We start from the raw sequence: 129,686 nt of genomic DNA, 5'->3' as shown, positions 1-129,686 counted from the left end.
GCCGGGACTTTCCGCTTGAACGCGGCTACCCTCTCTCGGTTCTTGAGCGGATCTGGGCGCCCCCGCTTCCTCGCCCTCAGGGGAACCCTGCCCTGCCCACCCTCCTGCGTGGTGCCTCCTCTTCTGGCGCCATAACAACTCGTTCGCTCACGCATTCCCAGCTCCTAGCGCGATGCCTGGCGCGTGTGAAAACAACACTGGTTCCACCGTGATGTTATGTCCCCAAATCCCTGCAAGGTCTGAGGCCATTTGGGAAAATGCAGTCGTCTGTTAATGAAGGTCAAGAAGAAAGGACCTCGCCCTAAGCGGTTTGGCTCAGTGGATAGAGCGTCGGCCTGCGGACTGAAGGGTCCCAGGTTCGATTCCCATCAAGGGCATGTACCTTAGTTGGGGGCACATCCCCACTGGGGGGTGTGCAGGAGGCAGCTGATCAATGTTTCTCTCTCATGGATGTTTCTAACTCTCTATTCCTCTCCCTTCCTTTCTGTAAAAAATCAATAAAACATATTTTTTAAAAAGAAGAAGAAGAAAGGACCTCGAGGGGGCGTGACCACGCATACATTTCTCACAAGTCTAGAAAGTCTCGGGTTGTCTTGTGGGTGGATTTCCAAGCCTGAGGTCACCCCGTTTCCTATGCGCCTCAGCGGCTCTCAAACCCAGCGGTTGCATTCTGATTTCCAGAGTGACCGGACTTCTGCGGTCACTGTCGGTGCTTTACTTTCTACGGGGAACTGTCCAGGAACAGCCTCTTTCAGGACACGGCCTGATCAGGTTTTAATTTCCTCCTACAGAACGAGGGAAGGCTGATCTTATTTGATCTCCTTTTGAAAGGAACGCAGAGGGAAGCGTAGGAAGGCAGTACATTCACAATTCTTAAGGGACCTTTTTAAGTCAGGCACTTTCCCTTGCTATTTCATTTCATATTCATGGCATCTCTGCGGTGTTAAAAGTATTTTGCTCCTCCTTGGGTGATGCTCGGAGAGAGTTACACAATCTGCTCAAGGTTGTCAGCATGTGAGAGAGCCACTGTCCCTTCTACTCTCCGAAGATGCTTCTCGCCCAAATCAGGCTCTTTAATGTATCAGGTGTGCCTTGTGCAGCCCGCTATAATCAAGGCCTGCCCTTAAGGATTCAACACTTAATAACAGTAGGACCTTTCCAAAAGGTAAAGAGGCCCAAACTCACACTCAAATAGCTGCATGGCAAGGCAGGTTGGGCTAGTGCTCTGTCAGAAATACAGAGAGAAGCCAGGTATAAGCCTGACAGAAAAAGTGAACAAAAATGATGGCTACCATTTTTAAGTTCTTTATATACACAAAACATGTGAGCCAGGCCCGATTATAGAGCCTGGTCCAGGTCCAAGGATGGATGAGAATAGCATTGATTCAAGATTGCTTGTACTTTGATTTATTTCCAGAATAATAAAATAGTGCAAAAGATGTAAAGTGTAGGGCGCGGCTATAGGAGTAAGCCTTGGACTGACCTGTTGGCAAAGCCACAAACAAGCCCCAGCTGAGAGGGCACAGTCCTCCTAGCCTAATTAGGCTTGACCTTATGAGGCTCCCTAGATCTCATCTGGGTAGCTAATGGGCTGAGGGAGATGCAGCAAGTGCTGCCAAAACAAGTGAAACTCACAAGAACACTGTAACTATGGTGACCACTACCTTTTTACCTCTGGCTATAAAATAAAGGCTGGCTTGCCTCTGGATCTCTCTCTGGGCCTCAGCCAGGCACAGGAAGATCCAACCAGACCCAGCTGATTCTCTCTGTCTTTTCTTCATCCTTCGCCACCCCCCCCCACCCCCCTCAGGCTTTCGAACCCTTGGCTGAGCTGGCTCCACACAGTAAAGGAGGTAAATGAAATAAGGATATAGGAGGTGGCTCTGGTTCCTCATTGCTTTCCTTGTGTCTCCTGAAGGTGCACAGAAAGATCCCTAGTTTCAGTGGTCTATGTAGGGTGAGATGTCCGTGGAAATAGAGAAGCCTGAAAATAGCGAGCTCAATGCTTTCTATCAAGGTGGCTCTCAGAGGATCAGCAAAAGAAAAACTCATGCATTACAAGTTTTGTTTTGGTTTTGTTTGTTTGTTTTTTTCCCCTGCACAAACCGAGCTGTTCTGAATGTTCTTGTACAAGTTCCTTGGTGCACATGTGAAAGAGTTTTCTTGTTACAGAGTAGGAAAATTTTTAGGCCTGCTTAATTATTTAGGCTGTCAGCAGCTTGACAGCCTTTACAAAGTTTCAAGGAACTGAGCTCCCACACCGGAGCTATGGCCCACAAAGAACAAACAGATCAAAATTAAGAACAGTTCTGACCTTTACGTTACCCAGAAATGAATAACCGGAGGATGATGAATAGCTCGGCTAACACAATTACCTTTTGTAACTTGGCTTTGCTTGCTATGGGAACCTACACAGATGTAGTTGTACCCTTTAAATATTGGACTCTGCAGATGGTCGGGGCTGCTTCTCTCTTGGGCTTCCCGAGTGGAGGAGCGGACACTGGCCAGTCAATAAAGGCTCTCTAAATTTTAATCAGTCTGGAGTTCTGGTCATTCTGTCGCTCGCACGCCACAGCATTCTGGGGTATATACCTCGGAGCAGAGGATTTAGGTCATAGGGGATAACCTAGTAAACTCTGCTTTAAATTGTCTTTCCAATGTGTTGTACCAATTTACACTCCACTGAAATGCATGAGGTTTACACGGCTGCACGACCTTGCAAATATCTTTGCCAGTCTGGCATCTCATGGTGGATTTGCAATTCCCAGTACTAATCAGGTTGAATATCTTTTCACAAATGTATTGGCCGTTATTGTTTTCTCTTTAGTGAGATGTCTATGTATCTCTTTTGCCCATTTCCCCCCACGGGTTGTTAGTTTTTTTGTGTGTTTTGTTTTGTTTTGCTTTGTTTTTTTCATCCCAGTGGAGGGATGTCTTATGTATTCTGGAACTTTTGTTACTCAAGTGTATAGTAAATTTTACTCCTTATTTATGGGATTTTCTTTTCTCTGTATGTAGGAGTTGTTATTTTTTGAAAAAATGCTTAAGAAAAGCCTTGCAAACTAATGGTCATGCCATTATGTGACTGGATGATAAAAGAAGATGGATGGGGGATTCTGAGTATCATGCTGATTCCTCTCATCTGTTATCACTTACATTTCTGACCACACATTGGCAGGCAACTGGACTTTAATTTCTGCTTATAACCTATAAGAATTAAGACTTAGATCATGGGCTTCCAGATTAGCTAGACCTGCTAGCTTGTCATAGGAATGTCCAGAAAAGTCATCACAAAAAAGCATTAGGAAGAGTACAATGGTTGAATGTCAGGAGAAGGGGAGAGTTGGCAATAAATAGAAATATATTGAGACAGTAGTTAACAATAGCGAAGTCTAGTAATAGGTGAAAAGACCCAGCTTGAGGAACTGGGCGTAGGGGCAAGATCTGAAGATTTAGGAATTCTAGGCAAGATCTGCATTCCTTCAACTGTTAATTGAGCACCATCTAAGTTTCATTCTGGAAGCTTGGGATACAGATAAAGACTCTGCCTTGGTGGAGTTGGCAGATAGCAGTGAGAAAACAAAACAAAAATAATCTCAGATAGTAGTAAGTGCTACAAAGAAATTAAAACAAGGTAATGACATAATAGAAGATGACTGGGAGTTGGGGGAAATATACTTGAGACAGGATTATCTAGGCTTGCCTGCTCAGAGAAGATATTAGAGGCCAGAAAGATGGGAAGAAAACTGTCAAAAGAACTGTGAAAAGCCCCAAGGCAAAGGGAACATCACCTGCAAAGGCCCTGAGGCAGGAAGTAGTCTGAACCATTCAAGAAGCTGGAGGAAACCAGTGTAACAGGCATAGGGTGAGTGGGTGGAGTGTGGGGAATTGAGGTTAGAGAAGTAGACAGGGTGGGTCCTGATCATTAAGAGGTCTTGGAGGCCATGGCAAGAATTCACATTTTTCTCTAAGTAAAATGAGGAGCCGTTGGGGGATTTTAAGTGAAGGAGATAATCTAATTTAACTTTGGGAAAGAGTACTCTCACTTTAGTGGTGAGCAGGTTCTGGGAGACCCTAGTAGAAATAAGTACAGTAGAAGAGGTAGAAGGGCATTGCATAGGTCCACCCCAGAAAAGAGATGAAGTACTATATATACCACAACATGGAGGAACCTTGACAATATTATGCTAAGTGAAAGAAGCCAGACACAAATGGCTACATATTATATGATTCCACGTATGTATAATATCCAGAATAGGCAATGCTATAGAAACAGAAAATAGATTAAGTGGTTTCTAGGGCTTGGGGAGATAGAGGAGTCACTGCTAGTAAGTACAGAGGTTTCCTGTTAAGGTAATGAAAATGTTCTGGAATTAGACATCGGTGATGGTCCCACAATCTTGTGAATATACTAAAAAAGGCGAATTCTACATTTTAAAAGGATGAATTTTATGGTATGTGAATTAAATCCCAATTATAAAAAAGAAACAAGTCCAGGCAAGATATGATGATGAAAACCTGTTGGACTGAATGGTGGCAATCTGCAATTTAGCACAGGGAAAATGTGTCTATTTTTGGCATGAAATATACAAATTTTGCTATTTAATGCCTGGATGTCCTTGGTAACTATGAAATCCTTTTCTCCCACACTGTGAAGGCATTCACCTAAGACATGTCTGCCTCGATGACTATGCTATAGTCACTAGCTTTAATGTTTACAGGGCAGAAAATATACTTCAAGGAAAACCAGATGGAGAATGTTGGTCTTTATCGTCACTTTGATATAACTGTTAACTATGATAGATTACCTAATAAATAGAAAGTGAATACTATTTGTGAAAGGATGTTATGTCTCAATAGGATATGCAGTCATTCATTCATTCAGTGAGCATTTTTTAAGCCAGTATCAGCTATTCAGATTTATAGACTCAAAAAATGCTCAACATTGTGTATTCTGTTTTATCTTCTCTAAGATCACCTGCACCCGGTCATATATCTTCCCAATGTCCTATTATTTCTGCCTATGCTCATGCAGGAGGGACCATTTAGATATACCACCCTCATTTCAAATAGGAAATGTAGAGAAAAGGTTTTTCTTAAGGGTGTCTAATGCTAAAGGGTAGAAGTTCTACAGAGGTTATGGGAGTTAAAAGCAAACTACTGCAAAAGCCCAATTTAGCCTGTGGGCTCTAAGAAGAATGCTGGGTCACTTGTGGAGCTGCAGAGCGGAAGCTCAAGAGGAGATGGTCATTTGTGGCAATTACAGGACAATGGCCAAATGGCTAAAGGTCTGTTTGGTTCACAAGATGGGTATCTACTTAGTTTCAAGGATACCTCTCAGCTCTCTCCACAAACATCTTTGGCCTCTGGATGAAGTTCCCATTTTATAACTGAGTTTGTCTTCTCTTTGAACACTATTACTTCATAAGTTTTATAGTGACTTCAATAAAATTGTCATAATTATTTTTTCCCATCTATCTCTTCAACTATCTAGAGATCAACCGCTGCTTCCAGGAATATCTCTTGACTAAAGTGTTTTGAGTGAACTACATTGTACTGAGAAATCATCCCAGGAGAAACACTCTTCTAAAGACAACACATGGACAATCAATACCAAAAAAAAGAAAAGAAAAAGGTCACAGACCAAATACACCTACATTTCTTAAGACTTCCTGTTGAAGGATAAATAACTTTTCCCTGATAATAACACAGTTATTCTAAAAGATACAACACATAATTCTAAAAGATACAACATCCTCTACAGGAGAAACTTTTCCTATGTTCTCTAATTTCTTGAAAAATTAATTTAAACAGCTTAGAGAAATAGTAAGCAACACTATTGGAAGTCCTTCCCCTTGAGGTTGTTTTCAGGTTCATCCAATGCCCCTAGTGACTGTGATGTGGACTGATGGCGAATAAGAGATTTGTATGTCCAAGAGACATTCTTGTTAGTGTTTTTTTTGCAAAAGGTTTCATCTCTTCAGTCTCTCGAGGTCAGGAGGCGCTGTGGGTAGAGAAACTGTGGGTGAATTCTCTCGACACAGGCCTGGGGACAGCAGCTAAGGTTCATCTCAGAGGGCCTTCAGAGATAAATGCCTTTCTAGAAAAGTAATGAGATTTTTTTAAAAGCAACTCAATAACGTTTGCAGTTCCTTCAGTGCCCACAAGGCTAGCATTTTCATGTGATAGATGTTCTGAGAGTAAAGCCATTATAGAAAAGCAGTAACGTTACTGCTAATTTGAAACATGACACTGAAAAAAATTCCCATCTGCCAAAGTCAGAATCTTTTATTTGTTCCTTAATTTGCAATTAAAATATTAATACACACTCATGAAAGATTTATTGGATTTTCTTGAGATATTTATGAATCACCTCAGGGCAAATCTGGCAGTAAAACAGATACTTCCAGACATACGAGGTTTTATTAAAATGGAACCTAAAATTAAATGATAACTATAAAATACAAGGGTGGATCAAGTAAATTTCATTATTTCTACACAGTAAATTGTATAACCATTCTTTATAGCTAGACTGGTTTTTAATCTACTTAAGAATGAATCAAAACATTGTATTTTCTAGACATCTTATATTTATGAAAAATACTTAATTTCCTTACATAGGCGTGTTCAAATCAAAATTTTTATTGCATTTGGTCAAAGGAATTGAGAGGAAAAAATTGGCATAATTTGCACTTTATAAAGAAATGCTAAAATAATCCAAAGAGACCTGGAATGAGTTTCTGAATATAAAAATAAGTGACATTTCCGTTAGTATTATAAAAGAGGTAATCACTACTCATTTTATCTCTACAGTCTCAAATAATTTTAGCTCTGATTTTTAAGTGTATCATACAGATATGAAGTTCTGAAAGTTGTATATATATACATATATATATATACACATACATATATGTCATATCACTCTAAATTAAATACCAGTTGATACTATTTTAAGAAATTTCTGAGAAGAATAAAATTAACAATGTTGTCCTTCTTCATTTGTAAGGTAATTAAATTCCTTTTTCTAAAAAATGAATCACAGGTCCCTTTTCTATATTTCCTTACCCGTTGGTATGATTTCAAATATAAGCTATTTTTGCCCGACCAGTGTGACTCAGTGGTTAAGCATCAACCCATGACCAAGAGGTCACAGGTTCGATTCCTGGTCAATGCACATGCTTGAGCTGTGGGCTTCATCCCCAGTGAGGGAGCTTGCAGGAGGCAGCTGATTGATGTTTCTCTCTCATCAATGTTTCTATCTCTCTATACCTTTCCCTTTCTCTCACTCTAAAAAAATAAATAAAAGCATATATATTTTTAAAAATGTATTTTTATTGATTTCAGAGAGAGAGAGAGAGAGCCATCAATGATGAGAAAGAATCACTGATTGGCTGCTTCCTGCACACCCCCCATGGGGATCAGGCCCTCAACCCCGGGCATGTGCCCTGACCAGGAATCAAACCCTAACCTCCTGGTTCATAGGTCGATGCTCAACCACTGAGCAACACTGGCTGGAAAAAAACATACATGTTCTAAAAAGTAAGCTACTTTCAATCTTACTGAGTTTCAACCCTAATTTAAGAGATTTTAAGCAGCTTAAAGGGAACAAAAGCAGAAATAGGTAAGTTAAGATATTTATTTCTCCAGGAAAACTGAATAATAAAAGTAGGTTTCCAAGCAGATCACCCCTGGTATTGTCTATCATGACATCCATATATTTAATATCTATTGGGTCAACTGCCAACAATTGATTTGTGACAATTGTAGTTAATCAATCAAAATCAATTTGATCTTCTTTTCATACCCTTCTATCCTCCTGTGCTTTTATTCTCTATAAAACTGTGTCAAGGAATTGCCTCCAATTCCTACCCTATCCTACCACGTCATGGCTCCATCTTATAGTAGAGACCTTCCGGAATATTGAACTAATTTTATACTGGACAAAGCACCTCAGGCAGATAATATATTACCTTACTGATGGCATCTTCTTTCCTGATCACTTGATACTAAATAGCACACTCCTCCTTCTAATTACTTCCTATGTCTTCCACACAGCTTTATTTTTTTCTCCTTAGCACTTATTACCACTAGATATACCATGTTAGATATCTTTACCTATGTAGTTGTTGGTTTGTTTATTGTCTCCCTTTACTAGAAAAAACCTCCAAGTCAGATTTTTAATCTCTCCTATCATTTAAAATACACTTACTTTATATATTGTTCTGTTATCTCAAGTTCTTGGTGTTGTTAATTTGGAAACAGCCTATGTGCCCATCTGCAGATGGGTGGATCAAAAACTGTGGTACATTTACGCAGTGGAATGCTACACGGCAATAAAAAAAGAAAGAACTCTTACCATTTGCAACAGCATGGATGGGCCTGGATTATGCTAAACAAAATAAGCCAGGCAGAGGAAGAGAAGTGTCACATGATCTCACTCATATGTGGAGTCTAATGAACCAAATAAACTGAGGATCAAAAATAGACCCAGAGAGTCAGAAGCATGAATAGACTGTTGAACCTCAGAGGGAAGGCAGGGGGGTGGGTGGGAAGAGATGAACCAATGTACTTGTATGCATATATGTGGACACAGACAATGGGGTGGTGAGGTCCTGGCAGGGGGAGGTGGGGGCGGGGGTGAGCTAGAAGAGGATAATGGGGGGAAAAGGAGGACCTATGTAATCCTTTCAACAATACAGATTTTTAAAAATGCTATGTGAGATTTAAATAGAAAAAAAATGGTACTTAGCATGAAGTGAGAACTAACTGTGTATGTGTGTAAATAAGGGAAATATATATATGTAAGTAGGGGAAATAGATAATCTGATTTCTCAAACATTTATTTCTAATAGCATACAACCTTTATATATATATATATATATATATATATATATATATATATATATATATATATATACTGCATAAATAGTGATGCACCCTTAACTTATATGGGAATGATGAAATGATCTTTCACTGCATAAAACATTGCTTAGAATATTCCTAGATTCTATTTCTCATTCTGTCCTACTCAGTTTGGGAAACTTCAGAACCTGGAATTTATATAGAAAAGAGTGAATAAGTATATGGTACAAAATTAAAATAAATACAGAAATGTTGTTAGGAAGTGGGATTGTCTAAGTAGGAGAGCAAGAATTCTTGGAGGCACTATGAGCTCATGATGAGAACTTGAGCAATGGAGCTGGACCATCTAGCTTTTGAATCATGACACCACCACCTACTAGCTGGAAGACCTTGGGATAGTACTTGACCTTTAAAAGATACAGTTTGCATTATTTCTAAAATGGCAGTGTATCATATTTTTGCCTGCACAACATCCCCTTCCTTTGGAAAACCAACCCTTCCCTCTTCTATGAGAACCTCACATAGTTCAAGGATCAATGCCTGGATTTGTGCAGGGGCTATGGCAAAGGCTTTCTCTCTGTGTAAATCCAACATACAAGGACCGTGTGGGTTACATGAAGAGAGGCTGTCTTAGAATGACACCAAGTAGTGATGAGAAATGGAGAGAGAAAGAGATTGAAATCAATATACATGCTAACATTCAGCCATGTCTGAAGCCAGGTCCATCCTTTGGAGTTCAAAGTTAGGTAAATCAAACTTTCCATTTGTTTTGTTTAAGTTGGGTTTCTTAAATTTGCAACAGTGACTGGCACAAAATAAGTGCATAATAAGTTTTACTATGTTAGTGAGGACAAGAAAATGGAGGAAGAAGAAAAGGCTTCAAACAGAAGAGAGGGTTTTGAAAACTTCTAAAGTTTTACCTTTATAAAATATTTATTTTATAAAGAACAGGCAAAAAGAGAATTCATTTTCTTCCACAAAACTTTCAAGATCTAGACCCACCAATTATTCAGAAAGGCAGAAGGAGAAGGTGGGACAAATCTACACTAATACAAGAGAAACATGCAAATTGACCATCCCTCTGCTACACCCACCAGCCCATCAGAGCAAGTATGTAAATTAACCCAACAAAGATGGTGGTTAATTTACATAATCAGGCACGGAGCAGAAACTGAAGACAGCGTAGAAGGAAGCCAAGTGCTGCGGAAGGGAGCGAAGTGGTGGAGAAGGCAGGGAGCCGACGCAGGCTTCGCTCCCTTCTCTGCTTCGCTCCAGCTGCAGAAAGCCCTACTCTTGCAGGAATAGGCCCGAGGAAGCCCTATTCTTGCAGGAATCTTCCTGCAATGGGTCTCTAGTTACTATAATAATCTTTTACCATCCAGGCTTCACCATGAAACACAACCCAAGCTCTTACAAACTTTTAAAACTTTTTATTTTGAAATAATTATAAATTCACAAGAAGTTGCCCCCCAAAATGAACAGACAGGTTCTATATGTCCTTTTCTTTGTTTTCCCCAAAGGTAACATCTTGCATAACTACAGCACAATATCAAAGTCAGGAAACTGACATTGGTACAATCCATAAAGCTTATTCAGGTCTCATAAGGTTTACATGTACTCATTTGTGTATGTGCAGGTCTGTGCAATTTTATCAAATGCATAGATTCTTTAACTACAACCACCAAAACATAGAGCAATTCTCCTGTACATATGTATGCACTTAAATTTAGTGATTTCATCTTGTTAAAAAGAAAAAAAAGACAGAACAATTCCATCACCACAGGCTCCCTGATGCTACTCTTTTACTAGTATACAGTAGCCATGCCCAGCCCCCTCTCCTCATCCCTAACCCTAACAACCATCTGATATTCTCTATTATTTTATTATTTTAACAATGTTACATATATATACAATCATATACTATGTTACCTTTGGATAATGGCTTTTTTTTCTTTCACTCAGCATAATTCCCTTGAGATCTATCCATGTTATGTGTATCAAAGTTCATCTCTTTTTATTATATTCTGTTTAACCATTCACCTGTTGTCACCTGTTGAAGGGCACCATCCAGTTGTTTGCTATTATGAATAAAGCTGCTATGAACATTTGTGTGCAGGTTTTTGTTTCCACTTCTCTGGGATAAATGTCCAAGAGTGCAATTGCTGGCTCATTTAATTTTATAAAAGATTGAAAAACTATTTCATAGTGGATATACCATATTACTTTCTCATTAGCAATGAGTGATCCAGTTTCTCTATATCTTTTCCAGCACTTGGTGTTATCTTTATGTTTTTCGTTGTTTTTAAATATATATATATATATATTTTTGATTTTTTACAGAGAAAAAGAGAGAGGGATAGAGAGCCAGAAACATCGATCAGCTGCCTCCTGCACGCCCCCTACTGGGGATGTCCCCGCAACCAAGGTACATGCCCTTGACCAGAATGGAACCTGGGACCCTTCAGTCTGCAGGCCGATGCTCTGTCCACTGAGCCAAACCTGTTAGGGCTCTTTATGTTTTATTTTAGCCATCCTGATGGGTATATGGGCATATGTATAGTGATATCTTATTGTGGTTTTAACAGCTATTGGTATTGGGCATCTTTTTATTGCTTATTTGCAATCTGTATGTCCTCTTCAATGAAATGTATGTTCATGTCTTATGCCCATTGTCTAACTAATTTTTTTTTTTTTTTTTTTTTTTTTTACTGTTGGGTTTTGAAAGTTCTTTTTTTTTTAATTTTTTATTGGGTATTTTTGTTTGTTTGTTTGGGGTTTTTTTACAGAGAGAAAGGGAGAGGGATAGAGAGTTAGAAACATCAATGAGAGAGAAACATCGGTCAGCTGCCTCCTGCACACCCCCTACTGGAGATGTGCCCACAACCAAGGTACATGCCCTTTACCGGAATCGAACCTGGGACCCTTGAGTCCATAGGCAAATGCTCTATCCACTGAGCCAAACCAGTCAGGGCTTGAAAGTTCTTTATATGCTCTAAATACAAGGTCCTTTATTGAATAGTTATTCACAAATATTTTCTTCCAGTTAATGGCTTGGCTTTTCATCCTCTTCACAAGGTCTTTCACAGAGCAAAGGTTTTAATATTGATGAGGTCCAATTTATCAAATTTTTCCTTATATGGATCATGCCTTTAGTGTCATGCCTGAAAGATTTTCAGCTGGCCCTAGGTTCTGAATATCTTCTTTTGTGTGTTTTTTCCTAAAAGTTTTATGTTTTATATTTAAATCTGTGGTTAATTTGAAATTAATTTTTTTACATAAGGTGTAAAGTTTAAGTCAAGGTTTTGCCTGTGGTCGATCAATTGCTCCCACACCATTATTTGAAAAGGCTTGCATAAACTTTTAAAAACATTAAGTTGCCTTTGGTTATATTTTCTTCCTTTTGGCATTATTTTCAAAGCTGTTTAAAAAAAGTAGGAGAGCCACTATTTATTCAAAAGTCACTTTAGGATAATCTTATTTGCGGTGATTTGATTTTACTGAATTTGCAGCCTCTGAAAGCCATTTTTGTTGACAGATCAATTGCATCTCATTACATCTCAGGAAAAAGAACATCACCTTTTCTTTCAACTAGCACACTCTTTAAAATGGTGTGACCTTTTCCAGACAAGAAAAATAAAAGTGCTGCTTGTAAAATTCATACTCAAACCCCAAGGGCCCAGTCATTTAACAGTTTCTTCTTCCTCAACAAAACCTGGCACTTACATGAGAGGCAATGACATAATGCCTCACGTGTGGCGTAGAAACTGTTTCAAAAAGCCTGTGCCTGGGGTAAGTTGGTTTACAGTAAGTGTAGATCAAAACATGCTGGGATGTGTCTTCATTGTTAAGAAAACATACTCAGTTTAGAACTTGGAAATGTCCAAGGAAAGACCTGTGAGATCCTTCTGTCAACTGGAAGACTATACAGGAAAGTGAGAGTGGGTCTGTGGATGGACTCATACAGTATCTCTTCCCCTGAATCCAACAGAGATCTTTACAATTCTCAGGGAAATTTGAACAGGTTTGTGTAAATCCTAGAAAAGAAATCAATCCATGAGATGACAGGTTAGCGTACACAGTGCTGCTCCACACGTGTCCTTTTCCTAATTATTGCTTAGATGTGAACATGATAGAAGAGTAGCATTGGATAGCATGCTTAGGGCTTCAAAATTCAATACGGTTGTATTACTAAGATTTACAGCTACAAATCTGAGCATTTCCTCGGCAGTATATGCCTGTGGAATAACAATAATTCTATATAATAAAAGCCTAATATGCAAATTGTTCAACTGGGAGTTCAACCGGGAGTTTGACCATTCGCTATGATGTGCACTGACCATCAGGGGGCAGCATGGAACATGGTGGGCATTGGTGACACGACGCTGGCAGTGGGCCGTAGTGGAGGCGCTGCCAGCTCCGAAGGGCCCCAATGAGAGTGGGACCATGGTGGGATGGTGGAGCAGGTGAGCGGGTGGCACCAGGCCAAGGCGGGCGCAAGCGGGGGCCCGATCGCCCCACAGATGGTGACCAGTGGCCGGTATGCCCTGATCGCCTGGTCGGGGCTGGGCCCCAGGCTGGGAGGGGAACTGGGGGTGGGTGTGGTGACCAACCTCCTGCAGCACCCAGATGGGAGGCTGTGACCTCTTGCTGGCTACCTGGGGCGGGGATGATGGGGACAGAAGTGTGATGAGAATGTGGATGCCTGCCAAGCTCGCTCTCACTCCCCCTGCTACCCTCCCCGGGATGCCAGGGCTCACACGCTGGGGAAGCCCCTCGTGCTCAGGTGCTGGGCACCTGAGAGGAGCCTGCCCCACATCTGCGCAGCCTCTTCTGGGTGAACCGGGCCACAGCCGCCGGGACCACAGGGATGATCAACTCCCTGTGGGTTTGCACAGGAGCCAGTCTGCAGGGCCAGCTGGGAGAGAGCCTGCTGCCCATCTGGCTTCCGTGCACCACTGCTGGGCGGCCCAGAGGCCTGCAGTGTCTGGCTGTGCTCACCGCATCCCTGCGTGGGGACTCAGGTACTGTGACTCAGGCAGAGGGGGGTGCAGGGGCCCAGGGGCCCAGATGCTTCCCAGGGCCCAGAGGTCAGCTGGGACCTGCCCTTCCATGCCAGACACTCGCACTTTGATCGCCAGTCAGGCCTGGGGATCGCACCTGTGCACGAATTTCGTGCACCAGGCCTCTAGTAATAATAATAATAATAATAATAATTGTACTTTACATATACTATTTTACTGAAGAAGGGAAAATTGTCAAATAACAAAGATAAAAAGAAACACCAAAATGGTAATTGTGGTTGTTTTTGCTTTATTTTTCTCTGATTTTCACATGTTTTAAATGTGGCTAGTTTTCCAAATAGAAATACATGTACATATTTAAAAGATCATTGAGCTATACACCGAACACTTGCATTTTATTATGTGTAAAATATTTCTCAATAAAGTACTGAAAAATAGGGTAAATAAAATGCACATGCAAAACACACTACCTATAAATCAATTTTGTTATTTTTCTTAAGAAAAAGAGAGACATACCAATTAAGGGCAATGTATGGAATTTATTTAGATACTAAATCAAACAAATCAATGACATATAAATAAACAATTTACGCAATTCATAACTAGATATTCGATGTTATTAAGAGGTTATGTTTTGAATAAATGTGAAATTTTCATAAAATAAAATGCACAGATCTTAAGTGTTCAGTATGACAAGTTTTAAAAATTGCATCCCCTTTAACAATATGGCTAGCAAACACCCCCAAAGAAGATACTGATACAGATGTAGCTGTAGATACAGAAAATTTCAATCCCTCAGAAAGTTCCCTCTGTTCCTTTCCACTCACTAAACCCCGACTCTTAACGCAGGACATCAAATTCTGGCTGCTAATGCCATAGATCAATTTCGCCTTTCTCGGGCTTCGTACAAAAGGAATCACACAGTAATGTACTCATTAAATTCACCCATTCTAAGTGTACAATTGAATGACTTTGAGTAAATTTATCAAGATGTGCAACCATCACCTAATCTGGTTTCATTAACCCAATTAGATTCCTCATACTCATTTTCAGGTAATCCCCAATTCCGCAGCCAGGCAACTATTCATCTATTTTCTTTCTCCACATATTTCCCTTTTCTGGACAATTCATGTAAATTGAGCCATACACTAAGTGGATTTTGTGTCTGTCTTCTTTCACTTAGCATATTTTTGAGGTTCATCCATGTTGTAGCATAGATCTGTGCTTCATTCCCTCTTATTAGCTGAATATTTCATTGTACCATATTTTGTTTATCCATTCATCTTTGGATGAGCATTTTGGGTTGTTTCTATTTTTTGGCTTGTATGGAAAATGCTGCTATGAACACAGATAAGTGAGTTTTTGTTCCCACATATGTTTTCATTTATCTTGGGTAGATAAGTAGGAGATGAATTACTGGGTCATATGGCAAATTTAAGTTTAACTTTTAAGGAAAAGGTCAAACTATTTTCTATATCATGTTACATTCTCCCCAGCAATGCATGAGGATTTTTGGTTTTCCGTATATGTTATTGTCTTCTTGATGACAGCCCTTCTAATGGGTATATATCAAGATAATGTTTTTGAGATCTATTCATGTTATTGCATATATTAGTAGTTAATTTCTATTTATTCCTCAATGAGAGGCCTGGTGCATGGATTCATGCACTGGTGAAGTCCCTCAGCCTGGCCTGTGGGAATTGGGCCAGAACCAGCTCTCCAACTTCCCTGAGGAATCCCAGATTGCTAGAGGGTGCAGGCCAGGCTGAGGGATCCCACCGGTGCACGCTTGGGGCTGGGGAAGGACCATGGGAGGGATCCAGTGGCCCAGTCCCAATCAGCCAGACCCCAGCAGCAAACTAACCTACCTGTATGAGCGTCTGACCCCTGGTGGTCAGTGGGCGTCACAGCTACTGGTTGAACAGTGAAATGGTTGAACGGTTGAACGGTCACTTAGGCTTTTATATATACAGATATCATTCAATTGCATGAAAATATCACTTTTAAAAAAATTCATTCTCCTGTTCATGGACACTTGGGTGCTTTCCAGTTTGGGATCTAATGAATAAAAATTATAAACATTCTTGCACAAGTCTTTTGGTACATGTAAGCTTTTGTTTCTTTGGGTGTGAATTCCTAGGAACAAAATTGCTAGGTGATAGTATAGATATATATTTAGCTTTATAAAAAGCTGAAAAGTAATTGTGCTATTTTGTACTCCCAACAGCAATGTATGAGAGTTCCAGTTGTTCCACATGCTTTTCATTTTTTTTAATTTTAGCTTTCCTAATATTATTACTCTTTAAGGTAATGGTTGCATAGGAGTTACATGTTTTTTTATAATATTCGTATATTTTAGAGATAATGCTGGCATTTTTACAGGTGAAATGAAATGCTATCTGGAATTTGATTTGTAATACTTCAATGAGGGAGGAGGGCAGGGAGTGAGGTTGAGTTAGATGAAATGAGAAGCCATGAACTGATGGTATTGTTGCTGGGGATGAATGCCTGGATGTTCACTGAACCTTTCTCTCTAATCCTGTAAGTTTGAAATTTTCATAATAAAATGTTTTAAAAATATATGTATACATTTTTTAAATGAACTGAATATTGAAACTGTTAAACCAGACGTAATATGTCATTCTGGAAGATTTATAGTCTGTTCCCTTGGTGTTACTTATCAAATAACTGTCTCAGAGTGTTAAAAAGTAATAAAGTACCAATGTCTTACATGCAATTTCTCCTCAAAAACTACCCTTCTTGTACAAGAGAATATCATGGCTACATTCAGTAATATAACAGCTTTATTGTCACATTATTTGATCATTTAGAGAGAAACAAGCCTTAATAATAATGAGGAAATGTTACCATTTAGAGCTTTTCTGACTAACATGGCTGATATTTGACAGACTCATTTCTTGTGAAATCATGATGGTATTAGTTGTACCAACAAAGAGAGAGAGAGAGAGAGAGAGAAAGAGAGAGAGAGAGAGAGAGAGAGAGAGAGAGAGAGAGAGAGAGGAGGGGGGGGAATATCTATTGGAGAGAAAACAGACGAATTTATAACTAACTGAACTTTTGTTTTCTCTGAGCACTTTGATTGCTCCAGGAAAATGGAAAACTACTTAAAGTCATTGTAATCAAATTTTATTAAATCATTAGCATTATTTTCAGTATCTTGAGACTAAAAAACTTGCCCAGACGATAGTTGAATGAATGAGAAAGAAACATTATCTTTTTATATAGACTTCTAGTGTATTACTTTTGTTCTTTTTTGTTAGAAATTAATTTTTATATTTATCAATAATATCAAAACTGCCAAACATTACCATTCTCATCTATAATGGTTGCAATTTTTTAAACAACAATACGGAAACCCCAAAAGGGACACCGTCTAGAGCCAGTCACACAAGATAACTGATCATTCTTATGTCAAAGGACAGTTCAGAGAAAACAGTTCATTCTATGCATCATTCCTGAGAATTATGAACATTCTCTTGAGACAGCGATGAGACGTCTCCCACTGTCCATCAGTAGCTCTGACAGCCAGACTTTCATTTGCAAGCACACACAGTACTCATTTAAAACTTATAAAGATATCAAGTGGATAATATCTCTTTTCTTCCCAAGGTTTGATTGATGATTTAATTCTGTGACTTTCTCCTCTGTGCGGATATGACTTCATGAGAGTCCTTTTAAATTTCTAAGTCTGAGATAAAATTGAAGGGTTACTTTTCTTGGCTATTAACTGTAATATCTTGAAATTCACTTGACGCACTTTTGAATCTTACACACCAAAAAATGACATACTGCAAGCATCCTGAATTATTTAACTTTATCCTGAACAACTCTAGATTCATCAAGTAAATTTAAGCTCAGCTGGATTATCAGTGATTGGGTAAATGTAAATGGCTGTAGAGTGTCCCCAAATCCTGCATCTCCCCAAGTCAAGGATTCCTAAAAATTATACACCCATCATAAATTATATTAAAAATACATCAACAGAATGCCTATTTACAAATGGTGGGGGTTTTTTGTACAGGAGTACAAGTAACTTAAAAGTGCAAATTTAAAACTATATTATAAAACTTTGTTTTATGAATGAAGTTTATGAAAATTTGAGTTTTTAAAGTTCCTTTGTTTGGCAACCATTATCTAAAAACTAGTGGCCCAGTGCATGGATTTGTGCTCATTGAAAGGAAATCAATTGGAAGAGATATATTAATATTACTATTCACTCTTTTTCTATAATAGAAGTGTCAGAGATGAAAGAAAATTAGTAAAATGTATATGAAAATAATATATAAATTTATTAATAAATAAACATAACAACATGATGTAACAACAAAGACCTAATATAAAAACATTGATAAAAACAATGACTAATAAATTGATTAAAGTTATTCTAACATCTCCCTGTACACCACATTAAGAGTAAAAACACTTTCAGAGTGCTTGGCTAATTTCCCCTGTGATGAAGTATTTACAACTTTAGCTTTAACATCACATGCTCTTTGAACTCTAGAGAAAGCAACATATAAACTGAGAATGTCCGAAAACAGATTTAGGTAGGAATATTCCTACTCTGTCTACAGTTTTTTCTCTTGATTTATTAATAGTCACCACAAATGCTGGCATCACGGATTATGTTAGGTCGCAATCTTGTGATAATAAATCTAGTACCATTACAAAGACCCCATTTACTATTAAGATTTCTCAGTAGCATGATGATTGCACCTACTTTCTTTTTTTTTTTCTTGGCTCAAGTCAATTTAATTCACAAAGCACCTACTGGGATAAGTATAAGGTTACATTCAAAGATAAATAAGTCTTTTATTTTGTCCTTATCTAACTATAAAAGTTAGAAAAAAATAATTTCTGGGATTTTTTTCTTGCTTATTTGAAAGATGATGGTATTGGGATAAGATAACCAACTTTTAATGATTTGTTCTTTTCTTTTTCTTTATCGATTAAGGTATTACATATGTGTCCTTATCCCCTCTTACTCCCCCAGTCCCCCACTCATGCCCTCACACCCCCTGGTGTCTGTGTCCATTGGTTAGGCTTATATGCATGTATACAAGTCCTTTGGTTGATCTCTCCTCCTTACCCCCACTCTTCCCTACCTTCCTTCTGAGGTTTGACGGTATTTCCATTTTAATTTATGACACAGTGTTCCCGAAGGAATGATACTATTAAGAAATTCGATAGGAAAATTTTTCTTTTTGGCATCATCCGTTGAATCAATGGAATCACCACCCAAATAGGTGTGAAAATCTCCATCAAGTATATACAAAATTTCTTCATTTAATTTATGAACATGCTCATTTTTAGGACACATAATCTCATGTTTAGATATCCTATACTAATAAAAGAGAAAAATGGTAATTGGCGTACCACCGATACCTTTTTAATTGGCTAATCAGCGAGATATGCAAATTAACTGTCAGCCAAGATGGCGGCTGGCAGCCAGGCAGCTGAGAATAGGAGGCTTGGTTGCCCCAGCGATGGAGAAAGTCAAGGATTCCGCGCTGCGGGGCTCTGAGCTCCTGAAGCAACAACTCCAAAAGATACAATGTTTCAATTATAGAAGCTAAAAGATGGCGGTTAATTTGCATACTCAGGCTCTAAGCAGAGCGAAGCCAAACAGCCCTGAAGCAGCAGGGCAGAGAGGCCTCAGGGCCTGGGATCAGCGGAGCCGAGAGGCCTCCCGGCCCCGAGATCAGGGGAGAACAGAGTCCGCCCAGCCCCGCAATCAGGGAGGCGAGAGTCAGCCCAGCCCCGCGATCAGCAGAGCCGGTTATCATCCCAGCCGAGAGGCCTCCCGGCCCCGCGATCAGCGGAGTCGGAGGCCCCGCGATCAGTGGATCCGAGAGGCCTCCCGGCCCCAGTGATCAGCGGATCCGAGAGGCCTCCCAGCCCAGATGATCAGTGGAGTCGAGAGGCCTCCCAGCCCAGGTGATCAGCGGAGCCGAGAGGCCTCCCGGACCCATGATCAGCAGAGCCGAGAGGCCTCCCAGCCAGGTTATCAGCAGCCAAGAGTCCTCCTGGCTAGAGATCAGCGGAGCCAAGAGGCCTCCAGGCCCCAGTTATCAGTGGAGCTGAGAGGCCTACAGGCCATGGTTATCAGCAGCCGAGAGGCCTCCAGGCCAGGGATCAGGGGAGCCGAGAGGCGTCCTGGCCCTGAGATCAGCAGAGCAGCGAGGCCTCCCAGCACCGGGATCAGTGTGACAGGGTGCGGAGCCCCAACCCTCTGATCGGCCCTGCTCTGTGTGTGACAGGGTACAGAGCCCCAACCCCCCTGATGGGCCCTGCTCTGTGCATGACAGGATTGGCGCTGCAACCTCCCTATGGACCCTGCCTGAGTGTGACAGGGGGCGGTGCCCCAAACCCCCAATCGGCCCTACCCTGAGCGTGACTGAGGGTGGCATCGCAACCTCCCAATCTGCCCTGCTCTGTGCATGACAGGGGGCGGTGCCCCAACTCCCCAATTGGCCCTGCTCTGAGCCCGACCAGGGGCTGCACCTAGGGATTGGGCCTGTCCTCTGCCACCCGGGAGCAGGCCTAAGCCAGCAGGTCATTATCTCCTGATGGGTCCCAGACTGTGAGAGGGCACAGGCCAGGCTGAGGGACCTCCTCTCCCAACCCCGAGTGCACAAATTTTTGTGCACCGGGCCTCTAGTATTTTTAATATTATCTATAGATATACTATTTCCAAAGGTAGCTTCAATAATAGATCCGTTACAAATCAATTCATGGGGGATTTCAATAATATCCATTCCAAGAGCTTTATATGTATCGTGCATGCTTGAGTCAATGTTTATTTTTAAATTGCCAGTGTGTTTCATACGTACCAGCCAATCGGTCGGTCGGTTGGTTGGATAGATAGATGGTCAGTTAGCCTTTTACAGATATAGATTATGTGCTATTCTCCTTCAAAAATAATTTCATATAGAAACATCACTGATGAGAGAGAATCATTGATTGGCTGCCTCCTGCATCCCCCCCACTGCCATTGGGGATCGAGCCAGCAACCCAGGCATGTGTCCTGACCAGGAATCAAACTGTGACCTGCCAGTTCAAAAGTCGCTCCTTAGCCACTGAGCCACACTGGCCAGGCCACATTTCTTTCTTATAAATGGTTGGTGAAGAATAAAAACTGGTTCCTGCCATTTACATTTCACTCAGTCTATCATCTTAACTCTACTTAAAACAGTTATTTATGGGAGGTAAAGAGGGAATTGAGAGGTGTCACAATTTATTTCATTAATGACATCAACTTATGTAATAAGAAAATAAGATAAACTAACAGGGTTTTCACTTTACTCAAGAGGCTTTGTTTCTATAAAGAAAATATAGGGAATTGGCTGAAAATCTTCTGTCCCTTTTAATAGATGGAATTTAGTAAAAGAGGTCAGTAATTGATATCCCAGGATCATTACACTTGGGCCCTATGCTACTAAATGACAGTCCTTTGCCAGGCCTAGACTTGCCATCCATCCCAGGCTCTCTGAGCTGAGCAGCCTTGTCTCTGGATCATTCTGCCATCAGCAACAGCCTTAGAGGAGGACTTGAAATTTTAAGATAAGGGCTTATAAAACTCAGACCTTGATAATGATGCAATGAATTATTTTTGAACACTCACTAAAGTTCTAGTAGCTTTATAAATATTAATTAATTTAACCTTCATAACTGTATGAAATACTATCATTCTTTTTGTACAGGTAGAGAAACTAAGGTTATAGAGAAATTATAATGGTAAAGACAGGAATCAAACCAAGGAGGTCTGATACCTGCACATGAGACAGAAGACCTCTCAGTATTTTGAGAATCAATACGGTAAAGAGGAAAGAGACCACCTGACTCCCTCTTTTGCCCATGTGGGAGCATTTCTAAGCCCTATAAACAATTAGATAGAAATAGCCTTGAAAAAAATATTCTTTCAGTATATATTTTATCTCCCCAAAGCAACCCCTTTCAAACTTTAATGTGCATATGAGCGAGTAAGGATGCTGTTAAGATGTAGATTCGGACTCAGAAGATCTAGAATAGGGCCCAGGATTCTGCATTTCTAACAAGCTCCCAGGTAGTCTGCATGCTGCTGGTCCAGGGCCCACACTTCGAGTAGCAAGGCCATAAGATGCATAAGTATATGTTTTTAAATACATAAACTCGTAGACTCACCTCTTGTTAAATACATTTTATAGCAAACATTTCATCCTAGATGTTTGGAAGGTTGCTCCTATAATTGTTTGTAGGACTTAGAAATGCTCCCCAGATGGACAAAAGGGAGTGAGATGGTTTCTGATGCTGTGTGGTGAGAATTTGAATCATTTTTATTTTTGTAACTTGGTATAACTGATATAATTAGCATGGGGATTCTAAAGTGTGCTTCTTAGTTCACTGATAATATTATTTCCTACGTTGATACTTAACCTGCTTAATGTTTTATATTTTACCTAAAATAATAAAAATGTTAACCATATGGGTAGTAAAAATCGGTAATTTAATTTCCAAGTGAATTCTTTTATTGTACTTTGTTATGAAGAAAGCAAACAATAAAAAGTTGTTTATATCTATTATTTTTAAAAATACTTAAGTCTGAATTTAAAAAGTAGGACTAGAGCACATAAATTTAAAATGCCATTTGTTGCCTACATGACACAAGGGAGCACAAATTGCAAAATTACATCTCACACCTTTGCTTTTTAAATTTAAAGGTTAGGTGAATATTAAAAGTAGTTTTAAATATAGTGTATTATTCAAAAAAAGTGAACAGGTTTCAGACCAGCATACATATGATATCAAAGGTGTACACACACACACACACACACAGCAAGGATATGTACTGAAATTATCAATAGATATGGACACAATCGATGGAAAAGAGTCTTCTACCATTCTTTTAAGGAAACCAGAAAATGGCCCAACTGCTCCTTGTGAGCAGGAAACATCTTAAGACTCAAGTTCATCATGTTTTATTGAGAAAGTTGAGTTCCACCTCTTCTGCTTGCCTCAGGATGGAAGCGTCAGTGAAAAAGATAAAAATCAGGAAGGATACATAGAAGCAAGCAGTGCTTTTCTGAAAGAATTACAATTACTTCAAACCGTGAGTATAAAAATTAAATCAAAATACCACCGCACCTCTCTCTTTTCATACCTCATTTGTTGTCAGAATTCTGAAAGCTGGGCTCTAAACTAAAATTGTCATGGGTGCCTACAGCCCACATTCATAGTTCCGAGTCTGCACTTTCATCAGCTGTCCGGATAAGAAGCTTAATGACTTTTTGCTCCACAGTCTCCACTGCCTCTCAAGGTGTCATACCCGATTCGAATGGGACATTCATAACCAGAACCTGAAGCTTCAGGGATCAGGTCCCTACAGAAGGAAGCTCAGCAACACTTTTTTCAGATAATCCAAGCCACGTGACTCTTCCCCTCTGCTGGGCCACTTCCTGGTTGCTCACTGCAGGCTGCACAGACAGTGGAGCAGAAGCTCTGTGCAGTCAGACACACCAGGCAGACATGGCTCCAAATTCTGGTCCTGGGGCTCACTGCCAGTTCTATGTTTCTTTTTTCTCCTAGATTCTAGCAGTTCAAACCCTGCCTAGGGGCCTTGGCTGTTGAAGAACGTATCCTAGCTTCTTCAGCACCTCCACTGGAGGACAGCTCTGCACAGGCTCTGCTCCAGGTGGAACAGAGCTTTTTCAGAGGACAGAATTCTCAGAGCCCCATAAGGGAAGGAAGGCTATGGATTGTTGCACCACATTAGCCATCCTTCACCTCGGGCAGGTGCCTGTCAGGGGTCCCATTCAGTAACGCTTGAACTCAGAAGTAGGGGAGCTCAGAACACCATAGATTCCCCTTCATATGAGCTCTTCTGAGAGCAGGGGGGAGTATAGTAACAAGGGCATTTATTCAGCGCCAGCTGCCTGTTTTAAGGCACTGTTCTAAGAAGTTTACACAAGTAAACTTATCTCTGTAATTATTCTGCAAGGCAGCCACATGAAATATTGTCACAAAATAATATTTTTTGACATGAAATAATGTTATCTCCATTGTATAGATAAAGACTCTGAAGGACACAGGACTTAATGATTTAGTATGTGCAAAGCATTCAGAACTGTGCCTGGCACTTAGTAGGCTCTATAAATGTTAACTATTTGTATCACATGATTAGTAAGTGACATGATTGGTATCACATAATTTGTATCACATGATCAGTAGGCTGGGATTCAATAAAGGCATCCACATGCTTAACCACCTTCTCCTGCCCCATCTGTAAACTGAGCTCCAAAAATAGCCTGAAGTATCTGTAGTTATTCCATATAAACCTGTAAACAAGATTTGCTAATAGAGAGCTGATCCTGTTCCTCCTGTGCTTAATAACCTTTGATGTCGCCCTACCACTTTCAGGAAGCGGCCAGCTCCCATCAGCATGGCATTCGAGGCCTCCCCCATCTCATCCCAGTCACTGCTCCCCAAACGCCCAGGCTCCTGCTCATTGTTCCCTCGCTGTGGCAGTATTCACAGCTTGTTCTCTCTCTCTCTCTCTCTCTCTCTCTCTCTCTCTCTCTCTCTCTCTCTCTCTCCAAACTCTTCCTCTTGAAATGCTTTTCCAGCTTCCCTATCTAATGTCACCCCATCAATAAAACGTTCTCTGAAACTACTCCTTCACCTCCAATCTCATCCTGATGAACGGCTGGCTGACCTCTATTCTCCCACAGAAAATTCCTCACACCTCCCTTATAGCACTCACTACAGTGTATTAAAATCTCCTGGTGTATATGTACCTCTCCCCATGGATGGTCACTCCTGAGTGGGAGAACACATGTGAAAATATTTTGGAAAGCATTCATAATACAATTATTATTATGTACCAGACACTGTGCCCTATATTATAGTTCACCAGCTTCTGGATATGGATTGGTCCTACAGCTAGGAAGTTTCCCCTTTTCCACTGCATCACACCTTGCGCTCAGAAGAAAACCCTGAGACAGGGAGTCAGGTGCAAGCAGTTTATGTGTGAGGTGCAGAAAGCACTGGTAGGGAATGAGTAGGTGAGCCAGGGAAAGGAAGGGGGCAGTCAAGGCTGTGTTACTGAGCCAGCCAGCACTGTGGGCAACTGGAGCTTCGTGGTGCCAGGAACCGGAAGGAACTGTAATATTCACTTCGAAGTTCCCCACCCTAGAGGAAAGGCCCCATCAGGCCTTGGCTGAGGGTATTCAGGGATATTCTCCATTCCCTCCTTCTGGCCTGCTCCTTTGTATCTGGGCAGAGAGCATGGCTCTGGGAAAGCCCTCGGGCAAACAGGTGCAGACACTGGCAGCTGGAAGTGGACTAGAGGGAGCTGAAGTCGCAGGGGGAGGAATCTGGGTGAGACCCTGATAGCAATGAGACCCTGCTACAATGCCACTCTGAAATTTCCAGGGCTGTGGAGGAGGAATTAAGTTAAAATTTTGGGAGGTTTCCAATCATTCTCACTTGATAATAAGAGCTTCTTTAACTCCTAGAATACAACACAAACTCCTTACCTTTGGAACTAAAGAATATAGATGGTTGGGAGCCTGCAAGTAATATGAGACTGAACCAGTGGATAAAAAAATCTAATATAAGTTAGTACTGGTATTATGTTTGCATTATAGATGAGGTTATAACTTCAAGGAATAGGTGAATATCCATGATAAACAAGAAAAAAAATTTTAGAAGGTTTTAATCAATTGAGCACAGACTGCAAATGGAGAGCGTGGCCTTTAGTCATGGATATAAGCCAAATAAATATAAGGGCATTTAAAGATCAAGTTAATAAGGAAGTCAGTGGATAGCGTCTGGAAAAGTACACCCCAAAGGAAAAAAGATATTAAGAACTTGAATAGCCATCTGACACAACTGTGTTTGTGGTCTAAAGATCTCTTCTGGGTTTTCATAAGGGAGTTTTATGGAGAACAAACCAATATAGGAGCAAAATATAAATGTCTGAAATCCAGGTAAAAGCTTGTATGGAATTGTGCTATGTTATTTCTTAATTTTCCCCAGCAGTGTTTTTACAGCTATCTTAGTAAGCAAAATGCAAGTTTTAAAAATAACTTCTTTCATCGAGCTGTCTGATTTGCCCTATTCAGAGAAAACCATGTATATGAGGACAGTATGGTGTAGGTAAGGAAGGGTGGTAAGAAAATGGCTTGATTGAAAAAAAAAAAAAAAGCAATACACATGGAAAGGTCACCACATTGAAAAATAAATAAATAAGGATTGTTGCCCTCAAACAAGAAGAATTTATCTGTGTGATATTAACTTCTCTTAATAAAGAATGTTGCAACATGAGAGGGTGGTCTACATAAATATATGGAAATGGGGATCAGGGCAACTGAAGTTGGCAATGCCCCTCTAACACTGTCCAGGGGAGAAAATACCAACCCTAAGGAAATGCTACTACAGGGCAGAACTCTGCTCTGAGTCAGAAATGACTGTTTCCTGAGATGTCCAACCATCTATAAACCTCCCTTTGCTCTGGCTTCCTGCTTAAAGAGCAACCAACTGACTTATGTCCACAATGGCTTTCAGATATTTGGAAACCAGGAAGAATTCCTGGAGGGCAGAGGTAAACATGTCACCATGAAAGAGCAGCGCCCATCATGAATGGATCATTTGGCCAGTGTTGTTAGTGTAAGTCAGACCACTCAGGTCAGAAGACTTGGCAGGCTGAGAAAGTGAAGAGCCCAGGTCACAAAGCTAAGATTAGGGAGTCTGGTGATTTCACCACGGTAAGACCCATCTATGAGGTCTTGCCTGGAAAACTAGCCAAGCCACCCCGACCCAGATGGCCTCTGTACCTTCAGACTGGACAAAATTACCCACATTCATTGTAAAGTGGAAAAACATGTACAAAAGAAAACTTTTCTCAAAACGCACAGGCAGAGAGCGCCAGTACCGTATGAAGGGCTCAGACTTTCCAAGGCAAGCTTAAATAAGCCTACGGCTACTCTGAAGATGGTACTCAACTCCCATAGCCTCGCCCCCCCTCCGCCCCCCCAGCATGTGGTAGTGCCTTCTTACAGCAATTACATCGGACAGGCCCACACAGTATCCTCTTCAGCAGAGCAAGAACTGGGTCTACTTTTCGCAAGAGCCTCCAACACTCTGCCTTGTGTAAAATAGGTGCTCGGTGGAGGTTTGTTAGAGAGAAGAGTATGACAAACATGCCTCTACATAAAACACTTTCTGAAAATAGACTAAAACATATGTTAGACTTTTAATACTACCAACCAGGAAAAAGAACTACTTGGCACCCTTGTGGGGTCTGGACCTGCTCCTTCGGTAGAGGGATTAGTACCCTGTCCGTGAGACCATTAAGATGTTCCTTTCAAAAAGAAACACCATGGCTAAAAGGATAGAGGCTTGTGTCGCGACAAGGGTCTTTCACTAGCAACTATATCTTTGGGTGCACGTCAGTTCCAATATGGTGGACATTGTCCATGGCAGGAACTGGTGAAGGCTTTCCAAGGACAAAGACAGGTCTTTGGCTTTCTTTTGCATGACAAGTCTTACTGCCTAGTGGATGCTCAATGGTAGACTATAGAAACTAATGCAATGTCATATAAGAAATGCCATGGTGAATAGACATCAAACAAATAATAGTTTTATCATTTTTATTGGTGTAAAATATTATAAAATGTTATTTTCTATTTTTATGCCTAAATTGCCATGTTCTCCAATTTCCTGAATTTCTAATTGTTTTATTTGATTATTTTTGTTTAAGGCTGTAATTGGAAGACATGGGAAATATGTTTTGTGTGTGTGCTGTAAACAGTTTAATTTATTAAGATTTTAGTGAGTTATTTCTAGATGACTACTTCTGCCTGTTCTGTTTTACTTAAATTGACTCAACTCAATCTTGACATTTCTCAATTTTTGATCTTGATATTTTGTGCATCTTTTATGTTCCAGAACAATGAAGTCCCTGCCTTGATAGAGCTCATTTCTTAGGCTGGAATATAGAGAAGCAAACAAAAATTACGACAAGAATAAGTTAGATGTTATAAAAATTGCAATGGTTAGTATTATAGGAAGTATAAGGGAACAGAGGGAATGATTATTTCTGCTTCAGAGGGGGCAGCTCAGGTGGCCCCAAGTAAAAGAGGAATTCCAGGCAGAGGGAAAGGCAGGTCAGAGGGAATAGAGGAAGAAAGTGCACAGTGAGAAATCTGTGGGGGAGAATGAATGGAGGTAAATCTGGAGAGATGGGCTCAGCAAGATTATAAAGGGGCTTTGTTCATTGTGCTAGGATGTATTCATACGGTGATAATAAGCCATCAAGAGTTTCAAGTGGGTAGATGCCTTGGTAAGATCTGTGTTTTAGAAGGTCTGCGTTTTAGAAAGACCACTCTAATGCAATGTGGGAGGCTGGATGGGAGAAGAGGAAGCCAGCAGACAGAAGCTATTATGCACATTCAGGATTGATTCAGGGAATGGGCGTGAAGATGAGATGGAGTAAAAGGCATTTCAATAGAACCTAGCAGCCTTACAATTCAGAGCGATGATGGCAACATAATGGAAGAGAAACAGAACAGCACACAGGAGTGTGTTCATATCTGTCCATCCTTGTAGTCAAACTTAGTTTGTTACTTATTTCTTATTCCTCAAGCACAGCACCTAAGAAACTGCAGATTATAAATTATGCTTTACTTGCCTGTGTTTTGTGATTGCTCATTACTTTTAGACTAGAGGCCTGGTGCACGTGGATACAGTCCCTAGGCCTGGCCTGTGATCAGGGCCATCTTACCCAGCTGCCTGCATCCAGCCCCGCCCCCTGCCACCACCCACCCGCAGTTCCCTGCCGGGGTCCAACCCCAGCAGGTCCAGGGGTCCCCAAAGGTGTGGACGGAGTCAGCGAAGAAGGAACGACACAGAGACAGCGTTCAGTTGATCAGCAGCCTAGCCAGGATCTCTAGCCAGGATCTCCAGCCAAGTTCTGGTCTGGATTTCCAGCAAAGTTCTGGTCTGGATCTCCAGAGAGATTCTGCTTAGGATCTCCAGCCAGGCTCGGTGGCCATGTTCCCTCGCTAGGTTCTCCAGCCAGGTTCTGTCTGAGATCTCTAGCCAGGTTCAGTCACCATGTTCTAGTCAGGCTCTCCTGCCAATCTCCGCAGTCAGGTTTAGTCCAGGATCCCCTGCCATGCTTTCTCGCCAGGCTCCGCCTCCAGGCTCCGAGGCCAGTCCTGTCCAGGATCCTCCGGCATGCTCTCTCCAGCGAAGTTCTTCTGTCTCTAGAGAACGTTCTGTGTAGGTTCTGTGCCTAGGCTCTGTCTCTCTTGGTCCTGTCTTCCAAGCCCTGTCTTCTTAGTTCTGTCTCTTGCTGTCTTGTTACATCTGTATGTATACCAGTTGATTCAATCCTATCAATCTCTATTACAAAGGTTAGGGCGTTTCTTATCTCCATTCCAGGGAGTAAAGATTATGTAGCTTAAGCATGATTGTTCATAGTTAAAGTGATTAATTACCCGCCTGGCACTTAGTTGAGGGGTTTTATTCCCTCCCTAACTTCAGGGGAAAATCCCTACCTGGGGATTCAACCTTTCTCGGAGAGGTGACCTTGGTTAAAACACAGCGCCAAGAAGGTGAGCAAACATATTAAGAACCGTATGCCATATATGCCAGGTCCCTTGAAACAGCAAGGATGGACCTGCTCCCGGCAGTTCCCCTTTCGCCATCAGGTGATCAGTGCTTGATGGCCAGGGGAAGGGACCAAGAGGTCAGCTGTTCCTGCCCTCTCCCTGACCCTGCAGCAGGTGGCCATCAGGCAATCGGAGCCTGCTGGCCAGGGAAAGGGACCAAGAGGTTGTCAGTGTGCCTCATAGTGACTGGTCCAGCGGTTGTTCTGCTGCTAGGGTCAATTTGCATATTATCCTTTTATTATATAGGATTATTATATAGGATTGGTTTTGAATTTGTGATGAAGGTAATTGCTGGGTGTAATTTAACTTGGCCCCCTTTATTAAAAGTGGAAGGAAAGACTCAGAGAAACTATGAGATAATAAATTCATGTTGCTTAAATTCAGAAAAAGGAAGGAAGAAAAAAGTACTCAGTAAATTAAAATTATAAATAGGACTGCAAAAAGAATTATTCTGACGATAGCCGTTTTGGGCCTTTAAAAAGCACTGAAGTCCACAGAAATATGGCACAGATGACTTCCAGTCCACACAAGGAGCCACATCACTAAGCTCCACCCTCTGCTCCTCACCCAAACATCTCTCCTGTGGTTGCCAGAGAGCGGGGGGAATAATCCCAGAGATATTAGAAAAACCGTGGGGTTTGAAGGGGAGGTAAAGAAGCAGCAGCAACAAGTGGTAACAGGATGAGGAGCTGCCAACAAGGCAGTCTGCAAAATCTCCAGCCCTTTCTCCCTCGCCACCTGGATGTTTGAAATTTGCCTGGTCATCTAGCCAGAAATCCTATGAATAGCTGTTGCTCTGGGTTAACAAATATCCTGTTAAAAAATTCAAATGCTTCAGGGATTCTTTTTTAAGGCTAGTCATTCTCAGATTACCATAAAAGGCAGGCATTTCCACTCACGCCCTTCAGCAGGGCAGAAGCAGCACACAGTAGGACCAGAGGAGACACATTAGGAAATAGGAGAAAGGCATAGGAGGGGCCAGAACTCTGCAATTCATTGCTCAGATAAGAGAGAGAAAACACCGTTCTCTCTCTTCTTATCCACATCTCTCTATTGTCTCCAGAATTACAACTGGAATGAACCCTATTAGTGCCAATTGGAGTGCATCAAAAGTGATTTAAATATACTGTCATATCCAGAATTATGAATTTCATCTTAAATTCCACGTCTTCCTTTTCCCAGCGCTACAGAATCAGAGTCCCAGAGGTAAATTCAGTCAGCGACACTGGATTTGAGAGGCTTATGCCCTTTATTTTCAACGCTGCTAAGATCAACCAGCCTGCCTTATTCAAAGGTAATTTCCCAGTTTACCTGAAGGTAACCTGGAAAGGAACCATTTCCTTTGCCCCAGTGGTTGCTCACACCAAGGCTCCCTTACCTTGCCCTGTTTCAGAACCTAAAAAGCCAGTCTGTTCTGGGACCCGAAGTTCTCTTGGATGGTCCCACATCATTCCCTACACTCACACAAGGGGAACACAATAGCTAAAAGGAGCATGCTACTTCTCTCTCCACCTGGAGAATTCTTAAGGCAGACATCCAATGAAAAAAGGCAAGTTTCAGAATAAGTTCCGAATGATGCCATTTACACAAACTCAAAATCCTATAAAATGCTATGCTTTGTCATGTCTATACATGGAACAGTGAAAGAATGTAGATCACTGGTTGCCTGGGGATGGAGGGAGGAGGGGGGTGGTGAGAAAACAGTCTGTATGATACATTTATCAGAGGATAACAGCTGCCTCTGAGTGCGAGAACAAGGCTACTGGAGAGGCGGACAAGGACAGGCCTCCCAGGAGCTGGGAGCAGCAGCCAGGGTCTGGGAGCCTGTTGGCCTCACCTAACTGTTGGGGTCCAACCCCAGCAGGTCCAGGGGTCCCCAAAGGTGTGGACGGAGTTGGCGAAGAAGGAATGACACAGAGGCAGCGTTCAGGTGATCAGCAGCCTAGCCAGGTTCTCTAGCCAGGATCTGTTTTTTATTATCTTGTTACATCTGTATTTATACCAGTTGGTTTTAATCCTATCAATTTCTATTCCAAAGGTTAGGGCGTTTCTTATCTCCATTCCACGGAGTAAAGATTATGTAGCTTAAGCGTGATTGTTCGTAGTTGAAGTGATTAACTACCCGCCTGGCACTTAGTTAAGGGGTTTTATTCCCTCCCTAACTCCAGGGAAAAATCCCTACCTGGAGAAACAACCTTTTTCTGAGAGGTGACCTTGGTTAAAACATATAGCGCCAAGAAGGGGAGCAAACATATTAAGAACAGTATGCCATATACACCAGGTCCCTTGAACCATATGCTGTGCAGATGTTTCTTCCCTGCAGCAACTGTGTCAAGCAGCAAGGGTGGACCGGCTTCCGGCAACTAACAACCATCCAGGTCCAAGGCAAAGGGGTGTGGGCATTAAAATAAACACACACGCCAAAGAAAAGAAAAACAAACACACACACACACAAATTGTAGAAACTTATTTCAACACTGCCACCAGCATGTGTTTATTCTACTCTTGCTGTTAACAACGACACAGATAGATTCAAATTTAACATATGGGAATGCCCAGGTATAGGCGCTCATTATGAAAATGGCTTCAGTGACTAGAAGGGAAATTTTTCAGGTAAAAATAAACACGGGATTCGTTTAGTCGTGGAGCATTCGGAGTCTCAGCCTTTGCCTAGCTCAGCAGTCCTGCCGCAGGCAATTACACCAGCGCCAGGCTCTCCTTCTGCCTTTCTGCGCCAGAAGTGTGTGAACGCAGCTCAAATGGCCGCACTCTCACACCCAAAGGCTCGTGTGCTCCCATGAATTCAAACTCCGTTCGCACTGGTCTTCGGCTAACAAAACAAAAACAAAACAATCAAACAAAATGCAGAGAACAGAGGCTGGCCGGGAGCCCCAAAGAGGACGGGTCTTCCTATGAACCGCTAAAGCCCCAGGCTTGTTGGTGATGGAAAGGCCATAGGCGATGGGAGCCAACCAAGGCCAGAGCGGAGGGAAAGGGGGTCAAAGGTCACTCACGCGGCCCAGGCGTGTGCCACCCTGCTGGGGTGGGGGGTGGGGAGATGGGCATCAAAATATGCCATTACGTCCAGGCAGACTGGCTCCGTGGTTTGAGCGTCATCCTGTGCACCCAGTGGTTGGTTTGATTCCTAGTCAGGGTAAATGCCTGGGTTACTGGTTCAGTTCCCGGTGGGAGCCGTGGGAGCCGTACAGAAGGCAATCTCTCCCTCCCTCTCTCATTCATCCGTGTTCCGAGAGCGGATTACAGCCTAAGCCCTAGGCTCCGCCCTGGAGGGGGTGGCAAGCGAAGGCGCCAATGGGCGCGCAGTGCATCTGACTGCGGCTCCATAAATGCCAGGCGCATCTGGCTGCGGGCTCCGTAAGTGCCAGGCCCTGCACCGAGCAACTACGTGCCGCCCGACCTTACCTCCAGACACAGTAGCTCCTGACCGCGCTCGATGAAATGATGGATCCCACAGCTGAAGATCTACTTCAGTTATCCGGCAACTGCCAAGAGACTCACCCTTTACCTCAGGAAATTGTGGAGTTCGTCCTGGAGTTCTCTGAGACACACGAGTCAAGAACTCCAGCTGCACCAGAGCCACAGATCTGCATGCCTCTGACTTCCCGTCGTGACGAGTGCCAGCATGAGTCCATTCAGAACCAGGTGATGGCTCCTTTGAGGCCCACAATGATGGTTTCTGCATATGCTAATATCCTTGGGACAGTCCTTGACCAGAACTCAATAACTCTCCTTGTTAATGCCTTCGATAAGCCCCCTGGAGAACTAAATGAGACTGTTTCCATGGACCAGAAGGTGACCTCCTTTGATCAAAGAAAACCCACAGCAACCTACTGGATGATAGGTATGACTGACAACCCAAAGACATTGTTCACTGATTGCCAAAAGACAACCATCACTGCAAACAACATGACAATCTCCAAAGAAGGCAGCCAGATGAAGACCCTCAGTGATGAACAGACTGTCTATGGAGGCCAGATGACCTTCGGTGGGCACCAGAACCGTTATGGAGGCCAGATGACACCTCTTAAAGGGGGCTATCCAGTGACCTTCACTGGGAACCATACCTTCACTGGGGGCCAGGTGACAACATGCAGCAGTGACAAGACTCTCTATGGGGGTCAGATGGGGACCCTTAAGGGGGACCAGATGAAAACCTTCATTAATGACCACACTCTCTATGCAAGCCATATGATGCTGTGTCAATCGCCATCATTGCCATACCTAGGATCCCTGTACCGTTCAAGTTCCCATTTGACCCAAGGACAAGCCCTAGGAGAGCAGAAGTCAAAACTCAAAACCCAGAGACGTCAGTTCAAGAAGAATCTTGACATTTTAAAGCCTTACACTTGCACATACCAGGACTGTCAGAAATCATATTCAAAGTATTCCTCTCTCCAAATCCATAATCGCAAACACACAGGAGAGAGGCCCTACAAATGCAATGTGAAGGGATGCACATGGGAATTCACCCGTTTAGATGAGCTCAAGAGACACAGCAAAAGGCATAGTGGGGAGCGACCCTACCTGTGTACTCTGTGCGACAGGCGTTTTGCACGATCTGATCACTTGAAGCAGCACCAGAAAGTCCACCAGTGACTATGAGCCTGAATCCATCAGCCCATGAGGAAACAAGATTCTCCCTAAGCCTTTGTTTGCTTAGCACCTAGCATTGTGCCACCACATTGTAGGTGCTTCATATTACTTGTAAACTTTTAAGGTTTTTATTTTTTATTTTCCAAAACATAGAAGAAATAGCCCAGCTGATGTGGCTCATTGGTTGATTGTCGATCCATGAACCAAGAGGTCACTAGCTTGATTCCTGGTCAGGGCACATGCCTGGCCGGGTTCAGGGCTCTATCCCAGTGGGGTGTGTTCAGGAGGCAGCCAATCAATTATCCTCTCTTATCATTGATGTTTCTATCCCTCTCTACCTCTCCCTTTCTTGCTGAAATCAATAAAAATATATTTTAAAAAGATGCCTCTCTCTATCCCCCTCCCTTCCTCTCTCTCTAAAGATCAGTTAAAAAAATTTTATGCCAAAACCGGTTTGGCTCAGTGGATAGAGCGTCGGCCTGCGGACTGAAAGGTCCCAGGTTCGATTCCGGTCAAGGGCATGTACCTGGGTTGCTGGCACATCCCCAGTAGGAGATGTGCAGGAGGCAGTGATCGATGTTTCTCTCCCATCGATGTTTCTAACTCTCTATCTCTCTCCCTTCCTGTCTGTAAAAAATCAATAAAATATATTTAAAAAATTTTTTTTAAAGCATAGAAGAAATACATGTATGCATTTTAATAGAATCAGAAGCATTTAATTTATTCAAAAGTTGAGCCTCCTGCCCTGGCTGTTGTTGCTCGATTGAGTGTCGTCCTGTGCACCAAAAGGTTGCTGGTTCGATTCCCATTCAGGGCACATGCCCAGGTTATGGGTTCAATCCCAGCCAGGTGTGTATTGAAGGCAACCGATCAATGTTTCTCTCTCTCCCTCTAAAATCAATAAAAACATTTTTTTAAAAAAGTTGGAAAAAAATTCCACTTCTTACAACCTCCTGATTTGAGGAAAGGTGACCAAATTGCACAGAGTTGACTTAAGAACATGCTTTTTGATCTTGATTCATATTTGGAAATTTTCATTAATTTCTATCCCCTCACTAAAGGTCTCCAGAGTCTTTTGCCTAACTCCTATCATTTGGGTCCTTGAAAGCATTTTCAGTTAAATCAAGATGATATTTTCTCCACCAGACAGAATTATCTAGGTGAGGTTTTACTATTACTATTGATCATAATTACAATAATAATAGATGCTCGAATCAAAGCACCTCAGTATGGCATTTGAGTAAAAGAAATATTTAGTATAGCCATGAGCAACATCAGAGTTAAATTTTATCTTTAAAACAGTTAAAAGTGGACTGTCGTATTATTTTAACCCAAATAAGAATTTGAGCAGTTATTTAATTTGGTATTTCTAACTCCTTTAGGTAGATAGGTCAGAAATAATTACTGCTAACTAAAGAGCTCCTTGCATCACATACAGCACTTGCCAATTTAAGCTACTAACACTTTGACACATCACCACCATTGATGTATATAATTAAGTTCTGCATTTGTTACATGACAGGCACCATGGACATACTCTGCAAAGGATACGTCCAATGTGTAGCATATAATCTTCTGTGACATTAGTTACAGTAAGTGGAATTGAATACAGAGCAGATCTGAATTTGAGCCTCTCTGAGAAATGGCATTTTACTAATGGGAGCTTCCATGTAATTGTAAAATGGCATTGAGAATAGCATAATAAGAGAATAACATTGAGAATAATAATGTGGCAACATTCCAGCATATTGCATTCTTTTTCTAGAATGTACTGCAGGACCAACATCACTTCCTTAGAGTTAGCTAATTGGTTAAGGACATGAATTGACTCCTCCAGACCACTGGGTACCAATTAATGCTAATTGTGGCTGTAATGAAGAATGGGCTGAAACAAACTTAACGACATTTAATGGGATAAATGCAAAGTCATATTCCCAGGGACAAGGAATTTTAGGAAATGAATATTAGTCATCCTTCATTATTTGTGAAAGCCCACGAAATAGCACTGTGTGCTGGACCAGTTCAGAAATAAGACAATGACATAGCACCTTATTACTGAAAAAGATAATAAAGAAACTTGGCTGAAATCTGCCGGCCAGTGGGGCCTCCCCATGCAGAACCCCACTGCACTAATGCAGGCCTCCCTGGGGGCTCAAACCCCTTGCAAAATTTACTGCCCAGGGAGAGCAGGCCAGATGGCACATGCTTTCTGTAGGCACTTGCTCCCAAAGAAAGAGGAGAGACAGCATTGAGCTATAGATGTCCATCTTCTCCCTCCAAACACCCATCAGATTAAGTCACTCCTTCTCTAGGAAGACTGAGAGGAGTAGAGAGCCCAAGGCCTGTTCAGGAATGCGGCTCCCACCACACCGAAGGAAACATCATGGGGGAAAGAATCCCGCCATAAAGCAGGAAAGCCCAGAGAGACTACACAACCTTCCCAGGATTATGTAGCTAAATTGGTGTCAGTGCAGGGATGATCCCCGGAACTCTTATTTATCCGTGTTAAAGAACAAACCAACAAATAAGGAGCAAAACCACAATGAGAGAGACCTCCTTATTTATTAGCACAGCACCTGAAAAAGTTGGGGTTGGATTGTTTAGTAGACTACAAGCTTATTATGAAAAATTTGGTGATGTGCGTGATCAAGGACAGTGTCCAGATTACAGGATATATTTGTTCTCCAAAACTTTGTGGAGGATTGTGCTCAACTCTATGAGCCACATTTTTTTTAAAAGGAAGGTAGATGTATATAAAGTACAGAAAGTTCTGATCAGGATAAGAAGAAGCTGAAACAGAACTGGAGTTTGAAAAGCCCTCTCTGAGAAGGAGGCTTACTTCTGTAAAGCTCCCAAAGAAAGAGTGAGACCAGAGAAAGAAAGTCATACGGAGGCAGCTTTTAAGTCAATAGAAGGAAGAACATTCTCTCTCTCTCTCCTCTCTCTCACACACACACACACCCCTAGCAGTGAGTGGGATGCAAATTTGATCATGCCACCTCCTTTATCTTAGGATAAAGTCCAAGTTCCTGAGCAGGGTTTACAGGCCCTTTGCGGACTGGCCTCTTATGGGTGTCCAGCCCCAGCTTGTACCCAGCTGGCTGCAGCCATAGCGACCTTCTCTCAGTCCCTGTGTACACAGGCTTCTTCCCCCTCCCGGTCTTGAATGTGCAGGTCCTTCTGCCTGGTGGCCTTTCTTCTTTTCTATACCAAACCCAGTCCTACTCATCTCAGTTTTCCCGTCTTCATGGAATCTGTCCTGACCTCCTGGAAGAGGCCGTTTTGTCCTCTGCACTTCTCAGAGTCCTGCCTTCACTTTTCTTTTTGGGCCCTTCAGGTAATGTTTGTCTCCTCTCCTAATCTGTACACTCCATGAAGGCAGGGAACATATGTTACTCAAAATATATCAGATCCTGCACATAGTAAGGACTCAACATATATCTACTGAAGGAAGCAGGAGAGGGGGAGAAGGAAAGAAGGAGGAAGAGAGTTACTGGAACTGGAAAGGTTCAAGCAGAAGATGTGAAGGACCATCTTTTGGGGACAATGATTGAAAATTCAGGGTGTTCCCCCAAAAATGTATACACACTTTAACAGCTGATTCTATTACATTTTGAAAATGAAATTTATTTTAATAAACACTGTCTTTATAATTATTCAAAGTATGTATACATTTTTTGGGACACCCTATATTCCTGCACTGGGTGGAAAGATTGAACCAGGTAATGCTATTTAGCAAATGTTTGCTGAGCATGTACTATGTTCCAGGAGCTGGGTGCAGAGGACAAGTACTGAACCAGTCCCTGCCCTGGTGCGTGAGGCACCTTTCAATTCTAAGAGCTAGTGATTAAATGCAGCAAATCCATTTAGCACCATAAGACAAAGCAACAAAAAGTGAAAATGTATGGCATTCTTTTTTAAAATTTTATTTTTATTACTGAAAGTATTACAGATGTCCCCTTTTTTCCGCCATTGACCCCTCTACCCCATACTCACCTCCCTCCCCCTGCAAGTCTTCACCTCTCTATTGTCTGTATCCATAGGTTATACATTTATGCATATAATTTATTTGGTTAATCTCTTCCTACTATTGGACCAAGTTTCTATCATAAACTGCAGTCATATCTAATTTTACTAAATACATATTATTGATGTTGAATATTAGAATTACTTACTTTTGGGTGCGTCATCTATATATATAAAAAGCCAGCGACTGGAACACCATAATGACCAGAATGACTGGTCGCTATGACGCCCACTGCGACCAGTGAACAGGCCTGATCTGAGGGTGGGGCCAGCCTCCCATGGCCCCACCCCTAATTGGTCTCTCCCAACCCGATTGAGGGCAGGGCAGCCAGCCAACCCCCTGCGGCCCTTCCCCCCAGCCGGCCCACCCCCGATGGGCCCACCCCACCCCTATCGGCCCACAGACCCTCCCCCTGGCCAGCCTACCCCTGATCGCCAGCCCTTACCCCAATAGGGGGCGGGGCCAGCTGGCCAACCTCCTGCAGCCCCTCCCCTGAGCCAGCTTGCCCCCCCCCCCGATCAGTCCCCCCACTCCGATCAGGGGCAGGGCCAGCCAGCCAACCACCCATGGCCCCTCCCCTAGGCTGCTGGCCCCCCATCAACCCTCCCACCCCATTCAGGGGTGGGGCTGACTGGCCCACCAACTGAAGCTCCTCCCCCCATCCAGCTCCACCCCCAATTGCACCCTCCACACCAATCAGGGGTGGGACTGGCTGGCCAATGGCCCACAGCCCCTCCCCCAGCTGCTGACCCCCAATTGGCCCACCCCACCCCAATCGGGGGCAGGGCTCGCCGACCAATTGCCTGTGGCCCCCCCCCCCCCCCCCCCGGCAAGCCCGGCCCTGATTGGGCCCTGATCAGGGCGGGCCAGCTGACCAACTTCCCACGGTCTCCTCCTCCCAACAGGCCCAGCCCCCATCGGCCTCGATTGGGGCCAGGCTGGCTGGACCCCACCTGTGCACAAATTCATGCACTGGGACTCCAGTAGTGTAATAAACAGAGAATGAGAGAAGGAGAATTAAGTTAGTATCTTCTGGAAAGCAGTTGTGAGAACAAAAATAAGAAACCAGTCCAGTGAATCAGATGAACATTTCTCAATAATTACAAAATACACTTTTAACAAAGCTGAATTGAGTTTGTTTCCACTAAGTCCTTCCAAATAGTTCCAATATATAAGGGGAAAAAAATGAGAAAAATTCTAATTCCCCTTTCCCAAGATTTTGCCAGGCATAAAAGCCTCCACTTAGAATCTACTGCTTTTAAAATTTTTTTTTTTTTTTTTTTAAATATGGAACGCTTCACGAATTTGCGTGTCATCCTTGCGCAGGGGCCATGCTAATCTTCTCTGTATCGTTCCAATTTTAGTATATGTGCTGCCGAAGCGAGCACGCTTTTAAAATTTTAACTTTGGCATTCTCAAACCATGTACCTCAGGTGAAAGAATTAAGTCAGACTTGCAGCATCTTTTATCAGGAGAGGTAGCCAGAATGGAGTGGGGTCCCTCGGCCTGCCTGAGGGATCGGGCCGAAACCAGCTCTCTGATATCCCCCAAGGGGTCCCGGATTGCGAGAGGGTGCAGGCCGGGCCGAAGGACCTCACCAGTGCAAGGTCAGGGCTGGGGAGGGACTCGGGAGGTTGGCCAGCTGGGGAGGGGCCACATGAGGGCTTCAGGGCGTGTCTGGCACATCTCGCTCAGTCCCAATCAGCCAGACCCCAGCAGCGAGCTCACCTACCGGTCAGAGTGTCTTCCCCCTGGTGGTCAGTGCATGTCATTGTGAGCGGTTGAGTGACCTTAGCATATCATTAGCATATTACACCTTGATTGCTTGACTGGACGACCAGACACTTAGCATATTAAGCTTTTATTATATAGGATATTTCTGCTCTCATTTAACTTGGAGCATGCTGCCTGGATGTAGCTATGTAAAAAAAATACCTTGAAAGCAAATTAGTCCCACAGTTCATGGCCTCTGTCCTTGGGACATTGGGCAGTCACTGCTTTCTCTGTCCACATTGTCTTACCACCTAGAGCAGTGATGGCGAACCTATGACATGCATGTCAGAGGTGACACACAAACTCATTTTTTTGGTTGATTTTTCTTTGTTAAATGGCATTTAAATATATAAAATAAATATCAAAAATATAGTCTTTGTTTTACTATGGTTGCAAATATCAAAAAATTTCTATATGTGACACGGCACCAGAGTTAAGTTAGGGTTTTTCAAAATGCTAACACGCCGAGCTCAAAAGGTTTGCCATCACTGACCTAGAGCATGTACTCTTGTCCTCTTCTTGTGCATCTGCAAGAGTTTTGTGCCTGGGAAGAATTATGTAGTATTTTAAGATAAGAAATATCAGCAGACCACACTATCCCAAAACCATACAATGTAAGAACATGGAGAGAGACTGAAGATACAATTGGAAGAGCGGATAATTAATGGAGGAAGATGTTGGAGGAAGTGGGAAGGGTGGAGCAAGTGTCTGCTCATCTGAAAGTCATTTGAAGGCTGAGGTCCAGAGGTCCACTAAAACAGCTCAGAGTCCTCTAACTTAGAAACTATTCAACTTTACAACTTCTCTATTGTTTAGACTTGTTTCTTCATATCAAAGCAATATAGTAAAATTATAAAAATTCAAGAAAATTTTGCTGTTCAGCTCTCAGAATATAGCCATTCCTAATACACATTTAAACTCTACTGGCTTCATTGCACTGAAAATGTTTGGGTTCCCATTACTTAAGGCCTAAGCTGATTAGTAGACTTAAGAATCACATTTATAAATGTCGTTTTATAAATGCCTGTATTAAAGAATAAGCATGATATAAATAATTTACTATTCAGTCATAGCCAGTGGGTTAATACCGAGACACAATTTGTGTTAAGGCTCATTAGTAAAAAAAAAAAAAAATGTGGAAAGTGGCTGACAAATTAATGGTAAAGGTAAAGGAAGATGACTTCTGTGACCGTCAGAATATTAAGATTCATTGTCTCATTCTACTATTTTTAGAACCAATTAAATAACCAAACTCTGAGGAAATGTGACATTTCCTAGCCATTTGAGAGTGGTTAATTTGCTGCGTGTCTTCGTTCTTTTTTTAAACTCTGTATTATGGAAAACTTCAAACACATACAAAAAAGAGGAGAGTATAATGAAACCTCATGTACCCATCACTCAGCTTCAACAATCTTGTTTCTTCTACACCACTACGTATTTCCCCTGCAAGTTATTTTGAAGTGAAGCTCAGATATCATTTTGTTTCATTTGTGTCTATGTATTACAATTTTTACTATTCCTGTATTTCCAGTGTTTTCTTCCTAGGATTAAATTATTTATCAGTCATCAAAGAAAAACATAAGAACAACAGCAAGTTTTTCAACAAATATTTGTTGAAAGAATATTGTTGAATGAACAAAAGCTTAAAATTTATTGAGCACGTACTGTGTGCCAGGCTCTGTACTAAATGCCTTGTGTGCACAATTCACTTAATCCTTATAACAACCGGAAACCATAAATATTATTACCTTTACATTTCAGGTGGGTAAAACAATGTGAAGAGATTAAAGGACTACCCCAAAGATAAAACACAAATTAAATGAAATAAAATTAAATCATATTGTAAATATAGAATAAAAGCAAAGCATGAATGACACTGGATATTTTAATAAGGCTTAGAATTTAGGTCTTTGAGAATGAAAGTAAATTTTCAGCATAGTCAGTAGCTGAAAATTTCCCAGTGTGAAATGATACCACTCTACTAACTAAATCTTAAACACACTTTTTCAGTGACAAACAGCAGTATATCTTATCAAGTTTCAATTATGTTTTCCAGTAGGAGGAAGTTACCAGCTGGAACTGTGAGCAAGTTAGGGTGTGGCATCATTTATTTAAGCAATAAACAAACGCCAGGCCCTGACCTCTGCAGAGGCACTTCTAAGCGCGTATTAAAAATTTCCTTCCAGTTGTGTCTTTCAATCTCTTTTAAGATTTTTCATTATAAAAATAAAAATGAGCTGAGCCAGGGCGTCAGCTTCCTGTCTTCAGCTGTTGAGCCAAGACTCTGGCCTTGTACTCATTCCACACTTGTCGCTCCGCCAGGCACTCCCTAATGTCCTCCTCTGCGGGGTACGCACACACCAGCTCTACAGCAGTTCTCCTGCATTCAGGGCTGGCTTCTGCTAGAAACAAGCTTTTGGGAATAAAAATGCACTCCACTCCTTCACTGATCTAGAAGAGAGAATAAACATATTTGTTTTAAGTTGTTTAATTCACAAAGGAAATGTAGTTGAGGGTCAAACATGGATTTGAAAGGGTTAATGTGCCTCTCAACCCCACCCAAGGGCCTAATCAATCCCCAGGGATGTGCTGTGCACTGGAAGAGCTGCTGACTGTCTACCCAACCTGGAGACCAGGATGGCAACTGGGAAAGCCATTGGGGTCCATGTAATCCTGACATCCCTCCTTACCAAAGCCCTAGGGCCATGGTCGGCAAACTGCAGCTCGCGAGCCACATGCGGCTCTTTGGCCCCTTGAGTGTGGCTCTTCCTAAGCCTTAGGAGTACCCTAATTAAGTTAATAACAGTGTACCTACCTATATAGTTTCAGTTTAAAAAATTTGGCTCTCAAAAGAAATTTCAATCGTACTGTTGATATTTGGCTCTATTGACTAATGAGTTTGCCGACCACTGCCCTAGGGGATTCTGCATAAGGACTATAAAGAGTTAGTTAAGAAAATATGAACCCTCAAGAGATAAGCTATGCATAATTTATATATAAGATAGGTAGTTATATAACAATTTTCAGGTAGCATGGAATGTAAGTCTGATGTTAACCGTTACTCTCCCTCCGTAACACACTGTTCTGTGCCTCTCTTCTGGTCCTAGTCCAGATCTTCCTCTTCTTCTGTTGGGTCAGGTGCTCTGCCCCTGACCTCTTCTATGTTTTACATGGGTCCCTGTGTGCCAGGGACAGAGTTGTGAACAAGAGACTGAATCCTTTCTCACATTAGACTTCATTCTCTCTTCAACTGTTCAAAATTTCTGTCTCTCCCAGTGTTCAGCAGGGTTATTTCTTTTGGTTTTGCAGTTTGGGTTCTTTTTAAAATTGCTATTGGCCAACGCCAATGTAGCAGATATTTGGGCCTTTTAAATACTTTCAGGGTGGAAGTGAATTAGAAGCGTCCAGGATTTAAAACAGGAAAACAGGCTATTCCAAGTTGGATATGCCTGAAGGGCAGTCTCTCATTATGTTAGTGACTTTGTTTCTAAAGTTGTTCCACTGCTCCAATACAAATGTCTCCATTGCAGCTGCCTGCTCTGGCAGGCAGAGGCTGGCTTCAAGCAAACAGTTCCGCAGGCTAATTCTGTATGGATTCCACAGGCCAGGCTCTGGTTATGTGAGTTTCAAAACCACTTTGAGTAAATACTGTTCCTTTACATTATTTCAAAACTTTTTATTAATCTCAAAAAGTGAGAGAAAAGCCCAAGTCTTTTTAAGATTTCTGTTAACATGGCATAAATCCTGACGTGGAGAATGGCAGATGAAAAAAATGTATGTACTCTTGAATATGAAAACAAAAACAACCAATGAGACCAAATAAAATTACAATACACATGCTTAAAATTTAGTTCCATTTAAATTGTTTCAATAATTTCTAACCTGAAGTTTTTTAATTCTCATGAGGACATGGTCCTCTTTGGATTTCCACTTTGTGGAACGCTGCTAGAAACCGTTTTGTCTGTGAGGTCCCCACCAAATGGACAAAGCATATGACTTTGCTAAGAATGATTCAGAGACCTCTCTGGAAAAAGGCCATGCTCTTACCAGGTACACCTGAAGATCACAAGAATTGTCCAATGCTTCTGCCAACCCCTAAAATTGTAAGAGAACCTCAGTCACTAAAAATGATAAGTACCTCTTTATCAGTTAAATTAAGCAAGAGACCAGAAGAGTCAAATCAGAAACACGGGCTTGTGTTTTTATTAATTCTTCTGTAGCAGTGGACCTACACATGGTTCTCAGGAGTCAAATAAAATGGGATTCTAAATTGTGTTTACAGGATTCTAAATGAATATGAAGCTGAGAATCATATATTCATAAGGAATGAGCCACACCACCAGTTAAAACTTAAACATATCAAAGGCACATGATCTATTTTTGTTAAGCTTTAAGAAATTTTCCTAATGGCAAAAATGAAAGATTAGTACTTTGGGGGTAGTGGGACTTGAGCTGGGACATGTAGGACAGAATAGTTTTTGTTCAAGAGAGCAAATTAATAGTTGCCTTGGCTATGAGGGAACATGTAAATATTCATTAAAATTATTGTCTTAATTACATATTTGCAAAATAAAAAAAATTAAATACAATATATATCAGACTTCTAATAGCAAGTTCTGAGAAGACTGCAATGTAATCTTTTTTTAAAATATATTTTATTGATTTTTTAAAGAGAGGAAGGGAGAGAGATAGAGAGTTAGAAACATTGAGTTTTGACTCAGTGGAGAGCATCGGCCTGTGGACTGAAAGGTCCTGGTTTCAATTTCGGTCAGAGCATGTACCTCGGTTGCAGGCTCCTCCCCGGCCCGGGCCCTGGTAGGGGCTCCTGCAGGAGGCAACCAATCAATGTGTTTCTCTCACATAGACATTTCTCTCTGTCTTTCCCTCTCTCCTCCACTCTCTCTCTAAAAAAAAAAAAAAAAAAAAAAAAAATCAATGGAAAAATATCCTGGGGTGAGGATTAAAACTAGCAAACAACAACAACAACAACAAATGTATTCTATATATGTGTGATGGAAATGATTAACAATCAGGAAATATTTATTTAAAATGTTTGTGAGGGAGAGACGGAAGATGGCGGCGATATAGGCAGACACATCCCAGGTCTTGTCCCGGAGCAAATGGAGTGAGCAGCTGAAACTAGTAACACCCACCCCGAATTGGCAAAATTACTCAGCTGGTGAGACGGTTTGCAGCCGGGAAGGGCAGAACTCCCCTGGAAAGGTAAAAAAAAAAACAACACAGGGATTTGGGCAGGAAAGTTTGCCAGACCTCTGAGCCCAGAGAGTCGGAGGGAGACCCCATGGCAGACAGCCGCGTCCCTTGGGACAGGCACAGCCCCTGACTGGGGAAAGGAGATCCTCGGGATTCCTGGCGCCAGGGGATTTGAGATCTGGGTTCTGTGATCACGGAGGACTGAGCCTAAAGGGGGCTGCCTGAAGAGCTGACCAGACCATGCAGTGCCAGTGTGGACGAAAGGGGCCACACACTGACCTGACAAGCTCAGGGAAGGTGCCGGGAGCCGGTCCATCCTTGCTGTTTCAAGGGACCTGGCATATATAGCATACGGTTCTTAATATGTTTGCTCACCTTCTTGGCGCTGTGTTTTAACCAAGGTCACCTCTCCGAGAAAGGTTGAATCCCCAGGTAGGGATTTTCCCCTGAAGTTAGGGAGGGAATAAAACCCCTCAACTAAGTGCCAGGCGGGTAATTAATCACTTTAACTATGAACAATCATGCTTAAGCTACATAATCTTTACTCCCTGGAATGGAGATAAGAAACGCCCTAACCTTTGTAATAGAGATTGATAGGATTGAATCAACTGGTATAAATACAGATGTAACAAGACAGAAAGAGACAGAACTTAGAACACAGAACTTAGAGAGACAGAACCTAGGCACAGAACCTACACAGAACGTTCTCTAGAGATAGAAGAACTTCGCTGGAGAGAACATGGCAAAAGATCCTGGACTGAACCTGACTACAGAAATATGGCAAGAGAACCTGACTAGAACCTGGTGACCGAACCTGGCTAGAGATCTCAGACAGAACCTGGCTGGAGAACCTAGCGAAGGAACATGGCTACAGAACCTGACTGGAGATCCTAACCAGAACTTTGCTGGAGATCCAGACCAGAACTTGGCTGGAGATCCTGGCTAGAGATCCTGGATAGGCTGCTGATCAACTGAACGCTGTCTCCGTGTCATTCCTTCTTCGCCGAGTCCGTCCTCACTTTTGGGGAACCTGGACCCGCTGGGGCTGGACCCCGGCAGGAAGGCCTGCGTGGCAGCCTAGCAGATTCAGAGACCTAAAATAACCACAAAGGATGGTCTGAAATTAAACTTTGACTAAAAGTAGTTATGGTGGGCAGTTATGTCCTAGGCCCGTATCTTCACTGACAAGATCAACTTTGATCCTTACTGAGCCCATTTGCCTTTTTGCCTCTAAGATAACATTCCTTTGAAGTGTCTGGGTAACTTGTAACTTCCCTTTTTCTGGAACCCCTGGGGCATAACCAAATGTTCTGGGCACTAGCCAGATACTACAAATTCCTTCCTTATCATGTTAATTGATCCTGCACCCACCTAAGTATGTGTCCATCATTTTACTTTTTATCCTATCACAGAGGTTTCCCCGCTTCGCTTAATCCCACCTCCTTAAATCTGTCACCAATGAATTTCATGTATAAATACAGATGTAACCCTGCCATTCTCCGGAGCACTATCTCAATTCACTGAGGTTCTGCTTCCCGGCATATGTCGACAGTTTGGCTCAAATAAACTCACAAAAATTCTTTACAGGTTTCAGTGGTTTTTTTTACGTTAACACCAGTAAGAGAGGAGCTTACAGAAACTAAGCCTTCCCCATTTCCGTGGCTGGCATTTGTTTGTTTGTTTTCACTGAATCCTGTTCATAAGACATTTCGGATACGGACACACACCTGTGCTGAAGAGAGGGAGAAGGTGTGGACGAATGGAATCTGGGGAGAGGCTGAGGAGAGAGGGGGGGCCGGGAGAGGTGGCAGCGAATTGAGTGCTGAGACACCCCTGGGCCCAGGATCAGGGCAGCCATTCTCTCCGGAGGGTGGGACTCCTCCACCTAGCCCCCAGGCAAGGAGCACAGCCACACCCAGATTCCACCCTGAACTAGATCAAGGATTAAAATAATCTGATCAGTCCCTGGGAGTTAACAGGGTCTGGCCTATAGAGGGATTTTCAATCCCAGCAACAACACAGAGCGGGTAACTATTAAGGAACCAGCTCTGGGCAGTGGACTTCCCCAAACCAGTTTTAAGTGCAATAGAGACGATAAACCCAAGCTACTGGACAGAGAGGCCCTATAGCCTCGGAGGCCAATCCAGAAACACTGCCACCCAGAGGCTGAGCCACAAACTGACTCTTAGCTAAATACAAATTAAGGCAGTCTGGGAAACAAATATGGCCTGCTTTAAAATCAGGACTGTGGTTTACAACACGGAGGAACAGTGTATCGCAGCGAAATTCAACACTCTCCTGAATACCTGACAGGACTAAGGCGAGCCAGACTGACGAGTAGAAGAACCGAAGGACCTTCACTACTGCAAATTTTTTTTTTCTTCAATTTTTTTTCTTCTTTTTTCTTTTTTCACCTTTTAACTAAGAAACCAATTTTTTTCTTCTTTTTCCATCACCTGATTTTACCCTTTTAATTACTACATTTTTATTTTTAACCAGTATTATTACTGCTACCATTTTACCATTTTTTAAAGTGCTCTTGATATTATTGGTTGTTTCTAGTTTGCATTCACCTCCAGAGAGCTGTTACTGGAATTTGTTGGGATTAGTGGCGGTTCTATAGGAGTTTTCTCCTCATCTACAGTCTCTTCCCCTCTTCTACTTCATTCTCTCTTTTGGCCTTTTTTTTTTCTTTTCTTTTTTTTCTCTTTTTTTTTTCTCTTTTCTTTCCCCCTCCTTTTTCCCAATTTCATTTTTGCACTCCTTTTTTTTCTTCCCTACTTTTCTTTTCTTTTCTTTTTTCTCTTTTCTCTTTTTCTCTTCTTTCTTCCTTATCCCCTAATTCTCTTAATTCGGGTGGTCACCTTTATTTGGGGTTATTAATATCATGAATATATTTATGTTTAGTGTCTGGTACATGGTGCCTTGTTGTGTTGTATTGTGTGCCTTTAAATCAACGCAGCAGATCCAAGCAACAGCAGCCTCCTGAGCACCACACCCTCTGTCTGAGGAACAGCAGCTGTACGTGAAGCCTCCCCCACCAGCAAGAAGAGCCAACACAGCTGTGAACAGCACCCACCAGAGGAGCTGCTGCCAACTGAGGAACAGCTGCTACCGCAACCGCCCGAGGAGCAACCACAGCCCAAGGAGTCACTGCCACCCAGGGAGCAGCCACTGAACGACTCAACGTCTAGATATGTCAGTGAGATCAAACATGGGTAGATAAAGAAACCCCCAAAGGAAAGAGAAGGAGGACTCTCCAGAAAAGCAGCTAAGTAATACAGAGGCATGCAACATGACAGAAAAAGAATTCAGAATAAGGGTCCTAAAGTGCATAAACCGGATGGAGGAAAAAAATCAACAACTTCTGCAAGAAGCTAGAAGAAAGAGATGAAAAAGTCAACTACCTATGCAAGAAGCAAGAAGAAACAGATGAAAAAATCAATAACATATGGAAGAAGCTAGAAGAAACAGATGAAAAAATCAACAACTTAAGTAAGACCCAAGAAGAAATGAAGAGTGATATAGCTGCAATAAAAAACACCATTGAAAGTATCAACAGTAGACTAGGAGAAGCGGAGGACCGAATTAGTGAATTAGAAGACAAGGAAGCAAAACACACCCAAAATGTACTGCAATTGGAGAAAAAAATTAAAAGACAGGAGGAGAGCCTAAGGGAGCTTTGGGACAACATGAAATGAAACAACATACGAATAATAGGGGTGCCAGAACAACAGAAAGATGAACAAGGATTAGAAAACCTACTCGAAGAAATAATATCAGAAAACTTCCCTGATGTGGGGAAGAAAAAAGTTACACAAGCCCAGAGAGTCCCAAACAAGGTGAACCCGAAAAGACCCACACCAAGACACATCATAATTACCATGGCAAATGTTCAGGACAAAGAATCTTACAGGCAAGGCTATCATTCAAACTTGAAGGGGAAATAAGAAGCTTCACAGACAAAAAAAGGCTAAGGGAGTTTATCACCACCAAGCCAGCAATGCAAGGAATGCTAAAGGGACTGGTGTAAAAAGAAGAAATAAAAAGCTCAGAAAGAAAACAGCCACACAAAAAAAGAAATGGCTACAAACAAGTACCTTTCAATAATAACTTTAAACGTAAATGGACTAAATGCTCCAAACAAAAGACATCGAGTGGCTGAATGGATAAAAAAAACATGACCCATACATCTGCTGTCTACAAGAGACCCACCTCATTAGAAGGGACTCACACAGACTGAAAGTGAAAGGATGGAAAAATATCTTTCAGGCAAATGGAAAGGAAAAGAAAGCTGGGGTAGCAATACTTATATCGGACAGATTAGACCTCAAAGTGAAGGCCATAACAAGAGATAAGGAAGGCCACTTTATAATACTAAAGGGATCAATACAACAAGAAGATATAACCCTGGTAAACATATATGCACCCAATGCAGGAGCACCCAAATTCATAAAAAAACTCCTGGAAGATATCAAAGGAGAGATCAACAAGAATACAATCATAGCAGGGGACTTTAATACACCACTGACAGCACTGGATAAGTCCTCTAGACAAACAATCAGCAAAGAAACAGCAATCCTAAATAACTCACTAGATCAGATGGACTTAATAGACATCTTCAGAACACTTCACCCCAAAGCCACGGAATATACATTCTACTCAAGTGCTCATAAGACATATTCAAAAATAGACCATATATTGGGTCACAAGCAAAGTATCCCCAAATTCAAGAAGATTGAAATCATAAAAAGCATCTTCTCAGACCACGATGGCATAATATTAGAAATAAACTACAATAAAAACAACCCAAAATACTCAAACACCTGGAAGCTGAATAGCATGTTATTAAATATTGATTGGGTTACCAATGAGATCAAAGAAGAAATTAAAAACATCCTGGAAACTAATGACAATAAAAACACAACAATCCAAAACCTATGGGACACAATGAAAGCAGTCCTGAGTGGGAAGTTTATAGCTCTACAGGCCTATCTCAAAAAACAAGAAAAAATGGTAGTAAATCATCTAACTCTACAACTCAAAGAATTAGAAAGAGAGCAACAAGAAAACCCCAGAGTGAGCAGAAGGAAGGAGATAATAAAGATTAGAGCAGAAATAAATGACATAGAGACCAAAAAAACAATACAGAAAATCAATGAAACCAAGAGCTGGTTCTTTGAAAGGATAAACAAGATTGACAAACCTCTAGCCAGACTCACCAAGAAGCAAAGAGAGAGGACCCAAATAAACAAAATCAGAAACAACAGAGGCGAAATAACAACAGACCCCACAGAAATACAAATGATTTTTAAAAAATACTATGGACAGCTCTACTCCAACAAACTAGACAACATGGAGGAAATGGACAAATTCCTAGAAAAATACAACATTCCAAAACTCAATCAGGAAGAATCTAAAAATCTCAACAGGCCAATAACTATGGAAGAAATTGAAGCAGTCATCAAAAAGCTTCCATTAAACAAAAGCCCAGGACCAGACGGCTTCACAGGGGAGTTTTACCAAACATTCAAGGAAGAACTAAAACCTATCCTCCTCAGACTACTACAAAAAATTCAAGAGGAAGGAACACTTCCAAGCTCATTCTATGAAGCCAGCATCACCCTAATACCAAAACCAGATAAAGACAACACAATGAAAGAGAATTACAGGCCAATATCCCTCATGAACATAGATGCCAAAATCTTCAACAAAATCTTAGCAAATCGGATCCAGCAGTACATCAGAAAGATCATACACCATGACCAAGTAGGATTTATCCTGGGGATGCAAGGACGGTACAATATCTGCAAATCAATAAACGTGATACATCACATAAACAAATTGAAAGAAAAAAAACCACATGGTCATATCAATTGATGCAGAAAAAGCATTTGACAAAATTCAACACCCATTTTTGATAAAAACTCTCAGCAAGGCGGGAGTAGAAGGATCATACCTCAACATAATAAAAGCCATATATGACAGGCCTACAGCCAACATCATACTCAATTGACAAAAACTAACACCATTTCCCCTAAGAACAGGAACAAGACAGGGATGCCCCCTCTCACCACTCCTGTTCAACATAGTACTGGAAGTGTTAGCCATTGCAATTAGGCAAGAAGAAGAAATAAAAGGCATCCAAATTGGAAAAGAGGAAGTAAAACTGTTCTTATTTGCAGATGACATGATATTATACATACAAAACCCTACAGACTCCATCAAAAAGCTACTAGACTTAATACATGAATTTGGCAATGTAGCAGGATACAAAATTAACCCCAAGAAATCTGAGGCATTTCTATACACCAATAGTGAACTTTCAGAAAGAGAGATTATAAAAACAATCCCGTTTACCATCGCACCAAAAAAATTAAGCTACCTAGGAATAAACTTAACTAAAGAGGTAAAATACCTCTACTCAGAAAACTACAGGACGTTGAAAAAAGATATAGAGGAGGACATAAACACATGGAAGAACATACCGTGTTCATGGATTGGTAGAATCAACATCATTAAAATGTCCATACTACCCACAGAAATCTATAAATTCAACGCATTTCCCATTAAAATACCAACGGCATACTTCAGAGATCTAGAACGAACTCTCCAAAAATTCATCTGGAATAAAAAAAGACCCCGAATAGCTGCAGCAATCCTGAAAAAGAACAAAGTAGGTGGGATCTCAATACCAGATATCAAGATGTATTACAAAGCCACTGTTCTCAAAACTGCCTGGTACTGGCACAAGAACAGGCATATAGATCAATGGAATAGAATAGAGAGCCCAGAAATCGGCCCGAACCAATATGCTCAATTAATATTTGACAAAGGAGGCAAGAACATACAATGGAGCCAAGATAGTCTCTTCAATAAATGGTGTTGGGAAAATTGGACAGATATATGCAAGAAAATGAAACTAGACCACCAACTTACACCATACACACAAAAATAAACTCAAAATGGATAGACTTAAATGTATGACAGGAAACCATAAAAATTCTAGAAGAACCCAAAGGCAACAAAATCTCAGACATATGCTGAAGCAATTTCTTCACTGATACAGCTCCTAGGGCACTTGAAACTAAAGAGAAAATGAACAAATGGGACTACATCAAAATAAAAAGCTTCTGCACAGCAAAAGAAACCATCAACAAAACAATGAGAAAACCCACTGTGTGGGAAAACATATTTGCCAATGTCATATCTGATAAGGGCCTAATCTCCAAAATTTATAGGGAACTCATACAACTTAACAAAAGGAAGATAAACAATCCAATCAAAAAATGGGCAAAGGACCTAAATAGACACCTTTCAAAAGAGGACATTCAGAAAGCCAAGAGACATATGAAAACATGCTCAAAGTCACTAATCATCTGAAAGATGCAAATCAAAACAGCAATGAGGTACCATCTCACACCTGTCAGACTGGCTATCATCAACAAATCAACAAACGACAAGTGCTGGAGAGGATGTGGAGAAAAAGGAACACTTGTGCACTGCTGGTGGGAATGCAGACTGGTGCAGCCACTATGGAAGACAGTATGGTGTTTCCTCAAAAAACTGAAAATGGAACTCCCATTTGACCCTGTGATCCCACTTCTAGGAATATATCCCAAGAAACCAGAAACACCAATCAGAAAGGATATATGCACCCCTATGTTCATAGCAGCACAATTCACCATAGCTAAGATCTGGAAACAGCCTAAGTGCCCATCAGTAGATGAATGGATTAGAAAACTGTGGTACATCTACACGATGGAATACTATGCTGCTCTAAAAATGAAGGAACTCTTACCATTTGCAACGGCATGGATGGAACTGGAGAGCATTATGCTAAGTGAAATAAGCCAGTCAATGAAGGAAAAATACCACATGATCTCACTCATTCATGGATAATAGAGACCATTATAAACTTTTGAACAATAATAGATACAGAGGCAGCACTGCCTCAAACAGATTGTCAAACTTCAGCGGGAAGGCCGGGGAGGGTTGGGGGGCAGGAGGGAGGGGGGTAAGAGATCAACCAAAGGACTTGTATGCATGCATATAAGCATAACCAATGGACGTAAGACACTGGGGGATAGGGGAGGCTAGGGGACTGTCAAGGGCGGGGGGGAAAAATGAACACATATGTAATACCCTTTGTAATACTTTAAGCAATTAAAAAAAAAATGTTTGTGAGACTGTGAGAAAGGTAAATGAGATGTGATCTTTGCCTTCAAGAAACCTTAGTCTTCTTTGGAACAAAAAGACCCGCTTTTTGAATTGATCTAATTGCATTCTGAAAAAAACACACAAAAATTTATTTTATTTTATTTTATTTTTTTTTACAAAAATTTATTTTTTTAAGGAACTAATTTCATGTTAGGAGAGAACTGACATGTTTTGCATAACTAATATGTACCAGGCACTGGGCATAGATTCTCCCACTTAGTCCTCACAGCAATGCTATGAAGTGGATATAATTATTTTCATTTTGTAGGTGAGGAAACTGAGGCTCATACAGCTGAGGTGACTTGGATAAGGTCACATAACTAGGGCATGACCGTCCCAAAAAGCCAATGCAAGCCAGTGTCTCCGGGTCAAATGTCCACGCTATTTTCATTACTACTGGGATGCCCATGGGAAACACGGGATGAAAAAAAACATTGTGAGATACACTTTAAAGGAAAAATCTGCAAATGTTTTTAACTTCTTGGCTATTAATATTAAAACTTTATTAACAAAATGATATGGAGGCTTGATTGAATTTTAAGGAAACCTTTCTTAAATGAGATAAGGCAGGGACATCAGGAAACAGAAACCTAATTAAATGTGTTGAAGGAGTCAGATTAGGTTTATCCACCTATTTAAAAACACTCAATCACTTAAATAAATGTATTATTGTCCTCTTATGCAATGTTTTTAATATTATAATTCTAAATTTAAAAGGTAATACTGTGTAGAGAAAAAAGCACTAGGTTAGAAGATATGAATTTGATTTTAGCCCTCAAATTACTATAGTATAATCTTGGGCAGTTTATTTAATCAGTTTTAATCTTGTAGGAGCACTAATATCTCTCCTATGCTGTTCAACTATCAACTCACCCACCCATCCATTCATCCATCTACCCATTCAACCATCCATTTATTAAATTATCTATTCAATATATGTTTATTAAGTGCCTTGTAAGTGCCAGTCACTGGAGACATGTTAAACTAGACTGAGAGTCTGCCCTCAAGGAGCCCACAGTCTAGAATGAGAGACAGACGTGAATATAAAGCAATGTTGGAAAATGTGGTGGGTGCTGTAAAGAATACCTGTCCTGGCTGCAGTGGGCAGAAAGGAAAGATCACCTCCACTTGGTGAGAGGTAGAAGGGAAGGACGCCTCACGGAGACCATGGGAGAGAGGACAGGCATCATGGAAAAGGTGACACTTGAGCTAAGTCTTGGTAAAGCATGAGCAATTTTTCCCAATGAATCTGGGGTGTGATGTTGGGAAGGATGTTCCAGCCAGAAGCAACCACATAAATAAATACCCAAAGGTCTGATGTGGTGTGGTAGTCAGCAAATTACATGCAATTTGAGTTGGCTGAGATGTAAGGTAGGAGGAGGATGCAATAAGATGAGGATAGAGCAGATGGTTTGCCATTATGAGGAGGTTTAATTTTAGTCTACGGGCATTGGAAAATTATTAAAACCCCTTAAATTAGAGTAAAGGGGTCAGATTTACATTTGAGGAAGGCTACAGCTGAGGATATTAGTATGAGGATATTATAAGAAAACATGAAGATCTGTCATAAACTGTAAACCACTATATAAATCACAATATAAGTGCTTTCAGTCTTAGTTCCATGTAAATCATGATTGGCTATAGTATAGACCATGTGTGATTAAAAAAACATGAATTCTGTGTGATTCTATGTATGTATTTAAATAAACCTGTAAAATTTAAAATATAAATGAATTGTAATAAACTAAAAACACTTACAAAAACGTCACCTTGTTCCAGCACTCTTATCTCAACAAAACCTGTTGCTGGTGAAGATCCCTAAAAAGAATAAATCAAAATATTGGTGATCTTTGAAAATAACAAGTGTGGGTAAGGTTGTAGAGAAACTGGAACCCTTGTGCAATGTTGGTGGGAATGTAAAATGGTACAGACACTACAGAAAACAGAATTGAGGTTCTTCAAAATTTTAAAAATAGAATTACCATATGATCCAACAATCCCACTTCTGGATACACATCCAAAAAATGTGAATGCAGGGTCTCGTGGTGATATTTGTATAGCCATGTTCATAACAGCTTTATTCACAACAGTAAAAATATAGAAGCAGTCAAAGTATTCATTGATGCATCAGTGGATAATTAAAATGAGGTATATATACATATAATGGAATAGTATTCACTTCCTTAAAGAAAAGGAAATTCTGACACATGCTACTACATGGAAAAACCTTGAGGACAATATGCTAAATGAAATAAGCCAGTCACAAAAAGACAAGTACACTCTGAATCTACTCATATGAGGTATCTAGAGTAGTCAGATTCATAGAAACAGAAAGCAGAATGGTGGTGACCAGTGCCTGGGGGAGGGAGAAGTGGGGAGTTGTTTAATGGGGACAAAGTTTTAGTTTGGGAAGATGAAAAAGTTCTGAAGATTGGTTGCTCAATAAAGTGAATATATTTAACACTACTGAACTGTACACTTAAAAATTATTAAGATGGTAGTTTTGTTATGTGTATTTACTACAATAAAAATATATTGATAATTTAATAGATTAAAATTTATTAACACTAGAAAGACTGAAATTTAGTATATACCTATATTGCCCAAAAGCAGTCAAAATGACTGCATTGTGAAAGAATAATATCAGAGCACTCTTCACTTATGTTCCTTAGCTTTTCCAATAACTCACTTCTATTCAACATTTCTTTCATGAATTTAGGGCACAAAAGAAATAAAATAAACAACTTATTAGAACAAGTATCACTGCATAAAGATTTGAATAACAAGTACTAGTTTAGCTTATTGAGCAACTGCAACTTATCAAGTATCGACAATTTATCATGTACTTGTATGTTATCATGTGATGGTAATCGAAAAAAAATGAAAACTGTTATTTCAATACAGAGCCGAACTGTTATTACTCAATTCAATAATAAGAGTCATTTGATTATTTAAAATTTCCCAAGCAGTCAAAATGACTGCTTTTGGGCAATATAGGTATAACACACATATATATATATATATATATATACCGGAAATGAAGGAGGGGGAGGTAACTACAATTATTAATAAACGCATTTATATGTTGTACAAAAAGTCACAAAATTCTAAGACATTGTGTCCTTATATACATAATTGTTTTTCTAATTGAAATTAAAAAGCAGTCAAAATGACTTCCTTGGGCAATCTAGTGTTAAAGGGATGTATGCACAATGACCATCAAATAAAAGATTTTTAAAATATTTATAGTGTGAGGGGTTTCTTTTTTTCTTTTCTTGTTTTTTTGTGAGGGAGATAATAGTTTGTAATCAGAGAAATTATTACATACCGTGTCTCCATTTGACACTAAATTAAATTATTAAGCTAGTATGCACTTTGGAACATTAAAAAAGGAACCAAATGACTTTATCTATTCCTTTTAATTACATAGCAATTTAATATAAGCAGAAATACCACAAATCATTTGACTTTTCACAATAATTCAAAAATGAATTCAAGAACAGAAATTAAGGAGGAAGATATTCAAATGAAGTTACTGTCAGGATTCTTTCCTTACAGTAAGGCAAATGATCTGGTGAAGCACATTTTGTTTTCAGCAAAGTGATGTCAGATTCGCCCCGCTAAGTTGTGCTGACCTACCTTGTCTTTCAGCAGGATAATTAGAGAGGAATTATTCCCAACTCATTAGCATGGTGGTTTTCAAACCTGAGTTCTAAGAATCATCTGGAGAATGTATGAAACTTGCAGACCCCTGGGCACCATCTCTTTCCACCAAATTCTAATTCAGTGGGTCTGGAGGTCCAGGAATCTGCATTTTAGCCTCACACATGGAGGGGGTGGGATTCTGATGCTCCAGGTTCACAGGTAAACTGCATTGCAAACGATTAAGTAGAAACAACCTGCCCCACACATAGCTTGTATGTCCAGAGGCAATTCCAATTGGAAGATTCTTTTTAATGTCAAAAGGTAAATGCATGTCATGGGATATTTATCCCTTGGACAAGATTTCCAATAAGTTGACCATGATGAGCAAATCAGGCTTGAAGTCCAAGATGGCCGTGACTGTGACATGAACTGGCAGAAATTCCCAGCAGGCAGGAGTGTTGCCCGTCACCCCTTCTGCTGGGAACTTCTCTGCTCTCCCCAAACCCACAACAGATCATTTCAGGAGATTTAAATTAGATCGAGGATGCCTACTGGTGTCTTCTGAAACATAAACAAAGGAGATGAAAGAAAGAAAGCAGACCTGTCAGCAATCCTGGAAACATGCATGCGATGGTTGGTCTCTGCTTGGCAATACAGAAGGGTGTGGTGTTTTATTTTCCCTGCCTGTGCCATCTCTCAATGGATTGCTCCTGATGCACATCATCTTCTGGTCTAATGTTTATTTACTAACAGAACAGTTCTCTTTACTACCTCTGTGGAGTTCTCTGGGTTGGAGAAGATTTTGTTTTCAAGTATATCTTGCAACACCTCTGAGGAGCAATCAGAGAAAGAACCTCCAAGCAATTAGCTCCTGGTTGAAAAGGTGAGAGAACAACAAAACAAACTCTCTGAATTGTACCACTGCCTCCAAGCCATGCACATTCAGTGGCAGAAGTTAAAGCTCTAATTCATGCTGGGGTCCAGCTCCAGTGGTCCAGGGGTTCCCAAAGGTGTGGACAGAGTCAGTCGGCGAAGAATGTTTTACACAGAGACAGCGTTCAGAACTCCGTGGATCTTCCCTGTGCCTGGCTGAGGCCTCAGAGAGAGATCCCAAGGCAAGCTGAGCCTTTATTTTATAGTGAGAGGTAAACAAGGTAGTGGTTACCAAAGTTACACTGTTCTTGTGAGTTTCACTTGTTTACCCCATGGTTATACTTCCTGCACTTCCTCAGCCCATTAGCTTCCCAGATAAGATCTAGGGAGTGTTATAAGGTCAAGCCTAATTATGCTAAGAGGACTGTGCCCTCTAAGCTGGGAATTGTTTGTGACTTTGCCCACAGGTCAGTCCGAGGCTTAACCCTATATCAGCTCCCCACAAATTCAGTGATGGCAAACCTATGACAGGCGTGTCAGAGGTGACACACAAACTCATCATTTTTTTTGGTTGATTTTTCTTTGTTAAATGGCATTTAAATATATAAAACAAATACCAAAATATAAATCTTTGTATTACTATGGTTGCAAATATCAAAAAATTTCTATATGTGACACGGCACCAGAGTTAAGTTAGGGTTTTTCAAAATGCTGACAGGCCGAGCTCAAAAGGTTCGCCATCACTGATAATTGGCTAAGGAGGCATAAGCACAACCTTGACCAACTTTGTTCCTCTTTTCCAAGATTGTTTTCCTTATTCTGAGTTCTCTGATTTCTAAAGGAGTTTTGGAACTCAACCTAAGCAAAATACCTCTTATGGAATCGTTTTTAACCTACCTAACAGAACATCAGCAAACTCCACAATCTGTATGGCAAATTTCAAAATACTTTAAAAAACTATTTGCTCTGCTTGTGAATGAGAAAGCATTTACTCTCCCGGGAAGCTCACTTTTTTCCATTCATTAAAATTCAGTTCGCTCTCTATCTGACCACTGTAGGTCATGTAACTGTCCTTCCCTAAATGGCTACCTATCTACCACATACCTAGTGGAACCAAACTGAAACGCGTGGTTTTTCTCTGAGCAGGATGCAAAGCTGATTTCTTTCCTGGGTTCTTGTCCAGGTGGATTCGAAGAATGAAGCCACGACAAAAGATGGCATATGAAAAGCTGAAAATTTACTGGGAACAAGTACAGACTCCCACATAGGGAGGGGGCCCCAAAGGGGGTAGCCCACTAATCCTTTTTCCTAAGGTTTATAAAGGCTGCAGTTCTTTGTGTCCTGATACTCCATTCTGATTGGTCCCTATAGCAGCTTCAAAGCTCAAAGCCCACGTGGGTGCCCCCCTAGTTCCTCCCCCTTCAGTGGTAGAATTCTCTATCCCCTGTGAAAAGCTGTTTTCCTCTTTTTCCCTTTTGTTTCATTACTCCCTGTGCTTTCCCCTTATCTTCTGTGAATGGGTGTGTTCCTCTCCCCTTACCCTGTGGCGCCTTTTGGCAGCTCCCAGTCCCCAACCAACTAGGCCTCCCTCCCCCGTGGGCCCCCTAATTCCTAAAACTCCCTAAACCTGCCTATTTTACCCCTAAAAACTCCTTTCACTAAGACAACAGAGCACTTATTTACATATGGTTTTTACTCTCAGATCGTGGCATCAAAGCTGTAAACTCCTCAGAGATAAAGAAAATGTTATATATATATATATTTTTAAAATTCCTGCCTGTTATACCTTGAAACTTAAATTTGCATTTGTTGGATTGAATGCTACCCCGTACAGATTTTTTCAGACAGTGAGTTACATTAACATCTTAAATAAATAAATAAAAAGATGTATTTCCTTAATTAGACAATCTAGCATAACTTTGGGTACAATGATACACAACTGACATACTTGTTAGATTTAATTAGAAGATAAGGGGATACAACTGACATATTTAACATTTTTTATGGCAGGAAATGATCTTAGTGCATAAGTAATTTTATTTAATTAAATAGAATAAAGTGTAAGTCACATGTAAACATTATTATACATTTAGGATGCACAAATAAGATATATTGTTTTTATCAACTTAAAAATGCTGGTTAAACTAATTTAGCTACTCAAGAACTCATTCCTCAGAATCCCAAATTTCTGCCTTGACTCACCCCATCACCATGAAAATATCAAACTTAAAATATTCAGGGCACTTTATATTATTGCTAACTATATTCTCCAATAATTTGTAGCAATATTCATGTTTTTAAAATTATGCCTACAAAAATTATAATTGTTCTAAAAATCTTTTCCCTTTATGCATTTGAATTATACCACAGAGTACGTAAGAATCTGCAGAGGCAGATGTACCGGGAAATAATGAATCTTAAGGTCTAAGACCTCCTCTTGCACAGGCCCCTTCCAAGTTCTAGGAGAGGCTCCAGCAACATATTCACATGTACTTATATTTTTGTAAATTTTGCAAAAGTTATACATTTTAGTTGCAATTGTTTAAGATAGCATTTTCTTTCCACTACTACTTTCTCTCCATTTATATTTTCCATCTTGTTTGGTGGCACTGGAGTGGCCAGAAGTACTTTGCAGGACCAGGACCAGGTAAGGGGAAGTTGAGTTGGAGACACATTTGGCTTGGATTTAGCGGGATATACTGATGTAGTAATCAGTCACTTCTCTGTTTAATTAGGTTGCCAGTTGCCTCCCATGAATAGTTCAAGTGCCCACTCTGTGACTCATCTGGCTCATAATGTGATGATGAGGGATACTGGCTATATTATGTTATGAACATGGAAAGAGAGACAGAAACTGTTCTATGGAGAATTCTTCCATTTAACAGGCACATAAAATTGTAAGTTGAAGATTTGACCTCATTGAGTCCTAATCAAAATGAAATTTCCATTTTGTTAAAAATAAGCTCCATATGGCACCTATAAACATGTCACATGTACTTTTTTGTTGTTGTTAATCTGCACCTGAAGATAGTTTTTCATTGATTTCTAGAGAGAGTGAAAGGGAGGGGGAGAGATAGAGAGAGAGAAACATTGATGTGAGAGAGATACATTGATGGGTTGCCTCCTGCACACGACCCAACAAGGGCCAGAGATTGAGCCTGCAACTGAGGTATGTGGCCTTGACCAGAATTGAACCGGGGACCGTTTAGTCCACTGGCCAGTGCTCTATCCACTGAGACAAACTTGTTAGGGCTCACATGTACTTTTTGTGGAATTCTTACAAAACAAAAATTTTCACAATTTCTATGAATGTAAGTAAAAATTTACAGAAACACACAATGCGTGTTTCTCAGAGCAAACTTGCATATCTATGTATCTCAATACATCATGGCATATCTGACACATTTTAAAGATTTTTTTATTGATTGACTTCAGAGAGAGGGGAGGAGAGAGACTGAGAGAGAAACATAAGTTTGTTTTTCTACTTATTTATGCATTCGTTGGTTGGCTTCTAGTATGTACCCTAGCCCAGGATCGGAACCTTGGTGTATTGAGATGATGTTCTAACTAACTAAGCTACCCAGCCAGGTTGACACATCTTGAAATATGGTGTTTTCAGATGAAATGGCTACAAATTCTTTTTCTTAAAAAGTGATCCCTAAATTATATAACGTTCAAGTCCCACAAAATTCAGATTTGTTCCTAAAAAGCAATTTTGCCTAGATTATCCTCATGCAGGGAATTATAAAAGATGATGATGATATCACCTAAATACCATGTAGTCTGGTGGGGTGTTTTCATATATTTTCTTTTAAGTTTCAAGAAAGACCTTTTTTTTTTTTTTTCAAATAAAAAGTTAATGTTATGAAACGCAGCTGAAAGTCTTAGTTGTTGATACCATGAAATAAGAAAATAATAAGCTAAATGAGAAATAAACACAAAATAAGAAAGAATTAAATTTTAAAAATCAGTGTTAACTTATAACCTTAAAAAGATACATCCTCACCTTTCTGTTCGGAGTAGTCCACGCTGATCGGCCGGTGTGGCTCAAGGGTTGTATCACAGAAACACATACCCACACACGCCCCCCAAAGAGCTCCCAGCACCATCTGAAAACTATTTACCTATCTGGTTCACCCCCTACTTGACAGATGGGGAAACCAAAGTCCAGAGAGACCATGTGACTTCCAAGGCATATTGGATTGCTAGGCATATTGTAACAAAGGACTCAAACTGGGTAATTAAACAATGTACTTGTACACTCAATGTTTCTAGATCTATTTTGGCGGAAGAGTGATGTATAGTTAAGGACATTCTGCTTTTCATGTTTAGGAGAACTTGATGTGTTTTTGGTAAGTATTTTAAAGAAATTACATCTGCTACTTACATTGAGTGTGCAAGTACTAATTACAATGATTTTAAGATCAGTCACAGTTTCTAGAGGCTGAAAGCCCAAAACCCAGTTGTCAGCAGGATTGTTTCTTCAAAGGGCTGTGAGAGAGAATCTGTTCCAAGCCTCTCTCCTGGCTTCCAGTGGCTTGGTGTGCCTTAGCTTATAGAAGCATTACCCTGAACTCGGCCTTCATCTTCACTTGGCATTCTCCCTGGGTGTACTAGCATGTGGCTGTGTCCAAATTTCCCCTTTTCTAAGGACAACAGTCTTTCTTGGATTAGGACCCGCTCTAATGACCTTATCTTAACTATCTTAAATAACTTCTATAACAACCCAAATTTCAAATAAGGTCACATTCTGAGTTCCTGGGGGTTAGGATTTCAATGTATGAATTTTGGGGGAGCATAATTCAACCCTAACACCAGGATTACTGCCACTAGTGAAACTTTCTGGATTTCCCAAATATCCCTGAATTTCATAAGTGTCTTTTATACCAAGGAGCCAATTTTATAAAATATTATCATTACTAACATCTCCAGTTAAAGATAAATATCTTAATTCAATAAGCAAACAATTGAGATTCGACATGAATTTTTAAAATTATTAATCTAGAGTAACCAACCACGTCGTGGGCATTAGTAGGGGATAAATCTTTGTACGTGCCATGGCACCGTGGAAAGGACTGTGGGCTGGAAGTCAGGAAATTCAAAGCTAAGTCCCAGCTCTGACATTCACCATGGAAACATCTGGATGGCCCCTGCCCTTGTGCAGGAGTTGATATGGTCTCTATATTCCTGAGGATTCCTTCATTCCATTCTATTTTGTTATACTCCATTTTGTACTATTTTTTTTATCCACACACAAATATATGAGCAATGGAGAAATGAATGACACAAATAGATAAGCATATTTATAATACCTGCTCATAGACTCAGAGATTTTTAGAAATAGAAAATTTTGATTTACTACCCTTATTTAATACACACAAAAATGGAAGCCTCGGGAAGCAAAATGACTAGTCCTAAGACACATACATCATTCTTTGCTTGGATAACTTTAAATATGGAAAGAGTCCTAAAATTAAATTCACAGACCTAGGGGTTGCCATGGATGAACTTTGAGGTCTATGTACTTTCTGAGAGTTTTGTGTAAAAACTGGTATGAATATGCATGTACACATTCTATTTCTTCTGTTGGAAGGAGACTCTGGTGTTCACCATAAATCCTCAGCTCCTATGCCTAAATGTCTGGCATGTAAGAAATACTCAGTAAATAATTCCTGATTTATGTATACTGAATTCTTAACCATAGAAAGTTAATAACCACTGAAATAGAATAAGATAGAATACAGTCATCCTCTGGGAAATAATCCTCACTGTCTCCTGCTCCCAGAATGCTCTACCTGTCTGAAGTTTTCCATCATCCTGTAGTTGCAAGTCCTGGCTGAATTATACAATGTTGGATGTGCCTCTTAAACCAATTAAGAATGATGTTTAAATCACAATTTCATCTCCTTTAGGAAATCATCCATTTTTTATTCAACTTTACCATTCTGTTTAATTAACAAGGGTTTAATGATAGTTAATAAATGATATGTTAATTAATTTAGGAAATTACATTGTGCTTATTAAAGTAATTTAAATTTTTTAAAGCTTGTGATTTTCCTTAATTCCATCAAATAAGATATACCACATTCAATTAAAATTGAGTTACCTTATTTTATTCTCCTATTAGTCCAAGAACCAGGGAAAATCTCTAGTGTATCCAGGACACGTACTGGAATAATTACCAAGACTGTGACTTTCAAAAAGGCAGGGGAATGCCTTGGGCCCAAGAGAGGTGGTATCATAAGCAGAGAGTAGCAGCACCATAGAAATAGGTGATCAAGAAGTATTTGATGAATCAGTGAAAGAAAAAAGCAGTAGCTAATGATGGTAGGAGGGCAGAAAACCCTCTTTGAGCAGGGAGCCATCAATATTAGAACAGTTGATAGGTCATCCATCAGTGCTGGGTGATGGGATTAATGGTTAGATCCTCCTCTGAAAGAGAATGTGCTTTTTGTGGGACATTAAGGAATGGCACCAACCTGATGATTATCAACATAGATATCAAATACAATTGTCTGTCTCTAGTTATCAAACATTTCTCTTTGCTAGTCCATTACTAAGGACTTGCAAATAGGGTCTCAAGACAAAAGAGGTATGATACTCTGCATGAAGCAGGCCAGGCCATTTGTACCATAGATATATATAATAATGAATTACATTTTTTAAAAACCCACAAATGTTATTTACAAATCATTTGTACTCTTCAGAAGCATTTACAAATAATTTACTTTGCCAATGGAGATTAAAAGCTCCCTTCTTCATAAGGTTGGGTCTTACTCATACTTGTGCCCCAATTCCAGAAAAAAGAGTAGCTACTTAACAAATGACAGTGAATGTATACTTATAAATTAAGTATAGTCAAGAGCATTATTAAGTACTAGAGACCTGGTGCATGAAATCCATGTATGGGTAGGATCCCTAGGCCTGGCTGGCAATCAGGGCCGATCAGGGCATTCTGGCTTCCGGACAGGGTCTCCCTCAAGTCCGTGCCGCCCTCTGGTGGTCAGTGCACGTCACAGCAAGCAATCGAATTCCTGGTCTCCTGGTCAAACTCTCGAGGGGACAATTTGCATATTAGGCTTTTATATATAGACTAGAGGCCCGGTGCACAAAAATTTGTGCACTTGGGGGGTCTAGGAGGTCCCTCAGCCCAGCCTGTGCCCTCTCACAGTCTGGGACCCCTTGGGGGATGACCATCTGCTGGCTGAGGCCCGCTCCCCAGGGGATTGGGCCTAAGATGGCAATCAGACATCCCTCTGGCAGCCCAGCAGCCATTGGAGGATGTCCACTTGCCAGCAGGGAGCAGGCCTAAGCTGCAGTCATAAATCCTTAGCGCTGCTTAGGAGGCAGGAGAGGCTCCCACCACCACCGCTGTACTGGCAGCCATCAGCCTGATTTGTGGCTGAGCAGAGCTCCTCCATGTGGGAGCTCACTGACCACCATGCATTGAGCATCTGCCCCCTGGTGGTCAGTGTGTGTCACAGTGACCAGTCATTCCCTGTCTTTCTGCTGTTAGGGTCAGTTTGCATATTACCCTTTTACTATATAGGATAGAGGCCTGGTGCACAGATGGGGGCTGGCTGGTTTGCCCTGAATGGTGTCCCGGATGAGGGTGGGGGTCCCGCTTGGGTGCCTGGCCATCCTGGATGAGGGGCTGATGGCTGTTTTCAGGATGCCCGTACCCCCTTCAGGGCGGGGGTCCCCACTGGGGTGCCTGGCCGGCCTGGATGAGGGGCTGATGGCTGTTTTCAGGTTGCCCATAGCCCGTTTAGGGTGGGGGTCCCCACTGGGGTGCCTGGCCAGCCTGGATGAGGGGCTGATGGCTGTTTTCAGACTGCCCCCCCCTTCAGGGTGGGGGTCCCCACTGGGGTGCCTGGCCAGCCTGGATGAGGGGCTGAGGGCTGTTTTCAGGCGGGCCAAGCCTGCAACTTTTTTAATTTTTTTTAATTTTTTATTCTGAGATTTATTTACCTTCTGTAATTGAAACTTTGTTGCGGCTCCAGCTCAGAGGCTGGCTGGCTGAAAGCAGGAATCTGGGATTTGTTTAGCTTCTATAATTGCAACATTGTTGCTTAGAGTGCAGCTCAGAGCCCAGCGTGGCAGGCGGGGAACCTTGGCTTCCTCCATCACTGGGGCAACCAAGCCTCATGTTCGCTTCAGCTGCCTGGCTGCCGGCTGCCATCTTGGTTGGCAGTTAATTTGCATATCACCCTGATTAGCCAATAGGAAGCATAGCGGAGGTATGGTTAATTACCATGTTTGTCTATTACTAGATAGGATAGATAATCAAAGAAGATCCAAAAACAAAAAAAAAAGAAGATCCCACAAAATCTTGCTATTTGTCTTGTATAGTTTGCTAGCCTAGTCTATATCACAGAGAAAGAATGAATTTCTGTCCAAAAAACTTCCTGAAAGGGTACGTGATCAGTTTGACATCTTTAAGACTTAAAGAAATGAACATAGGATTTTGGGGTGCTCCCTTGGTTAGTGCCAAGACAACAGGGATCCTCCTATGTCAGTGATGGCGAACCTATGACACATGTGTCAGAGGTGACACACGAACTCATTTTTTTGGTTGATTTTTCTTTGTTAAATGGCATTTAAATATATAAAATAAATATCAAAAATGTAAATCTTTGTTTTACTATGGTTGCAAATATCAAAAAAATTTCTATATGTGACACGGTACCAGAGTTAAGTTAGGGTTTTTCAAAATGCTGACACGCCGAGCTCAAAAGGTTCGCCATCACTGTCCTATGTCTTTACTCTGCAACCCCTGGAACAAAAATCTCTGATATTTAGAGAGAAAAGAACCTTAGATTTACATCTTCAATGACAAGTCAAATTGAAAGCATTTACCTTACCTGAAGTGGAGGTTTCTTGGTGCCTAGTGTTTTTTTCCTAGCAGCTGAGAATGAAGTCTTGGGAGAAACTGTGGATGCTTAAACAAGAACAGATATTTTGTTGTTGTAAATTCTATTTTAACTTATTCACATTATGATCCATTCATTAGGAGTAATACTAGGCACTTCTTAAAAATGGGGTTGTAGAATATTTAATGAAAAAGGAGATACTCATTTTAATTTTTCCTCTTTTTATTTTTTTATTTTTATTTTTTTAAAATATATTTTATTGGTTTTTTACAGAGAGGAAGGGAGAGGGATAGTTAGAAACATTGATGAGAGAGAAACATCGATCAGCTGCCTCCTGCACACCCCCTACTGGGGATGTGCCCGCAACCAAGGTACATGCCCTTGACCAGAATCGAACCTGGGACCCTTTGGTCCGCAGGCCGACGCTCTATCCACTGAACCAAACCGGTCAGGGCATACTCCTTTTAATGGTATACTGAAAAGTATTTCATGTAATTAACAAAAATAAATATAATGTGGCAGGTATGGACTCAAAATTGGTAGATTACAACTCAGAAATAAATTCTAACGTTTATACAACATTATTAGACAGACATATTCTTACTTTCTAAACTTCTTCCAGTTACAGCAGGAGTTCCTTTTGGTGGAAGAAGAGTGTGGACATTTTTCTGGGTGGAGGAACCTGTCTTCATTACACAGGAACGTACAGATACTTCCTCATAGTTCATCTGAGCAACTATCCGACAACGACCCTAAAAAAAGACGGTGAATAACTGAGTGAGAAAGAAACCTGGAGTTCTTAAATGCATCATCTTCTATATTGGCATACAGAAATGATTAACTTCCAACTTCACAAAGGAGTTGATACTATTGAACCATCTAATGTCACTTGTCAATCTGTGGTTGGTTCAACTAGCCCCCTAGCTCCATAGCTGATCACAAATACCAAAGTCATCTAGAGGACTTAATCATTGGTTGTAGCTCCCTGCCAGAATTTTAACTGAAAAAGTCAATGCTTCATTGTGTACTTACAGATATGATGAATACAAGAAAGTGGGAGTTTAAGTTGTCAGAGATAATGGTTGTTCCAGCCCTGAAAAAAAAGGGGGAGGGATGGAATTCAGAGATGACAGGGAATATTTATTCAACAAAAATACTCATTGAGACTATGATGTGCTAGGCTAAAGATAAAGTGAGCAAAACAGAGACAGTCCCTCGGTGTGTGGAGCTTTATGTGTTTTCCCAGTTAGAGCAATTCTTGAGCACTGATGTGCCAATCTTGCAGATTTGAGGTGGAGGACAACCCACAGTGCCTGGTCGGAAAAAGCAACAATAGGTCCTGTTTGTGCTCTCCTTGGAGACCTTGAGGAAATGCACCGTAAACAAGAGTGGTAGGAGATAGCATTTAAGTGCATGTGCAATGATGTAGGCAGAATGATTTGAGGTGAGGTTATTAAGTAGGTGAAGCTTGATTTCGGTGCTCTGCCTCTGTCTATATGTAGAATTTCCTCTCAGTGGGTGTCTCTGAGGCTCCCTGGCATCTTCCTAGGGTCTTCCTCTTGATATTCACCATGGATGGTCTCAGAGATCGTCCAAGGCCAATAACTAATTTCTACTAATATGATAAACTAATTTCTAATAACTGATTTAGAGTCATTCTTTTAAATAAAAGATATAAATGTTAACTTCAGCCTTGTAGAGACACCTGGAATAGCTTTATATTCTCATGTGCTGTTAATTTACTTATAAACCTCAGTGCCAGTTACTGTGTGTTAAGTAGTAAGGGACTATGAAGATGAAAAAGACCTTATCCCTGCCGATAAGTGGCCTTATCACCTACTACAGGTTGGGGGTGGGGATGAACAAACACTGTAATCAGTGAACAGTGGGGGCAGCATGGTCATGAGTGCCAACACAGGGCTGAGCGCTCACCCATACCAGCTGCCATGTATGCACGTTGAGGTTCTGAGATGCAGCCTGCTTATGGTGATGGGTTTTTGCAGCTAAATCTGCAATCAAGATCCCTGAATGAGCCCCGGCCTAGATCTTCCCAGGCAGGAGAGGCGAGGGCAACCCCAACAGAAACAGGAGCAGGGACAGTTAGTGAGACCCTCAAGGGAAAGACGAATTTCTAGAAAGAGGCAGGGATCTGAGGCCCAGCCACTCCCACCCACATGAAAAATCTCTCTTCTTTCATTACCTTGGAGGATTTAGGTTAGATTTTCCAAGGAGCTGGCAGATTTCCTAAATGTACACACAGCTTTTCAGAGATCAGAGGGAGGCTGATAAAAGGTCACTGTCCCATCCTATCAGGCGGAAAGACTTTTGAATGAGTTTGATCTTTGTGGTTTAACCCAGCAATGATGAACTCTGGTAAATCCAGGTCAGGCTGGAGGAAGGCCGTGCCTTAGCAGAGCAGCAGGCGACACTGTGAACAACCAGTCCCTTTAATCACTTCTCAAATCACACCCAGCATTAGACTCTTACACCAAGAAGACACGTCACAAAACTGATTCACAGGAGCCAATGCATCCTCAAGTCTTTTGGATCCTTCCCTGCTCATGTTTTCACTTCTGTGACATTAGATCAGGTTTTTCCCATTCTCTGGGTTATCACAACAATCTCCTTTGTCTCCAGTAAGTTTGATGGCAATGCATCCTCTCTCAGCAAGGTCACAAGAATAATCCTTAAACACAATCGTTTCTGTAGGCGGAGGTGGTTTTCAACGAATGCCCTTGAGGCTGTCTAAAGTATTGAAGGCTTTCACCTACCACCCTCTCCTAAGTTACTGCTTCATCCTTCTACAGCACACACTCTAACGGAGAGCCACACACAGTCAGAGCTTGCTGTGACCCCATCTGGGCTATTTCCATTTCTGGACCCTCCATCAATCTATGTCACTCAAAAGCTGGATTTAACTTTATTTTTTTTCCAGGAAACCTCCAATCGCTGACCTTAACTATTCACATCTCAAGTCTGACACTTCTATAACTAACTGGAATTAATATTGATTTGCCTGTTAATTTGCTTATTTTGATTTACCCTCCTCTAAATGGTATTTTGTTGTTTCATGTGTTATAGTCTAACTTTCTAAGGAGTTTTCAATCTCCTTAAAATCAGAAACCACAACCTCCAGTCTTTTTTTCCTACTCTCTTCCTCCCATCTCCCCAATCTCCAAAACAGTACATTTTAAGCTATAGGGACTTCTATCAATTAGCAGATGCATGAAATCAGTTTCATAAGTCTCCTCCCAATATATTTAAGTGAAATAGAATAGAACTAAGAGAACCAAAAACATCAGAGTGCCTCACCTATGGTGAGGACAAGGATCTTTCTAAAACTCTCACACAATGAGAGAGCTGTGAGTGAGAGTGTGTTAGACTATGATTTAAAATATATTTCTTACTGAGTTGTGCTCAGAAAACCTTGAGAAACATGGCCAGGGATCTACTAAGTATTGGTCCTACGCACGAAAGTTGTCTTTGCACATTTATTTGGATCCCCCAGCAGTTGCCCTTGGGTTCCGGACTCATTTCCCTTTGGCTTTTAATGTCACCCTGTTGGCTCCAAGCAACATCTAATGACTCCCAGATTAGACCCTGCCTGTCCCTTGGATCGCAGTCTGACCTCTGCATGACCCTATCCACACTGACCCTGCATGCCCAATGCCCACATTGTATCAGATGCACCTTGCCTCTCCCACCAAAAAAGCCCAGAAATAATGGTGGCAAATGTGTACACCTGGTTATTTTGGGAGCATCTAATATCCTCTTTCTAGATTATAGTAACTAGCTTTATTATGTAATGGGGAAAAAAAGAGACTCAGGAACATTAACATTTCTTGGAGCTACCTGGGAGTAAAATTCTAATTCGTGAAGAAGCCCTGAGACCCATGATCTTAAATGAGCAATTTAGTTGAATTTTAAAAATAGAGCAGCAAAAATTTAGCATCTTGAAGAACTAAGTCCTGTGGGGGGAAAAAAATTCTAATTACTAGTTACTACCTGATGCGATAGTTTTTATAATAAAATACTATTTAAAAGGTCAATTACTATGAAAATTCTATTTCAGTTATAGTTTTTCTTATTCTTGCTTTATACATAAAGATATAAATCAAAATTAGAGCCAATATTCTTATAATTTCAAAAAAGATCCTAATGCAAGTAGGTTGCTTCAAAAATAGCTTAGAAGGGATTTTCCTCTATGATCATTTTGGTTAAAATATAGAAATTAGGTAGAGAGTTGAGGGAAATCAGTAGCCTTTTACATTGCCATGGTAATAATCTATACTTTTACATGTTGGCACAGTCATAACATTCCATCTGCACTTTGCCCTGGAGCCGTAAATGATTGTGTTGGTGCCATCAGTTGTTCTTACAACATTTAGAAAATGAAGATCACTTGCTTATCTTATTTGCTGTCATTTAGCCAATGGAGAGAAAACAACATATAAACAAGGCTTCTTCTTCAGAGGCAGCCATAACTTGATAAAAAAAAACTGCCAGGGGTTCGTTTTATTAGATAGTATATATTCAGTGCACACCAGGGGAATGGAAATTCCCTGGGAAAACTGAAGGATAGCCTGTCTCCCCGCATAATTACATGAAAGGTCTTAGAGTTTGAGCATGGAAGCCCTTAACCCTTGAAGAGGCTCAAGGAAGACCTACCAAGCTATCTATGGAGCTAGAAAGTCCTTTAGTACTAGCACAATGGATAATACCCTGTTGCCTATTTTCTGTCAACCAACAATAGCAATAAGATTAAGAAAATGGATAGGTGGGGGCAAAATTATTACTATCAAATCTCTAGTGCTGACTTGAAGCTGGTCTCTGAATGCTTCCTCGGTTTGAACTGGTCTATAAGCCATAGGTGTGTCCCAACCCCGTTCTGCATTCCAGGAGAGCAGGGACGGCCTAGCGTGTGTAGAACATGGCAAGTACCCAATAAATGTTTGTGGCAGTTGGCTTCATCTTATAGTGCTTACTTATTTCCTGTTCATTTCCATCTTCTCATTTATTTTATATTTTCTTCTATTCCCTTTGTGGAAGAGGAAGAGTTATAAATAAATTCTACATAAAGGTAAATTAAATATTGCCGAAGAGTGAAAGGATGGAGAAGTCACATTTAGAGAGAGGAGCCAGGTGAGGCTTCATGAAAGAGGTGACTTCGATATGATTATAAGCAATAGGTAGAAGTGTAGCTGGCAGAGAGGACTCTTAAAGATGAAGAGAGTCAAGTCTTATAATTCATTTAATAAATTTTAGTCAAATGTTGATTTCCTGATTCTAAAAGAGAAGCTTAGGATACAAAATGCAACAACATAACCTGTAGTAACGGCGTATAGAACAGTGGACCAGAAAGTCTATCTTTCCTTTTGGCCATGAGAAGAATAATGGGAGGCTCCTGTGAGAGAGAAAAACAAACTGATCAGGATTTAGAAGGATACTCCAAGCTATTATTTTCATTTTTAAAAGCAGCTGTAATTTCTGTTTTTCATTCTATGGCTGTCTTAGTCCATTCAGGCTGCTATAACAGAATATCACAGGCTGGGTGGCTTATAAACAACAGAAGTTTATTTCTCTAAGCTCTGAAGGCTGGAGAAGCCCACGGTCAAGGTGCCAGCAGATTGGTGTCCCGGGAGAGCCCACTTCCGGGATCACAGAGGCTGTGTTTTACTGCCCTCGCGTGGTAGAAGGGAGGACTCTGATCTCTTCAGCCCCTTATGAGGGCACCAACCCATCGGGAGGGCTCCACCCTCATGACCTAACCCAGTGATGGCCAACCTTTTGAGCTCGGCGTGTCGGCATTTTGAAAAACCCTAACTTAACTCTGGTGCTGTGTCACATACAGAAATTTTTTGAAATTTGCAACCATAGTAAAGCAAAGACTTATATTTTTGATATTTATTTTATATATTTAAATGCCATTTAACAAAGAAAAATCAACCAAAAAAATGAGTTCGCGTGTCACCTCTGACACGCGTGTCATAGGTTCGCCATCACTGACCTAACCACCTCCCGAGGGCTTCTCAACACCATCACATTGGGGATTAGGTTTCAACATCGAATTTTGGCGGGACACAAAGCATTCAGTCTACAGGAATGATCAAATTCAAAATGCATTACTTCCCTAACAGTCCCTACTCTTGGCTAACCCCTCCCCCCAATTAATTTCCTCTACTTCCAACTGCAGCCAGCTTCAATCCTGTCCTTCTTTCTTGTGTTATTGTCAGGGTCACCCTAACCATGTCACCTTTAACCCAGAAGGACCTCCTTGACCTATGATTCTGTCATGCCTTACGGAGAACTTTCCCTACCTCAGAGTTCCGACCCCCGCATCCCGATTCCCTCAGATCAGTTTCCTTGGACAGTATTGCAGGCCCATATCGGAATGGAATTTTCCACTCTCCAAGGACATGGTGATTTTCATCTCTGAGCCTTGCCTCAGAGGGTACCAGCTCTTTATACCCACTAGTTTCTTCTGGCCCTTGCTGGTAATTTCCTCTTTGCTGTATAGCCTATGATGTTAGCAGCCTATTTATGATATTTCTTGCACTTTAAAATAATATATAAATATGTTTACCACACTGCCATGCATATGCAAATATTCCCAAATAATTTTTCCTGGTTGTCGAATGTATACAAGCTTTGTCTCTTCAATTTAACAATAAGCCCAGTAATCATAATACTATCTGATTTAACATCTTTATTTATGCAAGCCATTTTATATATAAAATATATTTTATACATATAATACAATATATTTTTAATTTACTTTATATTTTCTCCTTCCTGAGAATAGAGCCTATACCCTCAACTTTCTTTCTTACACCTACTTATCCTTTACAGCACTACAAAGTACAGAGACACAGTAAGTGATCAATAATTGATTACAATATTAATAAAATAAATGAAGGTTTTAAGGCATACCACAACAACTGAGTAATAGTGAGAGCTCATAATCAACCTCAAAGACTAAAATGCTTAGAAGTCACCTGTCAGAGGAATGTAATATATATACCTTGAAATGCCAAGGAAGAAGAAAGTTCTGCATTTTTAGCTCCTTGGATCATCTTAGATATCGAAGAGATTTATACATCAATCTCTTGGCAAGTGGAAAATAAAACAGAACAAACAAAAACACCACAGAACCCAAATTTCCCTGCCTGCCTGGAAATAATGAATGTGAAGGTTGGTGGAAATAATAAAGGTGGGAGGAAGTCTAGAAAGTGGTGCTTTCCATGTTTCTGTTGGGATAGATCCTGTGTGGACGTGACTGGTTGATTCAGGGTCAGTAAAGCTAATAAATACAGGGAGAAGTTCGCTCCTCTGCCCAGGAACTCAGAGACTCCTCAGAGAAATCATGATGGTTTTCTCTGAAAATGCTTCCTATTGAAGCAACTGCATTTTGAAAAATAGAAAGCTCTAGCAGAAAAAGGATGGGATGGATGTGAGTTACCACGGGAACGGTCACTCACTAAGTATCAGTACTTCCCAGGCTCCACGTGCAGTGCTTCATGCCGGCTCTCTCAGTTAGTCAGACAGTGCCTTACACACGGAAGCTCCGGGAAGGGAAGTAACGTGCCCCTGGCCACCACCAGTGGCAGAGCCAGGCTCCCAGCCAAGGTCAGTCTGACTCCAGAGACAACGTAATTTTCCCAGCATCAAATTGCCAATTCAACTCAACAAAAAGCTATTGAGCACGTGTGTCAGACACTGTTTTAGCTACAGGGACAAAGCATGAAACACACAAAATCGTGCCTTCAAGTAGCCTACATGCTTGGGATTCCCAAAGCACCACCCGGGATATTCAGAATCACCTAAGATACCTCTAAAATGTCTGGTGAGAGAGGAAAGAATGACGGTGCTATCCAAGTCCTAAATCAATAAGAACTTCACCTGGAGACACTTGCATTCATTTTTATAAGGCTCACTAGAACCAGGGCAATTTTTTTCTTTATTTGAAATTCAATGAAAGGCAGAGAAGACATGCAGGCCCTGAATGGTATTAGAAAGGTTGATTAATGTCTCATAAATGTAAATGTCATGATTCATCTTCTACAACTACTACTCTACAACATCCAACTGTATTAGATGCCAGCAGATACCAGGGTCCACTTGGTCGTTATTTATTTGTGTCATATTTAATTTTAAAGTCATTTTCTCCATTCCACACAGACAGTCCATGTAGCTGTAATTACAATTTTATTCTGGCCTTCCCTTGACTCCAAAACTTCCAAAGTCTTTTCAGAGTGGCTAAAAGTATAAAGGAAATTAAATTTAGCAAGCCATTTCCAAGACTCTCCAAAGTGTATTTATATAATCCAGCAATGTAGGATCATTCTTCAATATTAATCAGAAATCTTCTTTTGCACCCACAACTTTTATTTTTAATTTTAAGGATAGAATAAAAATCAGCTGGGGATTATTGTCTTGAGATTTGGTATCACATTGGCCTAAAAATTCAGGTAAGCATCAATCCCAAAACAACTCTCGGGAAAACTACTTTGACCCCCTTCGTACCAAGAGGTCTTTTATTGGAATGAGAAAATTAGCAATTTTGAGTGTGACCTAATTTTTACCAAGATCCATGTTACAGAACATATTACCATCCTATTTTTTGTTTATTCCAGTTCCTCCCCACGCGCCTCCTGAAGAACACTTCTAAAAGTGATCCCTCTAGGGACTTGGGGCCGCTGTAAATATCTCTGCCATCCAAAGGAATCATTCAGTAAAATAGAAATACAGACAAATTCTCTTCTCTGTCTCACCTACCCCTGCTCGTTAGGATTCTTCTTTCCAGAAATTCACAGAAGCGCATATACACCATAACTATAAATGGAAGTGACTGACCTGGTTTTGGATTTTTCAGAAATAATGAGATTATATTATACACAAAGAATAGAAGACAGTAGGAAAGAAAGAGAGAAGCAGAGAGCTGTCAGGTATTACAAAGGAGCATAGAAGAGTGGCTGATACTGGATGAATTGGGAGGAGAGAAGAAATGAACACTGAAAGGAAACATTGTTTAGGAAATATTATTGGAAAATTCCTATGGGTTATTAAAAACCTTCCTTTTTTTCCTAGAGCATTTAGTGTCACTGCCTTATACAAGTACTCAAAGAACTTACATTCTGGCACTTAGAAAAGAAAGGAAGAAACTCTTCATATACCTAATAACTTCTTTTCATTGAGTAAAAAAATAATTTTTGAAATAGTTTAAGGCTCATAAGAAATTGTATAAGTAGAACAGAGTTCCCATGGATCTTTAACCCAGCTTCCCCCAATAATAAATAATATGTTACATCACCTAAGCACATTGTCAAAACTAGACATTATGTTGTTCAATATTATTAATTCAGACACAGACCTTATTCAGATCTTCATTTAAACATTTTTCTTATTTTTTTTTTCTTTTCTTGTCTCTTGTTCTAGGAAGCTTTCCCACATGTGTAGAGTCTAGCAACAAATCAGGATATAGAAGTGTTCCATCACTACAGAGAAACTCCTTGGTGCTACACCCCCAACACTAGCCTGTGCGACCACTGGGCTCTTCTCTTTTACTCCAACCTTGTCATTTGGGGACTGTCATCACGGTGTGTAACTCTGAAATTGGCCTGATGCACTTGCCCTAAGATCCATCCATTACATTGATTTTTAATGTTCCCATTAAGCAAATTTTAAAAGAAAACCAACACCACCTTAAGCATCAAAACTGATCTGATTATTTTCCTCATGCAAGATACAAAGAAAAAAAAGCATTTGGAATTCTTAAAAAGAGAGAATGTGCAATGTGGAATAAACTGAAGAGCTGTTAATAGAGTTACTTCTTAGAGGAGATTAAAAGAAATAGCTTTGGCAAGTTGAAGCATTTTATTTTGGCTTTTCTAAAACTATGACATCAGGATCTCTGGGACAACAGCATTTTGGTTTATTGCTCAAACTAGAGGCCCGATGCATGAAATTCACGCAAGAGTAGGCCTACCTTCCCCCGGCTGCTGGCACCGGCTTCCCTCTGGCACCCGGGACCCGGGTTTCCCTCCGGCTGCCGGCAGGCACCCAGACCCAGGCTTCCCTCGCGGCCCCGGCTTCATCTGGAAGGTCGTCCGGAAGGACGTCCAGTCTAATTAGCATATTTCGCTTTTATTATTATAGATAGTTGTTGCTGTCTGTGGAGAACAGACTAAAATTTTGGATATAAAATTTTCATTAAGAACTTGATCAAATGCCAATTCCTACACTATTTCTGTACCTGTGATTAGTAACACTATCTATGAAAAGTAGCAGATGTTCACAACCATTTCTACCATTAATAAAGTGGCACAAGAATACTTCTACTAAACAATGTTTATTACTTCCCTCAGAATTTTATTTTATTTTTTTAAATATATTTTATTGATTCTCCACAGAGAGGAAGGGAGAGGGATAGAGAGTTAGAAACATCCATGAGAGAGAAACATCCATCATCTGCCTCCTGCACACCCCCTCCTGGGGATGTGCCTGCAACCAAGGTACATGCCCTTGACCGGAATCGAACCCGGGACTCTTCAGTCCACAGGCCGACGCTCTAGCCCAGGGGTGGGCAAACTTTTTGACTCGAGGGCCACAATGGGTTCTTAAACTGGACCGGAGGGCCGGAACAAAAGCATGGATGGAGTGTTTGTGTGAACTAATATAAATTCAAAGTAAACGTCATTACATAAAAGGGTACGGTCTTTTTTTTTTTTTTTTTAGTTTTATTCATTTCAAGCGGGCCGTAGTCTGCCCACGGCTGCTCTAGCCACTGAGCCAAACTGGTCAGGGCCCCTCAGAATTTTAAATGCTTGGATTTAATGTAGAATCTGATGAGGCTAACTTTTAACAAAGCAGTAAAGTCTTCACAGCACCAAGTTACATCCAGAAACTACTGAACTGGTTTTTAAATATATGTAAGTAGGAATGTTCTGCTAAACCTCTACAGGAATAGTAACATGTCTCCTAATGGGCTGCTTTCCAGTTCAACAGGCCCCAATAACTCACTATGTCAGTGTATTTGGCCTGGGGGCTGAACCACCTGCTCTGAAGACACAACTTCTGAGTTCTTTACTGTCTTCTCATGATCAGCTCACCTCTCTGACTTCCTATTACAACCTTGGCAATGGCAGCCCCCTCCTGAGGGGGATTCCTGCCTGAAAGGACCCACATTTTATGATGGTACAACAGCCCCAGAGGCAGCTTTGCGGATCCTCCAGTAAAGGCCAGCTGTCTGTCAGGAGAGACAGACCACCTCCCACGTCCAATTTAAAATACAACCTTTCTGCACACACCCAGGTGGCAAACACACACTCTGCACAGTGCAGCTGGACAGCTCTATCCCTAAAGCCCCAGGCCCAGTGACTGAAAGGAGGGCAATTATGCCCTGCCCCATGTAGCTCAGTGAGTAGAGCACCAGCCTGCACACTGAAGGGTCATGGGTTCGATTCCCAGTCAAGGGCACATGCCTGGGTTGCAGGTTCAATCCCTGGCCCCCACTGGGGTGCGTGCAGGAGGCAACCAATCAGTGCGCCCCTCTCACATCAACGTTTCTCCCTCTCCAGCCCCCCTTCTTTTTCCCTTCCTTACATTCTCTCTAAAAATCAATGGGAAAAATATCCTTGGGTGAGGATTAAAAAAAGAAGTAACGACAAAAGAAAGGCAGGCAATTATCTGGCAGGTTAACCCAGCAGCAGGAATGGGGATCCCACTGCATCCAGTGGAGTGGAGGATATACCCCAAGTGCATGCTGTTAGGGATGGTAGCCAGGGCAGAAAGCAGGCAGGCAACTGGCCACAGAGAGGCACAGCAAACCCCACCAGCAGGAGGTTGTCTCAGAGCACAGAGCAGGAGGCAATGAAGAACTGGAAGCAGCAAGATGGTGGGGACCCAGACAGTGGTCAGCATAAGGAAAGTGTGGGAGCTGATGACCACAGCAGGAGTAAGGCTTAGGGGAGCACAGCAGCGTCCCTGTTAGTGGCACTGGAGTACACATTTTGAGCTGGAGCACAGGCATAAGGTAAGGAAGAGAAAGGAAAGGGCACTGAATTTGATTGGCAGCCTACCAACCTAGGTACTTTAAATACATGATCTTATTTAATCCCCAAAACAATCGTGCAAGGTAGGTATTAGCCGCATTATGCAGGAGAGGAAACCAGGGTTCAAAGAGGATATCTTGTGTTGCCATCATCACAGAGATGAGATGTGGGATAGTGAGAATTTGAACTCAGGACAGGCCGACTTCAAAAAGCAATGTTGCTCCATTCCTGCTGTTGTTTGTCATAATTATCCTATATAATAAAAGGCTAATATGCAAATTGACTGAATGGCGGAACGACCGCCCACTATGATGCGTGCTGACCACCAGGGAGCAGATGCTCAACACAGGAGCTGCCCCCTGGTGGTCAGTGCACTCCCCCTGTGGGAGCTCAGCCAGAAGCTGGGCCCACAGCTGGCAAGCACAGCAGCGGTGGCGGGAGACTCTCCTCCTCTATGGCAGTGCTAACAATGTCCTGTCCGACTGCTGCCTTAGGCCCGCTCCCCCCGGGCTCCCGGACTAAGAGAGGGCACAGGCTAGGCTGAAGGACCCCCCTCCAGCTCACGAATATTGTGCACCGGGCCTCTAGTGTTTATTAAATGCCAAATCTTTGAGAACACAGCTCCCAATGCATATTTCTCCTCATGTCACTTATGTTTCCCCTTTCATTTATATTGTGCCAAAAATTAGAGACTTTTTTCCAGAATCTAAATTCACTTCCAGTGGCTATGAGATTGGGCATAAAGTCAGACGTATCTGAGAATGATGTTTGGAGGCCGCCAAGAGGAAAAGCAGGATGCTGGCGTGAATAGGTCAGACCTCAGCTTCTGAGGGTGGAGGTGCACCAAATCAGAGACCAAAATGTGGAGAATGGAGCTAAGGCATGTCTTGTGAGTGCAGGCTGAATGCAGAAAATATGACTCTTCCAATGAACTCTCCTCAGCCTCCAATAGGCACATGGCCGGGGGACAGATGGCTCTAAGAAGGGACCGGTTTCAGTCCAAGGAAACTAGGAGATGGATATGTAAACATAGATTTCTTTTGGAATAAATATTCATTGTGAGTCTCTTGATTTTTAAAATGTATACTTCATAAAGTATAAAGACAATTTTAAGAAAACTGAAGGGAACATAATTTAAATGTCTCCAATTTTCCTCCTAAATTGCACCCTTCTAATAAAAATATGTTATATAGTTATATAATATACATTGTCAGATAAAGGGTAGTCGGGCATGTATCCTTTCCAGTTTTGATAACTGTCAATACTGGAAGATTCGAGCAACGTCATTTTTTAAATTAAGGACTAAGGTTTATTTGGCATTTCAGAGCACCACCTGCTGGATTAATGAACAACAACAGTCCAGAACAAAAGTGAATCTTCACATTGGCTTTAAAAGAACTGGTCATGGAACCCTATGATGCTCATCCCTTCTCTTTTCTTTCCCTACCCAGTCACTCCTCTCCTGCCTTTATTTACACCCTAAGGCTGTCCATGCCACACCTATCAATATTGCTGAGTCCTCAGAGTGGCTAAGGAGCAGGCTTCTCAGGCCTCATTTCATAAAATCTAGGATGTTTCTAAATATCAAGTAGAAAGGCAAATACTACTTTTAAAGTTGCAAAGTTCAATTTTCTTCAAGGGACTGTTTCTTTTTGCCCAGGGATGGGTTTGTGGAGGTTTTGCTTGTTTGTTTTACACATTAACAACCATTCTAATAGAACGCTTTCACATTTTATTTTGAATAATGACTAAAGTTAACTGATTTACGGTATTTGAACCTGTTGTTTTAATACGGCTTCCCAATGGCATTTGAGGGGGGAAAAAAGGTTGGTTTAGAGCTACTTTTTTAAAAGTCTCTGATCTCAAATGACCCACAAGTATTATGAATGAGAGGAGTGGGACAGATAAAGGACATTAGGGAGTGGTAGAGACTGGGGACCTAGAGATCTGTCTCAAAGGGTATACCTTATTCTGTTCCAGCCAGCTCTTCCGTTTTGGTTTTTTTTAAAAGAAGCCAAAAAAGCTTGATTTTCATCAGAGATCTTTAAGTGTTTAAATGTTAGCGAAAAACAAAACAAAAGCAAAAAAGACCTGCAGGCCAGAAGTGGCCTGTAGGCCAACCTCTGATTAAAAGTTGTGGATACTAGGGCCTTATCAGATGTATCTTTTGAACTTTGCTCACTGGATGATAAAATATGAATAAGTGAGCAGTCTATGGCTAAAATCTGCTCCCGTCTCCGATCAAATCACTTTACCATGCCTAAGGACCAGTCAGCAAGTCTATGCTATACACCCCCTGTTCCTTGACAGTCATGTGACAGGATCATGGATTGTTGAGATGTCCGGGCAATGGCCTTTTATTCCTGTGGCTGCCCATGTGCCTTAAAGTAACCCAAGGCTCAGATTTTGGCTACAATAAGAAACAGTTTAGCAGACCTGAGAAAAGCAGCGGTGGGGTTTATGGGCTTGAAATTTGCATTGCATTTCCAAACAGATACATTAATATGTAGTAACTTTAAAAATATATTTATGTTTAAAAAAAACAAAACAAAAAACCTTAACTCAAATTTTGACCATCATACCCTACAGTAGAGTCTCCTCACCCATACACCCTACTGGGACAACCAGAGGCAATCTACCTCTGACTTAGGAAAGATGTTGACAGCATTTACACATTTTAAAGAGAAATACATTAGCTTTCTTACAGTGCTCCGGGAAACAGGGCAGGTTTTATGTTTTGGCCTGGGAAAAACTCATGGAGAACATAACAATACTATGTAGATAACAAATTTCATGACAAAAAAAGATTTGAAGGATATCATTGTCTGCTTCGTCTGCCATAAAATACCGTAGAATAGATCATTTAAACAGCAGAAATTTATGTCCTCACAGTTCTGGAGACTAGACGTCCAAGGTCAAGGTGCTGGCTGATTTGGTTCCAGGTGATGGCTCTCCTCCAGGCTGGCAGATGGCCGCCTTCTCGCTATGTCCTCACCTGGCCTCTCCTCAGTGCATGAGCGCGGATGGAGAGAGACTGCACTAGTGACCTCTCTGGCGTCTTTTCTTATAAGGACACTCACCTTATCAGATCAGGGACCCATCCTTCTGGCCTCATTCAACTTTACTTCCTAAGGGACCCCATTTCCAAATTCAGCCACACTGGGGGGTTAGGACTTCAAGATATACATTTGCAACAGGACACCAACATTCAGCCAATAACAAAAGAACTCCACTGTATTTCTTTATCATCCGTAGAATGCCTCTTGAAATTAAAATAATTAAAGCATCTCCTTTTTTAAAAATTATGAGTATGAATGTTGGGTGTTTTTTTTAACTAAGCCAAATAACTTTAAACCCCTTTTCCCTGACCTACAGTCCGTTTCTACTCTAATAGGCACACCTGGTGTTTATTTTTATATATTTGCTAGTCTTTCATAATGTTTCAAGTTGGTCTTCTTCCTTTATTGTTAATGAATTTCCAGGTGCTAGCTTTCCATGGAACTTCAGGGCATTACTTATAATGTCAGCACTAGGTATAGCTTTTTCTCAGAATTTGCTTTAGAATTCTGAGACGTCATCAATTTATAACCCCTCCTAGGAGACTGGGCTTAGTAACACTCTACACCTCTTGATTTTTTACCTTTATTCTTTGGAGATGAGGTGCCTGACTAAACAAATCTGGTTTTAAAGAATAATAACTTGTAATATTTTCAATTATTATGAATTTTAAAAAATGGAATCCCTTTCATTTCTTTCTTGAAAGAACACTGTGAAATGCCCTCAGGTACTGGGCATCAGGCAATGGTCATGCTCCTCCCACTTTCCCTCTGCAAGCCCTGAAGCCATGTTTGTTTTAGCCTCTGGCTACCCCTGCCAACCTGACAGCTGGCCCGAGGCTGGCATGGCCTCATCAGATGGTTTTTCTCACAGGAATTTGGAAGAGGGACATAGAAAGCCTCCGGCAGCAAAATATGAATGCTGGATTAGAAGTCTTGTCAGCCAAAGGCACCATTTGTGGGCAACTCCGATGAACCATGCCCAAGACAGCAAAGGAAGCCAGTCCTCGGCCAGCAAGAGGGATGGAGCACGTGTGCAGAGCGAAGCAGAGACAAGGGGCCATGCAGCCGAGAAAGACCTGCTCACAGTTCCCAGTTCTCATCCTTCTGAGCCTTCACTGTGCATCACAGTGGCTGCAGAGCGAAGCCAGCTCTTCACTGGTTTAAAATGTAGTATATTAATAGAAAATCTGAGGTATAGTGAGCCCGATGGATCAGGAGGCATAAACGAGCTATCAGAATACTGCGATACAAAACCAAAAATAAATGAAATTTAAAAATCAATTGAGCTGCTTTTAAGCTTTCTGGCTCTCAGCTTCTTGGTGATTATTGCCCTTGTTTTTTTAAAATGTTCCCACATCTTATCTTACAGTCTAGTTTAATTCGTGCACAATATATGACTGGTCTGAAATCATTTGTGAATCTCATGTAAATTAAAAGCATGAAGATGTACTTGCCTCATTTGATGCATTTGTTTTATAAAGTCATAAAATGAACAGATTTCTGAACTACATTCATGTGTACATGTGCAAACACACACACACACACACACACACACACACAACATGCTACTGGTTTCTGACAGATGACTGCACTGCCTGATTTGGTTGTATTTCAGGAATAGACAGAGCAGTACAAAAGCATAAGGCAGTGGTTCTCAACCTTCTGGCCCTTTAAATACAGTTCCTCATGTTGTGACCCAACCATGAAATTATTTTCGTTGCTACTTCATAACTGTAATGTTGCTACTGTTATGAATCATAATGTAAATACCTGATATGCAGGATGGTCTTAGGTGACCCCTGTGAAAGGGTCGTTCGACCGCCAAAGGGGTCGGGATCCACAGATTGAGAACCGCTGGCATAAGAGATCCAGAAAAAGATGCAAACTGGTAGGCTTTACATAACCATTTTACTATTTCACCTATGCTAATCATTCAATCATTCATTTGTTCAACACATATTATTGAACATGTATTAAGTCTCAGACACTGTTCTGGGTATCCTGATAAAAACAAAGATTTAAAAAATCTGTCTTATTTCATCTACAGCATGGAGGAATGTACTATTATGTCCATCTAGATGAAAAACTGAGGCTAGAAGAGGTATATTAACTTGCCCAACACATAACTAATAAGTGGTAACACTAGGATTCAGATCCAGGTCTGCATGCCTCCAAGGCCCATGTCCTTTCCACACACCCTACTGGCTTTCACCACCATAGACATTTATAGATTATCTTGAATTTCAAATAAGAAATATCAAATATCAGTTACTTTCCTATAAAATTGCAAAAATAATATACAGGGAAATGCATACCCAAGAAAGCTGCATGTTTCTTGATATTGTTCTTGTACTCTCTGTGCAAGAATACAGTAGAAATCCTAAAAATAAAGTAAAAAAATAATGACTCTCTCTCTACATACACACATACATATATAAAAATACATTCATATATGAAAAATTATCCACCCACATATATATGAAGCAACTTTGGAAAATCATTTACTCTATTTTTCCCCTGTCAAGTCACATGATATTAATTTTTTAAATCCTATACACCTCTGATTTATAAAATCAGATTTGTTCAATAAATAGTTATTTAGTAAATGAAATAAATTTCAACAGCAGCAATATTTTTAAAGTATTTTCACTTAAAAACAAATTAACTGTGTGGTAGTTTTAGGAATCCTTAATCAAAAAAATAAATTTTTCCTTATTTTTTTCTTAATTTTTAAATTGTTTCATTTTTATTATATAAACCATGATGATATTATTAACTGTCCTTCAAACAATCTATTCTATTTTATAGATGATAATTTTCAATAATTTGCATAATACTATATGAAAAGATAATGGAGTACAAATGTATAAAGTAATTTTTTTAAAAGGCAATAGTCAGTTTGACCATGTCCCCTAACACTAATATAAAACCAATGTGTGCACTGAAGGTAAAGAAAGGGTAAAAATAAATACACTGGGATGTGTCTATGTCAGTTAAAACGCAAACTACTCCATCCTGACAAAAACAGAGGCAGAGAAGACAGAAGATAGCGAACCCTATGCTGGCTCTTCAAGGGTCTCCCCAGAAATGCACCCAAGTCTACTCACATGCTATTGGCCAAAGCAAGTCACATGATCAAGCCTGGCATCAATAGGGTGGGGATGAATCATTCTTGCACTGGAAGAGACAGTCTTCCAATAGTCCTAACAGTACCCTACAGCTAGGACTATGGTTTACAAAACAGACTCATCTGCATCATCTCATTTGATCCTATTAACAACTCTCAGGGCAAGATGGGGTTTGCTGTGGGACATTTCTGTAGAACTAACTCATCAGTGTTAACTGCTTCTGCTATTTCTGCTCTTCCACATCGGCCAGTCAGACTGGCAGCAAAAGGTGGGACAAGCCATGCCGAGGCCCCTTCCAAGCTGCTCTCAAGCCCACCAGCTTCATCCACCCTAGTTCCTGCCTTCGGAGGGCTCCCACTTCCTTGTACTCCCCTATAGTCCCAGGAATGGAGCAGGTGGCCAGAGAGGAGATGACTGGCTGTAGTGACATAAGCCTGGTTACCTGATCCGAGGGCACGGAGCTATGCAAGACTGCAGCTGCATCCCTGGACAGTGATAGGAATGTTACATAAGGAGAGGCGGGTGCCTGCTCCAGGTGAACCCTGGATGGATAAATGCTAATAAATAGCATGAGCTTCCTAGTTGGTAAAATCAGCCAGGGCTTTCGGGAGGTTAGGGCCCTTTGATCTCCAACAGGGACCCAGGATGGCTTCACAGATTGTTCCTGATCCAGAGGTTAATGATGAGTTCAGGTATAAAGCATTTATTATAGTGTCTGACTTGCCGAATTATGTACCGACTGTTTTGTTAATGTGCTTCACGCTGTGCAGGAGGCCACACTCCCTGGGGCCTGGGCCTACTGGAAAGTTGCCACCAGGAAAGTGGTTCTTGCATGCTCTCCCTAAGCCGCACGGTAAGGAAGCCGTATGGCTTCTCCCTCTCTTTCCTCCTTCTCTCAGGCGCAAAGGCGCAAGGCCCTGAATTCCCTCCACTGGTCCCTTTCATCCATGAACCTGGGGCTGGAGTGCCTTCTGGGCCAACCCAACCCCAGACATGCACTTTACACCTGACCTTCCACCTTCACAAACCCTGCTCCTCCAGAGTCTCGGAATACCCCACAGGTTGCCTGGGATGCATGAGGCAAATGAGCCCCCAACCGCTGAATACTGATACATTTGTAATGTGAATAAAGAAAAACAAATTAGCTTATACTAGTAAATGCTTAGAATATAACATCTACTACATCAAGAAGCTCACAAAATCCAAGTAATCTCAACTCTCAGTTCTAAAATTCCATTAAACTTGTTTATCCTCATAGTGTTCTACCCCCTGCCCATTATTCCTATTGAGCAAATGTACAGCAAATTAATTTGTTTGTCATCTTTTGGCAGGTTTCACAGTATCAGAGGAAAATAAAAGTGTTTTATTGATTCAACAGTGAATCTGAAATGCTTTCAGATCTATCCTAAAGTCAATGAATGCTCTAATGATCATCAAAAATAAAATAAAGGGCTAAAACATGAAGAAAGACAAGGATTAGGTGTCACGTTACTGGAATATTCTGGAAAGCAAACTTTAGTGCTAAAGCTACCAATAAATTTTAGCAGAGTGTAATGTGGTGTAAATAGTCCTAGAGTGAGAAGGAATTTGTTGTGTTCAAGCAGCGGTTCTCAACCTGTGGGTCGCAACCCCTTTGGGGGTCGAATGACTCTTTCACAGGGGTTGCCTAAGACCATCGGAAAACACATATTAAATATATATAATTACATATTGTTTTTGTGATTAATCACTATGCTTTAATTATGTTCAATTTGTAACAATGAAAATACATACTGCATATCAGATATTTACATTAAGATTCATAACAGTAGCAAAATTACAGCTATGAAGTAGCAACAAAAATAATTTTATGGTTGGGGGTCACCACAACATGAGGAAATGTATTAAAGGGTCGCGGCATTAGGAAGGTTGAGAACCACTGTGTTCAAGGAACAGAGAAAAGGCCCCATATAGCTAGAGCATCGTGGATAAGGAGAAACAGCTGTGAAATGTCAGAGAGTGGTGTGGTAAATTAAATTATCAGCCTTAATCCTACCCCCCCCCCCACACACACACATACACACATGCATACACACACATCCATGGCCTTTGACATGTCACTTTGCAATTCCTCTCACAAAAGAAGAAATATATTTTCTTACTCCTGGACTCTGGCTTTGCTGTGAACTTTTATTTGGTCAATGAGATGTCAGCAGATATGACACAACAACTGTGTTCAAAAGCTTAGGTATGCCCTCTGGTGCTCACCCATTGCCTGTTGGTAACTGGTCCTAAGAGGAGAATGAGCACCTGGAGCAGAAGGGCCCCAAGGTCACCTGTAGTGTGAAGCAGAGCTGCCAGTCTGCAAAGCCTACATCAGGCAGCCGCAGCCAACTGCAGGCATGGGGGTAAGCCAGCCGACTAGCAGATCCAGGAGGAAGGGAGTTGTTTTAAGCCAGAAATTTTAGGGTAGCTTATTCCTCAGTATCTCTGTGGCAATATCTAACCAATACTGATCTTTTTATGCCATAAAAGAGTGTGTAATTGGAAAAAAAGAAAATATATTACATAACATATATAATGATTGTGTGTGTGTGTGTGTGTGTGTGTGTGTGTGTGTAGAGAGAGAGAGACAGAGAGAGGAAAAGCGCACACAAGAAAAAGGAAGTTATATATGATAGATACTTTTTTAGGGGTTAGTTCTTGAGAGTAGAAGTAGTGAATGTTCCATTTTTAAGTTTCTGCAGTCTTTACATCTTTTTTACAGTGTTCCAGTGAGCACAGGGGAATGAGGGATAAAAAAGTAAAGTTCTATTTATCACAGTCGGCAGAGAATCTCAAAGGTCAGTCAAAGGGTATTGAAGTTCCTTAGATGAATCCTGTTTTCCATTTAAGCTTGTCTGAAACCTCACTATTGTACTGACTACTGTACTTACATTTCCTGTTTTCCAAGTGAAACTGCATTTGTAGCAAGGTGTCCTGTGTCCCAGCTAGACTGTGGTTTGCAGAATTGGTGACCTAGTGGTCCTTATAGGATTCAAGCAATGTGAGAACTGATCATCAAAGAGGATCATATTTACGACTGAGGAAGACGCAGCTCTTTTCTGGCAAGGGTGCCCAGAAGAGGGAAGACAAGGAGATTAACGAGATGGGGTAGAATCTGCCCCCTTCACAGTCCAAGGCTCTGGTTTTTAATCATGATGAGGGAAGGTTTAAGCATGAAACCGAAGGGCCAGAGAAGAAGACCGCCCCACCCCACAGTAGACCCACCATGTAGAATGGGCACTGTGCCCAGAGACATCCCCCGAGCAGCATAAGGAGCCTGGTGAGGAGGCAAGAACAAGAGTTTGAGTGGATACGTTTCTGAGGACAAGCACACAGTACCTTGTCCTGAAATGAGAGGACCATTCCCAGGAGGGGCCAAGATCTACCGTGATTTGGGCAATAATGTCATTAGAACTGCATTTGCACTGGGAGGGGCGATGTGGGGCTCACATGGACACCATCACACAAGGCGCCAGGAGTTAGTCAGCCTGTCCTAGAGCAAAGGTCCACATCTCCTTCCCTGCTGAGGGGTCTATTATATATTCCATGTCGATTATATTTCCATGTTTTTTGTCCCTTAGAAAAATATGATCTATGGGAACCTCTTTAACCATTGCTAAATGTAGGGCCGGCTATCGGGTTAAGCCTCGGACTGACCTGTTGGCAAAGCCACAAACAAGTCCCAGCTTAGAGGGCACAGTCCTCCTAGCATAATTAGGCTTGACCTTATGACGCTCCCTAGATCCTTCCTAGGTAGCTAATGGGCTTTGGGTGGTGCAGCAAGTGCTGCCAAAACAAGTGAAACTCACAAGAACATTGTAACTATGGTGACCACTACCTTGTTTACCTCTGGCTATAAAATAAAGGCGCAGCTTGCCTCTGGATCTCTCTCTGGGCCTCAGCCAGGCACAGGAAGATCCACCCCAGCTTATTATCTTTGTCATTTCTTTATCCTTCACCGCCCTCACTCAGGCTAGTGAACCCTTGGCTGAGCTGGCTCAGCACAGCTAAAGACTGCCAAAACACTTGGCTTCTCTTTTCAAACTCAAATTACTCTGTGCTAATATCATGAAAACTCAGGGGATCTTCAATTACCTTTGAGTTCTCATCTAATTTTTTATGATACATCTGCACTTGATATTGTGATGAAAATTCTCCTCTGTGAACATTTCATCAAACACTAATCACATCAGGGTTCATTTTTCAAAGAACAGCCCCCATGAACCAAGAATCCTTGAAAATGTATTTGATTATGAGTTAAATCACTGACTATGCCTAAATAAAAATAGCAAGGTTTAAAAAATGGAGACTCAATGTCCTTTGACACATGCCTCCATTCAGGTACGAGGCTGTACTTTTAACAAAGCTGCGTCTTTAAATGTGCCATAGACGCTATTGGGAAGGACATAAATAATGGAAACCGGAGCCTGGAAAATGGCAAGCTGGCTCAGCCTCGGGGAGCATCATTTGTGAGATCCAGCTGCAAAAGCTAGAACCTATAAAAAATGCATGCAGCATTTCTTTGTAAGCATTAACACACCACTACTTTAAATGTTGGTTCTGACTGAGAAACTCCTCTCGGCAGGTGCTTTTTACCCCCGTAACCTCCGCAAGCCGTCAGGGGCCCAGGAGACTAAACAAATTGCTAACTTAGAAATTCATTATAGAATCTGCTCCCTTTCCAAGACATGAGATGTACTCTATAATTTGCTCTTCAGAACCCCCAGGGACCTTACTCTTCAAGGCCCCATGTGCTAATATGACGCCATCTCTTGTCCATTATTAATAGGCTGGATAGAGTTTTTAAGAAACGTATCACACCCAAAAGTCCTAAAATGGGAAGTGAGAATGCCAGTAGCTGCACATTAATTCCTTTAAGCAATGTCAAAAGTGATGACAAAGATGATCTCAATACACCAGATTGCTGAGAAGTGTTAAACTCCATACTTTTCATTTACCAACAGATGGTGGCAAATGGATGATGAGGTCCGGGGGCATGAAGTCACTGTGAACAAGACAAATGCAACTCTGTGAAGCTATGAAAGATAATATAAAATTATCAGGGATATAATAGAAAAGTATGGAGTTTAAGTAGGCATTATTTTGAAAATATAAAAACCAGCCATCTGGGCAAAGGCCCAGACTTAATACAGATAAAGCAGGTGGCTGCTTACTTTATCACATATCGAAGACCCTCATAAAGAGGGCACATAAACCCAAGATGGTGATAACTCAAATAGACCCGGTCAAAATGTCGCTGTCAGAATGGGTCCATGATGGCAGGAAGAAGCAGTACTAGCATCCAGAACCAGGGAAACTGACCCAGGACAGAACAAAGCAATCCCTGAGAAAGTGCTAAAACGAGTGAAAAAAATGTTGTGGTTGATATTATCCTATATAATAAAAGCCTAATATGCTAAGTGTCCAGTTGCCCGATTGGCCATTCAACCAATCAAAGTGTAATATGCTAATGATATGCTAAGGCTGCTCAACTGCTCACTATGACATGCACTGACCACCAGGGGGCAGATGCTCCTACTGGTAGGTTAGCTTGCTGCTGGGGTCTGACCGATTGGGACTGAGACAGACGAGCTGGAGCCCTTCGTGGTCCCTCCCCAGCTGGCCAACCTCCCGCATCTCTCCCTGGCCCTGATCATGCACCGGGGGGTCCCTCGGCCTGGTCTGTGCCCTCTCGCAACCAGGGCTGAAGGACCACCCATGAGTGCATGAATTTTGTGCACCAGGCCTCTAGTTTCAAAATAAACCCTTTGAGTCTAGTTAATGATTAAGAACAAGATTTTCTTTCTCTGAAAGCTTGGGTCTGAATTCAGTTCAAAGCACTTCTCTAAAATTTTTAGTCAATAGGCAAATATAGTATAAATAGATTAAATGGATGCAGGAATGAAAGAGGCCTAACCAAAGACAACTCATGGATTATTTAAGGATAATGTTTTTGTTCTAAAAAATACAGCACTTTTTAAAAATGCTGTGGTAGACAGGTAGAAGCAAAGAGAACAATGTGATTAGACAGTGGTACAACTAAAGTTCCAGAATGCTAAGAGTTTGGCTAGTAATTATAACCCATCCCAGAAGAGATAAGAGAGAAGCAAAATCATTTTAAAGAGATGGAATGGCTAAGAGTAAGGTCTGGCTGTACCTCAATCTTGAAGACATTAGCATACATTATGAGAGAATGGTCACTCAGAACAGTAATAAGCCTAGAAACATAGCAAATGGAGGTGGAGATGCAGAAAGGGAAGAGTTGGTGGTAAGTGCCCATCAGAGTTGAGACACGGAATCGGGGGGAGGTGACTGCCTCACTCTGGAGGTGCTCTGAGCTCTGGGCTTGGATTTATTCCAGGCGTCCCCTTGGCCTGGATAAAAGATCCCTCGAGACCACTTACAGACCTTCAATTTTACCTTCACTTAGCATCCCTCTGACTGTGAATTCATCCTCTCAGGCCACCCTAATATAGGAAGGATTCATGAAATAATAAACACGAATATCTTAGTGACTGGAAAAGAATGTTCACCATCAACGTTAAGAAGCCAACATTCAGGTTTACACCATTCTCTTGTAAAGTAACATGGGTCAGTCCTCTCCTCTTCTCAGGAGGCATCTCATGAAGCGCTGGCATGTAAATGTCTGGAACTGCAATCTGACATCAATCAGGCCCAGACAACAGCAACTTCACCACCCAGTGGGGAGGTTGGCTGCCAGTCGGCTACACCCTCTTTAGAGGCTATACTCCCTGATGTTACAAAAAAAGAAACATGTAGGAATACATAATCCACTTGCTATCCTGTGAATTTAGCCCTAGATGACTAGGTTATGTGGGTCAGAAATCAATTGTATAAATCAATAACCAATATTAAACCTATTAGGTTGTATAAGAATGTACGCTGTATCTATTTTATTTGTGGTGGGCCCTAAAACAAGGAATTATTTTTTGATAAATACAAATTTAAGAAATGAAGGGAGATAAGGGGGGGAGGGGGAATTCAGGTTCATTTCAGAAGATTAAGCTGCTAGTAAGACATGATGACTTCTCATATGACTGTTAAGCCAGGTGGTTTCAATCCTTTTGAGAAGCTAGTCATAAAAATTTTTGGAGGACAGAGAGAACTATAAAACTAGATCAGTTATGTAACTGGACTATTCATTATAGTACAAGGCTGTGAAGATGAAAGTTGTTCCTGCTTTAATATAAACATAAACAGAGATTATTTTGAGAACTATGCAGCATGGGGAAGAAAAAAGGCATCTGAAAGTTTACTGTATTTGCCTGTTATATGACTCAAGTACACATGATCTTATAGTGCTAAGTTTTACCAAAATTTATGATGGAGAGAAAATAGAGAATAACAACTCATTAAAAAGATGGAACAGAGAACATACAATGGAGTCAAGACAGTCTCTTCAATAAATGGTGTTGGGAAAATTGGACACATACATGCAAAAAAATGAAACTAGACCACCAACTTACACCATACACAAAAATAAATTCAAAATGGATAAACGACTTAAACATAAGACAGGAAACCATAAAAACACTAGAGGAATCCATAGGCAGCAAAATCTTAGACATATGCCGAAGCAATTTCCTCACCAATACAGCTCCTAGGGCAATGGAAACTAAAGGGAAAATAAACAAATGAGACTACATCAAAATAAAAAGCTTTGCACAGCAAAAGAAACCATCAATAAAACAACAAGAAAGCCGACTGCATGGGAGAACATATTGGCCAATGTTATCTCCAATAAGGGTTTAATCTCCAACATTTACAGGGAACTCATATAACTTAACAAAAGGAAGATAAACAACCCAATCAAAAAATGGGCAAAGGACCTAAATAAATACTTTTCAAAAGAAGACATAAGAAAGGCCAAGAGACATATGAAAACATGCTCAAAGTCACTAATCATCCGAGATATACAAATCAAAACACAATGCGGTACCATCTCACACCTGTCAGAATGGCTATCATCAACAAATCAACAAACGACAGGTGCTGGTGAGGATGCGGAGAAAAAGGAACACTTGTGCACTGCTGGTGGGAATGCAGACTGGTGCAGCCACTGTGGAGAACAGTATGGAGTTTCCTCAAAAAACTAAAAATGGAACTCCCATTTGACCCAGTGATCAAATATATCCCAAGAAACTAGAAACACCAATCAGAAAGGATATATGCACCTCTATGTTCATAGTGGCACAATTTACCATAGCTAAGATTCGGAAACAGCCTAAGTGCCCATCAGCAGATGAGTGGATTAAAAAACTGTGGTACATCTACACAATGGAATACTATGCTGCGATAAAAAAGAAGGAATTCTTACCATTTGCAACAGCATGAATGGAACTGGAGAGCCTTATGCTAAGTGAAATAAGCCAGTCAGAGAAAGATATATATCACATGATCTCACTCATTTATGGGATATGATGAACAACATAAACTGATGAACAAAAACAGATCCAGAGACAGAGAAGCATTGATCAGACCATGAAACCTCAGAGGGAAGGTAGGGGAGGGTGGGTGTATGGGGGAGAGATCAACCAAAGGACTTATATGCATGCATATAAGCCTAACCAATGGACACAGATAATAGGGGGGTAAGGGCATGATTGGGGGGGGGCAATGGGGCAATGAGGACACATATGTAATACCTTAATCAATAAAGAAAAATATATATATATATATAAAAAGATGGAACAGAGTACTCATATTAAATGAGTTGTTCCTACTAAGCAAGTTTGAATAAAGGCAAGACTGGTAATTATAAGTATGCTATGCATAACTGAGTAAAACATCTGAAAATCATCGATTTTCTAAGTACTTGTTGGGGACAAGTTTTTGTAAAATCTGGGCATTGGATGAGCAATCAGCAACTTGCCGTGAAGAGGCTTAAAATTTATTCTCAGGAGAACATTTATTTCCCAGTGATTCGATCTCCCTTTGCTAGGATCCAGGTCCAATAAACTTGAAGTGGTTTTGATGTATCGAGTTTCTGAGCAAACAACAAACAAAACCAGAAAGAGAAAATTGTGAAATTGTAACGTCCATTGCAACCTTCTTGGGCAATCACAGCAAGTACTGCTGATAACCGTCCACTCAGGTTTAAGTACAACCTCTCATGCACGTGTTCACATACAAAACGAGGGTTTCAAGTTTCCTGTCACTAATCAGTCTCTGCCACAGTATCTGCTTCCCGGGCCAATGCTGAGACCACTCCATGGCCTGGCCAGAACAGAGTACCCACCAGCTAGCTCTAGACACACCAGCATGAAACTCCCTTCCAAAATACAGGCCAGTTACGGACTTCTGAGGCTGGCTGCTGTCCTGAGATAAACTTCCACTGCTCATGTTTCCCCTACTGTTCAGGAAAGGAGCGTGGCTGCCAAAACCCAGGTGGCATAGGCACGCCAAAGGCTGACTTCTTGGTACCCAACACCACCTTTTATTACGGAAAACTTGAAGGATGGGAAGTAAATGATTCAACCAGCCGGTGAGGACAGAGTACATAAGTCTGTGATTAAGAAGGTGAGTCATGCCACAAAGCTGGGAATATGTTCTGGTAGCATATTATAGGATGGGCCACTATATAGCAAATCTTGGCACAAATGAATAGAGGCCTTTGTTATTATTCTCGAAGTTAGGAAGTTTCACAAGTATCTCTCCACGCTTGCAATCCTTTGGAACTTTACAGGAGACCTCTATCTTTCTTTCTTTTCTCTTTTCTTTTTTTTTTTTTTTTTTTTTGAGGCCTGTATCTTTCATTGCATCACTCCCTGGGAACTACTTAGACGGGAAACCATGTGGTTGAGAGTGGAAGTTTCAGGGTCAGGTCCTCTGGGTGTGAGTTCTACTGCTTATCAGTCGTGGGCCCTGGACAACTTGCTTCAGATCCGTTAGCTTTCTTTCTTCAGTGTGTGAGAGAGAAATAAGAAGAGTAGCTAATGGAGTCATTGGGAGAACTGAATGAGCTACTGCAAGTGAAATACACAAATCTGTGTTGTTGCTTCTTTACAAAGGTGTTCAGTAAATGATAGTGTTTGGTAACTGTGACTCAGCTGTGTCAGTTCCTCTAATCGTCTCCCATTAGACCTCTATCTACGGCCTCTTTCCCAGCAGCCAGCTCCCCGGGGGTCCCAGGAGCTCATGATCACAGTCACCTCATTTACCGTACTTTCCTGCTCAGATATCCCGGCGGTCTGTGGATGGCCAAGTGAGTTGTATAATCACAGCAGCTCTGAAGTGAGAGTGCGGTGAAATCACTCTGGCCTGAAGTGGAGCAGGAAGGCTTAGTGTAAGAAATGGAACTTTTAAAAAGATATTTTTTTATTGACTTCAGAGAGGAAGAGAGAAGGAGAGAGAGATAGAAACATCAATGATGAGAGAAAATCATTGATCGGCTGCCTCCTGCACGCCCCACACTGGGGACGGAGCCCACAGCCCAGGCATGTGCCCTGACCAGGAATTGAACCGTGACCTGATTCATAGGTTGACACTCAATCACTGAGCCATGCTGGCCAGGTGAAATGGAACTTTTTAAGTTAATCGGTTATTTTATTTATACCTAACCCCAATCCCAAATATTGGTGGGATTTTTTTAAGCATGTAATGAACGGTGGAAGTAAACAGCGGAGAAAGTCAGAGGGAGGAGAGAATACAGACAGGGAAAAAGCAAGGCCAGCCATAAGATTTCACCTAATTATGTCCCAGACCATCTAGCGCTAGATATGGGCAAATCCGGCTATGACTGCCCTGTGATGAAGGCAAAAAAGGAAAATATGATCAGTTGCAAAATTCATATATGCCAATATGTGTCTTCTATGTCAGCCACTGTTCTAAGCATTTTAGATGTGTTCACTCCCTTCTTGGCATAGCAGCTCTATGAATTGGTGCTATGTTATTGCTGTTTAGATGGATGGGAAACTGAGGCTCTGAAAAGTTAAATAGGCGGCCCAGTACTTACGGTGGCAGCACTGAAATTTGAACTCTGGTTGCCCAGTTCACAGCCCTTAAGGACTAAGCAATGCTATTTTGATAGACAACATATAAAAAATAATAGAAAGCCACCAGTTCAGAGGGAGGATTTCCTAACACTGAGAGCTAAGCCCTCATAAAGACAAATAGTTTGACAAAGTACACTAGCTTCCAGATTGAGGGATTTCCCAGGTCAGTTTAAAAAAAAAAAAAAATGTTCTTATCGGTTGCAGGCTCCTTTCCAGCACAGGCTCTGGTCAGGGGCATGCAGGAGGCAACCAATTGTTGTGTTTCTTTTACATTGATGTTTCTGTCTTTCCCTGTCTCTTCCACTCTCTAAAAATCAATGGGAAAATATCCTTGGGTGAGGATTTTTTTTAAAAGTTTTTATATATGATGTACAGCCCAGCTGGTGTGGCTCAGAGGTTGAGCACTGATCCATGAAACAGGAGATCATGGTTTCATTCCTGGTCAGGGCACATGCCTGAGTTGCAGGTTTGATCCCCAGTAGGGGGCATGCAGGAAGCAGTTGATTGATGATTCTCTCTCATCACTGATGTTTCTATCTCTCTCTCCCTCTCCCGTCCTCTCTCTGAAATCAATTTATAAAAACATATTTTTAATAAATCCTTAAAAAATATGATGTGCAGCTGACCACCTCTTTTTGTTTGTGTGTGTCAAGTAAGAACATTAAAACAACAACAACTACTACCAGGGATTGTCAATATTATTTCAGGAAATAAATAACATGTAAGTACAAAACACACACACACACACACACACACACACACACACACAAGCGTAATCGAAACACAGGGGATCTTGCTTTACAATTTTGAGTAAATTCAGCTTTGTGAAAAATGTACACCATCCTTGTCTTTCTCATTGGCCTCTGACAGGTGAAGAGCTGTCAGAGAATATCAATGGTTGTCAGAACCACTGACAACCTCTCTTTGGCATCTCCGGGACCCCAGGACAGCAAGGACCCAAAGGCAGAGCTGAGACTCCATTCTTCTCCAGGCCGGATCCCAGGAAGGTCTCAAAATTAAGTCTCTTAAGAACCAGAAGATATGATCACATCAAAAACACACACACAGAAGGTCTGTGAGCAGCAGCCAGAGCAGGGGGCCTCAATCATGATTTCACACAAGATGCACATATCGCTCACCAACATGAGCGCATCACTGCAGGCTGTGAGACACGCCACCGGGACACGCGTACCATCAGGCTGTAATTTCAATCTGGAATAAAACTGAATACTGTATCTTTTTTAAAAGAACATATTATGCTTAAAGAAAATGTAAGATGAATACCAGGAACATGATTCGATTTTCCTGATGCTAACACATTGGCAGCATTTTCCTATTTTGTTTGGTAAAGAATTTTGAGTTGCTTCTAAATTTATGCTGAAAACCATTGGATGCTTTCCGAGGCCGAAGCCAGCAGCTCCCTTTATTCAGGGAGTTGTATTTATAATACCCACTGTTCCTATATGTCCATTAGATTGCAATTATCCTGCTTGGGGGGAAATAAAGGTCACTGGGTTAATGGAGCTCACCTTTCTTTTTTAGCTCATAAATAATAAATCAAATATAATATTTAAAAAGAAAACCACATCCTGCATATCATTGTGTTTCTGTTGCTTTTCTCACAGAACATTTGAGTACATGGCACTTACTATGGCCATAATCGTCGCAGTCCATCAAGTTCCTATAGCAGTGATGGCGAACCTTTTGAGCTCGGTGTGTCAGCATTTTGAAAAACCCTAATTTAACTCTGGTGCCATGTCACATATAGAAATTTTTTGATATTTGCAACCATAGTAAAACAAAGATTTATATTTTTGATATTTATTTTATATATTTAAATGTCATTTAACAAAGAAAAATCAACCAAAAAAATGAGTTCGTGTGTCACCTCTGACACGCATGTCATAGGTTTGCCATCACTGTCCTATAGCACTGGTTCAGTCAAGAAATACATAGCATGCATCTATTAAATTGATAGTCATAAAAACTCAAATGGTCAAGAAATTTCTCATGACATTTTCTTTTATTAAAATATATTTTATTGATTTTTTACAGAGAGGAAGGGAGAGGGATAGAAAGTTAGAAACATCAATGAGAGAGAAACATCGATCAGCTGCCTCCTGCACACCCCCTGTTGGGGATATGCCCTCAACCAAAGCACATGCCCTTGACTAGACTCGAACCTGGGCCCCTTCAGTCTGCAGGCCTACGCTCTATCCACTGAGCCAAACCGGTCAGGGCCTCGTGACATTTTCAAGGTAGACTATGGTACATTCTACTCTGACTGTAAGGAACAACTCACAAAATTATTTATACTAGCAAATATACAGAAAATCTCATGGGCTTTATCAAAGTATTGGCAAAGATATGCATTTTAAAAATTTTAAACAAATGTGTACAGATCAAGCACATTCCGTTGCTTCCAAAACAACTTACCAACAGCGCTTGGAAGGAGACAGCCCTTACGACCACGCCAATAATAATAAATATTTCTAGGCAAGAATCTGCTGCCACTAGTTTCCCTAATGACAAAACGAAGACATTGCTGCCAGCTAAAGAGCTGAACACGGCTCTCAGCCCAAAAGAGCCCAATCGATGTTTTCACTTCGGGCTTCCCAAGGGAACAACTAAGCAATCGCTCCAGTACCTGGCACATCGAGATTTATAAGGCAGAATAGGAACGCACGGCCTAAACAGCTTCAGGAGGCCACTTGTCTAGAGAAACTAAAAACAAAACAAAACACACAAAAGACTAAAAACAAAGCAAAAAAACACAACAGAGCATCTGCTATTATATCACCATGCCCCTGAAAATAAGGCTACATGTCTCATGCGATTTATCTAAGAAATATTTTTAAAATAAAAGGGGAATGATAGTACACCTCTGAGCCTACTATAAGAACTGTTAAACACTTATAAATAACTCCCCCAAAATAATGAACACGAAAAACTCCGTTTCCACTTGACGCAGGCTTGTGCGACAAAGCGCACTGCAATAACCCAACAGAACCACACAGCTTCTGCCTCCTCGTTACGAGTTTCAGCAGCAGCCCAGCACAGCCCTGTGAAAGGCATTTTAACAGAATTGCAAACCCAGCAATGAACCAGACAACTGTTTTCCTAAATAACACAGCAATGGTACTCACAATTATTTCCCAAGTTTATTTGAAGGGCATGTATCTGTCATCAACAGCCTGTCATTATTTGTTTTCATTATCATTAATAGCAACAGAAGTTGTTCTGCCAGGCCCTGATCTAACAGTTTTATGCGCGTTACCTAACTTAATCCTTGAAAAAAAAAATCCTATGGTCTGTGAAGGGTGGCAGAATATACCCCAAAATATGCCACTTTGGCATAAGGATTATTTTGAGCTAAAGAAACCTAAAAAACAGTACATGCAAGAAGAGCATTCTAATCTCCCCTTTTCTTCCTGAAAACAGGAGATTAAAAGCTCCCTTGTGAAAGATGCCCTCTTCTATACCAGGAGAAAAGAAACATTCTTTGATGAGGAGTCAAAGCCGAGAAAATTCTATAAAAATAGACCTCATTAAAATAATTCTTATCTTCCTGTAACCTCCTCATATATTTTAGTTACTTTTCCACAATCACCTCTTTTCATTTCCTTGTGAGGACTCCTATGTCACATAAAAATTATCTAGATTTGTAGCTTTTCTCCTATTAATTTGTTTTATGTCAGTTTCATTCCCAGGCACAGCCAAAACACCCTTTAGAGGGTAGAGGTAAAAGTCTGCCTCCCCTATATCTGTGATAATTTGAATCTAATTAACACTATAGATCAGTACAAAGCATTAACTAACACTATTTAAATATAAACACTTATTTTCCTTAATATTCATTCTCATTGTAAATACTTTTCGCTTTGAGCCCTGCCGGTGTTGCTCAGTGGTTGAGCATCCACCCATGAACCAAGAGGTCACCAGATCAATTCCCGGTCAGGGCACATGCCTGGGTTGTGGGCTCAATTCCCAGTAGGGGTGTTGATGCTTCTCTCTCTCAGTGATGTTTCTATCTCTCTATCCCTCTCCCTTCCTCTCTCTCTAAAATCAATGAAAACATATTTTTAAAATATTTTTGGTTTTAAAATTTATCTGGGTTCCCCAGAAAGGTTTCCTTAAAGTATTAGTCATTTTACTAAATGTCATCAGATACTTACTTCTTTACTTATTACAAGAACTTTTACATCTGTTTTACAAAAAAACGAAGCAGGCCGATTGGTATTAGTTAAAAGGCAGGTTTCCTGAAAAATAAAAACAAATGGATTCCTTCAGGAATTATTTCAGCCCTGATGTTATTATTACAATGAAACTCTGGCACCGTATGGAATTATAAGTACGCATCATTTTAGGCAAATAATTTTTAAAAAAATAAATCTTGAGCAATAAAAAGCAATTGGAATTGATAAGTAAGGACTGTCCTGGTCTTACTTTCACATAATCTATCAGTCCCAGCAGCACTAAAATGTAAGGACTATTTTATAAAAACAGAATGCAGGGTTGAACAATTATTTATTCTGGAATACTTGCTATATTAAAACAACAGCATAATCTGCAAACACACAAAATGCTGTATGTTACCTCCACTCAACATTTATTACTAAGAAAAAAGGGTGCTCTGTCCTACAGATGGCAAACTCGGAGTGGATGCTAACCTAGATCCGTGAGGTTCAATGAGGGGTATGGTGTGAGTATAAGCAAATGCAAAATTATAACAAATTTTAGTGATTATAATATTGAAAAAGATGTAGCAATAAAGGATCAAGGTGAGTTTATCTTATTGAAGGGAGAGTGACATGACTTTAACATCTCTCTTTTCTTGAGATGGGACATCCATCTTATGCAGCCCTTGGACGTCAGCACTCCTGGTTCTCAGGCCGTCACACTTGGACCGGGCCTTCCACCATCTATCCCCCTGGTTCTCGGTCTTTGGACTTGGACTGAATTATACCCATGGCTTCCCTGGTTCTCCAGCTTGCAGACAGCAGGCTGTGGGACTTCTCTGCCTCCAATTCCTACAATAAATCTCCTCTTACATATATCTGTATATACCCTATTGGTTCTGCTTCCCCAGGGAACCCTATGTGGATTTTGGTTGAGAAATACCAGTTCAGATAATCTCCAAGTTTCTTCCTTTTAGTTAAAAAAAAAATGTCAGTGGCTCCATTTAATCTGCTCACAGTTGCGGCAGCATGGCAGAGTAAACAGAGCACTGATGCAGGATTCTCCTACCCTTTCTGCCACCAACTAGCTGTCTTAAAAGGAGCAGTTCAGCTAACTGCTCTGGTTCTCCATTCCTGAAGGTGTAGAGTGAAAGAGTGTGTTTAGCTGACCTCTGAAGCTCCATCCAACACTAAGGTGCTGATCCTGGGGAAGATCTTCATGTCCACAAAGGGTCATAAGGTTCTAAGTAAGAGTGCTTCCAAAGTGCCTCCAGCACTAGAACATTCAGCCAGTCACTGGCTGGCCAACATCTTAACCAATGCTCAATCTATCAAGACATATTTGACCCACCAGTGATGATGCATAATTAACAATGGGAATACCATGGAAAAAATAAGGTTTGCTTTTTATTGAAAACTAGAGGCTTGGTGCATGAAATTTGTGCACTGGGCGGGGGGGGGGGGAGGGCGGAATGTCCCTCAGCCCAGCCTGCACCCTCTCCAATCTGGGACCCCTCAAGAGATGTCCCACAGGAATCGGGCCTAAACGGGCAGTCAGACATCCTCTCACAATCCAGGACTGCTGGCTCCCAACAGCTCACCTGCCTGCTTGCCTACCTGATTGCTCCTAACCGCTTCTGCCTGCCAGCCTGATCAACCCCTAACCACTCCCCTATCAGCCTGATTGACGCCTAACTGTTCCCCTGACAGCCCAATTGCCCCCAATTGCCCTCCCCTGCAGGCCTGGTCACCCCAAACAGCCCTCCCCTGCCAGCCCAGTCACCCCCAACTGTCCTCCCCTGCTGGCCTGGTCCCTCCAAACTGCCCTCCCCTGCTGGCCTGATGGCCCACAAATGCCCTCCCCTGCAGGCCATCTTGTGGCCACATGGGGGCGGCCATCTTGCGTGTTGGAATGATGGTCAATTGCATACTGATTGTGACTAATTAGCATATCTGGTTGTGACTAATTAGCATGTCAGGACTAATTAGCATATCCCTCTCTTATTATTGTGTTGGAGTGGAGGTCAATTTGCATACTGGTCATGACTAATTAGCATACCTGGTCATGATTGTGAGGGCATCATGATCAATTTGCATAATATATATATAGTTAGGAATACATCTTTGTCCTTTGCCCTTCTCATTGGATTTGTTACCAATAAAATATATTGAATCCATCTAGTATTGGTATTCCCATAGCCAGTACCTTGCTTCAGAGTCTGCTCATCAATTTTCCACCTGCTCCAATTCCATGTTGTCCTTTCTCTGCTAACATAACCCACCTATGTTAACATTTAGTAGATGACTCATCACATCAGTCATCTGTCTAAATGTTAATCTGATTCATCTCCCTCTGACTTAAAACACTTCAATGAGCTCCACTGCTTGTAGAATTAAGTCCAAACTCTTCATCATGATTTTCAATACCATATTTGTCCTCAGCTGACATTTCCAAAATAAAAACCAGCAACTGTTCTCACCTCCAAGACCTCCACACTTAGGTACTTTTGGATCCGAGGATCTCCAAATCAAATCTTCCCTCAACTAAATACAGAAATGAAGCAAGTTTTATTCCTACACACAAGCTGCTTTCTGCCCTAAATTTTATCCCTTTTGCATAAAGTATTTTACAAGCATAGACTTTCTTTAAAGAATCAAAAATATCTCCTTGAATCAGTAACTGTTTTGGTACACTTTTTAAAAAATGCCAGCCTCCAAAGCTACAGGGTTTGTAACTCATTCATTTAACTGGGCAATCATTCATATTAACAATCAATTATGAATCTTGCAGGTCCTGTATGTTGGCAAACTATATATCAGGCTATATGTCAGCTCTACACTGCTAAGGAAAATACACATTCTTTAAGCATTTCAATTACTGAAATATTTCATACTTGAGGACAATTTTATTTTAGTACAATGACACATAACTTAAATTTTTAAAAATAAAAATGGTAAGAGACTGAGAAATTTAGACAATATTTACCCCTATGAAGTCACCTTCTTCAAACTCATTTAAAATTCCAGAGTTGGTATTTCGGTTCACGCTGGTATTACTTGACATGACCTTTAAATGTCCAGCAAGAATCAGGTAGCATTCAAGTGGTACATGTCCTTGTCTTAGAAGCATACTTCCAGCTTCAAATCTGGGGAGAGAGAATATTAAAAACACTTCTGCAAAATGGCAAGTTTGAAGTCATCGTTGGCAAACAAAATGCTGTCATCTTCACCTGTAAAGAATTTTATGTTTTGTTAAGAAGCAATTATCGTCTTCCGGTATAGACCTTGAAGGCAAGGACTAGAGCCAACCTGTCCACTGCTATACCATCGGTGCCGAGAATGGCACTTGGCTCATAAACTGGGCCCTCAATGAATATATATTGAGTGGATTATGAATAGGCAGAAGGAGGTGTTGCACAATCACAAAACAGAAAGTCTCCACACAAATGAATTCCTTAGATAAGCCCTGCTTTCACAAAATATAGGTATTTTTAAAACACTACTGAATTCATGAGGTAAGGCAAGATTTTTGGTTTTCTGGGAGACAAATTTGGTATTGATTAGCATTCCTTTGATCAAGACTTTTAAAAAATACATTAAGTCCTGACCTTTTTATTAATTTTACCATTTTGTTTTCTTACATAAATATAATCTCCAAAAGTTTCTTGGAACTGTGGCAAAATGACTTATAATAAAACCACCTTTCCCATAGGCTAATTGATATAAACAAGAGTTAAGCTCCTATGGCATCTCATCACCATTATAACAAATGACATTGAACAAAACGTTATTTGAGGATGTGCTGTATTATACTCAGGAACAGTTTTGTAAATCAGCTGCTTTTCCCTATTTGTAGGTATTGAGCCAGAGGACAGTAGTTTGCCCACTCCAAGTTTATAGAAACAACCCATCCCTGGTAGTAATGCATAATAAACTTTAATGAATATAAAAAAATCACCTGGGGCATTTGATAAAAGATCAAGATTCCTATACACCCTGGAAATTCTGGTTTGGTAGATCTGGGGTGGAGCCTTGGCATCTGTATTCTTAAAAGGATCTCCAGATTATTTTGATAAGAACCACACTTAGAGAAACATTGTATTTGAGGCTAAGAACAAACATAATTTATTTTCTTTTTCTTACATAAGTAATTTTTGTGAAGACTGGAATGGGGCACGTTCCATGAAATATTGGGAAGTCTGGATAATTTTAGAGTTTCACTTAATTACTACCCAGAATTCTTTCTTCCTAGAAGGATAAGAGTTATAATATCTATATTCCAAATTAGGCAGGTTTCACTAACGAGAATGTTAATGATAAAGATGACAGTGTTATATATTAAAGACTAGAGGCCCGGTACACAAAAATTTGTGCACTTGGGGGGGGAGGCGCGTCCCTCAGCCTGGCCTGTGCCCTCTCACAGTCTGGGACCGCTCAGGGGATCACCACCTGCTGGCTTAGGCCCGCTCCCCAGGGGATTGGGCCTAAGCTGGCAGTCAGACATCCCTCTGGCAGCCCGGCAGCCCTCCGGGAATGTCCACTTGCCAGCGGGGAGTAGGCCTAAGCTGCAGTAGGACATCTTTAGTGCTGCTGAGGAGGCGGGAGAGGATCCCACCACCACCGCTGTACTGGCAGCCAACAGCCTGGCTTGTGGCTGAGCAGAGCTCCCCCTGTGTGAGCACACTGACCACCAGGGGGCAGCTCCTGCATTGAGCGTCTGCCCCCTGGTGGTCAGTGTGTATGTCATAGTGACCAGTCATTCCCAGTTGTTCTGCTGTTAGGGTCAGTTTGCATATTACCCTTTTATTATATAGGATAGAGGCCTGGAGCATGGGTGGGGGACAGCTGGTTTGAGTGTGTCCCGGATCAGGGTGGGGGTCCCACTGGGGTGCCTGGCCAGCCTGGGTGAGGGGCTGAGGGCCGTTTTCAGGCTGGCCACACCCCCATCAGGGAGGGGGCTCCTGCTGGGGTGCCTGGCCAGTCTGGGTGAGGGGCTGATGGTTGTTTGCAGGCTGGCCAAGCCCCCCAGTGGGGACCCTCACCCCATGAGGGTGTGGCCAGCCTGGGTGAGGGGCTGATGTCTGTTTGCAGGTTAGCCACAGCCCCTTCAGGGTGGGGGTCCCCGCTGGGGTGTCTGGCCAGCCTGGGTGAGGGGCTGAGGGCCGTTTTCAGGCTGGCCACACCCCCTGGAAGCAGGTATCTGGGATTTATTTATCTTCTATAATTGAAACTTTGTTGCCTTGAGTGGAGGCCACAGCCGGCCAGGGCAGGCAGAAAGCTTGGCTTCCTCCATCGCCAGGGCAACCAAACCTCCTGCTTGCTCCAGCTCCGTCTTGGTTGGGTTAATTTGAATATAGTCACTCTGATTGGCTGGTGGGCATGGCTTGAGGCGTAGTGGAGGTGTGGTCAATTTGCATGTTTCTCTTTTATTAGATTCGATACTCCCATCCCTGTGTTATCAGTGAGGAGGCCTCAACTCCAGCACTTGACATGCTATGAATCAATTACATGATGTTGAGAAAATCGCTTAGCTTCTACTTCCAATTCTTTATATATAAAATGGGAATAAATCTGTACCTACTACATACTTCATAATAATGTTTTAGAAGAAAATATGGAATATGTTTAAATTATTCAAAAGGAATATTTTTATAAATAAAGTATTAGGATTTTGGCCTGCTTTAAGAAGTTTGACAGTGTGAAGGAGAGTTAGAAGCAGCACAGCTCCCACCAAAATTACTATACCAGGTATACCAGGTAATAAGTAAGTCTGCCACAGTTCCATGGAAGTTCTTAGAAGACATGAAACTCTTGAGTCAGAGACTTATGAGTTGCAGCAAAAAGTGTAACAGGAGTGTCAGCATGGTGGCACCAGTCCCCAAGTCCCACGGGGCAATAGGATGGCCCAGGGGAGTCTGCATATGCAATGGGGTGAGTCACAAGGGAAGAACTGGAGCTTAGGGCATCCACTGCTTTTACAATAGGCAGCAAGCGAGCTGTTTTTCTGGAAGGAAGCCAGGAACAGTATAATGTGTTATTATCTCAGGATTCCCAGTTGCATGAACAATCCTGAGGAGTGTCTGGGGGAAAGGCCCAGTCAAAGCTTTGAGATTTGGACACATTCAGCAAGATGTATACAAGCACAAAAGGCTCTTCACACACTGTATCTCAGGATACTGGGCTTATTAATGAAAATGCATAGAATTTTAAAATAAGGTTCTACATTTACTTAAAGAATTATAATTCTAGTTCCAAAGGAAGACTATGCAAAAGGGAAATTTAACATTACTATCTTCACTGCCTTTGAAGAGAATCACAAGATTAAAATGTGATTTTCCATTAATTTTACTCTGAAGAATTAAAAAGTTATTAAAAATTGCTGAAGTAACTGCTGCATCATAGACATATCCTCAAGATAGTAGCTGGTTTCTATGAATTAGGAAGAGTCCACAGGAATACCAGGGCATCAGAGAATGGAGCCAATCATAAGGATGTGATGGAAAAGGGAAAGAGGGCAAGCATTGGGAATGGGGAACTTACAGAGGGAAGAGATGGGTGACAGGCACTAGAATGGGAAAAGAGTCTGGTATTCAAGACAGTCAGGTTTAATGCATCACAGACAGAGCAGGATGATTCCACATTCCGTTTCCTCTCCTCTATGTTGTGAAAGTGGATGAGGGCCATCATTCGCAGCCAGTTTTTCAAGTGCATCATTTGGCTGCCAGATGCCCATTATACTAATTGGATCACCAGCCTCCTCTATAACTCATTGACACAAGGATTCCAGGGCTACCCATTTCTTCTGAAGCATTAAAATTTAAGAATACCACCCATACAATAAACCATAAAATATTCACAGGAGCCTGTACTCTAGTATTAAATTGCAACTCCAGGATGGTTCTTCAATAGCCTATTTGAATGATGTGAAGGCATGCCAATGCGGAATAGGTTTCTCCTGCTTAAACATTTAATTTTATACTTCTGGAGCACTCAAAGCTCTTGCGAATATTTACAGTTTGATTAAAATCATTTTCCTTAAGAATTTTTTTCTTTTTAAGCCCATAGATACAACCGCTCCAACCTAACAAATACAGAAATCAGTATTTTTGTTAAGAATAGAAAAAGCAAGATTTAATACCATCACATCAGGCATTAACATGTCTACATAAAATATGCATATAGCTATATATGTTTATTGTATATTAAAATCTAAGAAGAGCCCATGAACATTATTAAATACTGATTCATTTTTGTTTTTCATTCTTCATGTAAAACGATAAATGTGAATAAATAGTACTATCAATCTTCAATGAGTGAGGCGTTTATGACACTAACTCTCCATTAAAACTTATAAATAACTAGAGGCCTGGTGCATGAAAATTTGTGCACCAGGTGGGGGGTGGTACCTCAGCCCGGCCTGCCCCCTCTCACAGTCTGGGAGCCCTCAGGGGATGTCCTACTGACAGCTTATGCCTGCTCCTTGGGGGGAGCAGGCCTAAGCCACAGTCTGGCCTCCCACTGCAGGAGACAACCCGGCCAATCAGGAGAAGCACCGCCCTCATCATCCCACTGCTGCTGCCACTGCCAGCTGCCTGCCCTGCTCAACCCTCACAGCCGCTGTGGCTTTGTCCGGAAGGACATCTGGAAGACGTCCAGTCTATCTGGTCTAATTAGCATATTACCCTTTTATTAGTATAAATAATGATTTTAAAAATGAGACTGCATGTTAATACTACATAAGTTAAGTTTTTCCAAGAAAGAATTATATACATGATGAATCTTGTATTAACCGTTGTTATGGGTTCATACAACAGAATCCATTCTGATTGGTTTGAGAAAGAAAGGATTTACTACAGGTATTAGATAGCTTATAGAATCTTTGGAAAGGTTATTTAAATAGTTTCTAGGTCAAATTACCAGGAAAAACTGGTGAAGATGCTGGGCAGATCCCAGAACCAAACAGTCAGGAAACTGGGCCACCATATCTGAACAAAAAATCATGTGGTCTTTGCTAATAACTGTACCAGAATAACGGATGGCCCATGTCCAACCTTTCCCCCCCAACATATTAATGTCACCTCCAATGTCATGAAGAGATATCTAAATCATGTGTCTATTAATAAAAGAAAGGGGAAGCAGGAAAAGGTAGTTTTTTCATACTGTTGTTTTGCTTTGTTTGTATTCTCATTAGGATGGTAGGGTTTACATTAAGGAACACTATGAAAATATAAAATTTATTCAAAAGATTTTGGGCAACTCCTAGTTGCAAATGTCAACTTCAGACTCTAATAATAAAGTTTAGAGAATTTTACCTAATACACTTTGCATATTTTCCTCTTTCTAGATAAATAAGTGGACTGTTATAGCAGTCCAATCACTTTATTATTTTGGCATTTTGATTATAATAAGTCTTGGTCTTCATCCTATTTTCAATTCTAGTTTCTTTCAGGTTGGTTTAAAATTCATGATTACACTACAGAGTTCTAAACACTAACCCCAAACTTTTACATATATCTTCTGGTAAATATTCAATTTGTAACATGTGTTTTGTCTCTGAAGTTTGGTTAACTTTTATTCACCATCTGCCTAGGCCATCGCTCTAACCACTGAGCACACCAGCCAGAGCATACTATCTGCCTTTCTTAAGGGACTGCCAAGACCCAAAGGAATATTTTTGTCACTTACTCTTTTTTAAAAATACATATATATTTTTAGCCCTAGCTGGTTTGGCTCAGTGGATAGAGCATTGGCCTGCAGACTGAAGGGTCCCAGGTTTGATTCCAGCCAAGGGCACATGCCTGGGTTGCAGGCTCAATCCCCAGTAGAGGGTGTGCAGAAGGCAGCCAATCAATGATTCTCTCTCATCATTGATGTTTCTATCTCTCTCTCCCTCTCCCTTCGTCTCTAAAATCAATAAAAAATATATTTTAAATATATATATACTAGAGGCCCAGTGCACGAATTCGTGCACCAGTGTGGTGCCTCGGCCTGGTTTGCGGGGATCGGGCTGACACTGGCTCTCTGACATCCCCCGAGGGGTCCCAGATTATGAGAGGCCACAGGACAGGCAATGGGTCCCCACAGGTGCCACATTAGGTCTGGGGAGGGACATGAGAGGTTGACCAGCTGGGGAGGGGCCATGGGAGGGCTCCAGGGTGTGTCCAGCATGTCTGACTCAGTCCAGATCAGCCAGATCCCAGCAGCTAGCTGACCTACCAATCTGAATGTCTTTTACCTGTTGGTAAATGCATGTCATAGCGAGCAGTTGAGCCACCTTAGTATATCATTTGCATATTATGCTTTGATTGATTGAACAGATAACCAGTTGACTGGACACTTAGCATATTAGGCTTTTATTATATAGGAGATATATATATATATATATATATATATGTGTATATATATATATATACACACACATACACACATATATATACATATACATATGTGTGTGTGTGTGTGTGTGTGTGTATATATATATATATATATATTATTGATTTCAGAGAGGAAGGGAGAGGGAGAGATAGAAACAATGATGAGAGAGAATCATTGATCGGCTGCCTCCTGCACGCCCCCTACTGGGGATTGAGCCTGCAATCCGGGCATGTGTCCTTGACCAGAATCAAACAGGGACCCTTCAGCGCGCAGGCGGATGCTCTATCCACTAAGCCAAAACCGGCTAGGGCTGTGTCACTTACTCTTGATAGATTGCAGTCTGGCAAAGTTGGAGCTGTACTTCCTTTGGCAAACTGTGAAATGCCCTATTCTTCGTTAGATATAGTTGAATCTTTAAAAGAAAAGAGAAAAAGAACAGCTTATAAAAGGGCTAAAGAAAAATGATTATGTTGTTCTGTTATTGGTTCAGATCTGCTCAACATTTCTGATAACCAAAACAAGAGTAGATTTTATGTGTTCTCCAGAGTCTGGCCATTTCTTATATGGTAGATGTTGATAATTAAAATATTCCATATATTGATTCATGAGAACTTGGTATGGTTTTAATATAGCAAAAATTCTCCTATGGAAGTGAAGAAAACACTGATGCAGTGAGGAGATGGTCTTCTCCAGCACTTATGAAATCCCACAGTGTTAGGACCCCACCTCTGTGAAGACGTTGGTAAGGAATCCTTTAAAACCTAGCTTGTCCAGCAAAACATGCAGTAAAAACCAAGGACCTAAAAATAAAATCTGATTGGTATCCAGAAGTCCTTCATTGGAAGACATTAGAGGTAAGAAGTTCAAACATGCCTTTTTCTCTTTTTCAAAGTATTTGATTTTACTATGCATTACTATTGCATCTGCCTGGTATCTTTGAAAAAGAATTGTGATGTGGCTACTAAATCTATAAAACGTTTGCATTTTTAAAGGGTCTGAAAACAAAGATATGCTCATAACCCCTACCTCATACTCTGTACAAAAATTAACTCAAAATGGATGAATGATCTAAATATAAGACCTAAAAATGATTAAACCAGAAAATAAATGAGTAAACCTTCATGGCCTTGGATGGGGTGATGGATTCTTAGATATGATGCAAAAGCACAAGCAGCAAAATAAAAAATAAATTGGACTTCATCAAATTTAAAACTTTTTGCATGAGAGGAGAGCATCAGGAAAGTGAAAAGACTAGTTATAGAATGGGAGAAAATGTCTGCAAATCTTATCTGGCAAGGGTTTAATACCCAGAACACATAAAGAACTCTTACATCTCAGAAACAAAAAGACAAGCCAATTAAAAAATGGGCAAAGGATTTGAATACACATTTCTCCAAAGACATATAAATGGCCAATAAGTACATGAAAAGATGCTTAACATCTTTAGTCACCTGGGAAATGCAAATCAAAACCACAATGAGATACCACTTCACACCCTTGGGCACTGCTGGTGCAATTGCTGTGGGAAACAGTTTGGCAGTTACTCAAAAAGCTATAGAATCAGCATACCAACCAGCAATCCCAATTCTAGGTGCCCCTTCCCAGACTCCCAATTCTGCCGACCACTTTCTTTCTCTATAGTTTTGCCTTCCACAATATCATATAAATATAATTATATTATACACTGCTTTTTGTTTCTAACTTAGCAAAATGCATTTAAGATCATCCTTGTCTTGTGTACACCAGCATTTTGTTCCTTTCCATGGCCCATTTGAATATATGGATATATCAATTTTTTCTAGCCATTCACCTGTTGAAGAAGATTTGTAACAATTATCTTTAAATTTTCCTTTTCATAAGGAAGGAGCTCTTACCATTTGCAACGTCATGGATGGAACTGGAGAGCATTATGCTAAGTGAAATAAGCCAGTCAATAAAGGAAAAATACCACATGATCTCACTCATTCATGGACAATAGAGACCATTATAAACTTTTGAACAATAATAGATACAGAGGCAGAGCTGCCTCAAACAGATTGTCAAACTGCAGCGGGAAGGCCAGGGAGGGTTGGGGGGCAGGAGGTAGGGGGGTAAGAGATCAACTAAAGGACTTGTATGCATGCATATAACCATAACCAATGGACATAAGACACTGGGGGATAGGGGAGGCTAGGGGACTGTCTAGGGCGGGGGGATAAAATGGATACATATGTAATACCCTTTGTAATACTTTAAGCAATAAAAATAAAAAAAAAACAACTAAATTTTCTGCCGGGAGCCGGTCCATCCTTGCTGTTTCAAGGGACCTGGCATATATGGCATACGGTTCTTAATATGTTTGCTCACCTTCTTGGCGCTGTGTTTTAACCAAAGTCACCTCTCCGAGAAAGGTTGAATCCCCAGGTAGGGATTTCCCCCTGAAGTTAGGGAGGGAATAAAACCCCTCAACTAAGTGCCAGGCGGGTAATTAATCCCTTTAACTACGAACAATCATGCTTAAACTACATAATCTTTTCTCCCTGGAATGGAGATAAGAAACGCCCTAACCTTTGTAATAGAGATTGATAGGATTGAATCAACTGGTATAAATACAGTTGTAACAAGACAGAAACACTCAGAACTTAGAACAGAATCAAGAAGACAGAACCTATACGGAGCCTAGAGACAGAAGAACTTCGCTGGAGAGAGCATGCCGGAGGATCCTGGAGAGGGACTGGCCTCGGAGCCTAGAGACAGAGCCTAGCGGGAGAACATGGCAAGGGATCCTGGACTGAACCTGACTACAGAGATTGGCAGGAGAACCTGACTGGAACCTGGACACTGAACCTGACTGGAGAGCCTGGACAGAACCTGGCTGGAGAACCTAGCGAGGGAACATGGCTACAGAACCTCGCTGGAAATCCGAAGCAGAACCTCTCTGGGGATCCAGACCAGAACTTGGCTGGAGATCCTGGCTAGAGATCCTGGCTAGGCTACTGATCAACTGAACGTTGTCTCCGTGTCATTCCTTCTTCGCCGACTCCGTCTACACCTTTGGGGACCCCTGGACCCGCTGGGGTTGGACCCCGGCAATTTTCCTTTTCATTACTAAAAAATTAAAATGTCACCTAATTTCTAAATATGTGTAGTATTGTGCTAATATTTTATTTTAATTCTTTGAAATTTGGTGATTACAATGTACAGACTTAATTTACTATTAATAGAAATGCTTGACTAACTAAAAGGACTCATTTTCTGACCTGCTAGATAAAAGTTTTCTGCAATTGCTACTAAATTTAAAAACTTGGAATTTTAGAGTGCTTAAAACCTTAAGTTAGAGTTCCTGCATGTTATGAGCATACTTTTTCAAAAGAACGTTATGCCATTTTAACCATTTTTAAGTGTATGGTAGATTGGCATTAATAACATTCACACTGTTATGTACCCATTACCACCATTTGTTTTCAAATCTTTTCCATCACCCCACCTGTAAACTCTGTGGCCAGTAAGTAATGATGCTCCCTACTCTCTTCCCCAAGACCCTGGCAACCACTGTTCTACTCTCTGCCTCTGTGAATTTGGCTATTTTATATACCTAATATAAATGAATCATGAAGTATTTGTTGTTATGGAATTGCTTTACTTAATTCAGCATAATGTCTTCAAAGTTCATCATATTGTCTTATGTATCAGAAATTCATTCCTTTATAAGGCTGCTGTCTTTTGATTTTTTTATATAACAGTCATCCTAACAGGTATAAGCTGATATTTTACTGTGGCTTTGATATTCAGTTCCCTGGTGATTAGTGACCGTAAGCATCTTTTCATATATCTGTTGACTATTTGTATGTCTTCTTTGGAAAAATGTCTACTCTGTTCCTTTTCCCATTTTTTTAAATTAAATTATTTGGTTTTTGCTATTTAGTTTGAGCAGTTTCTTATATATTTAGATATTAATTCTTATCAGATAAATGGTTTGAAAATATTTTCTCCCATTCCACAGGTTGTCTTTTTATTTTTATTTGGGGGAAATTATTATTTTATTATTTTTGAATTGATTTGAGAGAGAGAGGAAGAGAGAAAGAGAGAGAGAAACATCAATCGGTTGCTTCCTGCATGCACCCTGACAGGACCAAACCTTCAACCTGTGCATGTGCCCTGACCAGGAATTGAACCAGCGACCCCTCTGTACACATGATACTCAACCAACTGAGCAACACTGGCCAGGCCTGTCATTTTATTCTGATGATTGTTTCCTTTGCTATCCAGAAACTTTTTAGTTTCATGTAGTCCCATTTGTCTATTTTTGCTTTTGTTGCTTGTGGTTTTAGTGTACATCCATGAAATAATAGCCAAGATCAATGTTGTTATGGAATACATCCCATTTACAATAGCTTCAAAAAGAATAAAATACTTAGGAATAAACAACTGAGGAGGTGAAAGATCTGTACACTGAAAACTATAAAACATTGATGAGATCATTTAAAAGAGATACAAACAAACGGGAAGACATCTCATGTCATGGACTAAAACACTTAATATTATTAAAATGTCTGTGCTACCCAAAGTGTTCTATAGATTCAATGCAATCTATCAAAATCCCAATGGCATTCTTTACAGAAATAGAAAAAACAATTCTAAGATTTGTATGCAACCACAAGGGATCCAGAATAGCAAAAACTACCTTGAGAAAAAAAAAGAACAAAACAGGAGGCAACACACTTTCTGAATACAAAATATATTATAAAGTTCCAGAAATAACAGTATGGTATTGAACTAGAGCCAGGCACATAGACCAATGGGACAGAATAGAGAGTCCAGAAATGAATCCACACATGTGTGGTAAACTGATGTTCAACAAGGAATACACAGTGGGAAGGATAGTCTCTTCAACAAACAGTGTGGGAAAGGATATCCACATGCAAGAGAATGAAATTGGAGCCTTATCTTACACCACACACAAAAATCAATTCAAAATGGATTAAAAATTAAATGTAAGACCTGAAGCTGTTAGGCTCCTAGAAGGAAAAACATAGGGGGACAGTCTCATGGCATTGGTCTTGCCAATAGTTTTATAGATAAATAATTTTGAAAAGCAAAGTTTTGAAACTGTAAGGCTAAATGCAAATGCTAGAGACAAAACAATGCACTTAGTTATGAACTATGTATCTCACAGGGGTCCATGTTAACAATCCTGAAATTACTTCACATATATAACAAAAAGGTAAGTATATTGTAGATAATAACAGCCAGGTTTGTGTCTTGGGAGAAAGATGCTACAAACAAGCAAAGGGGGAATGCTGGAATAAACCCCATGGTATGGACTGGAGTTGGAGATGTCAGTATGACCTAATGTTTATTTTAATCTACATACAGATTGATATATACATGAATGAGTGTAAATACATGGGTTAGTATACATACAAACATTTGCTGGCTCTATGTGCTAAGAAGGCCTAGAAGCAATGACTCCCAAGTTGAAATAAGAACAATTAGAGAGCGGATTTGGGGTTCTAAATCTCATTCTAATCTCATTCTGCAATAAAAGACTCCATGCTTCTCAAAGAAATGGCTGATTTGGGGGCTAGAGTATGGAAGAGACAAGATAAATCTGGAGCATTTTACAATGCCAGAAAGTTATTGCTAAAAAAAAAAGAAGAAGAAGAAAAAAGAAAAAAAAAGGGGGGAGTTTGTCAAAAGAAGACCTAGTCAACATTTTTTTAAAAAATATATTTTATTGGTTTTTTACAGAGAGGAAGGGAGAGAGACAGAGAGTTAGAAACATCAATGAGAGAGAAACATCAACCAGCTGCCTCCTGCACACCCCCCACTGGGGATATGTCTGCAACCAAGGTAATTGCCCTTGACCGGAATCGAACCTGGGACCCCTGAGTCTGCAGGCCAACACTCTATCCACTGAGCCAAACCGGTTAGGGCAAGTCAACATTCCTGATGGCTAGAGCTGGAATAATTTGAGCAATATAGTGAACAATGATAGTAATTATTTATAACTCAAATAATAAAATAAATACCTGTAAGTCAATAAATACCCATTAGACCTGTGGTTCTCAACATTCTGGCCCTTTAAATACAGTTCCTCATGTTGTGACCCAACCATAAAATTATTTTTGTTGCTACTTCATAACTGTAATGTTGCTACTGTTATGAATCGTAATGTAAATATCTGATATGCAGGATGGTGTTAGGCGACCCCTGTGAAAGGGTCGTTCAAAAGCCAAACAGGTCACGACCCACAGGTTGAGAGCTGCTGCATTAGACCATCTATATATATAAAAGCCTAAGCAACCAAATGACCTAACGACTGGTCGACAGATTGCTATGATGTGCACTGACCACTAGGAGACAGACGCTAAACACACAGGATCGGGCTCCCTCCTGTATGAATCAGGCCTGCGAGGATTAGGCTGAAACTGGCTATCCAACATCCCCTGAGGGGTCCCGGATTGGAGAGGGCCCAGGCCAGGCCGAGGGACCCTACCGGTGCATGAACCCATGCACTGGGTCTCTAGTACTGATATAAATACACATGAATGAATGAATGAGTGAATGAATGAGAAAAAGAGGCAATTCTTCTACAGAAGAATTGTAAATGGAGAGAGAATGAGGAAAATAGAATATCACCATTAGAGCATCAAAGTAATAACTGCTGCAGGCAAGATACACTGACAAATGCTAAAATTAGTGAGTAAAACCTTAAAGGGAAACAGGGTATCCACATTGCCTCAAAGGATCTCCCATCAAATTCTTATTAATAACTGTGGTGATTGTAACATACAATCTTTTAAATACTCCTCCCTCCAGGAGATGGATCCTAAATCCTCTGGACTTGACGTAACTCCGGGGGCTGGGCTTAGCAATTCACTTTCAAAGGACAGAGTATAGAAAGAGGAAAATGGTAAATTTAGAGTAGAGAAACTGGCAGGCACCACCTTAGCAAAGTAATAAGATATTGATAGCACAGGCCCGAAATCTAACCTCAGTCTAATCATGAGAAAAAAGACAAACCAAACTGAAGGACATCCTGCAAAACATCTAACCAGTACTCTTCAAAAGTGTCAAGGTAGCCCAGCCGGCATGGCTCAGTGGTTGAGCATCGACCTATGAACCAGGAGGTCACAGTTAGTTCCTGGTCAGGGCACATGCCCAGGTTACGGGCTCCATCCCCAATGTGGGGCGTGCAGGAGACAGCTGATCAATAATTCTCTCTCGTCATTGATGTTTCTCTCTCTCCCTCTCCCTTCCTCTCTGAAATCAATAAAAATATTTTTTGAAGTGTCAAGGTAATCAAAGACAAGGAAATCGGAGGAGCTGTCCCAGATTGAAGACTAAGAAGACATGACAATGAGAGCAGTATGGTATCCTGGCTTAAATCATGGAATAGAAAAAAGACATCTAGTAGAAAAAGCAAGGTAATCTAAATAGTTTATAGGTTATCCCTGACCTGGTAGCTCAGTTGGTTGAAGCATCATCCCATACACTAAAAAAGTTCCTGGTTCAATTCAGTGTCAGGGCACATACGTAAGTTGTAGGTTCGGTCCCCCCAGGGTACATACGAGAGACAACTGATGGCTATTTCTCTCTCACATTGATGTTTCTCTCTCTGTCTGCCTCTCCCTTCCTCTCTCTCTAAAATAAATAATTATATCCACTTTGAGGATTAAAAAATAAATAGATGATAGATAGATAGATAGATAATTTATAGTTTAGTTAATAGTATTTGTTGAACCAATCTTAATTTCTTAGTTTTGATTATTATACCATAGCTAAGTGAGATGTTAACATTAAGGAAAGCTGGGTAGAGAGCATGCAAGTCTTCTGTAAGTCTAAAATTCTCAAAATAAAGTTTAAAAAAATTAGCTTCAGCTAAACACGGAAGTTACACTCAGAAACTTAAAATAAATGGGTCTCAATCCCAGAAGACTGAAGCCCAAAGTAAAAAATAAATCAGCAGTAAACAGTTATTACTATTCACCTATGCATTTCAAATGTCCAAGTTTCCCAAACTAAAATCTCCCAGAAGTTTGGCTGACAATCTGGTTGTGACTCAGAGGCAGACCCTGGGGTAGATTAAGGAGAATCAGCCCCAGTTCAGTCTCCTTCTCCTCCTAGGCCCCTGCGTCATGGATACAGGTGAGCACCAGTGAGAGGTTTTCTGTTTGGGATGGCTGAGGTGAGATGAAGGAAATGGAAGTTGGTGGTAATTGACACTTTGCAGAAAGGTTAATGAAGCATAAAGAACGTATGTTCAGCCTCGTGCTTTCTCTTTACCTGAAATGCAGTTAGCCGTGAAATATGCACCCACCTTTAGGGCAATGCAGAAAAATATCTCTAGATTACAGTAATTTTTGTTCCCTGAATTGACAATTGTTCCTATCTGATTCAAAATAAAACTATTCATTCCTGTCAGCCTCTTTTTGACAATATGCAGAACAGGGATTTCCAGTCTGTCACTTCTAGATCTCCTTGAAGAAATACCAGTAAAAGGGGATCTGGGGATGGGAAGGGATTTTTGAATTTTCAATATTTTGAAAAGTGTAATGAGATAATTAATTTACTTGTAATAAAGTCACCCGGGATAACATATAACTTACTTGCTTCAGTTGGAATCATGTCAGCTCAGCATGAACAAAAGTGCTGATTGACAGTAAGATATATCTTTAATTTTAGAAAGCAGGCAGATAAATTAACCATTAATAAATGATTTTTGTTAGGAAGTAAAGACCTTTCAAACATGGGGTTCATGGGGCAGCAATGGCTAGGAACCAGCATGCTTCTTACTGTGTAAGATGCCCTGCCCTCAGCTCTTGACTGAAAGCCACTCACCTCCACTCCCAGCACTTCTTTGACCCTGGGCAACAACCTTCTCTGGTATAAATTGAAAGTGCTTGGTAATTGAATGCCATTTGATTGCCTTATGTATGCTCAAGAAAGTGGTATACTTCATAGTATGCATATGATTCATAAGGAGTTGAATAAATATAGTATCTCTTTTTATACCCTCTGGAACACAGTTCTCTACTTAAAATAGGTTCTATGAAAAAGATAAATTTACTTTAAATTTGTCTATACCATTTTTTCCAAGTTGTACATTCACTGTTGAGGACTTTCTGGGCCCACACAAGGATTTCAGCTCACAGTCACAAGAACTTACATGGCTATGATATTTAATGATATAGGTGGATTCAAGATAGTGTCCCAAGTACAGGGACATTTTAGAAATGTCTGCTGCCAAAGATGATGACTACACTTGTAATACAACACTCTTTTTTAGGATACTCTGAAATGCTTTACATTTTAAAATGTTTAAAAATCAATACCTCTTTTTACTTTATAGCTGGTATACAAAACATTCTTTAGAGGCTAAAATACAAGAAATGTACATCCAATTTACCTAAGCACATTAAAATTTTAACTGAAGCAGAGAAAGACTACCTAATCTTTTAAAGACAGAAGAAATTTATATCTACATAATGGGTTGCTGAAGTTCATTCAAAGATTAGTAAATTAAAATGATGGAAAACATTTTCATAGGCTTAAATAAATTCATTTATATTCAAAATCAATTATTTACCACAAATACACACCTCAAACAAATATAACACATACTAGGGACTCGATGATTAATATTTCTTTAATCAACGTATAAGTAAATGAAAGAACAGCTTCACTAGATGTATGTATAAAAATATATAACTATTTCAACCATCTTTACTTAATCCCATCTTGTTTTTCTAAAACCCTAAAATTAAGCAAGGATTGGAAAGCAGAAAATAAGAAAAATAATTTGGCATAATGTTTTTATAATGTTAACCTATATTTGCTTAAATTGATAGAAGAAAAGCATAATTGAATACATTGGAATAATCATATACCAGAAAAAATTTCATTTATTTACCTCTCTGAGATTTTCTTGGCTTCTCTGATTAGGTTGAATGAACAACAATGTTTTCAGCTTTTCAAAATCTTTGCTCTGTAAAACAAAGTGTACTGACATTTAATGCATCCTACCTGTCCCCATGGACACAATTTCTCCTAAAAATTTGGACAGGATTTATAGCCTAGGGAACACTGAGTGTTATGTTTATATAATATTGACTTTTAACTTTACAAATTAACTTTGTTGAAATTACTTTAAGAAACAGATTTGCTTAAAACAATTGAAGCACCAAGTGTGGAATTCACTGGCCATATTATTGATAGACATGTTTGATTATAACTAAGACAACAAGACCATTATAACAAACTGAGAGTTGGTGCGTTGAAAAGTTATTTCTTGAGTTAATGAGTATGAGTCACCTCATGAATGTAATTCAATTTCATGTCAATCCAAATGAATAGAGATCACATTCACCAGACTCAATGAACCTATACAAGAGTGTCAGTATTTGTTTCCTTTTTATCTAGGGAATTAAGTCTCAAAATAGTGTTACTGGCTCAGTGCTACGCTATGAGGTGAAATACAACTCAGTTGAGTTTATCTCAATACAGTATCTTTCTTTAACTTTGTATTCCAGGTCTCAGGCTTTAACATAAAAAAAAAGTATGACCTCCATCCTATATCTTGATATCAATTTACTTTTCACATCCCATACCTGATGATGAGAATCTAAATATAGATCCAAGATACTCCTAGACTTATTCTGATATATATACATATACACACACACATATGTGCCCACATGTACAAACATATAATTTTACAAAAATAAAATACACCATTCTGTTTTGTGACCTGATGTTTTTCTTCAGTGATCTACTATTTACTTCCTTCCACTTGTACATCATCATTTTTAATAGGTGCATCATACTCTATCTATCACATACTTTATAATATATATTTAGCCAGCTACCCCTCAGCACCCAGTTTAGGTATCACTTCCTCCAAGAAGCCTTCACTGCCTCCCCAATTCTGGGTTTAGCTCCCCTCATATGTGCTTCAGCCACATTCTACACCATCAGTACTGCACTCAACAAATGTTTAGTTGACTGTCTTCTTTCCTAGACTCTAAGCTATATGAGGGCAGGGAACCAACTACATCTGACTAATTGTCGGAACCCTGTACCTACTACAGTCAGTGCTCAGCCGAGATCACACCAAATAAATAATTGTTGAAATATAACTTGCTTCCTTTCTTTAAATTATAAACAATAAGATAAATATTCTTGCACATGCAAATGTATGCATTTATACAATCATTCTCATGGGGTAAATTTTTAAAACTGGAATCGCAGAGACAAAGTTGCTCATCTTGAATTTTAATGCATATTGTCAAATTGCCCTCCAAAATCCCTGTAGAAATTTATGCTCCCACCATCAATGAATGGATGAAACTGTCCATTTTCCCATATTTTTGAAACAGTAGGTATAGTCACCCTTTTCAAAAACCAACTTGCTTTATTGGTTTCTTTATAATTAAACATAATTTAAAAAGCTATTACACATTGTGATAGTCTTAAAACTAGATAGCTATTAAGATGCAAACAAAAATACTTACCACGTTATATTTAGAATAATTGCTTATGCCGAATAATAGTTCATTAGCTGAATGATTCTTTATGCTCAAGTAAAATAGTGCCCATTCTTTTGCTCGACTCTTTTCAATGTACCTGAAGGAATAATGATAAAATTATATAGAAATATAAGTATTTACTTGATAGAGAAAATGTGCAAAAAAATAAGCTAATGTGGAGATTAATCAACTGGAGAACATACACAGGTTAATATGCAAATTAGTATCCGGGTTGGGGGGGGGGACTCTAAGGTATGGATTCAAAAAACAAGGTGAAACTTGAAACTTACTGTGGATGTCATTATATTTTGCTCTGAAAAATGAAGTTGCAAAATGTTGTGTCTTGATAGATTTGTTTTTCCAAAAGTCTATTATCGCTGTCCACAGGATTGCCTACTAGTACTACAAACTAAGTTTATAAAAATAACACTCAAATTCTTCCTCTTCTCCCTGCAGAACACTTAATTTTTGATCCAGGATATGAGGCTCTATCTAGACTTGTACTGTCCAATATGTACATGTAGCTAGTACAAATTGATGTGTGCTGTAAGTATAAAATACCCACTGGATTTCAAAGACTTAGTATGAAAACAGAATGCAAAATATCTCATTAGTCATTTTTTATAGATTACTTATTAAAATGATATTTTGGAGATATTGGGTGGAAAATATTAAAAATAATTTTACCAGTTTTTCCACACCTCAACCTTTTTTAATGTGGCTACCTGGAGTCGATGAAGGGGATTCCCAGGCATGGAAGACAGTGTAGAAGCTGAGCAGGACCATAAGTCAAAGATGAGAAAACTATTTTAAATGCCAGATTATCTAGAATCTTGCTGTGTTATCACTCTGTTGCTTTTTGCCAGAACCTTCAATAGTGCCTCAGAACATTCTAACCACGTGTGATCTGGACTACAAGTCGCAAGCTTGAGCTAAAGAGTGTGTCTCCCAGAGCCAGGAATGACTAATAAGAAGACCAAGAGGACAGTGAACTTGAAGGACAGAAATCAGCTGCCCCCGCCACCAGCAGAATCCCTTTCCCATGCCAGCCTTGGCGTTCTGGATGTTGGTGGTGAGTTTTGTTTGCATGTTTTATTTTGGTTGTGCATTTCACTCCCTCGGTGTCTCCTTTAACTGTAACAAAACTGCAGACTGCCTCCATCCCAAAAGTTGCCCGAACCTCATCTGAACTTGCCACGTGCTCTGGACTCTGTGCCTTGGATGTGAAAGCTGTCATCAGAATCCAGCTTTGTGTCCATCTCCTCTTCCATGAGCAGATGGCAGCCTGGCCCCAGTCACTTCAACGCCCCTCCTGGTCTGACCCATGGAAACCGCCGAATGCCTTGAGCTCAGTCTTGTTCATGTACTGGGTGACTGATGCTCAGGCTCTGCAAAGTCTTCTCAGCCATATGTTACTATAACAAAAAGCAGACCAGTGGTTGCTTGGGGCTGGGATGGGAGGTATTCCAAAGAGGCTGAGGAAACTTTTGGGAGTGATGGGTATTTTCAGTATTTTGATTGTGGTGATGGTTTAATGGTATATATCTATATCAACTTATAAAAATATATACTTCCACTATGTCAGTTATACCTGAATAAAGCTGTTAAAAACAATACAGGCATTCCTCATTTTATTGCTCTTCACTGTACTTCACCACGCAGATGTTGCCTTTTTTTTTCCTTTTTCTTTTCTTTTTTTTTTTTTTTTTTTAACAAACTAAAGGTAAGACCCACCACCGGCTTTATTACATTACTTGCTTTATTACAGTGGTCTGGAGTCAAACTTGCAATAGCTCAGGGGTATGTCTGTATTAACATGTATTCTTCTCGTAATCAGTTTTATCAACCAAGAAACCAATGAACAAATACTATCACCCACTCTGGCTAACTCCCACCCTGGTAGGAATAGAGTTTTCTTGGCCAAACAGGACTTCAGGGAAGTCATTCTGTCATATCCCTGACATAAATAATGCAGTATTTCAGCAGCATAGCTTCCATATGTATTGCACTGTGTTAGTCAGAAGAAAACGTCATCTGATATATGTCTGAAATCAGTCGATATTTCCATCGAAAGAAATATCTCTAGTGAATAAAGAATAAAACTTGGAAAATTTCACCACCGAATATAGCAGAGTAGTTAACTTAGGTTGGGGTTCACAGAAGCAGAGCCTGAGATGAAGGTTCTTGTGTGACTTAAGGCTCTCAGGTGAAAAGTGGAAGGAAGTAAAGTGAGCAGGACAGGGAAAAGGAAGAAGCTAGGCAAAAATAGGGGTCCAGTTGCAGTCCTCCCTCTAAGGTAGGAAGGCACCCCCATATCAAGTCATCCTTTAGTGCCGGGAGCCGGTCCATCCTTGCTGTTTCAAGGGACCTGGCATATATGGCATACGGTTCTTAATATGTTTGCTCACCTTCTTGGCACTGTGTTTTAACCAAGGTCACCTCTCCGAGAAAGGTTGAATCCCCAGGTAGGGATTTTCCCCTGAAGTTAGGGAGGGAATAAAACCCCTCAACTAAGTGCCAGGCGGGTAATTAATCACTTTAACTACGAACAATCATGCTTAAGCTACATAATCTTTACTCCCTGGAATGGAGATAAGAAACGCCCTAACCTTTGTAATAGAGATTGATAGGATTGAATCAACTGGTATAAATACAGATGTAACTAGATAGCAAGACACAGAACTTAGAACACAGAATTCAGAAGACAGAACTCAGAACACAGAACTAAGGGCACAGGGCTTGGAAGACAGGACCAAGAGAGACAGAGCCTAGGCACAGAACCTACACAGAACGTTCTCTAGGGACAGAAGAACTTCGCTGGCGAGAGCATGCCGGAGGATCCTGGACAGGGACTGGCCTCGGAGCCTAGAGACAGAGCCTAGCGGGAGAACATGGCAAGGGATCCTGGACTGAACCTGACTACAGAGATTGGCAGGAGAACCTGACTGGAACCTGGACACTGAACCTGACTGGAGAGCCTGGACAGAACCTGGCTGGAGAACCTAGCGAGGGAACATGGCTACAGAACCTCGCTGGAGATCCTGGCTGGAGATCCTGGCTAGGCTGCTGATCAACTGAACGCTGTCTCCGTGTCATTCCTTCTTCGCCGACTCCGTCTACGCCTTTGGGAACCCCTGGACCTGCTGGGGTTGGACCCCGGCACTTTAGCCACAGACCACACCTGAGAGCCTGGGGGTGTAACCTCTGCGCACTTTCTGGGAAGACACCTTCCATCAGCAAAGGCAATTCTTTGAGTTGTTGGCAGCCTATACTCACAGCAGCTGCAGCATGGAGGCAGCTATCCACCTTTCCTCACCTATAAAATGGGACTAGTGATAGCAACCAGTTCATGCGCTTGTCAAAACTGAATAGTGTATGAAAGCACCCAGAACAGCACTTTGCATTAATGGCATATGCAATTAGAATCACACATAGCACATAGTAAATGCTCGATAAATACTTTAAATTTTATTTTCGTTGCTACTTTTGTGTCCTCAGAGGTGCCCATACCAGGTGCCTCACTGCCCAAGTGCTATCCCTACACAGCTGGACACCCAGGAGTGACATGTTTGCCCCCAACATTACTGAAGGGTAATCCAAAGATTCCATATCTAGGGAACTGGCTAGACAGGTACACGCGTCCATTTTACATGGCATTTTCCTCAAGTTCACAATCAAGCAAAATCGAACTTCCCTGTTTTTCTCAACATCAGCTGTTATTAATTCTGTGGTAAACCCTCAATAGCTGGGTCATCTAGCTCACTGGTTCTCAACCTTGGCTGCACATTAGAATCACCTGGGAATCTTTTTAAACTCCTGATTTCTGGGCCTCATCCTTCAGAAATTGTTTCTTTGTTACTAATGTTGTGGCCCCACCCCATAACAAAGAAAGAATTTCTGGAGGATGAGGCCTAGAAATCAGGATTTTAAAAAGATTCCCAGGTGATTCTAATGTGCAGCCAAGGTTGAGAACCACTGATCTAGCTCACAATAAGAAAAACAAAACTAAAAATGAAACCCCTCTCTCGCCTATGCTGTGTGACCCCAGTCATGAAACCAGAATCTTCCTCAAGCACCAGAGTCCCCAGTTACAACCCATTGAAAATCAAAGTCGCAGGGGCCACCTCCTGCATTTTGCATTCTCCAGAGGCAAGTATGGAAAACGCAGACTTTTCCTCCGGTTGTCTCCTAGTTTTGAGAACCAAACTGACACCTGACTAACGAAGGTGGGGTGGGTCAGTAGCGACTAGACCCGGTTCCCAGGAGCAGGCAGCCAGCCAACTTCCTGCCCCAGGGACGACAGCAAATTCGAGGAGGAAACAGGCCTCGCAGCGGTAGCTGGTTCTCCGTGAGTCCTGCCCCAGGAGCCGCCTGGTCCGGCTGTTACCTTTTCATGTGCAAGGTCAGTCCGCACACGTGCGCCAGGGTCGCGGCCACCCGCCTAAGCCTGCCCCTGGTCCCCGCCGGGTGCAGCGCGAAGGAGCCCTCGGGGCTTGGGACGTGGGCCATGAGCACCCGGAGTCTCCGGACTCGGGGTAGAGAGGAGCCGCGGACTCCACTCCCTCCACGGAGGTGGCTGGAGGGCGGGGTCCGGGCAGGACGCGCCTCTGGCCCCGCCTCTTGGGCTGGACCCTTTGGGTGCCCCCGACCCGCACCCAGCGATGAACCCGAGGGGCCGCGAGCTTAGCGTTGCCGCTGGAATGAAAAAATGCATGCGCGGAGGTGTGGGACCGTGAATTTTTATATTGAAATTAATGAAGTTATTTGTGGAGCTAGATATTAAATTTACATTCGTTCTTAAAATAATGCATGACTCTAAATAAACCTAATGGGGGCGAGAGAGACCCTGGGATAGCCTTGAGTGCAAGCTTGAGAGTTGCTGTTATTTACGCGGGCGTTTCTTTCTAAAGGCGAGTTTCTGCCTAGGACCTCGCTGTGCGCTCTGACTCTGGTCTCCAAGGCCTCCGCGCGGAGCGCGCAACCCATCCGGAGTCAAGCTGGGAAGAGAACCGCGGGCCCGCCCTCAGTCAAAGTGCTTTAGCAAGTCCTTCAGCAATGAAGCAGGGCACGTGCACCTGGGCCTCAGGGAGAAAACGGAAGGAAGGAGGGATGAAAAGCCCCAAGTAAAACCTGGCTGGTGTGGCTCCGTGGTTGAGCGCTGACCTATGAACCAGGAGGTCACAGTTCGGTTCCCGGTGGGGTACATGCCCTGTTGCGGGCTGGAGGGATGGCGGGCAGGAGGCGGCCCATCGATGATTATGTCATCATCAATGTTTCTATCTCTCCTTTCCTCTCTGAAATCTATAACTATATATATGTTTTTAAAAGCCCTAAGTAGAACTTTAGGGAACTGGGTGGTGAAAGCCAACAGCTCCACTTTGCTACTAGAATAAACAAACGGTACTTACGGCTCAAAGAGCCCTGGAAGTTCTTATCTGAGACTGATTTATACGTTATTGACGTTTTGGGGTGGGGAGACAACAATAGCCCTGTTTACTTTAAACTTCCTGGGAAAAGAGGTTAAGTACACTTTAGTTATTTATAAGTACTTACAATGTCATAAAGCAATGGCCACTCACTGAATTGGTCCTCTATAGTTTTCCCAGGTTCGTTCCATTAGAAAGACTTAAAAATGGAATTATGCCAGCCCAGCAGGCGTGGTTAAGCATCACCTATGAACCAGGAGGTCAAGGTTGGATTCCCAGTCAAGGCACATGCCAGGTTGGGGCTGGATCCTCAGTGTGGAGTGTGCAGGAGGCAGCTGATCAATGATGCCTTCTTATCACTGATGTTTCCATCTCTTTCCTTCTCCCTTCCTCTCTGAAATATAAATATATATTTTTAAAATCGAATTATGCCAGAAATATATGGAATCTTGACGGCAATATGCACAGAAACTACAAATGCAGAAAGAAGTTGCCTTTTTATGTTTTCTTGGAGGGAGAAGATTCACAGTTTAAAGGTTTATGAAGAGTTAGGTCCTTTTGGAAGACCCTCAGTGTGAAGAGTGCTAGGAGAGAAACAGTGAAGTGAAAACATCTACAGTTCTCCTGTGTTTCTCCTTTACTACTCACACAAAACATTTCTTCACTTCTGGTCACCAAAGGAATGTATGGAGATTTTTTCCCCCACACCCAGCAATTCTCTGCAACATCATCTGGGTGTCCTACAATTTAACTCAATTCTGACCCTAACTACCTGAAGTATATCCGACTGGAAGCTCTCCGAATCCCCGTGCTATTGGGATTTTATGGAAGCGCCCTCACATAGGCATGGCCAGTTATTAACTCCATTTCCAGACCCTCCCTGCTCTCTGGAGAAGTGTGTGTGTGTGAGGGGGGGGGGGGGATGCCTGAAAATGCCAGGCTTCTAATTATGGCTCCTTTTCTGTGACCAGGAGCCATCTAGGACTCCGCTCAGACACACCTCAATAGAACAGAAGATGCTCCTCGTGCTCTTATCTCTTGGGAATTTATAAGGGTGTTAGGAGCCATGTGTCAGGAACCAAGGGCAGAGACCAACATATATATTTAGTTTTATCTAATACACAGACTCCAGCTTATATCATATATGATGCATCTGACACTAAAGACTACATTACCAATAATTTATCAAGTGTTTTATTATTTCCTGTAGTAAAGAATTAAACATTTATTTTGTACTTTAATGTTATGCCAGATTAGTCCCTAACATGTTAGGAATAGTATGTTTTATCAGGCAAAATTATTTGAGTTTTCCCTCATGGCTTACTCATAGAAATTCATAGATCAGTCAACCGATCTTTAACAAAGAAACAAACTTTTTCGCCTACTTAATCTTTTCCCTGATAAAAATATAAATTTTTGTTCTCTTCTTTTGCCATAATAGTAGTATAGATTGTTTAGAATGTACAATATTGTCAAGTGTATATAAAATACACAGTACCTAAATGTGCTTTATATTTTATCCACTCTCAACAAGAAATGTGATTATTAGAAAGTGTGGGAATTGTGGTTATGCAAATATTTTGCATACAGATATTTTGCAAACATTCTAAGCTTTACAAATGTTTAATGGTAGAAATTTATTTTATACACTATGGACTTTATTAATTGATTTGCATTTCAATATTCTACAAGCCAATACTCTATATACACACATGCTATGAAGTCAATCCAGGTTATTGTTTTCCCAAACATTAAAAGAACATGAAGATTGAAGTTACTAGTTTTCTTTCATGAAATAGTATGCAGTGTCCAAGAACACAGTAGTCATTTAGGATGTAAAAAGGGACTTTCTGATTCCCAGTTTCCTCAACTATAAAAAGAGAGAATTAAATTATCTAAACATCTTTCTAGTTCTATAATTTTATTATTTTTAATATTGTGTATTATATAGAATGCTCAGGACAACCAGCAGTAACATTTTCTAAAGAGCATAAATATTAGAGAAAGGAATCAATGAATAAATATATTACATTAGACAACATTTTGTTTATCATACAGCCACATCCATTTTGAAGTGTATAATTTCACTAATCCTTCAGTTTTGTACAGTGCTAGTAATTATCAGTACCTAGAAAATTGCAAATCTGATAAATACATATTTTTACAATACCATGTGGAAACTCATCTAAAATAGCAAATCTATAAAAGCCACTGTTGCTTGTATAATTCAATTTAATTTTTTTAAAGAGTCATGTACACAATCAAGTTGCTGTTTTTTAACTGGGGAAGAGTACAGTGATGAGTACAAGGATACTCAAATTTCTTAAGATTTAAGTTGAGTCTGAACCTGACATAGATGATGATCATGAACATAAGATCTATCCAGTTTATTCTAAATATACACTCACTTTCTGTGCACAATCAGCTCTACTTAATCAGAGCACTCTCCTAGATTCTGTAATAGACTTTTTCTGAGGCTGTTCCCTATCTCAGTGATTGGCACCACTTTGTTCACTTGTCCAAGACAGAGATCTGAGAGCCATTCGTGACTCCTCCCCTACTCCAGCACCTTCCTGATGCAAATGAAAATGACAGTGAAGTATCACCTCATACCTGTCAGAATGGCTAACATCAACAAACCAACAAACGACAAGTGCTGGCGAGGATGTGGAGGAAAGGGAACCCTCATGCACTGCTGGTGGGAATGCAGACTGGTGCAGCCTTTGTGGAAAACAGTATGGAGTTTCCTCAAAAAATTAAATTTGAAACTGCCAGTGATCCCACTTCTAGAAATATATCCTAAGAAACCTGAAGCACCAATCAGAAAGAATATATGCACCCCTATGTTCATAGAAGCAACATTTACAATAGCTAAGATCTGGCAAAAGCCCAAGTGCCCATAAGTAGATGAGTGGATTTAAAAGCATGGTACATTTAGACTATAGAATACTATTCAGCTGTAAACAAAGAAGGATCTTTTACCCTTTGAGACAGCATGGAGTTACCTGAAGAATATTATGCTAAGCGAAATAAGCCAGTCAGAGAAAGACAAGTACCGCATGATCTCATTCATATGTGGAATCTAATTAACAAAATAAATGATGAACAAAATAGATCCAGAGACA

The 129,686-nt window shown here is 40.9% G+C and overlaps 1 protein-coding gene and 1 non-coding gene across 2 annotated transcripts; both read right to left on the bottom strand.

The window, feature by feature from the left end:
* Positions 1-39,479: 39,479 nt before the first annotated feature.
* On the bottom strand, positions 39,480-39,586 carry LOC132223454 (U6 spliceosomal RNA). Its single transcript, XR_009450477.1, has one exon. It is a non-coding gene; the product is annotated as a U6 spliceosomal RNA (small nuclear RNA).
* A 2,061-nt stretch (positions 39,587-41,647) lies between these two features.
* On the bottom strand, positions 41,648-125,690 carry LOC132227423 (uncharacterized). Its single transcript, XM_059682494.1, has 14 exons — positions 125,523-125,690; positions 121,121-121,232; positions 119,521-119,595; positions 109,949-110,037; positions 103,237-103,396; positions 100,248-100,331; positions 84,221-84,285; positions 72,123-72,200; positions 67,829-67,889; positions 67,401-67,548; positions 66,788-66,864; positions 55,164-55,223; positions 44,019-44,066; positions 41,648-42,422 (listed from the first exon to the last, which is right to left on the bottom strand). Exons 1-14 carry the CDS (start codon positions 125,642-125,644, stop codon positions 42,222-42,224), a joined length of 1,380 nt encoding a protein of 459 aa, XP_059538477.1. The 5' UTR covers positions 125,645-125,690; the 3' UTR covers positions 41,648-42,221.
* Between the last annotated feature and the right edge of the window lie 3,996 nt (positions 125,691-129,686).

This window comes from Myotis daubentonii, chromosome 1 (genome assembly GCF_963259705.1).
Source record: "Myotis daubentonii chromosome 1, mMyoDau2.1, whole genome shotgun sequence".
Taxonomy (NCBI): Eukaryota; Metazoa; Chordata; class Mammalia; order Chiroptera; family Vespertilionidae; genus Myotis; species Myotis daubentonii.
Note: the sequence above shows the minus strand (reverse complement) of the source record. Positions and strands in the feature narration are given on the sequence as shown.

Coding starts and splice junctions, on each gene's coding strand:
- LOC132227423 (XM_059682494.1), bottom strand. CDS start 125,644: ATGGCCCACGTCCCAAGCCCCGAGGGCTCCTTCGCGCTGCACCCGGCG. Junction 66,865..67,400: donor AACTGGAAGAAGTTTAGAAA/GTAAGAATATGT, acceptor TTCTTGTTTAAG/CATCCACAGTTTCTCCCAAG. Junction 44,067..55,163: donor TGGAACAAGGTGACGTTTTT/GTAAGTGTTTTT, acceptor TTACAATTTTAG/GGGTTGGCAGAAGCATTGGA.